This window comes from Lepidochelys kempii, chromosome 4 (genome assembly GCF_965140265.1).
Source record: "Lepidochelys kempii isolate rLepKem1 chromosome 4, rLepKem1.hap2, whole genome shotgun sequence".
NCBI lineage: Eukaryota > Metazoa > Chordata > Testudines > Cheloniidae > Lepidochelys > Lepidochelys kempii.
The window spans coordinates 1838586-1960929 of NC_133259.1; the positions used below are offsets into that span (position 1 = coordinate 1838586).

Genomic DNA, 122344 nt, shown 5'->3' on the forward strand with positions numbered 1-122344 from the left:
TTGACTGGGTACATGTCACCTCAGGACAGGATGCAGAGATAAAATTTCTCGACACCTTAAATGACTGCTTCTTGAAGAAGCTAGCCCTGGAACCCACAAGAGGAGATGCAATTCTTGATTTAGTCCTAAGTGGAGCACAGGATCAGGTCCAAGAGGTGAATATAGATGGACCGCTTCGTAATAGTGACCATAATATAATTAAATTTAACATCCCTGGGATGGGGAAAATACCACAGCAGCCCAAATATGGTAACATTTAATTTCAGAAAGGGGGGGCTACACAAAAATGAGGAAGTTAAATAGAAATTAAAAGGTACAGCACAAAAAAATGAAATCCCTGCAAGCTGCATGGAAACTTTGTAAAGACACCATAATAGAGGCTCAATTTAAATGTACGCCCCAAATTAAAAGACATAGTAGGAGAACCAAAAAAGTGCCACTGTGGCTAAACAACAAAGTAAAAGAAGCAGTGAGAGGCAAAAAGTGAAAGTTAAAGTGAAAGTTAAATCATAGTGAGGAAAATAGAAAGGAGCGTAAAGTCTGGCAAATTAAGTGTAAAAATATAATTAGGAAGGCCAAAAAAGGATTTGAACAGCTTGCCAAAGACTCAAAAAGTAATAGCAAAAAAAATTTTTTAAGTACATCAGAAGCAGGAAGCCTGCTAAACAACCAGTGGGGTCACTGGACGATCGAGATGCTAAAGGAGCACTCAAGGATGATAAGGCCATTGCGGAGAAACTAAATGAATTCTTTGTATAGGACTTCATGGCTGAGGATGCGAGGGAGATTCCCAAATCTGAGCCATTCTTTTAGGTGACAAATCTAAAGAACTGTCCCCGATTATAGCAGAACTACTAACTATAGTCTATAACCTATCATTTAAATCAGCTTCTGTACCAAATGACTGGATGATAGCTAATGTGACATCCATTTTTAAAAAGGGCTCCAGAGGTGATCCCGGCAAATACAGGCCAGTAAGCCTGATTTCAGTACCGGGCTAACTGGTTGAAACTATGGTAAAGAACAGAATTGTCAGACACATAGATGAACATAATTTGTTGGGGAAGAGTCAACATGGATTTGTAAAGGAAATCTACTAGAATTCTTTAAGGGGGTCAACAAGCATTTGGACAAAGGGGATCCAGTGGATATAGTGTACTTAGATTTTCAGAAAGCCTGTGACAAGGTCCCTCACCAAAAGCTCTTAAGCAAAGTAAGCTCTCATAGGATAACAGGGAAGGTCCTCTTATGGATTGGTAACTGGTTAAAAGATAGGAAACAAAGGGTAGGAATAAATTGTCAGTTTTCAGACTGGAGAGAGGTAAGTAGTGGTGTCCCCCAGGGGTCTGTACTGGGCCCAGTCCTATTCAACATATTCATAAATGATCTGGAAAAGGGGGTAAACAGTGAGGTGGCAAAATTTGCTGATGATATAAAACTACTCAAGACAGTTAAGTCCCAGGCAGACTGCGAAGAGCTACAAAAGGATCTCTCAAAACTGGGTGACTGGGCAACAAAATGGCAGATGAAATGTAATGTTGATAAATGCAAAGCAATGCACGTTGGAAAACATAATCCCAACTATACATATAAAATGATGGGGTCTAAATTAGCTGTTACCACTGAAGAAAGATCTTAGAGTCATTGTGGATAGTTCTCTGAAAACATCCACTCAATGTGCAGCAGCAGTCAAAAAAGCAAACCGAATGTTGGGAATCATTAAGAAGGGGATAGATAATAAGATAGAAAATATCATATTGCCTCTATATAAATCCATAGTACGTTCACATCTTGAATACTATAGGCAGATGTGGTTGCCCCATCCCAAAAAAGATACATTGGAATTGGAAAAGGTTCAGAAAAGGGCGACAAAAATGATGAGGGGTATGGAACGGCTGCCATATGAGGAGAGATTAATAAGACTGGGACTTTTCAGCTTGGAAAGGAGATGACTAAGGGGGGATATCATAGAGGTTTATAAAATGACGACTGGTGTGGAGAAAGTAAATAAGGAAGTGTTATTAACTCCTTCTTATAACACAAGAACTAGGGGTCACCAAATGAAATTAATAGGCAGAAGATTTAAAACAAACAAAAGGAAGTATTTTTGCACACAATGCAGTCAACCTGTGGAACTCCTTGCCAGAGGATGTTGTGAAGGCCAAGACTATAACAGGGTTCAAAAAAGAACTAGGTAAGTTCATGGAGGATAGGTCCATCAATGGCTATTAGCCAGGATGGACAGGGATGGTGTCCCTAACCTCTGTTTGCCAGAAGCTGGAAATGGGCAACAGGAGATGGATCACTTGATGATTACCTGTTCTGTTCATTCCCTCTGGGGCACATTGGCCATTGTTGGAAGGCAGGATACTCGGCTAGATGGACCTTTTTTCTGACCCAGTATCGTCATTCTTATGTTCTAAGGCCAGAAGATATCATTATGATCAACCAATCTGACCTGCATAGCTCACCTGCCAGAGAATTTTACCAGTAATTTCTGTATTAAGTCCATAACCTCTGTTTTGAGCTATCATCACTTCTTTCTCAGCTTAGGGCAAAGGGCAAGGAAACAAAGCAGTAGTGGTGTCACCGAATTTGGTTAAAGTTCTGCTCCAGTAGTCTATCTGGCAGAAAAATTAGTTTTGGTCTGTTCTTTAAGTCAGTAAAGTCCAATATTTTGGGTCAGATCTGCTCCTGGAGTAGGGTTCAGCACTATACAGGCGGAATGGTGAGGCTGGAAACTGGACACAGTCGGAGGTTTGAAATAAACACACTTTCTCTCTCATGCTGCTTGTTTGGGAGGGTGTTTGAATGAACACCCCCTTCCTTTCCCCAGCCAATCAACTAACAGGAGTGGCCCAAGCAACGGTTGCAGGCAGTCACTGTTAACCAGGGAGAGAGTGCTAGCTGCCTGAGCAGAGTCCAGGAAGTGGGAGGTGAAGCAGCAGCCTGGAACAGGAAATGTGTTCGAAGCAGAGGAAAGGAGGTCTTTGGAGAAAGAGTGGGAAGCCTGGGACCAGGATGGGGTGCAGAAAGGGAGGGGGAGAGAGAATGGTACCTGGGGCTGCAATGAGGAATTACAAAGAATCATAGAATCATAGAATATCAGGGTTGGAAGGGACCCCTGAAGGTCATCTAGTCCAACCCCCTGCTCAAAGCAGGACCAATTCCCAGTTAAATCATCCCAGCCAGGGCTTTGTCAAGCCTGACCTTAAAAACCTCTAAGGAAGGAGATTCTACCACCTCCCTAGGTAACGCATTCCAGTGTTTCACCACCCTCTTAGTGAAAAAGTTTTTCCTAATATCCAATCTAAACCTCCCCCACTGCAACTTGAGACCATTACTCCTCGTTCTGTCATCTGCTACCATTGAGAACCGTTTAGAGCCATCCTCTTTGGAACCCCCTTTCAGGTAGTTGAAAGCAGCTATCAAATCCCCCCTCATTCTTCTCTTCTGCAGGCTAAACAATCCCAGCTCCCTCAGCCTCTTCTCATAAGTCATGTGTTCTAGACCCCTAATCATTTTTGTTGCCCTTCGTTGGACTCTCTCCAATTTATCCACATCCTTCTTGTAGTGTGGGGCCCAAAACTGGACACAGTACTCCAGATGAGGCCTCACCAATGTCGAATAGAGGGGAACGATCACGTCCCTCGATCTGCTCGCTATGCCCCTACTTATACATCCCAAAATGCCATTGGCCTTCTTGGCAACAAGGGCACACTGCTGACTCATATCCAGCTTCTCGTCCACTGTCACCCCTAGGTCCTTTTCCGCAGAACTGCTGCCTAGCCATTCGGTCCCTAGTCTGTAGCGGTGCATTGGATTCTTCCATCCTAAGTGCAGGACCCTGCACTTATCCTTATTGAACCTCATCAGATTTCTTTTGGCCCAATCCTCCAATTTGTCTAGGTCCTTCTGTATCCTATCCCTCCCCTCCAGTGTATCTACCACTCCTCCCAGTTTAGTATCATCCGCAAATTTGCTGAGAGTGCAATCCACACCATCCTCCAGATCATTTATGAAGATATTGAACAAAACCGGCCCCAGGACCGACCCTTGGGGCACTCCACTTGATACCGGCTGCCAACTAGACATGGAGCCATTGATCACTACCCGTTGAGCCCGACAATCTAGCCAGCTTTCTACCCACCTTATAGTGCCTTCATCCAGCCCATACTTCCTTAACTTGCTGACAAGAATACTGTGGGAGACCGTGTCAAAAGCTTTGCTAAAGTCAAGAAACAATACATCCACTGCTTTCCCTTCATCCACAGAACCAGTAATCTCATCATAAAAGGCGATTAGATTAGTCAGGTATGACCTTCCCTTGGTGAATCCATGCTGGCTGTTCCTGATCACTTTCCTTTCATGCAAGTGCTTCAGGATTGATTCTTTGAGGACCTGCTCCATGATTTTTCCAGGGACTGAGGTGAGGCTGACTGGCCTGTAGTTCCCAGGATCCTCCTTCTTCCCTTTTTTAAAGATTGGCACTACATTAGCCTTTTTCCAGTCATCCGGGACTTCCCCCGTTCACCACGAGTTTTCAAAGATAATGGCCAATGGCTCTGCAATCACAGCCGCCAATTCCTTCAGCACTCTCGGATGCAACTCGTCCGGCCCCATGGACTTGTGCACGTCCAGCTTTTCTAAATAGTCCCTAACCACCTCTATCTCCACAGAGGGCTGGCCATCTCTTCCCCATTTTGTGATGCCCAGCGCAGCAGTCTGGGAGAAGCCTAGACTCTAGATGTCTGTGAAAGGGTCTGATTTTGACATTAGCAATACCAGAGTGTAATGAAACCTCAAACTAACTCTACCAGACCATCGTGAGGTTCTGGAATATCAGCTGAGCAGTCTGGTCAGATAAATGAAACTCAGACATGTGACTAAGATAAAATGTTCTGCTTTATATAACTGTTTCAGTGGACAAATGGAAAGGCTGCTGCTACAAAACCTTTGTACAGTATTTGCTGTTACAAAACCTTTGCTTGGTATTTACAGTATTTTCTAAATATTCTTATTAAGGAGATACATTCTTTAAATTAAAGAGACAATGGCAAGATGAACATAATGAACAAATTGTTTTCCTCATCTGTAAATAACCAAAGTAATTTTTAAAATGTGATTTATTTTTCATCTTTGATACTGTGTTTACTTTTTGGCATTTGACTTAGTTCAGGGCCGGTCAATTTGCCCTGAAATAACTTTAATTGTCTTTAAAACCAATATAGTTAAACTAATGCAAAGAGGGTGTCTGGACAGTCTTATCTAGTACAAGAATGGCTAATTTCAGTTTAGCTTAAATGAGTTCCTAACTGAATTAAAATAAACCAAAATAAGCCACTCTTAAACTAAAGTAAGTGTCCCTACAGCCGTCTGCATCACTTTAACTAAACAGATTTAAATTCACACCGTAAATTATACTGTTGAAACTATCTTCTATAGGCAAAGAAACCTTTAGACAGTGGTTTCTACCGTCTCAGTTTCACTTCCTGGCTTTCACACACCCAACAAAAGGCTGCAAGCCAAGATTTTCAAATGGAATTAGTGATTTTGGATGCCCAACTCAAGACTCCTTAAAAGGGCTCAATTTCCAGAAAGTGACGAATGGCCACCCTCTGAAAAACAGCCCTTCTCAAAGGTGTCAAGCTGACACTCAGAAATTGGGGCATCCAAAATTGCTAGTCACTCCTGAACAATCTTATTCTTCCCAACACTGTGGGGGAATGTTTTCATATTTTTAAGTGCAGAAATCATTGCTATTAGGATTTTGTAAAACATAAAAACAAAAACTAAATTTCAGGCTTAGTTCCTCAGCTGGTATAAATCAGTGTCATGTAACTGAAGTTAATGGAGTAAGGTTGATTTATACCAGCTGAGGATCTGGCTCAGTGTGTCTAAACTGCATCTCCTATTAACTCTGTCTTATTGAAACTTCCCCTGCCCCACAAATACTAAAAAAAAAATACACTGCTTTTCAAAGATATTTTAAACTGCAAACCCTAAATAAAATAGATGTTCGTAACAAATTGACATCATTTTCATATAAACTCAATGCATTAGGAAAAATAAAGCCACATATTTTGATTTGAAAGTGGCTGCAAGCTGGCAATACAATAGTACAGTATCCCATTACTGCTCCCAGGAGAACAGTTGTCACTGAGTTTCTGAAACCAGCTGCGCAATCAGTTCCTTGGCATCCTTCATGCTGGAAGAGATCTCGGAGCCATCCTCTGCCACGTGGGTTCCAATCAGGAACATCTTTCTCTCATCTCCCATTTGAGACAATGCCAGAGCATCATGAATGTCTGTGATGCAATATGCACCTTTGAGATCCTGACCAACAAAGACAAAACAACTCTGTTACTTGCATCTCTTATAAGCACCAATTACACCATTCAGTCTCTGAGGCAAAGACAAGTACATTTGGATAATTGAGAGTGAGTACTGTGAATTGAGGGGAAGATTTTCAAAAGCGCCTAATGGATTTCGGAGCATAAATTCCTATTGACTCAGTGAGATCTGTGCTCCCAAACCCTTCAGCCTTTTGAAAATCTGGCTATCTCCGTTTTAATTTTTCTCTAGCATATAATCCAAGGGCATGATCCTGTTTTATGCTGTTCCAATGTCTCTGACACCAAGGCCCATCCCTGAACTTGAGAGTCCCCACTGGTAACGTGACCCAATGGATTTCTGGAAGTGCACACCCATCAGACAGATACATGACCCAAGTAAAAGTCAAGTCATTAGAAAATCTGAGACAAAGCAGAAGAAACAAACAGGGTTTTATTAAGATAAAAGCATCTTGTTTTAGAAAAGAAAAGGCATTTTCTTTGTCATATTGATATAATATGGGTGTGATTCAATTCAGGGTGCAGAGTAGCCAAGGAATACAAAGTTATCTTCTGTATTTTAGTGCATTAGGTAGAAGAAAATGTGCCTAGTTGAGAGAAAGCATATCGCAGTTTCCACGTTCCTTCAGCTATGCACCCATTCTATGACACAAAGTACCTAATATAAAGAATCATTTGGGATTCACCAAGTGGATGCTAGTAGGTAACGTGAAACATATAGATAAATGCCACCCAGCCCCTAAATTAAATAATATTTTCCCATGACACTGTACAGACACATTGCTGAGCCTTCAGATCCAAACTGTCAACCAGGGTTAGCCAGTTCTCCATTTTTGCACCTGCAAATTGCACACACAATTTCACATGTGCAATTATTTACACCCCGACTTAGGTCATATGGATATATAAGCACCTGACCTAACTGCAAAACCAATCCTTGGATTGTTTTCATCTGCAATTGGGAAGCACAAAATTGAAGACCAATTTCTGAAATACCTGGCCTTTAAAGATTCAGATGTGCTTGGAGAGGTTTATTCTTCCCCTCCACTTTGAATGGTGAAGTTTCCCTTTTACCTGTTTATTGGCTAGGATCACTACGGGCAGAGTGGAGTCATTTTGGATCAGCTGATGAAGAAGCTGTTTAGCCAAAGGGAAGCGCTCATGATCTGCTGAATCCACAACGAATATCAGCACCAGAACCCTGGGCAGGTACATCTTCCAATAGGAACGCAAAGATTCACTGCCCCCAACTGGAAGAGAACAGTATAGCAGAGCACTCTGTTAGTAACCCTCGCAATGCAGCTACAAGATATGCAATGTGAACACAAGATATTCAGATGAGAGAATATTTGATTTTATGTACTTTTGTTATCCGTTAACAATTCCTAAATATAAAGGCATCTAATCAAAATACCATCTCCTTATTTTTCAAATGTTAAGCTGTCCTTAGTCTCTCTATGTTTTGCGGGGGAAGGGGAGTGGAGGAAGCTAGCTTCGTGCTACAGGATAGCAGATTCTCTCCCTGAAAACATTCCTACAAAAGACTACATCCAAGTGCTTGTTCTTTTATTAAGGTCTAACATTTTCAAACATTTGAGAAGCTTACTCACCTTGCAGTAACTGAGGTTCTTCGAGATGTGTCCCTGAGAGTGCTCCACTCCAGGTCACGGTGTGTCCCAGCACCATTGATCGGAGATCTTTGGCAGTAGTGCCTGGTCGGGACGAACGCACTCAGCTGCTGTCTCGCATCGTCGTTAGGATCTGCCTGAGGGTGCGCGTCCCGCACCCCACTCAGTTCCTTCTCTACCCGTAGAGTTGTCTGATTAGTACTCCAAAGTAGAGGGGAGGAGGGTGCGTAGTGGAGCACCCACAGGGGGACACATCTCGAAGAGCCTCAATTACTGCAAGGTGAATAACCCTCTCTTCTTTTTCGAGTGCTGTCCCTGTGGATGCTCCATTCCGGGTGACTGTGAAGCAGTACCCACTATGGTTGGTGGGATTTTGGAGTTGCGGCTGTAATAATGGTAGACAGTACTGTGTGGCCTACTATGGTGTCTGCCGTGGTATCCTGTGTGATAGCCTAATGTGTGGCAAATGTGTGGTCCGATGTCCATGTGGCCACCTTGCATACGTCAGTAATAGGTAAGTTGTGGAACAGATGTTGACATCACCCAAGTAGAATGAGTTCTGATGTCTTCGGGTGGTTGAGCATTCTGAGTCTGGTAGCATGACCTGATGCAGTCAGAGATCCACTTGGAGAGTCCTTGCTTAGAGATAGCATCACCCTTTGATCTCTCGGTAGTGGAGACCAATAGCCTAGGGGATTTTCGAAATGGCTTAGTTCTGTCAAGATAGAATGCAATTGCCTGCTTCCTGTGGAGTCTTATGAGGTTTGGGATAGAATGCAGGTAAGTGTATTGGCTGGTTAAGGTGGAAGATAGACACCACCTTGGGGAGGAATTTGGGGTGGGGACGCAACATAACCTTGTCTTTAGAGAAAATCGTGTAGAGAGGGTAGGCCATCAGGGCGCTTATTTCACCAACCCTTCTCACTTACATTATGGCAACCAAGAAAGCTACTTTCATAGACATGTGGAGCAGGGATGAGGTAGCCAGGGGCTCGAAGGGAGGTTTCATGAGTCCTTGGAGAACTAGGTTGAGATTCCAGAAGGCTGCTGGTGGATGAATCTCAGGGTAGAGATTTTGCAGGCCTGTGTAGAAGCGTTTTATGTGGGGGGCGCAAAAAATGAATATCCATCCAGCCAGTCATGGAAGGTGGTGAGGGACGCAAGGTGTACTCTGATAGAACCGAGTGAGAGCCTGTCCTGTTTTAGATTCAAAAGGTAGTCTAAGATGTCAGGGAGGGTTGCGGTCTGGGGTGTCAAGCGTCTGTGGAAGCACCATACAGAGAAGCGTTTCCACTTTTGCAGGTAAGTCTTACGAGTGGAGTCTCTTCTACTGTGCAGGAAGACATACTGGACCTGCTCCGAACAGGCTAATTCGTGGGTTTGAAACCATGAAGGAACCACGCCGTCAGATGGAGTTTCTGGAACTGCGGGTGGAGAAAAGCTGACTGTTATCCTGGGAGAGCAGATCTGGTCTGTTGGGGAGAGTCCTTGGAGGACAGATGGACTTGCGCAGCAGGTAAGGATACCATGTCTGTCTGGACCAATATGGGGCAATAAGTATGACCCTGTCCTCGTCCTCTCTGATCTTGCGTAGAATCCTGTGTATCAGTGGGATCGGTGGAAAAGCATACATGAGGGATTTGTTCCACAGAATGAGGAATGCATCCCTTAGGGATGTGGTCCCGAGTCCAGCTCAGGAGCAGAAGAGATGGCATTTGCAGTTTTGAGTTGTGGCAAAGAGGTCTATGGATGGCGTGCCCCAGTGGGAGAAGAGCTGTCAGAGTATCGTGGTATGTAATTCCTATTTGTGTTCCTTGGAGAAGTGTCCGCTGAGTGTATCAGTGGTAGTGTTGTGACACCCAGGCAGGTGGGAAGTGGTGATTTCGATGTGATGTTGTATGCACCAATTCCATAACCGGATGGCTGCTGTGCCTAGGGAGTGCGATTGTGCTCCCCCACGCCTGTTGCTGTAGAACATACATGCTATATTGTCCATCAGGATCCAAATTGATTTGTTCTTTATGATGGGGAGAAAGTGAAGGCAGGCATACCTGACTGCTCTGAGCTCTAGAACACCGTGTGTTCCCCTAGGTGCACTCCCCAGCCTATCAGGGAAGCGTCCGTGGTGAGCATGAGTACTGGGGAGTGTGGATGGTGTGGAAGAGTGTTGGATCATATTAAAGAAGTTCTGTATTAAAATCACAAATGAGTTTAAATTCCCCATAGTTTAAATTCCAGGGTATTACTAATTAAGAGGTCTGTTGGTTTTTGGTACTGTTTCTCTCCCTCTATGTGTGAAACTTGCCAACTGCTAATTGTGTTAGTACATTCTAAGACAGAGTCTGTTCTCAAAGCAATTCTTTGTAACAACAACTACTCACACAGAGAGAGACTCAAAGCAATACTCTGTAACAACAGAAACAGCACTCAGAGACTCCCCACCCTTTTGTTGTATTCATCTCGCTTTGTTAACAATTGTGATTAAAATAGAGATAGAGGATGTACATGAATGGATGCTTGGTGTGGATAATAACTGAATGATCAGGGAGGTGCCAGCCTAAGAATCCAGTGTCCATTGGCTGAAGAAGGCATCAAGTGGAAATAACCAGAGGACCCCCGGAGGGCAGACTGGGAATCCACCCAACAGCCTCAAGAATGGGAGAACCAAAGAACAAGATAACAGCTGGCAGCACGGAGCCGTCAGTAATGTGCCATATGCTGATTGATTCAGCAACAGCATGATGAAGCAATTCCCATAGATTGGCATAGGAAGAAATTCCTATAAAAATGGACTCTAGAAAGTGAGAATTTTGGGGTCTAATTCTGCAAACCAACTTTCAGGACCATCAGATGAGCATCTGACAAGGCCCTGCTCCCTCCTCATGTCCAGGCCACCTGGCCAGTGGCTTGGCATGAGCAACTCTAAGGCTGGTAACTATGATAACAACCTTGCAGAACCTGTGTGTGTATGAATGAATGTGTGAATAAATATGAAATTGAATGGAATGTTATAGCTATAACTAACAGCTTACTATGATTCTTTCTGTATTCACAATAAATGTGGCATTTTGCCTTTTCCCCTTTAATAAGATCCGGCTGGTTTTTATTTTATTGGTATAACAAGAGGAAGATGGTAAAACGTGTCGCTTTTAATGTCTCGTTGTACGTGCCACCTTTGATAAGGCAGTCGTCTAAGTATATCCCGTGTTTGCAGAGGTGGGCCACGACTACAGCTAGGGTCTTGGAGAATACTCTTGGTGCTGTGGAAAAACAGAATGGAAGTACTCTGTATTGAAAGTGGTCGTGTCCGCGTGAGAATCGCAGGAAGCGTCTGTGTGCTGGATGAACGGATATGTGGAAATAGGCATCTTGTAGGTCAAGGGCTGTGAACCAGTCCCTTTGTTCCAGCATAAGTATTATTGTGCCCAATGTGACCATCTTGAATTTCTGTCCGCGTACAGATGTGTTGAGTGGGCGTAGGTCTAGTATAGGTCTCCATCCCCCGCCTTTCTTTTGGGTCAGAAAGCAGTGGGAGTAGAAGCCTTTTCCCCGACGTTGTCTTCGTACAGACTCCACTGCACCTAGCCGGAGAAGATGAGCCACTTCCATGCGAAGTAGGTGCTCGTGAGAGGGGTCCCTGAAGAGGGAGGGGGAACGGTGGGCGGGTGGGCAGGATATGAAAGGGATGGAGTAACCTGACTGAACTATTTCCAGGATCCAGCAGTCCTGGGTGACCCGTTGCCAGGTATGGTGGAAAACCTAGAGGGGGTGGCCAAATGGGCAAATAGGTGGCGGAGTCAAGGGGTGGTTGTGCAGACCCCCAACCAGCACTTCAAAATTGCTGTTTGTTTTCCGATGGGTGGGAGGTAGCTGGTTGCATGTGGTTTTGTCTGCGCCTAGGAGTATTGCGGTTTCTCCCAATATCATACAGTCTGGGCTGGGGCTGGTGATGATGTTGTGTGCAGGGCCTCTGATAAGGTTGATACCGTTGTCTCCTGGGGAGGGACGAGTATATCCCTAGTGTGCGCAGGGTGTCTTTCATAATGTGAAGGACTTCGTCGCTTTAGTTTTTTGTTGGTCTGCAGATCTTTGGGATTCCGGACGCAGACAACCAGGGAGACCTGCGCATCACCACCGCAGTCGCAGTAGTGCGGGCTGCTGGGTCCGCCATGTCCAGGGATGCTTGTAGTGCCGTCCTGGACACCAACTGACCTTCGACAAGGACTGACTTAAAAGTCCACTCTCCTGTCCTTCGGGATATGGGAGGCAAAATCAAAGAGCTTGTTGTAGTTGTCATAGTCATAGCTTGCGAGGAGGGCGGAATAATTTGCAATTTAAATTGTAGAGCAGAGGAGGTATAAACCTTGCAGCCCAGGAGGTCAAGGCATTTGAGGTCCTTGTCTTGCGGAGTGGGCTGGTATTGTGGCTGTTTTGTTCTGTGTATCGCTGCATCCACCACAAGAGAGTTGGGTTGTGGGTGGGAAAATAAGAAATCTACCTCCTTGGTGGGAACATAATATTTACATTCAGCCTTCTTGCATGTTGGTGGGATGGAGGCAGGGGTCTGCCATAGAAAATCAGCTGATTCTAGGAGGAATTTGTTTATGGGTAGCACGATCTTTGAGGGCGCAGAGAGTTGGACAATTTTGAGGCATCTGTATTGTGTCTCCTGGACTTCCTCCAAAGGAATGTCCTGGCTGAGTGCCACCCTATTGAAAAGTTCCTGGAATTGCTTAAAATCATCCACATTTTGTGGAGGTGGAGGCATGAGGGCTTCATCTGCAGCTGATGGAAAGGCAGGAGCCAGTAAATCCAGGAAGGGTTCATAGCCCACATCTTCAAGAAGGGGTTCAGGAACTCTAGATGTAGATGTTGCTGGAGACAGAGGCGCAGAACGGGCTTGCGGTCTGGTGGAAGGGGCATGAGGAGGAGTGGTGGCAGGAGCTGATCAAGGGCATACCATGCCACTGAGGCCAGGGCATAGGGTAGGAAAAGTGGGGCCCCGCCCACAGGGGGACAGAGTAGGGAAACTGAGGCTGGTTCTTGTGAAGTGCTGTGTCTTGAGACAGATATGGCTCCGGTGGAGGAGGAGAATCAGGCGGGGAGAACTCTGCCTGCTGCTGCATGTTGTTCTCGCTGTCAGTGAAGGCAGCCAGGTCGGGGTGGTGAGAGTGGGTGTTCAAACAGTGAGTGCTCCATGTCGAGGAGCGGAGAGTCAGGCTCAGGGGCCACGGAGATATCCCGCTGATGCTCCCTGGGCTGCGGTGCTGCGGAGCACGAGCGGCAGCCCGCAGTGACTTTTGTTTAGCTTTAGTGGGAGCCACAGGCCATTTGTAGGAGCCCTGCAGAGGTTCCGCGTCTGCTGCGGGGGTGACGGGCAGGCTCGGTGCCAACGTTCTTGTGGGCACCGGGGTGAAATGCGCTGCCAGCACCGGGTCTATCGTCGGTGCCGGCGGGACCGGTGCTGAGGAGAACTTCCCGCTGTGGAAAGTCGGGTCCCTGCTTTTGTGCTCGGCGTGAGCCACGGCCGAGGTGCTGGGGCGGTCGGAAGCGCCTGCTCTTGGTGCTGTCAGCACCGAGGGTAAAGATCTCAGAGGAGACCCTTTATCCTTTTGAAGGTCTCTGCGTGGAGACATTGGGGCTTCCTGCCTCTTCGCCTGAGAGGGTGAAGCTACACTCCCGATCGGTTCTGACTTAGCCCGGGAGCGTGAGGGAGAGGGTTTACTGCCTGTCTCCACAGGCAGCTGTACACTAGGTAAAAATCCTTGCTTAGGATACATTTTACTGACCCCGGTATCTTCTGGATCCTGAGTAAAGCTGTCTGCAATACAAGGGCTGCAATACAGTACTTCCCAACTACTCAGCTGAGTCACCCACCAGTAACATAACTGAGCTCAGCCTGCTCCTATCTGCAAAGTGGACTTTGCATTGCCTGTGGATTTCAGTGGGAGCAGCTGCCCAGTACAAGGCACAGGTGTGATCATGCACTGCTACTCTGCGCAGCTCGCCTGATCCACTCTTTTAAGCGACCAGAGGATCAGAATGTACAAGCTTCCTCTTAGGCAAACTTCAACGTCAGTGCAATACTCTAGTGGAGGTTGATGTATATATATTAAAGGACAATTAGAACATCTAGTCTGATCTCCTGTTTAACACAGGCCATAGAATTTCAACCAGTTACTAACAGTGTGCTGTACAACAGAACGCCTTTGTGGATTATTACAACAATACATATGTTGCATTTATAGCATGCTTTGCAAACATGGGGGCCAAATACTTCCCAAATGGTCACTGAGTTGGGCCCCTCCCCTTCCAACGGAAGACATTTAGGGCTTGATTTTCAGAGGTGCAAAACTCCAGCTGATTAGAATGGAGGCTGTGGGTGCTTCGCACCTCTGCAAATCAGGCTTCATGGTGGCTACCTAAAGTGAGCTTGCACATTTGCAAACGTAGGCCTGACAATCTCACAATCACTCTCAGAGGTAATACACAGATGAGGAAGTTACTCACCTTGTGCAGTAACGATGGTTCTTCAAGATGTGTCCCCCTATGGGTACTCCACTATAAGTGTCTGAGTGCCCCTGTGCCTCTAGTCAGATATTTTTGGTAGCAGTGTCCCATTGAGCCCGCGCATGTGCCCTCCCTCCCTCATGGTCTGCCTTGAGGCTATTTAGCCCTGCACAGGTGAACCCCCCCTCACTTCCTTCTCTACTGCAGAGCCCTATAGAGGGCTCTGAAGTAGAGGGGAGGAGGGCGGGTTGTGGAGCACCCATAGGGACACACATCTCGAAGGACCATCGTTACTGCACAAGATGAGTAAATTCCTCTTCTTCGCGTCGTGTTCCTATGGGTGCTCCACAGTAGGTGACTCCCGAGCAGCACCCACCACTGAAGGCTGGGACTCTGAAGTGGAGTCTTTTACTACAGAGAGTACTGTGGAGTCGAAGATGGTGTGAGCAGCCAAATCTTCAGTGATCGCATAACATTCTGCGAAAGTATGGGCAGAGGTTGGGGTACCCCTACGGAATGTGATTGAGGTAAAAAATGGCCTCGTGGAGTGCATATGGTCTCTGGATGGAAGCAAGTAGCACCCTTGATAAGTGATTAATGCAACTAGAGTCCCATTTGGATAGTCTTTGAGCTGATATCACAGAGACTTTGGATCTTTCTGTGGACAAAAGGAAGAGTTTAGGGGATTTCCTGAAGACCTTAGTCCTGTCCAAGTAAAATGCTAATGTCCTTCTAATATCTAACATATGCACAATTGTCTCCCAGTTGTCACAATGTGGCTTTGGGAAAAAACAGGGAGACGGATCTGTTGATTCATATGGAAAGTGCAGAGAAAGTAGGGAGAAACTTGGGATATGGTCTTAGAGTTACTTTGTCTTTTTTTTTTTTTTTTATTAAAGGCTGTGAATGATGGATTTCTCCTATGTACCTAGCTGAGGTGATGGCAATTAGTAATGCTGTCTTCATGGACAGGTGTAAGAGAGAACAAGTTGCCCTGGACTCGGAGGGAGGTCTAGTCAAAGCCCTGAGAACTAGGTTAAAGTCCCAGGCTGGAGCAGGTGGTGTCACCTGTGGGAAGAGATTCCCAATGCACTTAAAGAATCTACACATTAGTGGGTGAGCAAACACCAAGTGGGAAGCCGATTTCACCGCAAGATGAACCTTAAGGAAGCTGAGTGAGAGTTTAAAATGTAGTGCAAAATCAGAGGGAGGAAAGATGAGGTTGAGTCTGTGTGTTTGAAATGACACAAACTTGGAGTCGTTTCCATTTTGTAGATAAGTATGTCAAGCAGTCAACTTTTGGTTGTGTTGCAACACGTTCAGCTTGTCAGAGCATTCTGCCTCTAAGCCTTGGAACTAAGAAGGAGCCAAGCCTGGAGGTGAAGGACCCGCAGGTTGGGGTGAAGAGTTAGCCCATTGTTTTGAGAGAGTGGGTGAGGGATGGGCTGAAGAGAAACAGGAGGGCATATTGCCATCTGTGTCAGGTAAGGGAGCCAGACTTGTCATGGTCAAGAGGAGCAATCAGAATAACACTTGCTTTGTCTCATTGAATTTTCAACAGAATCTTGGATAGAGTAGGAAACTGGTAAGAGACATATAAGTGGGCCCTGTCCCGTGGGAAGATGAGGGCAACTGCCAGTGACTGTTTCCCCAGGCCGGCCCTGGAGCAGTAACAAGGGCGGCTATATCTTGGAGCACCTCTGAATTCAGTACACACTCATTGTTGTGAGAAAATTGCAACTGAGGCTGTTGGTTGTGACATTCTGTATCCCTAGTAGATAGACAGCTGAGATGAGCATATTGTGATGGGTGCATCAATTCCAAAGTTTGAGTGCTGCCTTGTAGAGGGAGGGAGATCTGGCAGCTCCTTGGCAGTTTATACAAAACATACAGGTCACATTAAGCCCATCATGACCTTTGTGTGTTGTTTTTGATGAAAGGCAGAAAGCGTGCACAGGCACTCCCGACAGCCCTTAGCCCCAAAAGAGTGATATGGAAGCTCATTTCTGTGGACGGCCATTTGTCTTGAACCTTGTGGTTGTGTAGGTGATTTCCCCAGTGTATTAGGGAGAAGTGTCCCAGGGTGGTGAATGTGGGTAGCGAGAGGAATGCTCTTGCTTGTACTGCATAAAAGTTGGTGCTGATAAAGTCTAGTCACTGTACCGGGGTTAGCATGCCACTACAATGAAGAGAACCTTGGAGAATACCCTGTGTGGAGCAGCCTGTGCTGAAAATGATCCTGCCCCAAAGGTAAGCAGTAGGAAATCTGTTGTACAATGGTTGTATTGAGATATGGAAGTAGGCACCCTGTAGGTTCAGGGCTAGAAATCAATCTCCTTGCTTTAGAGCTGGTCCTAACTGCTGCGAAGTAGGGCAAGGTGACTTCTGAGTGGTGTGACAGGTATACAGATGGCAGCTGATGTGTAAGGTATCACTGTTCAGGCCCTCGACCAGCTCATCAAAAGTGCTTTTAAGAGGCAGTTTGAGAGGTCACAGACTGGGGTGCTGCCTGTTCCCACTTTTGAGCCCTGGTCCTCTTACACTGTGGCTCATAGCACTGAGATGGTGGGTATTGAGAAGATTGTGACCTGTGGTGTGGTTGAGAGGTATATCTTCTCTTCTGTCTCACAATTTAGATTCCTAAGGGGTGTAACGTGGTCTGAGAATCCTTCAGGATGCGGAGAGAAAATTGGTCTTCTTCATAAAGAGTTTGGCCCTTCAAACTGGAAGTCTGTAGCTCTTTGGGCAATCTAGAGAGGCGTAGCCCAAAAAACAAAAACAACACAACCTGCCTCAGTACCACTGTCATGGAGACTGGGCGGGCAGCTGTAACAGCTACATCCAGTGCTGTCTCTGGGACCAGTCTGGCTATTAACTGACCATCTCTAAGAATGGTCTGAATCTGTTCTTTTTGTGTTTCCAGTAATGTTCCAGAAACACATTGGGTTTCCCATAATTAATAAAATTGTATTTGGCCATGTCAGTTTGGTAATTTATGACTCTAAACAGTAATGTTGTCAATGAATAGGCCATCTTGCTAAGCCTGATCGTATGGAGTTGACTTGGCATCATATTGCTTGCTTCGTGCATTAACCACATCCACTATGATGGAGTTGGGTTGCGGATGTTGAAAACAAAGTCTGCCTCTTTGGGTAGAGATGTAGGGTTTTTGTTTTTTTAAAACACTCTGTTGCTGGATGGTGTGATGGAGGCTGGTGTCTGCCAGATGACTTTGGCAGGATCTAGAATCGCCTCATTAATTGGGAGGACAATTCTAGATGAGAAGTTGGTGTGCATCAATGTCAGAGCCAGCAATAGTTCTGTCCCATGTTCATATCCCACCTTTCTACTCTGCTTGACACTTCCCAGCCCCAGGTACCTGTCGCAGCACCAACCCCTCCTTGCTCAGAGAAGCCGCTCTCCCGGGGGAGCCCAGCTGGACAAAAGGCACTGCTGCAGGGCTAGTCTATACCACACTATATCCACACAGCTGCGCCGCTGTAGCACACCCGATGAAGACGTGCCATGCTGACAGGAGAGCGCTCTCATGTCAGCATAATTACTCCACCTCAATGGTGTGGACACTGCTTTACGTGGATGTAACTTGCATCGCTCAGGGGGTGGCTTTTTCACTTAAGTGGTAGTGTAGACAAGTGCTAGGTCTGGGCATATGGCTTCCAAAGCCCCTCCCGTATCTGCTCCGCAGGGCAGTGACACGACAGAGCTAGGAATAAGATCTGGGTTCTCCCGCATGGCAGGACACAGCAGTATGTGCCCTGAGTAAGCACAATCCTGCACCCACTGTCCATGCAGATTTCCACAGGATTTCAACTGGGTGTACAACGGGGATACAGGGTTAGGCTATTATGCATATTACTACACAGGTAGGCCTGGACGATAAGGCTAAACACACGGTCACCTTACTGGCTTCTAACGGCATGTGTGTGGTTCACGTGGGTTGTGGTATCACCACAACCCCTGGGATGCGCCTGGCACCTTGGCAGTGGTTTTGCTGCATTGTATTTGTATATCTGAATTCACAGGGTATTCACACAATTGTGGAACAAGAGTCAGTTCCCTTTACACATGAGACCAGCCATCTTGGGTACTACTGTGTAGTAACTGAGGCCTGGAAAAGGCAGCTTGTTTTTACTTGTCTTCGCCAGACCTTAGACAGTCAGTTAAAGGTACAATTGACCTTAGTTAGCTTGAGGTACAATTAACTCGAGGTACTTTAACACACTGAGCATTTGTAGTTTGGCAGAGCCATTTTCCTGGGACAAATGACAGTCGTTTGTAGCCTAGAACAAATGAGCCTTTCAAAAGGGGTGCCTTCACTAGGATAAAAGGTGTATTCTTAACTCAGGTGTGGGCTACACTTATAGGTTCTGCCAGTTTAACTCACCAACTTAGTTAAACTGGCAAAGCCCTCTTGCTGTGGGCACAGCTATATTGGTATAAAAGTGCTTCTACTGGTATAGCTTATGCCAGTTCTGAGCAGTGGCGTGGCTAGGAGTGAACGTTTGGGTGGGCCCCGACTTTTGGGTGGACGGGCAATGGCAGATGGTGCTAGCTTAGCTTCTTCCCCGACGCCACGACTATGCCTCTGGTTCAGAGAACGAACACAAGCTACTTCAGCATAAACACTTTGATCCCAGTATGACTGCCTCTACACACGGGTGTTTACTGGTCTCGCTATGTCAACAAAGCCACACCCCTCATTGACACAGCAGTGCGGGTAAAGCTTTTAAATCTACACTAGGCCTAACATGAAGTAAAATCTTGGGCTCTCTCTTCACTGCATAGTTAACCTGGATGACTGGCCCCCCAAGCCTGAGCAGCTGGATTAGCCTAGTCTGGGTGTGAGCATCCCCACAGCAAAGCCTTTCCCACGTTCATGAGTCCTCGCTGTTTCTGCATTCACCCGTGTGTGTGACGGGGGGCACAGCCCCTGGCTCTCGGTGCGGTGACACACTAGAATGCCCATGTGACGGGGGTCACAGCCCCTGGCTCTCTGTCCTGCCCTGTCAATTGTGGGAGCACTTGTCTATCCTTCGGAGGACACTGTAGGAAGGCAGCAAAGGACTATAAGCACTTGGGGGATTTAAACTGCATGCTCACGGCAAAGTGGAAGAATTCTAGCCTGAGTTAAACTGGAGCCCAGGTTCTAGCCTGTACCCTTAAGGGGTCACCTAGCCCAGGGTCCAAACCCAGCTCAGAGGCTTTTGTGTGTGGCTGATAGGGATTTGGGCTAACACCCAGGTAAGAGCCCAGGTTAACTGTGCAGTGAAGACAGACTAAAAGTTAGCTTATTCAAGTTAAGAACACACCATTTCTCCTACTGAAGACCAGGCCAATATGTTCACAATCTTGAGTTAACTGGCAATTAACTCAAGGTAAAAAAACCACCAGTGCAGACCAGGCCTGTGATATCAGCATACAATTGACTTCAAATCCTTTGCATAATGCTCGTATTGGTCAAAGTGGTGCACTTCATGGCAGTGATATCAGTGCCAGGAAACAGAAAAGTCAGAGTTATGATTATGGAATTCTTCACCAGCTGGCTGCTTGTTGCGGGGGAAGAGGGGGATCATGTCTGCTTAAATGCAGGGCCCTGTCTGTGTATTGGGCACCAAGCTGGATCTAAAATCTGCGGTAAGGGCCAGGGTCCAGTGCAGGCCAGAAATACTGGAGCAGCTTCAGGTATATTCGAAAAAGGAGGATTCCTTGAATTAAACACAAACACAGATAACACCAGCCACGAGAATATCCCTGATTTATATTGATTTGAAAGTCAGTCTGTTGCAGCTTCTAGATTTCCAACAAGCCCTGGAATTTTGTTCTGAAAACACAGACCTGGCCACAGAAGTTGTGGAGGGAGGCTGGAAGGTTTGGGAACTGGGATTAGGGCACCCAGGAAGCAGTGGAGAGACTTTGCCCCAGGGAGGAGACTTCCCTGTTTTAAGGAGGGGACAGAGGTCCCTTGTTCCCCAGCCCAGAAGCTTTTCACCAGGAACCACACTGCCCCCAAATTCCCCACTGGAGTTTCACCAGACTAAAGTGGCAAACCAGGCCCTTAATCTTAATATGTTTTATTTCCACTAGGGGAAGCATTGCACATGCTGCAAGGTTTTTGCAGCTAGAAGCTTATTTTTAGTTCCCATCAGCCTCTTCTGAGAACAGAGACCTCAGAAGGAGAGTCACCCTAGCCGTTTTCAAAGCTCCAAAGGGAAAGCTTAGAAGATTTATTCTAATTGTGTCACTAAAAATTATGTGTCTTATACAGGATACGTAATCAGTTATGAAGCTGTTATCTGAGAATCCGATAATGTATTTCAGGACTGAGAGGATGCAGACACATAGGAAAGCAAAGTTATTACATAGAAAGTTCCGGTTTTTTTCCAGTGTATGGTACTTACCTGGTCCCAATTATCACAGTACCTGAGCACCTCTCCCCTCCATCAGGTAAGGAAGTGCTACTGGTCCAACTTTTTATAGACCGCGAGGCCAGAAGGGACCACTGTGATCATCTATTCTGACCTCCTGTATAACACAGGCCAGAGAACTTTCCCTAAATAATTCCCGTTTTACAGATGGGGAGCCTAAGTGTTACACACACAGAGCCTAAGTGGTCTGCCCAAAGTCACACAGAGAGTCTGTGTCAGAGCAAGGAATTTACCTAGATAGCTCAAGTCCAAGGCTTGCCCTAGCCACTGGGCCATCCTTTCTCCCTATAAATCCCTTCTTCCTCATGAATGTTAAGGACTGCTGCATCCTTAATCCTACTCTACCACCAGGAGTCAGATGCTCCCAGTCTGGAAATATTACAGTGGCCTCTCCCACAGACACACCATTCATTGCTATGGAGATAGTGTCACAGTGGCACACAGATTTTAAAGGTATTTAAGCTCCTAGTGGTATTTTTGAAAGCACCTAAATGCCTAAAAAGCCAGGTGGATAATGAGATTTAAATATATATATCAATATATCTCGATTTTTTTATTGAAATTATACTTTTTCTTTTAAAAAAATGATCTGTTCAAACAAATCTGAAATCATGAAAATTTCTGTTAAGGCCTAAACTTTACTATAATCTATTTAAATCATTTTCATTACTTAAAAAAAAATAGTCAAGCAATACCTGTTTGCTGCCAAGTTTTAAAGAAAGTCAAACTATGGAACTGGTGCAAGTCTCTGGCCAAGCAGAGTTTGCTGACGTGCTAGACAGCAGCAGCCTCTTCTGCCGGTGCAGAGACAATATTTTCTTTCAGTTTATTCAATTAGTTCAGTTAAATGACTAGCTCATTCAAAGTGAAAAAACCAGTTAGGAGCGGAAAAAGCAGGAAAGTTTGTTGACCAATCTATGAATAAAACTGAAGCATGAGAGACTGAGATCTGCTAGTTCTAATATCTTGAAGGACATAGAATCATAGAATATCAGGGTTGGAAGGGACCCCAGAAGGTCATCTAGTCCAACCCCCTGCTCAAAGCAGGACCAATTCCCAGTTAAATCATCCCAGCCAGGGCTTTGTCAAGCCTGACCTTAAAAACCTCTAAGGAAGGAGATTCTACCACCTCCCTAGGTAACGCATTCCAGTGTTTCACCACCCTCTTAGTGAAAAAGTTTTTCCTAATATCCAATCTAAACCTCCCCCACTGCAACTTGAGACCATTACTCCTCGTTCTGTCATCTGCTACCATTGAGAACAGTCTAGAGCCATCCTCTTTGGAACCCCCTTTCAGGTAGTTGAAAGCAGCTATCAAATCCCCTCTCATTCTTCTCTTCTGCAGGCTAAACAATCCCAGCTCCCTCAGCCTCTCCTCATAACTCATGTGTTCCAGTCCCCTAATCATTTTTGTTGCCCTTCGCTGGACTCTCTCCAATTTATCCACATCCTTCTTGAAGTGTGGGGCCCAAAACTGGACACACTACTCCAGATGAGGCCTCACCAATGTCGAATAGAGGGGAACGATCACGTCCCTCGATCTGCTCGCTATGCCCCTACTTATACATCCCAAAATGCCATTGGCCTTCTTGGCAACAAGGGCACACTGCTGACTCATATCCAGCTTCTCGTCCACTGTCACCCCTAGGTCCTTTTCCGCAGAACTGCTGCCTAGCCATTCGGTCCCTAGTCTGTAGCTGTGCATTGGGTTCTTCCGTCCTAAGTGAAGGACCCTGCACTTATCCTTATTGAACCTCATCAGATTCCTTTTGGCCCAATCTTCCAATTGGTCTAGGTCCTTCTGTATCCTATCCCTCCCCTCCAGCGTATCTACCACTCCTCCCAGTTTAGTATCATCCGCAAATTTGCTGAGAGTGCAATCCACACCATCCTCCAGATCATTTATGAAGATATTGAATAAAACCGGCCCCAGGACCGACCCTTGGGGCACTCCACTTGATACCGGCTGCCAACTAGACATGGAGCCATTGATCACTACCCGTTGAGCCCGACAATCTAGGCAGCTTTCTACACACCTTATAGTGCATTCATCCAGCCCATACTTCCTTAACTTGCTGACAAGAATACTATGGGAGACCGTGTCAAAAGCATGGTGACCAGAAACAATCAGTTCAACGCACTAGCTTCAGATCACACTTCCTTTGTTTATTAAATCAGTTTTAAAAACAAAATATGTTTTGATCAGCTTAATTTTTTTCCCTCATGAATCTAGTACATTTAAGGTAGTTTTATTTAGCTAATAGAAAACAATTTTAAAATGCAGATTTTGTGCATTTAACTGAATTCCACTTTCCATCCAAATGCAGCCTGACATAGATCACAAGTAAACGAATGATTATCATCTAGTAAAGAAGAAACGTGTCCATATTTTCTAACATGATAAAAAGAAGTAAAAATTAAGAATCTGAGTAAATGTAAGCAAAGCTATATAATTGCTTAAATAACTATGTATAGCGATGGTATATTCCCCAGGTTAGCAAAAAAGTACCAAAATATACCTCAGCATCTCTTTAGGAATACAACTAAAAAGTACAAATACAAAATAAAATTAAAATTGATTATTTAAAATCAAAGCTTCCTGCTTGCTGATTTAAATCGCTGATTTAAAAAATCAACCTACCCTTCACAGACACTTTTGAAAATCCCACTAGGCACCCGAATACTTTTAAAAATCTGGGCCTATATTTTCTAAATACTGGATTTCTGTTTTCTTGGTTCCTTTTAGTTCTCATAAAAGATGGTGGCCTGACAGAACAGCAAACTTCTATTTATCCAAGTAAACAGGCAACACTATAAGTTCCTATATATTGCCCTGCCAACACGCCCCACTCCTACTCTAGAGAGCAGAACCCTGTCTCTATGTACATTCAGTTATTATTAGAGGTGGAGCATGAGCAAAGTTACATAAGGGTTTCCATTCTGTTGCTTACAATTTGTCAAGCTTTTCTGTTCTGGCTGAATATAGGGAGGGTTGTTCTTCATCTGGGAATGATGTTGTTCCCCTTAAATTTTAGTCAAAACAGATCAGTAGTTTCCAGAACAAAGAACATGGGGAAAAAAATACACCTTTTCAATTATCAAGAAAAGAAAGTGTAACTTTTCTCTAACAGCTCTAGCACATCCACGGTACATAGTAAGAACTAGACATTTGGGGTAGAGATAATCCTGTGGTTACAGCTGGGCCTGCCTTTTGGTGGTATGACCTGTTAAAGTATTTTTAAAATGTGCTTGGAACACGCGTACTGGATTTGGTAATGCCGTTTTAATGGTTTGCCAACATGCATGCATAACACAGAAAATACCACAGGCCAGATAAGTAAATAGATTAGATAGGGAGGTACAGATTTGACTGACAGAAACTGAACTAAGACATCTCATTTCACAGAGGTCACTAAAGAGCCACCAGTTAACAACAAACTTCGGTTACTACCAGCCAGGCCTGGATAGGAAAGGACAACTCTGAAATGAAAGGTTCTGTCAAGTATTGCCTGAACCAAGCAGTTCTACTCTACAAAACTGCTTTGGATATTAATATAATGCATGCTTTGGGCTCAGCCAGAGCATCCTCCACTTCCTTCCAAGTCAATGGAAGGTGCAGGTGCTAAATACCTCTCAGTGGATGCTTTGAGGATCAGGGCCCTGTTAAGGAACTGTTTCAGTTGGATATTATAAATAACCCAAATGTACTATAGCCAGAAACAAAACTGGTTTTAGACTGTTTTCATGCATTGAACTAGTGTATATTTTTCCCAGTGAAAATTAAGTTTTTAAGACCTCCAAAGTGGTCACAGCGGCTTCTTGTTTGTAGACTCAGTCAGCATCCAGAGTCCACCCCAGGAACGGTCTGGAGGAAGGAAGGGATTAGCCAGAGTTCAAAGGGACACCAGCTTAACAGTAATTAAGAATTAAAACAGTTAGCGTTCCTGTGGTTTTTCAACTTTACAAACATCAGAAGATCCTTATTCTTTCCTAGCCTTAGAGCGATTACCCAGCCCTCGAGCCAACGCTATACTTAGCTAGACACGTTCTCTAGTGAAAAACACTGATTCATAGTTGTAAAACACAACTTTCTTCAACAGTGTCACTGTTTTGGGTTATGTTAGCATTCTCTCACATTCAGCAAAAGTCATCCCGAGTGTAACTTCACTGGAGCTATGCCAGAAATGACTTTGGCTCCATGTTTCCATTTAGCATATGTGCACACATGCATGCACTTGGACGCCAATTTATTTTCCTAAGCAAGAAACAATGCAGAAAGATGTAATCCGTTAATAAGCACCATAGCCGTACAGTCTTCACAGTGGCCCAGAGGACAGTGTGACAGCACATTCCTGAAATTGGAAGGATTAAAAATGGTGGGTCTATAGAGGGATGGTTAAAAAAAGGGAGCTTCTGATTATGAAAAAATTAATACACCAACTATGTACCCAGCAAAATAGACAGGACAGATATAGATTTGGTTACCTTTTACGTTATACTCAGAAAAACTACTGTAAAAAAACCAGCACCTCTATCCATTTTTTTTTTTTTGAAAAGTACCATTTGATAGACATGCCTGGTCTGTTAAATACGTGTATAGAGAGATTTCACTCAATTTAATAAAATCACCAGAAATGACATATTGTTGGTGTTGTAATGATGCTCACACTTTATACGGTACCACCCTGTTAAACAGAAAGATCTGATGACTATATTCCTGTATAATGTCTCTTTAGACAAAACCTCTCTGTTGTAATAATTATTTTGTTTCTGATACTTACATGGCAAGGATCTGTAAACTTGTTTAAACTTCCTAAATAAATAAATAAATAGTTTAAAAAATTAAGGGTCTAAGTGTTCTACCTAAAGCAAAGCTCCCATTAAGTATAATGAGAATTTTCCCTATGTTACTTATTAAAATGCACACACTTACTTTCTAAGAATTCCATCTTCGCCTCTTCGGTGTTGATGCAGACCGCATTGATGCCCTCTGTGGAAGCTGTACTTCGCTTCACATGGTTTGTGGCCAGTGAGTGGAGAACGCTGGTCTTCCCCGCTCCGTCCAGGCCCAATACTAATATCTGTTTGCTTTGGAGCTTACCCTGTGAAATAAGAATGAACATGTTCACTAGTGCAGCAGGAAGAGGGTGAGTAGGCTGGTCAGCATACAGGTCTGCAGAGAATCACACTATGAAGTTTTATAGGACTAGCATACAAGGAAGCAAGAGAACTGATCTGTCTGTGTGTGGCTAAGAGAAAAAAACTCAAATATTAGTCAAATTCTAGCAAGATGAATGCAGTAGGGGCCTATGCCTGCACTGGGAATAGAAAGGCTTAGAAATGTATCAAATTAGAGCCTGATCCTGCAAATAGCTAGGAATACGCTTTCTTTATACACTGAATAACCCCACTGCCTTCAATGGGACTACTCAAAGTGTGTGAAGTTAGTTCGTTGCAGGGACCATCATCAGTTTGTTTGGAACGACTTTCGTTGTCCAATATCACAGCCATTCTGTAAAAGAGAAGCCTCCCCACCTGCAATGTGAGTGGGACACACTGGAGCTCCTGCAGTTTTCCCAGCCCCCATTAACAGAACACTGCCATGTCTTTTGGGAAAAAAACATCTTAGTCTCCTTTATTTATAGGCACCCTTTTAGAAGCCTGAAAATAAGTGTTTCTCTACAAATACCAACACGTTCTCCTTGGCAAACGCCTGTTTCTTCTGAGCTTTGAATGCATCTGGATTAATATATTTGCACCTGATTAACGACCTTCAATGCACACCTCATATCATCAAGCCAAGACTTTGTCGCCTGTGGCCTAGCATTATCAGTTAGCCCACCACAGCTATTGGAATATCGTTTGTCACTTCATCTCTGCAGCAAGAAGCAGAAAGAACAAAGGTACATTATGTTCTTGCAGAATCTGATTTATTTGACTTGGCAGTTAGTTTGTTTTTACTAGCTATTCAGAATTGGACAGGGCTTTCGCTAGCTACTCCCCCCCCCCTTTTTTTTTTTTTTTTTAAAAGAGGGACATCAGCATTTTTCTTCCACTGTAATGCAAGTGACAGCCTCACAAACTGTTTACGTGATGTGAAACCCTGCTGTGTGTTATGAATAACTCCCAAGGGGGTCACCACCAGTGATGGGATGGGGCGGGGGGACATATGATCCTGATCCTTACTCTAGATGGCAAGGATGGCATGCGTGGACAAGAGCGCTATGCACTGCTTAGGGCTATTGCTACAGGGTTATTTTTAGAAGGGGAGGCCATACCCATCCCCCCTTCTGCTCTCCCGCTGGCGCGTTTCCTCAGCTGGTCCTCAGACTAGGACCCCCAAATAAACCAATGCCTCTCCCAGCAGCTCCCGTGAGGCTCGGCAAGAGCCAAGACCAGTGCCCAGGATTCTGGGGGCCTGTCGCGCCGCATGTCATGCAGCCCCACATGGCTCATTTCTCACTGATGAGAAAACACATCGGACCCGCCCAGCACATGGTGAGAGCAGGCAGAGCCCGTCCCCCCCATCCAGGCATGTGGGGACAGCCAGGCGGACGGGGGAAGGCCTGGGGCTTTGGTTGGGAGGTTAGGACAGGATGACGGAGGCTACCCAGGATGGTTTGATCTCCATCAGCCTCCTGGTTCCAGCCCCCAGCTGTTCCCCATGACCCCTCTCACCTCCCGCTCTGGCAGGGCACCGGGCACCCAGCCACCTCCCTCCAGCTGCGCCATGCGGCCTGTTCCCAGCTGGGGCCAGGGGATAGAGGGCCCAACCAGAGAGGCAGTTTGGTCACCCGCCATTCCTCGGCAGCGCAGCCCTTTGCTGGCCCGGAGGAGCAGCTGCAGGAGGCTCCGTGCCACCCCACCACACGGGGCCTGTCGAGCAGGGGCGAGGGGCCACTGGGTGCGTGAGCGTCACCTGGGATGAGCAACACCGGGTGGCGCTGGATGTGGGAATCACACCATCCCAGAGGTGTAGGCACACTGTTGTGTATTACGGCTAGCAGTGCAAAGCCCAGCGTGCCATGCACCCCGCCATACTCATTCTCCGGTGCTGCAGCAGCTGGCTAGCTTCATTCTGAAATGAGGGGTCTCTATGCGGGCATTAAAGATCCCATGGTGATTTTGTTCAAAGCAGGGGATTGAGGCACTGTCCTTAGCCACAACAGCACCTCCCTGCACTGCTGTGCAGCATGCTGCCTGCACAACAGTGTGTTGCAGACCTCCCCTGCACAAGTGGGTCCTATTTATATAGTTTCTTAAGGGCGTTGGACTCTGTCTAGTGTAATTTGTTTTTTGCAGATTGGGCTACAATCTAGCATTGAGCCTATGAAATCTGTTTTGGTGCCAGCTTTCTGAGCTCTCTGTGCCACTCACACAGCTTTTAGCTCTAAAATCACCCTTGTATTGCAAGACTTCTCTTTACCACCTGAATTTCTGTCACTAGATTCTCCATCACTATTTAAACCAATGATCGCTAGCACAGTTTTGTTGCTAATGTAGGTGTTTTGCACCCACAGTTGGCTTTTGGATACCCACAGAACTCTGTGTATATCTCATACCAAATAGCACAGAAAGAATGCAAAATTCGTACCAGCTATCCCAAAGCACAAGAGCATAACAATGACACTTAGACCCAGATTCTCAAAGGTATTGGACACCTAACTCCCATTGCTTTCGCACTTATCTGGACCTTAGCTCTTTTCATTCACAGATCTCAACGCGTTTTACAAAGGAAGGGACATATCCTTATCCCTGTTCTGTACAGACAAGAGAAATGAATGATTCATTTTTGGTAACGCAGTTGGTCTGACAAAGCTGAGTCTAGAAGCCAGGTCTCCTGACTCTCAGTTCACTGCCCTCCCCACTAAGGGTGACCAGATGTTCCAATACTATCGGGACCTCTGGATATTTGGGGCTTTGTTTTATACAGGACCCTATTACCACCCCCACCCCGATTTTTCACACTTGCTACCTGGTCAGTCTATGCCCACTAGACCATGCTGCTTCCCTACCTTTTAAATAGTAGAATACTTAATAACATTGATGAAAACATTGAAAATATAGGACTGTATCAGCTCTAATGGAGACAGCCACAGCTTCTATTTATTTCAATGGGAGTTGAGCCCACTTATCCAGCCCAATGAGGCTCATAGCCTTCCGAGTGTTATATGCATGGGAGTAAATAACTGACCCTGACATTACCCTGGTCTTTGCTCCCAACAGCACATCAGCCTTGAGTTCATTGCTGCCAGCAGAGGCACCGATTGCCTGGATGACTGGTTACTGCAGTAAGTCCTCAACACCTGATTTGTCTATTTAATTGCTACATGGCACAGAAAGTCATTTTAGGAAATCTGCACTTAAAAGGATCTTGACCTGATAAAAATGCAAGGGAGTTGGGAGCTGGAAAGATCAGCCTGGTATTTTGCTCCTGTCATAGAAACAAAGGATTGGGAGGGACCTCAAAAGGGTGTCTAGTTCCTCTCCCAAACTCTGAGGCAGGAGTGAGTATTCCTGGACAGGTTTCAGAGTAGCAGCCATGTTAGACTGTATCCGCAAAAAGAAAAGGAGTACTTGTGGCACCTTAGAGACTAACAAATTTATTTGAGCATAAGCTTTCGTGAGCTACAGTTCACTTCATTGGATGCATTCAGTGGAAAATACAGTGGGGAGATTTATATACACAGAGAACATGAAACAATGGGTGTTACCATACACACTGTAGGTGTTTGTCCAACAGCGTCCAGTGCAGGGATCCCACAGCCTCCCTCCTGTTCCAGTGCTCAACCATCCTTAGAGTGAGAACGTTTTTCCTAGTGTCTAACCTAACCTCGCGACAAACTAAGCTGAGTACTTCTTGTCTTACCCTCAGCGAACACGGAGAACAATTCAAGCCATGTAAACTGCCGTCTAGATTCCCAGTGTGACAGGGGCTTTACAAATGCGTGTAGCAGATGATAACCTCTGCAAGCCAGTAGCACTAGCCATCCATATCATGCAGAAAAAGCATACTCAGGCCACCGAAATAAAGAACCGCACACTATTTGCATATGAACCATCCCCCAGCCAGCAGCTGAAGTCATCAGCTATCCTGCAGATTTGTGTGTATATTTTGCTGCCATGATCCACAACATAGAAGAAAGTGGTAAGAGTTTGATCTCACAGCTGCTCACTACACAGCAGCGCGTTTACTACCCAGCACTCAATATTTGCAGGATTAGGGCCTACGCAGGTATAGGCTGTGGTTCACTAATTTAGAAAAGTTAATTGCTTGTGATATAGAGATATACTGTATATTAGCCACTTAATTGCTCTCCAGACTCGTACTAAAATTGATGGTGACTCAGTTACATGGCCCCGTCCCTAAGGGCCACATTTTTAAAGGTATTTAGATGCCTGAAGATGCAAATGGGCACCTAAATACCTTTAAAAATCTGACCCTAAGGGCATGCTAAAATTCAGCCCTGAAGAAACTTAGAAGAAGAAGAAACTTCTTCTGACATGACCTGCCAGGAATGGGACATGGGGGATGGGAATTGGGGCTGCATCCTCTTTCTTGCTTCTTAATGATGGGGGAAGGAAGCTTTGAGGGTGTTGTCAAACATAAATTGTTTTTCCTTTGCCTGAGAGAGAGCAGGATTGTCAAGCCTGGTCTTGCCTGGTTTTGTAGGAGAACTCACTTGAGGTCTCAGCCTGAAGGGGTTGGGTGTGTAAGACTTCAGCAAGTTTCTGGGTCGTGGTTAAAAGGTAGGTCAGGTCCCATCTGTGCTACAGACTGGACCTGGTGATGTAACTAAGTGCCCTGTTGTGGCTGAAGTCATAGCGCAGACAGGCTCAGGGGTTTGACTGTCAAGTAAAACAAGGGATTGATAATCTAGATACACAGCAGGAGGCACCAGCTCACAACAGCATGTACGACAGATTAAATAGACCAGAAATGCTGCTCAGAGTTTGCAGTAACTAGGAGATGACTTTTCAGAGCTGATGTGGCGTTCTCTAGTTAAAACCAGAGAACCTCAAGCAGTCAGTCATTCAAGCCAGGTTATCCACAGGGCTCAGCTCCCCTTTAGGCACCTACACACAATGGTTGGATTTTCAAAAGGGCCTGGACCCCAGCAGCTCTCAGAGAGCAATGGTGGACCCTGCCCCTCCAGCCCCTTTGAGAACAAGAGGGGCTGCTGAGCTCTTTGGAAAAGGTGACTATTTATTTAAGTGCCTAAGTGGGAGCTGTTGGGGGCTGAACTCTTAAAATCCAGCTCTGGCTTTTTTTATTCCTTGTCTCCACTGTCTGTTACATGAGCAGGTGCCATTTGGGGGTTCCCAGCTCCATCGCAGGCTCCACAATCGCCACTAGGTAACAGACGTGGCAGAGTTCACTGCTGATGAACAGAGCTCAGAACTAAACTACAATAAGCAGATGCCAAGTTGTAGGCTTAGTGAGGCTAAATATCAGCTCAATCTCTCGCTCTCCTCTCTTTTAACGGGTACCTCATTCATAATCGCTGTCGTTTCTAAGGAAGGAGCAGCCTGCAGCCAGCATTTCACCAGAGCATTAGCATTCGTAACGGGTTACCGACTCAATTCAGGGGAGGCCTGACAATGGGGGGAACAAGCGGAATCACAGCTTGTTCGGCTCAGGTCAGACATGAGCATCTGGACTTGTACACCCCCGTTATACTGTGAGAACAAAAGTTGATACAGCAGCTGGATAAGTTCATGGAGGGTAGGTCCATCAGTGACTATTAAGCAGGATAGTGAGGGACGCAATCCCATGCTCTGAGTGTCCCTAGCCTGTTTTTGCTGGAAGCTGGGAATAGGCAACAGAGGATGGATCATTCAATCATTGCCCTCTTCTGTTCATTTCCTATGGGGCACCTGGCATTGGCCGTTGTAAGATGACGGAGTACTGGGCTAGATAGACCATTAGTCTGACCCAGTCTGGCCGTTTTTATGTTCAGCTATTGCATTTGCAGGTGGCTGACTGGGATAGGATGTGATGTAGAGGAGGCAGAAGAAACCTGAACTGAAGCACTAGCTTGGTGTGGGTTATTTCTGTAAAGCAGCCTCTGACCCAGTTCTACCTAACACTGGCCAAACCAAACCACTTCAACAACTAGTTAAGCTCTGCTCTTTGGGGTAGTAAGAGGAGATCACAGAACTCTGCCTGCTTGTAAATGGGTGATATTGCTGAAGACAGCAATACAAAACATTTCATGCCTTTACTTCAGTGACCATTACTGCTCTTGGAAGTGATGAGTCAGCAATCGCAAGAGCTCGGCGCTATCCCAGCTCTCCCACAGCCGGTCTGTCTGAACTAGGAGGTGGGTTTTAGGCAGCGTATGTTAACTCACCCGTCTTTCCTCTCGCCGAGATGCAAGTTAACTAACACCTTCCACCTCCATCGAGCAGGTCCAGGTTGATCCCTGGGGGTAGCCATGCATCTCAGAGGCACCATCACAATCCTGAGCCCCTCCTAAATGTGCTCCCAACCAAGCCAAGCTGTGTGGTGACACGCATACATTCACAAGAGACCACTGGTTGAGCTCACAGGAGCCATCTGGCTGGGAATCATGGCCGGATTATGGCCCAGAACTGCACAGTAGAACAATTACTACTGTACGAGCTGCATGCATTAACCCACAGTGCCACCTATACGCCAGCCTCTACACAATCATCAGAGCTGCAGCCTCTCCTCTGCCTTCATTCACTAACCCTTCCCTTCCCAGAATGGCTACTGGCCTTGTTCTTGAGGCATTAGCCAAGGTGTTTCTGTGTGCACCCAGCCGAGGCCCCTATGCAGGCAAGTCTCCCATTGGCTTCAGTGCGAGTTCTGCCCAAGACCTAAACAAGGATGGGCCTTGTGGGGTTTCTGTGGCCAGACTGCCTGCAGCTTTCAAAGGTGTGTGAACCAGCGTTCCACCATATATCCAAGTAGGCAAGGACTGAAGAAACTCTGGACAGGAGGGTTCTGCTTTATTACACAGCAGTATCCAGAAAACAAGAAATAGCAATTGCCACTTGATTAGTCACTGTGCATCTGTCCAGAGATCTTAATGTGGATGGAGCCTGGGGCTGCTAGAATGAGGAGGGAAGGATGCACCCTGGCAATGGCACCGAGGTAGCACAGCCCCTTAGACGGGACTATGATGGCCAGGCAGGCAAGGGCGATGCAAACACGGCCTTGCAGGAGCAGAAAGAAGGCACGGCAGCATCGATTAGACACCGAGGTGAGAAAAGCCACTTGTGCACACAGAGGTTAAGCCGCAGAGCTGTGGGGTTCTTTGTTCAATCAAACCTCGTGTGAATGGTAGTTTCAATCTTATAGTGTATTCAGGGGACACCCCAAAGCACGTGTGAGATCTGGAATGGACACAGGTGCTGAAATCTACAGCCCTCAAAGCTCTGCCAGCTACCTCTAGAATAGGGGTCTCAAACATGCAGCCGGCAGGGTTATTTGCTGCAGCCCGCCAAGCTCCCCGCCCCCCCGGAGTTATTTCCTGTGGCCACCAAGTTCCCCTCACCCGCCGCCCTCCCTCCTCCCCAGTGCACCGCGTCTCCGCTCCTCTGCCTACCTCCAGGCACTTCCTGCCACCAAACAGCTGTTTGACAGCACTTAGCGCTTTTCAGGAGGGAGGAGCAGGGAGCTGCGGGCTCACGGGAGGAGGCGGAGAAGGGGTGGGGATCTGAGGAAGGGGTTGGAATAGGGGCCTGGAATGGGTGGGAAGATGCAAGGCAGGGGCTCATGGAAGGGGTGGAGTGCGGGTGGGGCTGGGGGCAGGGTGGGGGACTTTTGTATCTTTATATGAAAAGGTGTCAGTGATGCGGCCCTCGGGCCAACGTACTAGTCCTCATGTGGCCCTCGTGGTGATTTGAGTTTGAGATCCCTGCTCTGGAAGCTGTTGGGATGATTAATTACAGAAATAGAATTATTTATAGAAAAATGATCCACACTCCTCTTACTGCTGGCTCATGATAGCTGGATGACAGCTTGCAGAAAAGCAGTGCAGAACAAGGGTTAGTGCATGCAAGAGAGAAGACGGGGGCCAGTCAGCCAGTCACACTAGGTCTACACCTACAATAAGACTTCAAGCAGGTGGGAACAAGAGCCTGAGATTAACCTGTCAGATTCAAACCATGCTAATCCTTAACCTCTGAAGAATGCTCTCCTGCTCTCTGTGAAAGTCAGCCCTGCCTCTTCCTAGACAGGCAAAGCTGGGTTACCCTGGAAGAAATAAGTAGATACAGGATGGAGACAGCATATTGCTTATGGGTGAGATTTTCAAAAGCAGCCAGGGGAGTCAGGCACACACCAGTCCCCAGTGGTCAATAGGAACTATATGCCTAAATCACATAGGCCTCTCTGACACTCCCAGTCTGCATTTCTGTGTGAAGAGTTTGCTCCTGTACCAGAAATCAAGAGAGCAGCAGAAGTGTCTATGGTTTAACAGGTTTCAAAGTACCAGCTGTGTTAAGTCTGTATTCACAAAAAGAAAAGGAGGACTTGTGGCACCTTAGAGACTAACAAATTTATTAGAGCATAAGCTGTCCTGAGCTACAGCATCTGAGGAAGTGAGCTGTAGCTCAGAAAGCTTATGCTCTAATAAATTTGTTAGTCTCTAAGGTGCCACAAGTCCTCCTTTTCTTTTTATGGTTTAACAGGAGCATAAGAGTGAACTTGCAGCCACCTTGGCACGGAAGGATTTGCATTTGATTAGTTCTGAAGCTGTGAACGGTGGGTCTTACATAGATAAAGCCCCTGTGGCTTAGTTACTAAAATAAACGTTTAATCTGTTGCCCGTCCATTACAGCAGGGCAGCTCCTCAATCCAGTACAAAGGGGACACACGAGCTGTCCCAGCGAGAGCCAAGCGAAGACTGTCCCGACGCGGAGCGAGCCCGCTGAAGTCACCAGCGGCAGCACGCCCTTTGCTGCGCCTGGCCCCAGGCCGCCCCTGGGCCGGGCAGGGCGAGCCAGCCCCCGCGGGAGAGGCGCTCCAGGCACCTCCTATTCTGAGCCGTCCTGCCACTCGGCACTAACAAGATTTCCCCCAAGGCCGCTCGGGCTTATCCTGCCTCGGCCTCGATAGCCCGGGGGCAGGCAGATCTCCTGGCCTGGCTGGCTCCGCTCGCCTGTGCCCGGGATTGCAGGGAGGCCTGGCCACACTCCCCCGCTCCGCGCGGCCCAGGAACGAGCTCTTGCCCCACACGCCCCGGCCGGTACCCCGGGGGCCGGGAAGAAGGGCAGGTCCCGCGGCTCCGGCCGGTGACCTCCGAGCGGGACCCCTACGTCCGTACGGCCCTGCCCGGCCACGGAGCAGCCGCCCGAGGGGGCGCCCGGGCCCCCGCAGAGCTCGCAGCCCGGCGGAACCCCGCGCCCGGCTCCCTGCCCCGTACCTGCTCCCCGGCCGCCGCGCAGGCTCCGCCCGCCCGCGGCTCCAGCGGCGGCTCCGGCGGCAGCGCTCGGCCCCCGGGGTCCCGGGCCAGGTAGCGCCAGGCGGCGTAGGCCCCGCCCGCGCCGAGCGCCAGGACCGCGCCCGCCAGCCCTGCCCGCCGCAGGCTGCTGCCCATCGCGGCTCTGCCCCGGGCAGGGCGGGACTCCCCGCCAGACGCCTGGGCGTAGCGCCGGGCTGCGCGTTCCCCGGCCGGAGCCGAGCGGGAAGGGGCTGTACCTCCGCCGGGCCCGCCCCGCGCCCGCCTTCGCCCCACCTCCCCCGCCGGCTGCTCGCTCCGTCCGGCCCCGGGTCCCCGCCAGCGTCCCCACCTCCTCCCCCGCCCGCAGCGCGCCCTTCGCCTTCCTCCTCTCGCCACCCGGCCGCCGACCCCGAGCGGCCAGCTGCGAGCCGGAACCGCTGCGGGGTGCTGCAGCAATCCCGCTGTGAAGGGCTGTCGTGTATTTTACAAGGGGGCCCCGGGGGTGTTTTCTTCATTCTCACTCCCTGTCACACCCAAGGGCAATGCCCAAAGCAGCTTTCAGTCAGGTCCACGTTCCCCGAGCAAACCCCGTCCCCAGCCCCAGCCGCTGCTTAAAACTTGACTCTGTTTCCCCGGGCGTGAACTGTGCTCTAGTGACACCATGGACAGGGGCGCCGGAACAATGGGGATCCTGGGGGTGCTGAGAGCCCTTGAACCAAATTATAAACCCTGTGTGTGATCGAAAGGACTTCAAACCAGGGGTGCTACCGCACCCCCCCCCCCGCACCCCTAGTTCCAGCGCCTGTGACCAGGGCCAGATTAAGGCAGGGGCTTTAAGGGCTGCAGCCCAGGGCCCCAGCTCAAGGGGGGCCCCGCAAAAATAAATCACAGGCAGCAACCTCCAAGTCCAGGCCACTAAAAGCACAGTGGGGCACTCAGGCTGCCTGCCTGCCATAGCCCCACGCGGCCCCCAGAAGCAGCTGGGCGCTAGCATGTCTCTGTGGCCCCTAGGGGGACAGGGGGAGGCAGCTCCATGAGCTCCCCCTCGCCCCCAACACCATCCCCACAGCTGGGAATCAGTTAATGGGAGCTACGGGGGCAGCACTTGCAGGCACAGAGATACACCATCCCCCTCCCTCCAGGGGCCGCGGAGATGTGCTAGCAGCCGGCTGCTTCTGGGAGCCGCATGGGGCTATGGCAGGAAGCCTTCCTGGGAGTCGATGTGGTAAGCGCCTCCCAGCTAGAGCCTGCAACTCGCACCCCCTCCTGCACCCCAACCCGCACCCCAACCCCCTGCCCCAGATCAGAATCCTCCTCTGCACCCAAACTCCCTCCCAGACACTGCACCCCCTCTTGCACCCCAATCCCCTGCCCCAGCCCTCTCCTGCACCAAACTCCCTCCCAAGAAAAAGACAGGGGCCTCACAAAATCTAATCGCGCTGGGCCCACAGGAGAGTTAATACGGCCCTGCTTATGACCATGGACAGCAATGTAGCTTGGCAGACAGAATCAAACATGGCTAATGCTTTAATAAGAACACTGTGGGCCTGATTTGCAACAGTCAGTACGCAGCTGCTCTCCTGTAGGCACTTAAATGAATTGGCCAAATTGTCTGGTGCCTACAAGGGAGTAGTGGAGGGAGGGGCAGGGCCTGGATTTTCAAATTCCACAATTAAAAAAAAATCGTTTGAGAAGGAATGAAACCATATTCAAAATTTCTCCCCCCCCCCCCCAAAATGTATTTTGGGTCAATTGAAACATTTTGTTACAATTTCACCCTTTTAAACTTTTTAAAAATACTTTTATGCATAAACAATTTTCTTTCAAAAAGTCATTTCAAAACAAAAGTGTTCCATTTTTAAAATGTCAAATAGGATGTTTTAACATTAAAACACTTTATTTTTTCCCCTTAAATGAAATTTCATCAAAATAGACACCGTTTTTCCAAATAATTTCAACTGACAAAAATGGCATTTTTCAGTCAAACTATTATCACCAACAAAAATCTGACCACCTCTGCATACATAAAAAAGGGGAAATGACTGCCTAGGAAGGAGTACTGTGGCAAGGGATCTGGGGATCATAGTGGATCACAAGCTAAATATGAGTCAACAGTACAACACGGTTGCAAATAAAGCAAACATCATTCTGGGATGTGTTAGCAGGAGTGTTGTCAGCAAGACATGAGATGTAATTCTTCCACTCTGCTCCATGCTGATGAGGCCTCAACTGGAGTATTTTGTCCACTGGGCACCACATGTCAGGAAAGATATGGACAAATTGGAGGATGTCAAGAGAAGACCAAAAATGATTAAAGGTCTAGAGCAGTGGTTCTCAACCAGGGGGACATGTACCCCAGGGGGTACGCAGAGGTCTTCCAGGGGTACATCAACTCATCTAGATATTTGCCTAGTTTTAGAATAGGCTACGTATAAGGCACCCCTAGCGAAGTCAGTACAAACTAAAATTTCAAACAGACAATGACTTGTTTATACTACTCTACATACTGTTGGGGACACTGGGCATGGCCACTAGGTAACTCGAGGGGATGGAAGACCACGAGTGTCGATGAAGCCCCCTCACACTAGGCCCAAGTGACCTTGGCCTCCCCCGCCTGGAGGCACTCGCAGCAGTTATGCTGAGGATCTGCAACAATATGTTGCAAAGTTAGACTGCCTGAAACTAAACAAGGCCAAACAGGGCAGATATGGCAGAACAATGCTGAACAAAGCAGCTTTATATCTATAGTTTAATAGATGGTACAGAGAACAAGGGAACTAGCTGGTAACTGGATTGGCTGGCTATATGGATACTTAGGGCAGCTTGCTATTGGATAAGTACGCTGAAGAAAGGATGTATAAAAGCCTGTGTAACTTCCTGCTTGGTGTGCAGGATTTGAGATTCTATTCTCCCTGTACCTTCTTTGAAACTTCAAATAAACTTTTCCGCTTCTCCATCCCGTTGTGATTATTGGGTGACGCACACTGGGCAACGAACCCCTGCTGTTGCTTGCCTCTGGCACTGGGTGCCGGCAACAGCTTTTGGCATCCCTGGGTGGGCTACGAGGCCACTGTTGAGCCTTGCCCGGACCCCTCCTGGAGGTCGAGGATTGCGGTGAGAACCGACGCCCAGCGCGCACTGGTGAGTTCATCGGGGGCCTTGGAGGAGATGCGATTTGATCGACCCTGGAGGGCACAACGGTGCAACGCACTCATATAGTGGAGAAGCAGCTGCGGGCGACGGTGGAGAACCGGTCCCTTGGATAAGGTAGGAAACTTTTGAAATCCGGATTGTATGCTCTGTCGGAACCTGGCGATGCCCAGAGTTACCCTGTAGGTATGGGACAGGGACAGAGCTCGGGGGGTAGGGCACAGTGTACACCCTTAGCCCTGGTCTACACTAGGACTTTAGGTCGAATTTAGCAGCATTAAATTGATGTAAACCTGCACCTGTCCACACGATGAAGCCCTTTATTTCAACTTAAAGGGCTCTTAAAATCGATTTCTGTACTCCACCCCTGACAAGTGGATTAGCGCTTAAATCGGCCTTGCCGCGTCGAACTTGGGGTACTGTGGACACAATTCGACGGTATTGGCCTCCGGGAGCTATCCCAGAGTGCTCCATTGTGACCGCTCTGGACAGCACTCTCAACTCAGATGCACTGGCCAGGTAGACAGGAAAAGAACCGCGAACTTTTGAATCTCATTTCCTGTTTGGCCAGCGTGGCAAGCTGCAGGTGACCATGCAGAGCTCATCAGCAGAGGTGACCATGATGGAATCCCAGAATCGCAAAAGAGCTCCAGCATGGACCGAACGGGAGGTACGGAATCTGATCGCTATATGGGGAGAGGAATCCGTGCTATCAGAACTCCGTTCCAGTTTTTGAAATGCCAAAACCTTTGTCAAAATCTCCCAGGGCATGAAGGACAGAGGCCATAACAGGGACCTGAAGCAGTGCCGCATGAAACTTAAGGAGCTGAGGCAAGCCTACCAGAAAACCAGAGAGGCGAATGGCCGCTCCGGGTCAGAGCCCCAAACATGCCGCTTCTCTGATGAGCTGCATGCCATTTTAGGGGGTTCAGCCACCACTACCCCAGCCGTGTTTGACTCCTTCAATGGAGATGTAGGCAACACGGAAGCAGGTTTTGGGGATGAAGAAGAAGATGATGATGATGATGAGGTTGTAGATAGCTCACAGCAAGCAAGCGGAGAAACCGGTTTTCCCGACCGCTAGGAACTGTTTCTCACCCTGGACCTGGAGCCAATACTCCCCGAACCCACCCAAGGCTGCCTCCTGGACCCGGCAGGTGGAGAAGGGACCTCCGGTGAGTGTACCTTTTAAAATACTATACATGGTTTAAAAGCAAGCATGTGAAAGGATTAATTTGCCCTGGCATTCGCGGCTCTCCTGGATGTACTCCCAAAGCCTTTGCAAAAGATTTCTGGGGAGGGCAGCCTTATTGCGTCCTTCATGGTAGGACACTTTACCACTCCAGGCCAGTAACACGTACTCGGGAATCATTGTACAACAAAGCATTGCAGTATATGTTTGCTGGCGTTCAAACAATATCTGTTCTTTATCTCTCTGTGTTATCCTCAGGAGAGTGAGATATCATTCATGGTCACCTGGTTGAAATAGGGTGCTTTTCTTCAGGGGACACTCAGAGGAGCCTTTCCTGCTGGGCTGTTTGCCTGCGGCTGAACAGAATTGTTCCCCGCTGTTAGCCACGGGGAGGGGGCAGGGTTGAGGGGGTAGCCACACGGTGGCGGGAGGCAAAATGCGACCTTATAACGAAAGCACATGTACTATATATGTAATGTTAACAGCAAGGTTTACCCTGAAAGACTGTAGCCACTGTTTTATAAAATGTGTCTTTTTAAATACGGCTGTCCCTTTTTTTTCTCCATCAGCTGCATGTGTTTCAATGAACACAGGATCTTCTCCTTCCCAGAGGCTAGTGAAGATTAGAAAGAAAAAAAACGCACTCGTGATGAAATGTTCTCTGAGCTCATGCTGTCCTCCCACACTGACAGAGCACAGACAAATGCGTGGAGGCAAATAATGTCAGAGTGCAGGAAAGCACAAAATGACCGGGAGGAGAGATGGCGGGCTGAAGAGAGTAAGTGGCGGGCTGAAGAGAGTAAGTGGCGGGCTGAAGACAGGGCTGAAGCTCAAATGTGGTGGCAGTGTGATGAGGCAGGATTCAATGCTGAGGCTGCTGGAGGATCAAACCAGTATGCTCCAGTGTATGGTTGAGCTGCAGCAAAGGCAGCTGGAGCACAGACTGCAACTACAGCCCCTGTGTAACCAACCGCCCTCCTCCCCAAGTTCCATAGCCTCCACACCCAGACGCCCAAGAACGCGGTGGGGGGGCCACCGGCCAACCAGCCACTACACCACAGAAGATTGCCCCCAAAAAAGAAGGCTGGCATTCAATAAATTTTAAAGTTGTAAACTTTTAAAGTGCTGTGCTTAAAGTGCTGTGTGGCCTTGTCCTTCCCTCCTCCACCACCCCTCTTGGGCTACCTTTGTAGTCATCCCCTATTTGTGTGATGAATGAATAAAGAATGCATGAATGTGAAGCGACAATGATTTATTGCCTCTGCAAGCGGTGATGGAAGGGAGGAGGGGACGGTGGTTAGCTTACAGGGAAGTACAGTGAAACAAGGGGCGGGGGTTTCATCAGGGAGAAACAAAGAGAACTTTCACACCGTAGCCTGGCCAGTCATAAAACTGGTTTTCAAAGCTTCTCTGATGCGTACCGCACCCTCCTGTGCTCTTCTAACTGCTCTGGTGTCTGGCTGCGCGTAACCAGCAGCCAGGCGATTTGCCTCAACCTCCCACCCCGCCATAAACATCTCCCCCTTACTCTCACATATATTGTGGAGCACACAGCAAGCAGTAATAACAGTGGGAATATTGGTTTCGCTGAGGTCTAAGCGAATCAGTAAACTGCGCCAGCGCACCTTTAAACATCCAAATGCACATTCTACCACCATTTTCACTTGCTCAGCCTGTAGTTGAACAGCTCCTGACTACTGTCCAGGCTGCCTGTGTACGGCTTCATGAGCCATGGCATTAAGGGGTAGGCTGGGTCCCCAAGGATACATATAGGCATTTCAACATCCCCAACAGTTATTTTCTGGTCTGGGAATAAAGTCCCTTCCTGCAGCTTTTGAAACAGACCAGAGTTCCTGAAGATGCGAGCGTCATGTACCTTTCCCGGCCATCCCACGTTGATGTTGGTGAAACGTCCCTTGTGATCCACCAGTGCTTGCAGCACTATTGAAAAGTACCCCTTGCGGTTTATGTACTCACCGGCTTGGTGCTCCAGTGCCAAGATAGGGATATGGGTTCCGTCTATGGCCCCACCACAGTTAGGGAATCCCATTGCAGCAAAGCCATCCACTATGACCTGCACATTTCCCAGGGTCACTACCCTTGATATCAGCAAATCTTTGATTGCATGGGCTTCTTGCATCACAGCAGCCCCCACAGTAGATTTGCCCACTCCAAATTGATTCTCAACTGACCGGTAGCTGTCTGGCGTTGCAAGCTTCCACAGGGCTATTGCCACTTGCTTCTCAACTGTGAGGGCTGCTCTCATCTTGGTTTTCATGCGCTTCAGGGCAGGGGAAAGCAAGTCACAAAGTTCCATGAAAGTGCCCTTACGCATGCGGAAGTTTTGCAGCCACTGGGAATCATTCCAGACCTGCAACACTATGCGGTCCCACCAGTCTGTGGTTGTTTCCCGAGCCCAGAATCAGCCTTCCACAGCATCTGAACCTGCCCAATTAGCACCATGATGCATGCATTGGCAGGGCCCATGCTTTCAGAGAAATCTGTGTCCATGTCCTGGTCACTCACGCGACCGCGCTGACATCGCCTACTCGCCCGGTATCGCTCTGCCAGGTTCTGGTGCTGCATATACTGCTGGATAATGCGTGTGGTGTTTAATGTGCTCCTAATTGCCAAACTGAGCTGAGCGGCCTCCATGCTTGCCTTGGTATGGCATCCGCTCAGAAAAAGGCGCGGAACGATTGTCTGCCGTTGCTCTGACGGAGGGAGGGGTGACCGACGACACGGCTTACAGGGTTGGCTTCAGGAGCTAAAATCAACAAAGCGGGTGGCTTTACATCAAGGATTATTTCAGGCAGGACTTCACGGCGGGTTCCAATAAGAAATGGTGCACCTAAGTTATTGTTCTTATTGGAACAAGGAGGTTAGTCTGGCCTCTGATTGATATGTGGCTAGATTTACCTCGCTGCACCTTCCCTGTGAGTGACTGCAGTGTGACCTAGAGGAATGAGTCCCCTAGACGGGGGAGGGAGGGGAAGCAAATGAGTACAAAACAAATCTGGTCTATTTCTTGTTTTGATCCACTCCATCTATCTTTTACATCTTTAGCTGGCAGCAGACGGTGCAGAAGGATTGCATGCCATCCACATCTCAGGGCTGCTCGGCAGAAGATGGTACAATACGACTGCTAGCCATCCTCATCTCTTGCCTGCCTGGCAGAAGATGGTACAATACGACTGCTAGCAATCCATATCGCCTGCCTGCTCACCATAAGATGGTTCAATAGGACTGACCGCAGGACTAAAGAGAATGACTTGATCAAGTCACTCCAAATTTAGTCCCTGCGCCCATGTCTGTCCAGGCACTCCCGGCCGACGCGGCCAGGAGCACTTCGGACACGACGATGATGGCTACCAGTCCTATTGCACCGTCTGCTGCCACAAGGCAATGGGTTGCTGCTACTGTGTAGCAATGCCGTACCGCGTCTGCCAGCACCCAGGAGACATACGGTGACGGTTACCTGAGCGGGCTCCATGCTTGCCGTGGTATGGCGTCTGCACAGGTAACTCAGGAAAAAAGGCGCGAAACAATTGTCTGCCCTTGCTTTCACGGAGGGAGGGAGGGAATGGGGGCCTGACGATATGTACCCAGAACCACCCGCGACAATGTTTTAGCCCCATCAGGCATTGGGATCTCACCCCAGAATTCCAATGGGAAGCGGAGACTGCGGGAACTGTGGGATAGCTACCCACAGTGCAACGCTCCGGAAGTTGACTCTAGCCTCGGTACTGTGGAAGCACTCTGCCGAGTTAATGCACTTAATGCACTTAGAGCATTTTCTGTGGGGACACACACACTCGAATATATAAAACCGATTTCTAAAAAAACGACTTCTATAAATTCAACCTAATTCCGTAGTGTAGACATACCCTTAGAGTGTATCCTAGCAAACTGGAAGGTATTTGGTGCGGATCCGATGACTAAGAGTCAATTTAAACGATTCTGTACAGTTGACTGGCCTCAATATCAACTAGAGGACTAGGAGTGGTGGCCACCAGGAGGGTCAATTAATTACAACACGATCCTCCAGTTACTCCTGTTCTGTCAGAGAACAAGGAAATGGAATGAACATATGTATGCACATTTGTTTTTGGCTTTATGTACTCGACCAGATATTTTACAGCAATGTAATCTGACTCCGACTGGTTCGGTAACAGCTAATGTTAGTCCCCAGACCCCCACCCCACTGTAATGGCAGAGCAGGTGTCCCCTTCGGCCCCTACACCCACACCTTGTAAGTCCCCAAGGTTGGCTTATACCCCTTAATCACCGAAACTAAAGTCGCCCGGTCTGGATCGGAAAGGCGTCCGGCCACGACTATGCAGGTTTATACTCATGTGCCCTTTAACCCTGTGGATTTGGCTGCTTTCAAAGCACAAGCAGGGGAGTTTTCCACCAACCCAAGCAGGTTTATTTCAGTTTTTGAGGGATGTCTTAGCAGCCACAAGCCAGACTGGGATGATTGTAACATCCTCCTGTGAACCTTACTGTCTGAGGTTGAAAGACAACAGGTTGTGTCCAAGGCAAGGGAGGAGGTGCAGAAACGGTACGACCGGGATGGTATTAATGTCCCTGACCCGGATGCACAAGTCCCCCAAGCAGACCCCAGGTGGGATCCAAATAATTATGGGGATATGACCCGCCTTACCTCCTATAAGGAGTTGCTTTTGCATGGACTCCGTCACTCGGCTGTCCAACATAATAATTGAGCAAAGCCATACGAAGTAATGCAGGATTTAAAAGAAAGCCCAGGGGCCTTTCTACAGCGTATTCGGAACACGATTCGACAGTACACTAATGCAGATCCCGATGATCAGGCAACTGAGTCAATTATTAAGGGAATTTTTATGAGCAGAGCAGCCCCTGATATTAAGAGAAAGTTACAAAAAAAGGAGGATCTAATGGGCATGACCATGGCATCTTAGAGACTGCAAACCGAGCTTATAGTCTGAGAGAGACAGAGAAGGAGAGAAAGCAAGTGAGACTGATGGTAACAGCGGAACAGGCCGGCACTAAGGGAAGTGGCCGGGAGGAAGGAGCTGTGGACGCGGACGTCCGGGCTCGCAGGAGAGACGATTGGGTCGCAACCAGTGTGCCTTGTGTCGACAAGAAGGACACTGGAAAAATGAGTGCCCAAAGAGGAAAGAAAAGGGGGGTGCCTCTATGATGGCGATGGCAGAGCAGGAATAGGGGTGTCAGGGGAGACCGGCCACCCTACCCCCGGAACCCTGAGTAAAGATGCGGGTGGGGAGCTCAGAAATAGATTTTTTAGTGGACTCTGGAGAGGCACGAACTGCCATAAATCGACCCCTTCAGTTGCCAGTAGCAGATTCCCTTACTGTAGTGGGAGCCACAGGCAGAGACACCAAGTGCCCAGTGTATGCCCCAGCGGAATGCGCTTTGGGAAACAGGACTATATCCCACAAGCTGGTATACCTCCCTGAGTGTCCAACACCTCTGCTGGGACGGGATTTGCTTTGTCGCCTAGGTGTCACCCTGCATTTTACTGAGGATGAAATAACCCTTACCTTACCCCCTGAGAATGCATGGATCATGACCCTTGCAGTTGAGCCCTCAGCCATGCAAGCCCCAGAATAGAGCCCGTGGGAAGACCAGGTGTACCCCCTCGTGTGGGCATCAGGGATCCCAGGAAAGGCCACCCACCAAACCCCCATTACTATTCAGCTCATACCAGGGAAAGGCCTGGTGCCAGTAAAACAGTATCCAATCAAGAGGGAAGCCAGAGAAGGTTTACAGGAAACTATAGATCGATTCCTAATGTATGATATTCTCCGGGAATGTCAGTCAGCCTGGAACACTCCCATTCTACCCGTACGGAAGCCTGATGGCACATATCGGCTGGTACAGGACCTAAGGGCAGTCAATGAATGGGTTAAGACTCTGTACCCTCTTGTCCCTAACTCGTATACCTTATTGGCTTCTATAGGGGGACAGGTTTCAGAATAACAGCCGTGTTAGTCTGTATTCTCAAAAAGAAAAGGAGTACTTGTGGCACCTTAGAGACTAACAAATTTATTTGAGCATAAGCTTTCGTGAGCTACAGCTCACTTCATCGTATACATCCGATGAAGTGAGCTGTAGCTCACGAAAGCTTATGCTCAAATAAATTGGTTAATCTCTAAGGTGCCACAAATACTCCTTTTGTTTTTATAGGGGGACAGTATACCCATTTTTCAGTCCTCGATCTGAAAGATGCTTTCTTTACCATCCCAGTTGCCACCCCATCACAGGAGATCTTCTCCTTTGAGTGGGAGGACCAAAATAGGGTTAAAAAGCAACTTTGCTGGACTATGTTGGCCCAGGGATTTAAAAACTCCCCCACACTCTTTGGCCAGGCTCTGGCCAGGGACCTAGAGGAGTGGGATAATGAGGAGGCCCTCCTTCTGCAGTATGTAGATGATTTGTTAATTGCCACTGTGGGCCAAACCCCCTGCCTTAAAGCCACCGTGAGCCTCCTGAATTTTATTGGACTCCGGGGATATCGGGTAGCACGGAGTAAGGCTCAAATTGCCCTCCCAGAGGTACGGTACCTCGGGTTCCACATACGGCAAGGGGAGCGCCAGCTTTCAAACCAAAGGAAGGAAGCTATATGCCAAGTTCCTACCCCAAGAAATCGTAAGCGGCTCAGGGCATTTCTGGGTATGGCAGGCTTTTGCAGGCTATGGATCCCAGAGTTTGGACTATGGGCTAAACCACTGTACGACTGTGTAAAAGGAGCAGATCATGACCCCTTCTATTGGACCCCACAGGCTGATGGCATTTAAAATCTTGAAAAGAAAGTTAATGGAAGCCACGGCTCTGGGCCTGCCGGATCTCTCTAAGCCGTTTCAGTTGTATGTACATGAACGAAAGGGGGTGGCCCTAGGAGTGCTCACACAGCTGTTAGGAGCATGGAAACGTCCTGTGGCTTATTTTTCTAAGCAACTGGATCAGGTTGCAAAGGGTTGGCCGGCATGTTTACGGGCAGTTGCAGCTACTGCCCTAGTGGTTGAGGAAGCTGAGAAGCTAACATTGGGAGGGGTTATGCAAATCTATACTCCCCATATGGTCTGAGCCCTGCTAGACACAAAGGGTGCGCTCTGGCTCACCCAGGCTCGGGATTGCTCGGTACCAGGCTAAGCTGTTAGAGAACTCTGAAGTCACCTTACAGCCTTGCCCCTCCCTTCACCCAGCCACTCTCTTGCCAGAAACAGAGGAACAGAAACATGACTGTTTAGAGATCATAGATGTCCAGTACTCCAGCCATCCGGATTTAAAGGATGTACCCCTCCCAAATGCAGATTATGAGTGGTTCACTGATGGTAGCAGTACTGTAATAGATGTGCAAAGGAGGGCGGGTTATACTGTTGTGACCCTCCACGACACTGTGGAAGCTGAAGGTTTGCCTGCTGGGACCTCTGCCCAGCTTGCCGAACGAATAGCCCTGACCCGTGCACTTGAACTGTCAAAAGGAAAGCGGGTCAACATTTTTACTGATTCAAAGTATGCTTTTGGTGTGCTGCATGCTCATGCTGGCCTATGGAAGCAAAGGGGAATGCTGACAGCCCAAGGCTCCCCAGTCAAGTACGGGCCCCAAATCCTCCGGCTCCTAGAAGCCGTACAACTTCCCTCGGAAATGGCGGTGCTACACTGTAAAGCCCATAAAAGGGAAGATCGAGATGTGGCCAGAGGTAACGCCCGGGCAGATAGAGAGGCTAAGCATGCTGCCACCCTGCCATCCCCTCAGGCTGAGAACGCCCATATGCATGCCCTTATCCCATCAGTAGGGGAGCTTCCAACCCCTCAGTACTCTGGGGAGGAGAGACAGCTAACCGATAAACTCAGCCTCTGGGAAAAGGAGGGATGGCTCCATTCCCCGGAAGGAAAGGTCCTCTTACCAAAGGGCCTAATCCGGCCGGTGCTGCAGAAACTACATCAAACCACTCATGCTGGCAGGGAAGCACTTATCCAACTAATGGGAAAATACTTTATCACTTCCGGACTCTGACCCCTGGCTGCCCAGGTACAAGCGGACTGCTTAGTCTGCCAAAAGAATAACCCCCGACCGGGACATCCTGTGCCACCAGCTGCCCTAGAACCCACTCCGGGCCCCGGACAAGTGTGGCAAATAGACTTTACTGAGTTTCCCCGACCCAAGGGTTCAAATATCTCCTTGTTATAGTGGATCAATTCAGCGGATGGCCAGAAGCCTTCCCCTGCCATAATTGCACTGCCAGAACAGTGGCCCTCAAGTTTGTTAGGGAAATCATTCCCCACTTTGGACTCCCCCAGTGGATGGAATCTGACAACGGGACACACTTCACGTCAAAAATCATTCAAAGCATCTCACATGCCTTACAGATCCCCTGGAAACTCCATACGCCCTGGAGACCGCAAGCCAGTGGGGTAGTGGAGCGGACCAATCAGACCCTTAAACGGCATCTCTCAAAAGTGTGCCAAGAAGCCTCACTGTGATGGCCTGATGCTTTGCCCCTCGTCCTACTCCGTATCTGCATTCTCCCAAAGGGTAGATTAGGGCTTAGTCCCTTTGAAATTATGTTTGGAAGGGCATGGCCTATGAATGGCACCCCGGTTCTGTCAGGGGAATGGGAGTTGGGTAATGTTTTTTTGTCACAGTAGATGTGTTCCCTATCTGCTGTTCTCTTGTCTCTTCACAGGTATACCAAGGATTCCCAGCCTCTCCCCTTAGACTCTCCCGTCCACTCCTTACAGCCCAGCGACTCCGTGCTTGTTCGTACCTGGAAAGACGAGCCTCTCCAGGAAAAGGACCCTATACCGTCCTGCTAATCTCCCACACAGCGGCAAAGATCGAGGGACACAAGAATTGGATCCATCACTCTTGTCTGAAGGCAGTACCCGCCCCCTCGTCAGCAGAACAGTGGACCGTCCAACCTGCTGACTCCTCATCTAGTGACGATCTCGGGCTAAAGCTACTGTTTAAGAGACACAAATAGTGGGCACCTTAACGCCAAAATGGGCCCACCCAGGTACTGGAGACCCTGGGTTGGAAAGACTTTGGTAATAATTAATTGGGTAACATTGTTATTCTCTTTATTGTTATTTCCAAACTGTGCATATCGGGAGCATAACTCCTTTGTTTCGCTTGCGCACCATGTTGCTACTTTAACAAACCAGACTGATTGCTGGGTATGTGCTTCAACTCCACTGTCCCCCAAAACGGGAATGCCCCTTGACATGCTGCCCCTGACCCTAGCAGAATTAGCCGCCACCAAAGAGCAGGAAAGAACGGACTCGCTGTTCTGGAACAAGACCTCTTTACAGCAAGCCACCTATCAGGACCAGGAGTATTCAGTTCCGGTACTCACTGAGGGAGTGTTATGTTTTACCCGAAGCCAATCTGATCACTACGGGCATCCTGTGGCAAAGAGCTCCTGTGTTATTACACAGCGGGCTAATGGGTATTGGATAAAGACCAAGAGGGGAGGTCAGCAGTGTGGATGTAATGGTTCCTCCCCTTTTGGGGAAACTCTTACAAATAGTCTTACCACAAAAGGAGGATTTGGAAATATAACTTGCCGTCCAGTTAATATCTCCAACGTAGCAGGCCAATGGTGGGTTTGCAGTGGTCCCTATGGCGAGTGTAATTTGAACGGCACAATAAGAAACACTCCCATTTGTACCCAATCAGGAGGATGGGATGCCCCCTTAGGGGCATATGAACTGTTTGGAAAAGCAGCCTTAAATATCCCAGGAATCCCCTTAAGAAACAGTCCTTACTGGGCCCTACAGGGTCACTATTTTGTATGTGGCAGAAAGGCTTACAAGGTGCTACCAGCCAACTGGACAGGTAGCTGTTATATAGCTTATGGAGTTCCTCATCTGTCAATAACTGCCACACTGCCCAAAGGAAAGATTAGAAATGCCCGAGATACCTCTGTTGAGTCATGAGAAAAGACCCTGTGGCGACTGACTACGGCATTGGAGGGCAATATAAAGAATCCCCTCACAACCCAGAAGCTTGTAGGGTGCTCTGTACTGGGAATAGCGCCACTGTTTACCGGGCCAGCCATGGCATGCATAGGCCGCTATACTGTAAGGGTGCAAATGGTACTTGAGAAAATTGCCTTAGAGTTAGAGGACTCAGTTAGTGATTTACGGACAACAGTAAAAACATTAAATAAAGAGGTACAGCAGCTCAGGACGTTTTCCCTCCAAAACAGGCTGGCTTTGGACTATCTCTTGGCATCCCAAGGGGGGGGGGGGTTGTGCCCTTGTCGGGCCCCGATGTTGTGTATATGTAAATGATAGCAGTTATGAGATCTATGAAAAGGTGGTACAGGCTGAGGCCCATGCCCGAGCCAGAGCACAGGTTGCCTATACTGCCCCCGAGAGCGATTGGTTGCGAGCCTTGTTTTCAGGCTGGGGTTTGTCGTTTTCGCTTGGTGGTTTATTTAGCTTGTTACTGAAACTTCTCTTTCCTGTATTGCTTGTATTAACGGTATTACGCTGTGCAGTATCATGTGTCAGGACCCTTTTGCAAAGGTTAATAAGTCATTCTCTTCAGGCCTATCACAAAGTGCTTATGCAAAGTCCTATTGTAAAGAAATAAGTAGCCCAAGTGAGAAAACTCAGAGCCAAGGCTGTTGAGTGTTCTCAAAGGAGGGAGTTGTTGGGGACACTGGGCATGGCCACTAGGTAACTCGAGGGGATGGAAGACCACGAGTGTCGATGAAGCCCCCTCACACTAGGCCCAAGTGACCTTGGCCTCCCCCACCTGGAGGCACTCGCAGCAGTTATGCTGAGGATCTGCAACAATATGTTGCAAAGTTAGACTGCCTGAAACTAAACAAGGCCAAACAGGGCAGATATGGCAGAACAATGCTGAACAAAGCAGCTTTATATCTATAGTTTAATAGATGGTACAGAGAACAAGGGAACTAGCTGGTAACTGGATTGGCCAGCTATATGGATACTTAGGGCAGCTTGCTATTGGATAAGTATGCTGAAGAAAGGATGTATAAAAGCCTGTGTAACTTCCTGCTCGGTGTGCAGGATTTGAGATTCTATTCTCCCTGTACCTTCTTTGAAACTTCAAATAAATTTTTCCGCTTCTCCATCCCGTTGTGATTATTGGGTGACGCACACCGGGCAACGAATCCCTGCTGTTGCTTGCCTCTGGCACTGGGTGCCGGCAACAATACCATACACTGAAATAGAAGTACAAGAGTTATACTTCAATTCATTTATTTTATAATTATGTGATAAAAATGAGAAAGTAAGCAACTTGCAATCACTGCAATGCTTGGGCTGCTAATACCACAGGGTAATAGCACACACAAAGATATCCCAGTTAAAATATTAAAACATTTCTAATATTACGTGTTATTGCATTTATATTTTTGGCCCAGTCTCCCTTTATATCCTATGTATTTGCATATAACTAAGAGGGCTGTTGTTTTTTTTCGTTTCACATTTTAAAAATGCAGGTGGTTAGCCCAAAATCACGGCCCAGTCTTTATGTTTACACATATAAACATATTGTAACTTTACTCATATGGGTAATTCCACTGATTTCAGCAGCACTGCTCTGGTAAGTAGCTAAGCATGCACCTAAGTGTCTACAGGATCAAGTCTTTAGCTTTCTTTCTTTCTGATCTAGCTCTAATGTAAGGTGTGGTCCTCCACAAAGTTTTTACCTATGTTTCTTTGAAACTAGTTCAGTGCTGCAACCCTTAATGTGGTAGCAGATAAACTGGTATTAAGGTATCTTCTAGCAGCCTATCTTATTCCCATAAATTTATTACTTGCAGCTGAGGAAAAGAAGGGTGTACTGCAATGTGTTTTAATAAGGCAATCCTACAATTTATTGGGGGAAATGTAAAATGGTGTTATGTTACAGGATTTGCAATGTTTCCTGGTGAGGAACTCATGTTGAAATGTCCTAGTTTGGCCACGAGGTGGCATTTAGTACACAAAACTGCCTAGAGGTAGTAAGGCTGGTCAACACATTTCCGAATGAATAGCCTAGTCACACTGTGTGTTGTGGCACCAGGCTAGGGCACTTATTTCAGATTGGTTCAGGGCAGCCACATGAAGTCACAGTGCACATGGCATGCTCTCCTGTTAGCCTCTCTGTTCTGTATGTGGGGGCAAGGCTCCTCTTCGGCCACAGGAAGAAGGGAAGGCCAGGGACTCTCTCTCTCTGAGCCCTGGTCTACACTAGAAGTTGAGGTCGAATTTAGCAGCGTTAAATCGATTTAACCCTGCACCCGTCCAAACGCCGAAGCCCTTTTTTTTTACTTAAAGGGCTCTTAAAATTGACTTCCTTACTCCACCCCCAACAAGGGGATTAGCACTGAAATCGGCCTTGCTGGGTCGAATTTGGGGTACTGTGGACACAATTAGACAGTATTGGCCTCCGTGAGCTATCCCAGAGTGCTCCATTGTGACCACTCTGGACAGCACTCTCAACTCAGATGCACTGGCCAGGTAGACAGGAAAAGAACTGCGAACTTTTGAATCTCATTTCCTGTTTGGCCAGCGTGGCAAGCTGCAGGTGACCATGCAGAGCGCATCAGCAGAGGTGACCATGATGGAGTCCCAGAATCGCAAAAGAGCTCCAGCATGGACCGAACGGGAGGTACGGGCTCTGATCGCTGTATGGGGAGATTTCAGAGCAACAGCCGTGTTAGTCTGTATTCGCAAAAAGAAAAGGAGTACTTGTGGCACCTTAGAGACTAACCAATTTATTTGAGCATGAGCTTTCGTGAGCTACAGCTCACTTCATCAGATGCTGATGAAGTGAGCTGTAGCTCACGAAAGCTCATGCTCAAATAAATTGGTTAGTCTCTAAGGTGCCACAAGTACTCCTTTTCTTTGTATGGGGAGAGGAATCCGTGCTATCAGAACTCTGTTCTAGTTTTCGAAATGCCAAAACCTTTGTCAAAATCTCCCAGGGCATGAAGGACAGAGGCCATAATAGGGACCCGAAGCAGTGCCGTGTGAAACTTAAGAAGCTGAGGCAAGCCTACCAGAAAACCAGAAAGGCAAACAGCTGCTCCGGGTCAGAGCCCCAAACATGCCGCTTCTCTGATGAGCTGCATGCCATTTTAGGGGGTTCAGCCACCACTACCCCAGCCGTGTTGTTTGACTCCTTCAATGGAGATGGAGGCAACACGGAAGCAGATTTTGGGGACGAGGAAGATGATGAGGTTGTAGATAGCTCACAGCAAGCAAGCGGAGAAACCTGTTTTCCTGACAGCCAGGAACTATTTCTCACCCTGGAGCCAGTACCCCCCGAACCCACCCAAGGCTGCCTCCTGGACTTGCCATGCGGAGAAGGGACCTCTGGTGAGTGTACGTTTTAAAATACAATAGATGGTTTAAAAGCAAGCATGTTTAATGATTAATTTGCCCTGGCATTTGCAGCTATCCTGGATGTACTCCCAAAGCCTTTGCAAAAGGTTTCTGGGGCGGGCAACCTTATTCCATCCACCATGGTAGGACACTTTACCACTCTAGGCCAGTAGCATGTACTCGAGAATCATTGTAGAACAAAGCATTGCAGTGTATGTTTGCTGGTGTTCAAACAACATCCATTCTTTATCTCTCTGTGTTATCCTCAGGAGAGTGATATCATTCATGGTCACCTGGTTGAAATAGGCTGCTTTTCTTCAGGGGACATTCAGAGGTGCCCGGTCCTGTTGGGCTGTTTGCCTGTGGCCAAACAGAAATGTTCCCCGCTGTTAGCCATGGAGAGCGGGGAGGCAAAATGCGACCTTGGAACAAAAGCACATGTGCCATGTATGTAATGTTAACAGCAAGGTTCACCGTGAAAGAGTGTACCCATTGTTCTATAAAATGTGTCTTTTTAAATACCTCTGTCCCTTTTTCTTTCTCCACCAGCTGCATGTGTTTCAAGGATCACAGGATCTTCTCCTTCCAAGAGGCTAGCGAAGATCAGAAGGCAAAAAAACCACACTTGCGATGAAACGTTCTCTGAGCTCATGCTGTCCTCCCACACTGACAGAGCACAGACGAATGTGTGGAGGCAGACAATGTCAAACTGCAGGAAAGCACAAAGTGTCCGGGAGGAGAGGTGGCGGGCTGAAGAGAGGGCTGAAGCTGAAAGGTGGCGGCAGCGTGATGAGAGGAGGCAGGATTCAATGCTGAGGCTGCTGGAGGATCAAACTAATATGCTCCAGTGTATGGTTGAGCTGCAGGAAAGGCAGCAGGAGCACAGACCGCTGCTACACCCCAGTGTAACCAACCGCCCTCCTCCCCAAGTTCCATAGCCTCCTCACCCAGACGCCCAAGAAAGCGGTGGGGGGGCCTCCGGCCACCCAGCCACTCCACCCCAGAGGATCGCCCAAGCAACAGAAGGCTGGCATTCAATAAGTTTTAAAGTTTTAAACTTTTAAAGTGCTGTGTGGCCTTGTCCTTCCCTCCTCCACCACCCCTCCTAGGCTACCTTTGTAATTATCTCCCTATTTGTGTGATGAATTAATAAAGAATGCATGAATGTGAAGCAACAATGACTTTATTGCCTCTGCAAGCAGTGATCGAAGGGAGGAGGGGAGGGTGGTTAGCTTACAGGGAAGTAGAGTGAAACAAGGGTCGGGGGGTTTCATCAGGGAGAAACAAAGAGAACTTTCACACTGTAGCCTGGCCAGTCATGAAACTGGTTTTCAAAGCTTCTCTGATGCGCACCGCGCCCTCCTGTGCTCTTCTAACTGCCCTGGTGTCTGACTGCGCGTAATCAGTGACCAGGCGATTTGCCTCAACCTCCCACCCCGCCATAAACGTCTCCCTCTTACTCTCACATATATTGTGGAGCACACAGCAAGCAGTAATAACAATGGGAATATTGGTTTTGCTTAAGTCTAACCGAGTCAGTAAACTGCGCCAGCGTGCTTTTAAACGTCCAAATGCACATTCTACCACCATTCTCACTTGCTCAGCCTGTAGTTGAACAGCTCCTGACTACTGTCCAGGCTGCCTGTGTACGGCTTCATGAGCCATGGCATTAAGGGGTAGGCTGGGCCCCTAAGGATAACTATAGGCATTTCAACATCCCCAGCAGTTATTTTCTGGTCTGGAAAGTAAGTCCCTTGCTGCAGCTTTTGAAACAGACCAGAGTTCCTGAAGATGCGAGCGTCATGTACCTTTCCCAGCCATCCCATGTTGATGTTGGTGAAACGTCCCTTGTGATCCACCAGTGCTTGCGGCATCATTTAAAAGTACCCCTTTTGGTTTATGTACTGGCTGCCCTGGTGGTCCGGTCCCAAGATAGGGATACACATTCCGTCTATCGCCCCACCACAGTTAGGGAATCCCATTGCAGCAAAGCCATCCACTATGACCTGCACATTTCCCAGGGTCACTACCCTTGATAGCAGCAGCTCAGTGATTGCATTGGCTACTTGGATCACAGCAGCCCCCACAGTAGATTTGCCCACTCCAAATTGATTCCCGACTGACCGGTAGCTGTCTGGTGCTGCAAGCTTCCACAGGGCTATTGCCACTCGCTTCTCAACTGTGAGGGCTGCACTCATCTTGGTATTCTTGTGCTTCAGGGCAGGGGAAAGCAAGTCACAAAGTTCCATGAAAGTGCCCTTATGCATGCGAAAGTTTCACAGCCACTGGGAATCATCCCAGACCTGCAACTCTATGCGGTCCCACCAGTCTGTTCTTGTTTCCCGGGCCCAGAATCAGTGTTCCATGGCATGAGCCTGCCCCATTGCCACCAGGATGGCCAAATTGCCGGGGCCTGTGCTTTGAGAGAAGTCGGTGTCCATGTCCTCATCACCGTGCTGCCATCACCTCCTTTTGCAGGGTCTGGTTCTGCATATACTGCATGATAATGCGCGAGGTGTTTACAATGCTCTTAACTGCCACGGTACTCAGGGTACTTTTCAATAGTGCTGCAAGCACTGGTGGATCACAAGGGACATTTCACCAACATCAACGTGGGATGGCCGGGAAAGGTACATGATGCTCGCATCTTCAGGAACTCTGGTCTGTTTCAAAAGCTGCAGGAAGGGACTTTATTCCCAGACCAGAAGATAACCGTTGGGGATGTTGAAATGCCTATAGTTATCCTTGGGGACCCAGCCTACCCCTTAATGCCATGGCTCATGAAGCCATACACAGGCAGCCTGGACAGTAGTCAGGAGCTGTTCAACTAAAGGCTGAGCAAGTGAGAATGGTGGTAGAATGTGCATTTGGACGTTTAAAAGCACGCTGGCGCAGTTTACTGACTCGGTTAGACCTCAGCAAAACCAATATTCCCATTGTTATTACTGTTTGCTGTGTGCTCCACAATCTCTGTGAGAGTAAGAGGGAGACGTTTATGGTGGGGTGGGAAGTTGAGGCAAATCGCCTGGCCACTGATTATTCACAGCCAGACACCAGGGCGGTTAGAAGAGCACAGCAGGGTATGCTGCACATCAGAGAAGCTTTGAAAACCAGTTTCATGGCTGATCAGGCTACGGTGTGACAGTTCTGTTTGTTTCTCCTTGATGAAACCCCCCACCCCTTTGTTCATTCTACTTCCCTGTATGCCAACCGCCCTCCCTTCCCCTCCCCCCTTTGATCACCACTTGCAGAGGCAATAAAGTCATTGTTGTTTCAAATGCATGCATTCTTTATTAATTCATCACACAAATAGGGGGACAGCTGCCAAGGTAGCCTGGGAGGGGTGGGGGAGGAGGGAAGCACCGGGTGGGGTGGAGAGGAGGGGAGGAGGGAAGGACAAGGCCACACTGCACTTCAAAACTTATTGAATGCCAGCTTTCTGTTGATTGGGCAGTCCTCTGGGGTGGAGTGGTTGGGTGCCTGGAGGTTCCCCCTCCCCCCGCATTCTTGGGCGTCTGGGTGAGGAGGCTATGGAAATTGGGGAGGAGCGTAGTTGGTTACACAGGGGCTGCAGTGGCGGTCTGTGCCTTTCCTGCACCTCAACCATACGCCGGAATATTGGTTTGATCCTCCAGTAGCCTCAGCATTGCATCCTGCCTCCTTTCATCACGCTGATACCACCTCTCCTCTCGCTCGTCCCTCCTCTCCTCACGTTCATTTTGTGCTTTCCTGGACTCTGCCATTTTCTCCCTCCACGCATTGTGCTGGGCTCTTTCAGTGCGGGAGGACTCCATGAGCTCAGAGAGCATTTCATCACGAGTGCGTTTTTTCATCTTCTAATCTGTGTTACCCTCTGGGACGGAGATGCTAGTCACAGCATTGAAACATTTGCAGCTGCGGGAGAAAAAAAGGGAGATTAAAATTGAAAAAAACACGCACTGGCCATTTAAAAGGAGGGGCTGAAGTTTTTGGGTTAACGTGCAGCACAAACCCAACTAAACTCCCCCCACACCCAATTCTCTGGGATGATCACGTCACCCCTCCCCCCACCACGTGGCTAACAGTGGGGAGGATTTATTTTCAGCCAAGGCAAACAGCCCAGCAGGAACGGCCACCTCTGATGTCCCCTTAATAAAATTCCCCTATTTCAACCAGGTGACCATGAATGATATCACTCTCCTGAGGATAACAGAGAGAAATAAATAACGGATGTTGCTTGAGTGCCAGCAAACACCAGGACCACACGCTGCCATGCTTTCTTATGCAATGATTCCAGACTACGTGCTACTGGCCTGCCGTGGTAGTGTCCTACCATGGAGGACGCAATAAGGCTGCCCTCTCCAGAAACCTTTTGCAAAGGCTTTGGGAGTACCTACAGGACAGCTTCATTAAGATGTCCCTGGAGGATTTCTGCTCCATCCCCAGACACATTAATAGACTTTTCTAGTAGCTGTACTGGCCGCGAATGCATCCCAAGTCTTCAGGGCAAATTAATCATTAAACACGCCTTTAAACCCTGTATTATATTTACAAAAGGTACACTCACCAGAGGTGCCATCTCTGCCTTCAAGGTCCAGGGGCCCGGGTTGGGAGGGTATTGTCTCCAGAGTGATAAACAGTTCCTGGTTGTCGGGGAGAATGGTTTCTCTGCTTGCCTGGTGTGTGCTATCTTCCTCATCCCCCAAATCCTCATCCCTGTTGCGTGAGACTCCTTTGCAGGAGTCCATGTACAGGTGTGGAGTAGTTGTAGGGGTACCCCCTAGAATTGCATGCAGCTCATCATAGAAGCGGCATGTCTGGGGCTCTGATCCCGAGTGGGTGTTTGCCTCTTGGGTTTTTTGGTAGGCTTGCCTCAGCTCCTTTAGTTTCACGTGGCACTGCTGCGGGTCCCTGTGACAGCCTCTGTCCTTCATGCCCTTGGAGATTTTTTCAAATATTTTGGCATTTTGTCTTTTGGAACGGAGATCTAATAGCACTGATTCATCTCCCCATAAAGTGATCAGATCCAGTACCTCCCATTCAGTCCATACTGGAGCTCTTTTGCGACTTGAAGTTCACAGCCTGGAGGTATTTTATTTGCACTATGCATTGGAATTTAAAGGGAACACAAACAGTTTTTCAACTCATGATCTTGCTTATTAACCATACTTAGTGGAAGAGGATTAAAACAAAGATTTTTAAAAATCAAATTTAATTTTCCTGGGTTATACTGTTCACTTTCCACATTTATGGTCACTGTGATGATGAAACAGACTAGTCAGTGTTTAGTCAGTTTCAATTCTCATGCTGGGTAGTGCATAAAGCAGTGGTTCTCAACCTATTTACCATTGTGGGCCGCATCTGCAGCTTTCTGTGTTATGTGAGCCGCAGCCAAACATTATACTATCTCTAGGCCCCGAGGATGTCAAATGGGCCAAAGCTGTGTGCTGAGTGAGCCGCAAGTGGCCCGCAAGTTGAGAACTACTGCTATAAAGGCTGGGAAGCAGATTCTGCAGGGCAATGTTTGTTTCCATTGACAGTATTGCGTTTAGTCTTACAAGTCTCTAAAAGACTGTTTTTACAAAGCCTGTAGTCTGTGCCAAACTTTGTCCACCTACCCCTTTACTAGTGCAATTTCCACCCAAGTTCGAAATGCCTCAGTCCGAGCCAGCACTCTCTTCCCCTCTACCTACCTCTTCCCTTCCCAATTTCCTTGAAAAATTATTTTGCAACATTTACCAAAACAAAAGCAAGAGGAGCATGGAGGAAATTGCCAGGGGGATTACACAGAAACTGATCTATTTACATAGTCCAACTGCAAACTTCCACTCAAAAGAATGTATTAAACCTCCCTCTAGCTTTAATATAGAGCTTAGTACGACTACATTTGGCTGGCACAGGGGGTGGGGGGTGGGGTTTGGAGGAGAGAGAGAAATAAACGATACCGTATGAACACCAGCATTTTCTGAAGGGCTTTACAGTTAAAGGAGAAGCAACTGTGATTGGAAGAGGAGTGAAAACAGCTCTCCCCCCTCCCCTTCCTCCTCCCTTCGGCAGCCATCATATTCTGTATACAGCCACTACAGATCCTGGCACCAACCCAATCAGTACATACTGTCCAAGAGTGTATTAGAAAGATGGAAACACTGGTCATGCCTCTATAGTTGAAGTCAACAGGAGCTGGGATTGCTCAGCAAAAAATCAATCCATTTTTTATTGTGGTGTCTGAACTTCCAGTCTTCACATTTGACAGTTTTGGCCATGATGATTAAGAATGTAGAGTTCTCCAAACTAGACTGCAAACATCTAAATATATACACTCGAAAGATGAATTCACAGTTGTTGTGGCCAGAGTGAAAGCTGCTTTATGTGTTATGATTTACTCTTCAGAGTTCTAGTTAGAGACCATACATGTGATAGACAAAGTGATTTCTAACACTGCATTCAGGTTCTTTCTGTGAAAAATAATTGTGTTTTGTTCAATTACCCCGTTCTCAGCCCATTCCATTGTGCTATACAAAACAGTAGCACAAAAATGTGTTTTTGTGCCTGATCTGCCTGCCATCCAAAGCACAATACTCACTGTAACTTGGTTTTGGAGCCAGCTGCTGCTAGAGAATTCCTTCCAGTCCACACACACTTCCTTTTCTACCGTGACTGTTGCTACCTGCTAGCAATTGCCAAGCAACTGCCCCCCGCACTTTAACACAGGAGACATGCATCCCTACAGTGCTAAGATGATAAGATGGTGCAAGAGTTGAGACTGAGACTGAAAAGCAGTGTGTCTGACATGCTGGTAGCTGGAAATGCAAGTACGGATGTTCCTCTGCTTATGGTTTTTGTCTGAAGGGCTCCAGGAATTTCTGCTCAGTAAGAAATACTGTTCCTGTGCCATGCAATAAATCCATCCCAGCTTAGCGAGCCTGGCCATCTGAACTGCAGCCCGCAGTCCCAGTGACTCTTGTGCACCAGTCTATGTACAGCGTGCTGTCTGGTAAGGCAGTCTGGCATTGGAAGGCTTGGTTATTTCAATCATTTAGAGTTAGCGGCTACCAAAGGGTGGAGGAAGCAAGACTCCCATCCTTGAAGAGGTACCATCAGAGCAGTTCGGAGAAAGCCTAACCAGCCCAGGGGCCTCCAAGAGCCAGCTCCTATGCTCATTTCTTCGCACGGAGCTGAGTGTGACTGGTGCCCCCGTTAGTATACTATCCCTACAAATATCGGTATAAAACCCCAGACACCACCTTATGATTCAGGGGCTTTAGGGCTGGCACAGGAGTGTGCATCAGTAAGACAGCATGAACATCCTTTGTGAGGAGAAGCAGGGCATGAGGCATTGTCTACATCATCTTGCTGCAGCAAAGACTTTTGGAAAATATTCCTAAACCCCTGAAGATCGCACCCAAACAGGTCATAATATATGTGAAGGCTGAAATCTGGACTGTGTCCCTTGGGCATGGCCAGATCCTGAAAACAAAGTACTGAATGCCAGACACCACAGAGCAGATGCTCAGAGAGCTCAGCACCCAGCACGCCGGCCCCAGAGGAGAAGTGTGCCATTTCCAATGCTCTGCCTCATTCCAGAAGGATTTGTTCCTCACGGAACCCAGAACGTGGGCTGCTCCCCCACAGCACGCTCCCAAAGGCCAGTGTTGTCCACTAACAAAGCAGCATTCTCACACACTGCGTTTGGCTAGACGAAATCAAAGCCTCCAGACAGTGCCAAGGTGTCACAGGTCGCCTGTACCTTGCCCTGGGAAGCTCCATGCAACCTCAGATTGTTCTTAATTGACACATTTAAGAATGTGGCTCTCCAGAGTTCAAGCCACAAAATGAAGTGATAGTGAACTGTCCCTTCTGAGATGCACAGCCACCTCCAGACAGCACCCCACAGGCTCTGTGTCCAATGTCTGCCCTCCTGTCACCTAGGTGAGGGCCTTTGCTAGGCAGCCCAGAGAGACAGCAAAGGCCCGTGGGGAGGCCAGTAATGTGGCATGTTTGTCAAGACTCATCACTCCAGCTGATTCTCTGCTGTAAGCAGGACTGGGGAAATACCTTGTGTTTGTGTAATGCTGCAGGGGGCCACGGGCACACCAGGGAGGGACAATGGTCTGACTCGGTAAGCAAATGAACCATGATTCTTCCCCCCCCCACCCCAAAAAAAATCAAAACAATGGAGGGAAACATCGGGCAGCGGGTTAGGAAAGGGAGCGGGAATGGGAGGAGGAAAAGCTTCCCTTCCCTTCCCACTGCAGAGGAAACGAAGCCCAGGAGGAACCTTTTCAAGACAGCGTGAAGGAAGCCGTGACTTTGTGCTGCTTCTTACTCTGACCTTTATTCTGTTCTCAGCACTTTACAGCAGAGAGCTCCAGGCCCTCACACAGCCAGCTCAGCAGCTGCTCTCGTTACCAGCCTCCCTTGCCTCCTTTCTTCTTCTTCTGCTGCTGCTTCTTCTTGGTTGCTGCAGCGCCAGCAGGTTTCTGGTGCCGAGGGGGTATCATGTTACTCGTGGCTGCGGAAGACGTGGCTGTGGTACTGCCAGGCCGTGGGGAGGTAGGCGGGCTGCTTGCTGTCTTACTGGCATCCCTGCAGGGAGACAGGGAACACCGCCGGGTTAGGAGCGCCTCCCAGAGCCAGGGGACTTAGAGGAACATTTTCCCTTTCCTTCCCAAAACAGAAATCAAAGGGAAACTGATTTAGGCTCCAAAACAGATAAACAAGCAATTGGCCTTATGCCATGGGACTTGCCTTTAAAGCTGTGGAATTACAGCCCAACAAAAAATGGTTATCTTACCCTTTTTGTAACTGTTGTTCTTCGAAATGTGTTGCTCATATCTACCCCAGTTAGGTGTGTGCGCACAGCGTGTGCACAGCTGTCAGAAACTTTTCCCTAGCAGCTACCTGTCGGGCCGGCTGTGGAGCCCCCTGGAGTGGCGCCGGCATGGAGCTCTATATACGACCCTGCCGGCCCAACCCCTGCTTCAGTTCCTTCTTGCCAGCTACTCTGACAGAGGGGAAGGTGAGGGGGAATGGAATAGATATGAGCAACACAAACAACAAAGCCCTGGCTGGGATGATTTAATTGGGGATGGGTCCTGCTTTTGAGCAGGGGGTTGGACTAGATGACCTCCTGAGGTCCCTTCCAACCCTGATATTCTATGATTCTATGAACACATCTCAAAGAACAACAGTTACAAAGATGAGTAACTGTTTTTTCTTCTTCGAGTGCTTGCTCATATTAATTCCAGTTAGGTGACTCCCAACCCTTACCTAGGAGGTGGGGTCGGAGTCAAGGTATTGCCGACCAAAGTACTGCTCTGTCGAAGGCCGCATCATCCCTAGATCGGTGGACGATGGCATAGTGCATGAAAGTAAGCACTGAAGACTACATCCCAGCCCTGCACATTTTCTGGAGAGGTACTTGGGCTAGAAAGGCCGTCTACAAGGCCTGCGCCCTCGTGGACTGAGCAGTGATGGAATCTTTGCCAAGTCATAACAAGTGCGGATACAAGCTGTGATCCAGGAAGAGTTCCGCTGGGAAGAGACTAGCAAACCCTTCATCCACTCTGCTATAATAACAAACAACTGGGTTGTCTTTTGGAACGGCTTTGTGAGATCGATATAGAATGGGAGCACCCTCCTAACATCCAGCGAGTGTAGCTGTTGCTCTTAAGGGCTGTTGTGAGGTTTTGGATAGAAGACTGGCAGGAAAATGTCCTGGCTGATATGGAAACGGGACACCACCTTGGGAAAGAAAGCTGGATGGAGAGACTGAAGGTCTGGGTGAAGGAGGCAACCGTGGTCCTGTGTAATGAGGTCGGGAGTGAGAGGTAGCCATATCAGTGACTGAACCTGTTTATATAGAACATGGCCGTGGTGTTGTCCGTCAGTACCGCTATGCAGTGGACCTGCAAGTCAGTCAGAAAAGCTTGGCAGGCGAGACGGATCACCCTGAGTTCTTTGATGTTGATGTGTAGAGCCAGTTCCTCTACTTGCCATAAGCCCTGAGCTGTCAGGCTTCCCAGATGTGCTCCCCAGCCCAACACGGACGCATTTGTGACTAAAGTCAAGGTGGGTTGGGGTGGGTGAAAAGGAACCCCGGCGACTACCAAGCAGGGATTCAGCCACCACCGGAGGGAATCGAGGGTGTGCTGAGGGATGGTCAGCACCATGTCAGGACTGTCGCGGCCTGCGCGGTACACAGAGGTGAGCCACGTTTACAAGGGTCTGAGTCGTAACCTGGCGTGTTGAACCACATAAGTGCAGGATGCCATATGGCCTAACAGCCGGAGACACTGCCTCGCCGTGGTGGTAGGGAAGTTGCAAAGGTTGTCGATTATCTGCGAGAGGAACAGGTGATGAGTCTCTGGCAGGAATGCTCTCGCTTGAGACACATCCAGAACGGCCCCGATGAATTCTATCCTCTGAGTTGGAGTGAGCACTGATTTGTTGACGCTGAGAATGATACCTAAATGTTTGAACGTGTCCCTGACTATCTGCACCTGCGATTCCACCTGCTGGCGGGAGCAGCCCCAGAGGAGCCAGTGTCCAGGTAAGGGTAGATATGCACATGGTGGCGGCGGAGCAAAGCTGCTACAACTGCTATGCACTTGGTGAAGACGTGAGGCACTGTGCAAAGCTCAAATGGGAAGGCCATGAACTGGTAATGCACCTTGTTCACTACGAACCATCTGTGAGCCGGTGTGATGGATATGTGGAAATAAGCGTCCCTCATATAGAGGGTGGCGTACCAGTCTCCCAGGTCTAGGGAAGGAATGATTGTGCATAGGAACTTCAAGCTGACTATGAACTTGTTGAGCTCCCACAGGTCCAGAATGGGCCTGAGGCCCCGCTTCGCTTTGGGGATTGAGGAAATATCAGGAGAAGAAACCCTTGCCTTTAAGCTCCCGAGGGACCTTCTCCACCACTCCTAGAGCAAGGAGAGCCTGGACCTCCTGGACGAGAAGCTGCTCATGGGACGGGTCCCTGAAGAGGGACAGGCAAGGGGGATGGGAGGGTGGGGAGGAACGGAATTGGATAGAATATCCCGCCTCTACCGTGTGGAGCACCTGTCGGTCCAACGTAATAAGGGACCATGCACGGTAAAAGCAGGATAGGACGGTTCAGGAAAGGAGGGGTTGTGGACTGGTAATCCATCCTTGTTTGCACCTTTAAAAGGGGCGCTTAGGGCCCAAAGGGGGTTTGGATTGCCCCGGCCCTGCCCAGGAGGACGAAGCGATAGCTTGCGTCGATTGTATCTACTTCTCCTATGAGAGAAGTCCTGTCTGGGCCTAGGGGGAAAAGACCACTGCTGGATGGTCTGCAATTTAAAGGGCTTCCTTTGGGTCACCAGAGTGTGCATGCTGAGGGACTTTATTGTGTTCCAGGAGTCCTTTGGGCAACGCAATCTGGAATTTGTTTGCTCAGCAAATAGGCCCTGGCCATCAAAGGGAAGGTCCTGTATGGTCTGCTGGACCTCCGGGGGAAGGCCAGAGGACTGGAGCCAGGCACTGCGCCTCATCGGAACCCCAGACGCCAGAGTCCGAGGCATCAAAGGAGCCTTGGAGGGAAGTCCGGGCAACAGCTTTACTCTCCTCGGTGATGACCCCCAACTCCACTCTCAATTCAGAGGGAAGGTGCTCTTTAAACTTTAAGATTGAGGACCATGAGTTATAGTTGTATCTACTCAGGACCACGAGTTGATTTGTGATCCTGAGAGAGAGACCCCCTGTGGAATAAATTTTCCTTCCAAACAGATCAAGCCGTTTAGCCTCCCTTGATTTGGGTGCGGGGGCCTGCTGACCTTGTCTCTCTTTTTCATTCACCGCCTCCACCATGAGAGAGCATGGGGGAGGGTGGGTGAAGAGACACTCATATCCCTTAGTGGGAACAAAGTATTTACGTTCAGCCCCATTGGCCACAGGGGGAACGGAGGCAGGCGTTTGCCAAATGGGTTTGGCATTGGATTGAATAGTTTTTATAATGGGTAAGGCCACCCTAGAGGGCCCTCTGGTGCCAGGATGTCCACCATAGGGTGCTCCTGTTTGACCACTTCCTCCACCTGGAGGTTCATATTCAGGGCTACTCGTCGGAGGAGTTCCTGCAGGGCCCTGTAATCCCTGGGTGGCGGCCCAGACATTGAGGTGCCTGCCACCACCTCATCAGGGGACGATGAGGAGGAAGCCACCAGTAGGATCAGTTCCGTGGTGGCCTCTTGGTCCTTAGGGACCGGATCCTCACGAGCACCAGGCGTAGCTTCAATGGGTGAACGTGGAGCTTGGTGTGAGTTTTGTGGAGGGTCCAGGCGTAGGCGGCTGAGGGTTGCCTCTGGGAGGCGAGATCCCGAATGGGGAGGCGGTGCGATATCAGGAGGGGCACCCTGGGCCTAATGGCATGCCCAAGCGGTCCAAAACTGCCACTTAGGCTGCCACTGGGGCGCTGAAGCGTCCTGCCTTAGGCTCCCCGGCCCCGACCTGGGCACCTCTGATGCCCCGCCTGAGCGGAGGAAGGGTGACCTTCAGTGGGACGGCCAAGGGGGAATGGTGCAAGATAGCACCGAAGAAACATCCTCCTCCGACAGGTGGGATGCATGCCATGAAGCGTAGTGGGGCCTTGATGTCAATCGGTGCCACGGTGCAGAGCAGTACCGCTGTGAGGAGCGGTGCCGGGGCGTGGAGCGGTGGTATGAAGTAAAGCAGTGCTGCGACACAGAGCCGCGTCGAGGCAGGGAGCGGTGCCACGATCGAGGATAGTGACGAAGCGGGGAGAGATGCCGCGGCGTGGAGCAGTGCCGCGAGCAGGGAGCGGTGCTGTCCATTGAGCAACACCTGGAAGGTGAACAGCGTGCAGGCTGAGGCCAGCGCTCAGAACGGTGCCACGAGGTCACAGAATGGGACCTGGACCTCGAGTGGGACCCCGACTTGTCCGCCAATGACCACCTTGAGTGAGAGCGGCTCCAAGGGTCACGGCTGCCAGACCAGTGCTGGGACTCAGAGCAGCGCCGGGACTTGGAGCGGTGCAGAGATCCAGGTCAGGGGCAGACTGGCCAAACATGACAGGCTTGCCTCTAGATGGTGCCGTACCTCGAGGGAGTGGAGGCTTATCCCTCACAGTGGGAGACTTAGATGCCGTCATCTCAATGAGCCCCCTAGCAGCTTCGAAGGAGTCTAGGGTGGAAGGCAACCCAACTTCCCCCACATGCAGCCGCGGTGAGTCCAGGAGAGCAGGGCTTCCTGGGGAGACAGGGGCCCGCGAGGATTGTGTGCAGCCCAAGGGTCTGTCAGTCATAGGACCGTCCCCTTCACAGTCCCCTTCCGGGGGTGCAGTAGCCATAGCAAGCTGCTGGGGGGACTTCCCCTTGGCCTGTTTCTTACGAGCATCCGGTGAAGGAGAACGGTGCCGGGGAGAGCGCTTCTGGGGCCTGGGGGACTGGCAGCTCCCGGGCTGGCATGCAGAGTCCTTCCACGGCACTGCAGAAGGCACCGCAGGAGGATCGCTCCGCACCGAGGCGCTCGGGGCCGGGTCCTGCTGCGGACAGAGGGCTGACTCCATCAGAAGTTGTTTTAGGCGAATGTCCCTCTCTTTCCCGGTGCAAGGCTTGAAAGCCTTGCAGATCTTGCACTTGTCTGACTGATGGCCTTCTCCCAGACACCAGAGGCAGTAGTCATGGGGGTCACTCGTGGGCTTAGGTTTAGCACAGGAACTACAGGGTTTGAAACCTTAAGATGGCATGCCCTGAGGTCCTGCGGGGCACGAGTTGGAGGGGGAGACCCCTCAACTGCTAAGCAGTGAGACTACAATTAACAATTAACAACTAACTAAGAACTATTAACTAACAATGGGTAACTATATACAGAGATTAGCAGAAGAGCTAGGGATTAGTGGGACACTTGCAAGCAAGAGACCACTGTTCCAACAACTGTCACTGGCGGTAAGAAGGAACTGCAGGGGGGATGGGCAGGCAGGGTCGTATATAGAGCTCCATACCGGCGCCACTCCACAGCCGGCCCGACAGGTAGCTGCTAGGGAAAAGTTTCCGAGAGCCATGCACGCGGTGCGTGCACACACACCAACTGGAATTGATATGAGCAAGCACTCTAAGAAGAACTGAAGTGACCACACTGTCTAGGTTATGGTTAAATTATTCAGACACAAAGTAGAAAGCTCACGCTCAGGGAATGCAGACAAGCAAACCCGACAGAAGCCAGGCTCCTGCTCTTCTCTTGCCTGCACTGTTACAGGGAGGTTTGTTTGCACCAGGGCTCCCCCTGCCACAACTCAGCTCCTCCCCGCCTGACCCTGCAAGTGGCAGCAATGAGCTCCTATCCAGTGCACAATTCTTACTGAGTTCAATGCAAACAGAACCTCACTTTAGCCCAGAATTCATGCTTAGGAGCTCTGAAGGGTCTGTAGGAGCTGAGCTCACTTATCGTAAAACTAAACAGAACACAGTCTCCTTTCTAATTCATCATGAATGTAACATGGTACACCTGAAAAGTGGGAAGGGAAGAAGACAGGAGCCAAGAAAGTTTTAGGAAGTGTGATTTGCCTCCTAGCTCTAGCTCACAAAAACCGCAACCAGCACACACTTTGGTTCCAAATCAGAACATTTTATGTCAGAAGAATGGCACAAGCTTGCACAGACAAATTCTGGGCTGAAGGAACCTTTTCACCCAAACCTCAGGTAGCATAAATCACCTGTTTGCTCACTAATGACAAAGCACCAGGTCCCTCGTTCTGTCTGGGCTAGGGTCGTGAAAGGGTGCAAGGGAATCAGGTGAAAGTCAAGGGGCATTCACCTCCATTAGGCACTTTTGAAAACCCCAACATATCTCTCCTCTGGAGCATCAACCAGATGATAAATACTGTTGGGTATTCCATCCCTGCAGGCCCCAGGTGCAGGGAAGGCTGGGTTCTGGTGGGGCAAAGCAACACCACCCAGCCAGGTCTGCAAGACACTGACAAGCCCCCAGCCGGGAGGGAGGCCACCCTGCTGCTGAATGGCTCTTGCCTAGGGATGGCTCCCACACTCCTGGACAGTGAGTGAGTGAGCAGGGCTATAACAGTGTGGGGAGGGATAGCTCAGTAGTTTGAGCATTGGCCTGCTAAACCCTGGGTTGTGAGGTCAATCCTTGAGGGGGCCATTTAGGGTTCTGGGCAAAATTGGGGATTGGTCCTGCTTTGAGCAGGGGGTTGGACTAGATGACCTCCTGAGGTCCCTTCCAACTCTGATATTCTATTAATCTATTCTATGAATCTACGAACAGTGGGGCTGCAGGAGGTTCCCTGCACTGCCTGGGGCTGGACACAGCGAGGTGGCCTGCCCCACGGCCACCAGCTCATCCTCCTGCTCTCAGTCTTGGCCAGTCTCTGCTCTGCCCTGCCAGGAATTCTGCTCTCAGTCTCTGCTCTGCCCTGCTAGGAACTCAGCCTTCCTCGCATCTTGTCCCTGCCGGAATCGGGGGTCACTACAAAGTTATTGTCTGACACCCCCCACCTTAATTTTCTGCGACTGTGAACATTCAAATAGAAAAAAAAAAATTTTTAAAAGGTGAAACCCTTCAGATCACACTTAGAAAATTTAAACTGATACATTTCAAAATGTTTAACAGTAAGAACTGATGTAGATCACAACAACAAAAACATAACCATTGCATTCTGCTAAAGCCGCCGCCCTGTCGACAGATTCTGAGCCTGTGATTTGCAGGTGGCGACAGCTGCGTAACTGCTGCACTTAGCAGTGAGTCCCAACTCACAAGTCTGCAATCAGAGCCATGGCCACCTTTTTCACAAGTGACTCCAGGTCCCATTCGGGCTAAGAGGAACTACAACTCCCATTTGCTTCTACCGCTATTAGTAGCTTAATAGTTTCAATCCTTTCTAAAGTAATCAGCTGCACTAAGAAGTGATTTAGCCATGAATTGCCCATTTAACACTAGGCTCATATTATACACACACAAGTGTGATGAGAGAGACAGAATTCATTCCACTCCAGGGGCGCCACAAAGGAAAGGCTACTGGAAAAGTTGAAGCAGCTCTACCATTAAGCTAAGTCCAAGGCAGGGTTCAAAAAAGAACTAGGTAAGTTCATGGAGGTTAGGTCCATCAATGGTTATTATTCGGGGTGGGCAGGGATGGTGTCCCTAGCCTGTGTTTGCCAGAAGCTGGGAATGGGCAACAGGGGATGGATCACTTGATGATTAGCTGTTCTCTTCATTCCCTCTGTGGCACCTGGCATTGGCCACTGTCAGAAGACAGGATGCTGGGCTGGATGACCCAGTATGGCCGTTCTAATATTCTTATGTAATTCTTTCTACCTACGTTTTCCCACACTTGCAATTGGATAAGGATGTTTCATTTCCTGTCCTGAAGTGCTGCCTAATTCACCCCTAAGCTGTTGAAGAACTACTATTTTTAATGACCGATGAAGCTCTGTCAGCATATACTCTGTACATTATGGTCCAGCCCCATATGCCAGGCGCACGCCAGACTCATGCCACACACGGATGACATGCTCAGTTTAAGACAGCTACAGATATAGTCCCAGCTCTGGGGAGTTAGCAATCTACAGAGCAAACAAATCAGGCTCAGTGCATTGGCAGAAGCAGAGGATAAGCCTCACTGGCCTCGGTGGGATCTGGGGGCCATGTTTGTGAAGCAGTAAAGGAGTGTTTGCTACTTGGGGCACTGTGTAATTACAAAGCACTCTTCTGTGCAACCCCTACTCACAACTCAGATGTGCCAGCTGTCGTTGCTCCCTGGGTTCCCTTTCCAATCTGATCCTTCTTTTTGCCCTTCTTCCTTCCGCGATAATAGGAGCGCTCTCGCATCGGCAGCCACCGCTCAGGGTCCGGGGTCACCTTGGGATCATAGTTCTTGGGCAGTTTTCCTGCACAGCAGTCAGCAGAAGAAAAACATGGAGATCACGTGACATGGTGAAGAAAACCCCACACACATCGATATGAAGCTCGAGTAATTCTTCTATCTTCCTTCCATCTGGGATGTTGTCCTAAAAGAACTGCTCAGGGAATTATTCCAGGGCAGTTCTCTGGCCTGTGTTATACAGGGGGTCAGGCTAGTCCCTTCTGGCCTTAGAATCTGTGACTCTACAAAGCTTAAGCCCGCAAGGTGTGCAGGGTCAAATGAAGCTCCTCTTGCTGGTACAGCTGCGCCTGCTAAGTCTGACAGGCTGCTTTCCCCTCTAAAAGGGATGTGGGAAATACTCTCAGGAATCAAAGGCATGGAAATCAGAGGGGTTATGGTTTGTTTAGGACCCAACCCTGTATGATGCAAACTGCCTTCAACTCCCACTGAAGCCAATAGGAATAGAGGGGTGCTCAGGCCTGGCCACTTCACATTTTATGTTGAACCCAGCAGCTGAGGAGCGAAGAGGTTGAAGACACAGGACTAGGCAGGTAACACACAGGAAGCACAGTGACCTGGTGTGAGGGAGGGCATGTAGCAGCCATGCTGTTATTCTTTAAAAGAGATGGTTTAAAACTCTATATATGGGATTTCCAAACCCTCCCCACCCCTGCCAAGGAAATGAGGCACTCGGCGTCTATGGGACTTGGGCACCTAACTCCTGTAGGCGTTCCCCCCCACCCTCAAAGAACAGCCTGGGATTTTCACAATCTTCTGCTTTTCTGGACAGGAGTTTAAAGAACATTACCAGGGACAGGGGTAATGCACAGATGATACGGTGTGGTCGAGGCTCCAAACTGATGGCTAACAGGACAGCAAAGGCATATTGCAAACACACACAACTCACCCTTCTTTTTCCTCTTCTTTTTCTTTACATCCCCTTGCCTAAAAGGGCGAGGAGAAGAAACAAGATCATAGTGCTGCCGTGGCTTCCCTGGAACGCACCAACAAGCATGGAGCCAGGGAAGGGAAAAGAAGACTGTCTTTTTTCAAAGAAGTGAGGGGGCAAGGAGGAAAGGACACCAGTCTCAGAGAAACAGTTCTAATCCCCTGGGGCAGTGGATCTCCAGTTACTTCCCCCACAGATCAGTCTGTAAGAGTCCCTGACTCCTGCTCCCAGAATACCCTCATTTCCCCGGCTCAATGTTTCATTCTGCAGCCCTCCAGCAAACGCACCACAAGCTAATGCACAAGAACCCCTGTGTGAGGGGATGTTCCCCAGACCATGCTTGGCCTCACTCTAGTGGTGTGCACAGCTCTGGCTTCACAAGGACCTTGCTGCCCACCTCTGCATCGCTCATAGGGACACGTCCTTGCATCGCTGATCGGGACGACTGCTGTCCCTCTCTGGACCTCCCGGAGTTACCTACAGACACTCTAAGGGACAGCCTGCTTTTCGACTAGTCAGACCATTTGCAGGGTGGCTGCAGAAACAGGCCTGTGGCTCTGAGGTGATCCACACAGCAGGTGCTTTCTAACCCCAAGCCCACAGAAGAGAATGACGAGCGAGAGATGCTTTTTACCCTTGTTCTTTCTGCTGGTTCTCTCCCGTGAGCTTTCCGCCTTTCTTCCGAACGTACGTAGCCCCGGGGGAATTTTCAAGCACATCCACGTCTACTTTCAAAGACATCGTGTCCGACGAGGGCAAGTGTTTGCTAAGGCTGTCGAGGGGCGGAGCTCAGGAATGGAAACAGGAATGCATTCAGCAAAGAGAGCCAGGAGGGAGGCACCAGCAGCAACTCAAACCCCATCTCTGTCCCAGGGGGATTAACCAGCAGCTCCAATCCATAGACACAGAGTGAATTAGTGGAGAGGGCAACAGTCAGAGACCCAGGAGACCTGGGTTTTGTTCCTGGCTTTGCCACTGGCCTGCTGGGTGACCTTGGACAAGTCACTTCCCTTCTAGGTACCTGTGTCCCCATCTGTACAATGGGAGTGATGACCCTGAGGTCCTTTGTAACATGCTTTGAAAGCTGCTGATGGGGGGTGCGGTAAGAATTGGTTATTATAATAAGAGTTACACCAAACGATTCGGTGGGAAAGTACAACATGTTACCACTATAGGACAAAAACGCCACAGCAAAAAGTTGGATCATACTGATATGTTCGCTCATCGTTAACTGACTGAAGTTCTCATTGCTTTTGGGGGGCCATGGGGCGATTCAAAAGCCCTAAGGGAACCCAAATCCTACCAGAAGTAAATAGCAGCTAGGCACTCAACTCACTTAGGTGCCTTTGAAAAGCCCACCCTTAATGTGGAGTTGCACTATGACCTTCCCGCTCCTCCCCAGGGTCAGAGGTTCTCTGATGTCCCTGTTGGAAGGGTCCTGAAGCAGCTCAAAAATTCCAAACATTCATGACATCATTAGGAAAACATTCTGGGAACCGAAGGGACAGCAAAACCCCTTTCCCACCGCAAGCCCAGTCACCACCACAAAGGATACACCTTCGCCTTCTCGGGGTCTACGAGGGAGTATGCGGAGATGAGCTGGGCCAGAGTATGAATATCTCTTGGATTTTGCCTTGAAGAGAAGAAAGAAACATTCTGAAGTTCACTGAACACTCTACAAACACCAGCCATGCCCCAAGTGTACACTACAGCTAACCACTCGGCCCAGCACTGGCTAGCCCCGGGCAGGTGCTTTCAGTGTGTACAATAGCAGGTGCCAATAGAGGCCTTGAGATTCAAAGTACAATCCGCAGGGTGTTCACTACCTCACACTGCCAAGCACTTTGACTAGCCTCTCCCCAGGGACCATGCAGCCACCAACAAGCCTAGAAATCTAGGGCCTGTTTTCATTTTTCTTACCCATTTTCTTATTCTACATTCTTTTAATTGGTGTGTGTGTTTGTTTTTCCTTTAAGGTCGCTCCTGTGAAAATCTTCTACCCCTATAAAAAAACCACACTGCCTCTGCTTCTCTCCACAATTAGCTCAGATTGCACAACCAGGCTGATTTGTCTTTTGGCACAATAGGAGAGAGAGCTGCAGATCAGACCTCAGAATATGCCAGCATCAAGAAGGGTCTGGGGTTCATATGAATTTCAGATACATAAGAACGACCATACTGGGTCAGACCAAAGGTCCATCCAACCCAGTATCCTGTCTACTGACAGTGGCCAATGTCAGGTGCCCTAGAGGGAGTGAAGCTAACAGGTAATGATCAAGTGATCTCTCTCCTGCCATCCATCTCCACCCTCTGACAAACAGAGGCTAGGGACACCATTCCTTACCCATCCTGGCTAATAGCCATAAATGGACTTAACCTCCATGAATTTATCCAGTTCTCTTTTAAACCCTGTTATACTCCTAGCCTTCACAACCTCCTCAGGCAAGGAGTTCCACAGGTTGACTGTGCGCGGAGTGAAGAAGAACTTCCTTTTATTTGTTTTAAACCTGCTACCCATTAATTTCATTTTGTGGCCCCTAATTCTTATATTATGAGAACAAGTAAATAACATTTCCTTCTTCACTTTCTCCACACCACTCATGATTTTATAGACCTCAATCATATCCCCCCTTAGACTCCTCTTTTCCAAGCTGAAAAGTCCTAGCCTCTAATCTCTCCTCATATGGGACCCATTCCAAACCCCTAATCATTTTAGTTGCCCTTTTCTGAACCTTTTCTAATGCCAGTATATCTTTTTTGAGATGAGGGGACCACATCTGTATGCAGTATTCAAGATGTGGGCATACCATGGATTTATATAAGGGCAATAAGATATTCTCAGTCTTATTCTCTATCCCTTTTTTAATGATTCCTAACATCCCATTTGCTTTTTTGACTGCCGCTGCACACTGCGTGGACGTCTTCACAGAACTACCCATGATGACGCCAAGATCTTTCTCCTGATTAGTTGTAGCTAAATTAGCCCCCATCATATTGTACGTATCGTTGGGGTTATTTTTTCCAGTGTGCATTACTTTACATTTATCCACATTAAACTTCATTTGCCATTTTGTTGCCCAATCAGTTAGTTTTGTGAGAGCTTTTTGAAGTTCTTCACAGTCTGCTTTGGTCTTAACTATCTTGAACAGTTTAGTATCATCTGCAAACTTTGCCACCTCACTGTTTATCCCTTTCTCCAGATCATTTATGAATAAGTTGAATAGGATTGGTCCTAGGACTGACCCTTGGGGAACACCCCTCTCCATTCTGAAAATTTACCATTTATTCCTACCCTTTGTTCCTTGTCTTTTAACCAGTTCTCAGTCCATGAAAGGATCTTCCCTCTTATCCCATGACAACTTAATTTACGTAAGAGCCTTTGGCGAGGGACCTTGTCAAAGGCTTTCTGGAAATCTAAGTACACTATGTCCACTGGATCCCCCTTGTCCACATGTTTGTTGACCCCCTCAAAGAACTTTAATAGATTAGTAAGACATGATCTCCCTTTAGAGAAACCATGTTGACTTTTGCGCAACAATTTATATTCTTCTATGTGTCTGACAATTGTATTCTTTACTATTGTTTCAACTAATTTGCCCGGTACTGACATTAGACATACCGGTCTGTAACTGCCGGGATCATCTCTAGAGCTCTTCTTAAATATCGGCGTTACATTAGCTATCTTCCAGTCACTGGGTACAGTAGCTGATTTAAAGGACAGGTTACAAACCATACTTAAGAGTTCCGCAATTTCACATTTGAGTTCTTTCAGAACTCTTGGGTGAATGCCAGCTGGGCCCAGTGACTTGCTACTGTTAGTTAATTACAAAACCTCCTCTAGTGATGCTTCAACCTGTGACAATTCCTCAGATTTGTCACCTACAAAAAGACGGCTCAGGTTTGGGAATCTCCTTAACATCCTCAGCTGTGAAGACTGAAGCAAAGAATTAATTTAGTTTCTCTGCAATGACTTTATCATCTTTAAGTGCTCCTTTTGTATCTCGAGCATCCAGGGGCCCCACTGGTTGTTTAGCAGGTTTCCTGCTTCTGATGTACTTAAACATTTTGTTATTACCTTTTGAGTTTTTGGCTAGCTGTTCTTCAAACTCCTTTTTGGCTTTTCTTGTTACATTTTTAATTTAATTTGGCAATGTTTATGCTCCTTTCTATTTACCTCACTAGGATTTGACTTCCACTTTTTAAAAGATGTCTTTTTATCTCTCACCGCTTCTTTTACATGGTAGTTAAGCCACGGTAGCTCTTTCTTAGTTCTTTTACTGTGTTTTATAATTTGGGGTATACATTTAAGTTGAGCCTCTATTATGGTGTCTTTGAAAAGCATCCATGCAGCTTGCAGGGATTTCACTCTCGTCACTGTATCTTTTAATTTCTGTTTAACTAACCTCCTCATTTTTGCATAGTTCCCCTTTCTGAAATTAAATGCCACAGTGTTGGGCTGTTGAAGTGATCTTCCCACCACAGGAATGTTAAATGTTATTATATTATGGTCACTATTTCCAAGTGGTCCTGTTATAGTTACCTCTTGGACCAGATCCTACGCTCCACTCAGGACTAGATCGAGAGTTGCCTCTCCCCTGTGGGTTCCTTTACCAGCTGCTCCAAGAAGCAGTCATTTCAAGTATCGAGAAATAATGTCTCTGTATTTCATCCTGAGGTGACATGTACCCAGTCAATATGGGGATAATTGAAGTCCCCCACTATTATTGAGTTATTCTGAAAGCCTCTCTAATCTCCCTTAGCATTTCATCGTCACTATCACTGTTGTGGTCAGATGGTCAATAATAGATCCCTGTATTCTGTTATATTCTTATTAGAACATGGAATTACTATCCACAGAGATCCTATGGAACATGTGGATTCATTTAAGATTTTTATTTCATTTGATTCTACATTTTCTGTCACATATAATGCCACTCTCCCCCCGCCGGCACGACCTGCTCTGTCCTTCCAATATATTTTGTACCCCGGAATGATTGTGTCCCATTGATTGTCGTCACTCCACCAGGTTTCTGTGATGCCCATTATATCAATATCCTCCTTTAACACAAAGCATTCTAGTTCACCCATCTTATCACTTAGACTTACAGCATTTGTGTACAAGCACTTTAAAAACTTGTAAATATTTGTCTGCCCTTTTCTGATGTGTCAGATTCTTTATGTGAATGTTTCTCGTCTGATCTGGCCCATACTTTATCCTCTTCCATCCTCTCCTCCTGACTAAAACCAAGAGAATCTCTATCAATAGATTCTCCTCTAAGAGAAATCTCTGTCCGATCCACGTGCGCCTCTGCAGCAATCGGCTTTCCCCCATCGCTTAGTTTAAAAACTGCTCTGCAACCTTTTTAATGTGAAGTGCCAGCAGTCTGCATCTGGATACAGACTGGGGAACTCCTCCCGCAGTGAATGGGTGCTGGCTGAGAACAGAAGACATGGCGTCCAACATGGAAGACACAGCTTCTATCAGGATGTAACACAAAAGAACCCACAACAGATCGCAGGGCTAGGCCTGCTGGAACAGTTACTTCATCCAAGGGGTTGGACAGGGAGCACAGCTTTGACCAGAAGCCCCTTTACAATGTCTAAAAGGACGAACTATTGCCTCAGACGTCACCAAAATGCTAGCAGACGTTATCTGGCTCTAGAACCCCTGAGCAGTCCTCACGGGGACCAGGCACTGCTCATGTTTCAGTGCACAAGACAGCAGGGCCACGGCTCAGGTCCAGAAGGAAAACAAGATACCCCTCTCCCCTCCCTGAACTCACTTCCACAGCTCTTCCAGGTCGCTGATTGCTTCCTTCTTCCTCCCATACTTCAGCTTAAAGTTGGCTGCTTCCCTTATCAGCGACAAATGAACTGGAGACTTTGGCTGCAATCACAAGGTTCTTCAAATGAAGACATGTTTGACAGCACTTAGCAATTCAGTGATGTGGCTGCTTTGCTTCCTGATGTTACTAGAGACTGGCTCACACCAACGTACGCTCCCCACCCAAGTGATCTGGAAGGAGAACTGAGCTGCAGGAATTTCTTCCCCGTTCCTTGAGAAAAAGGCTTGGCAGTCTGTAGCATTAAACCACTAAGCATGTTAGACGGGGCTGGGAAAGGAGACGTGCTTTGCTCAGCAGCAGCTACCTGTATGAGCCTGCAGCGGAAACAGGCTGTCAGCTCATTAATACAGTACACAGATGGCTGTTACTTAATATTCATGCCTGCGTTACCTCCTGCAACCAATGCTCTGAGCCTAGCGCTGCTGGCTGGTGTAGAAGGGGGTGGGTCCACAGCTCAGTCTTTGGGTTGCGTATTTACTTGCTCCTGGCCCCTGTGCACAGCCCTCACGCACTTTCCCTGCCCCTTCACACCCAGATGGTGCTAGCACAACCTAGCCCCTTGTTCGGAGACCCCTCATATGTAAGAATAATCTCCAGTTCCTCTGCCTGGTTCTTAACAAACACAGCTACTAACCCTGCCAGCAGCCCTAGAGCAACAGAATTGGGAGGAGGGGGTGAAAATGGGAAGGGGACAGGCATTTTAGCCAGCGTTTGACAATCACAGAAAACTAACAGCCTGCTGCTGATTTGCAACCTGCAGTCAGCCTCACTTAGGACATCAGCCATTTCCCCAGTGACCAGCCAAGGCATCAGATCATCAGGTAAGGAACAAGTGCAGGCAGACACAATTTGAAAAACCAAGTGTCCTTGCTGACAGAAAACCAGGGAAGAGAGAAACAAAGGAAACAGCCAATGCTAACGCAGCTTTGTGAGAACACTTCCCATGGGGGTCACACTTTTTCCGGCAATTCACTGTTTGCTGAAATAATTGCTACCTCCAGCCCCAAAATAACCAGGTTCCAGGAACGAATCACTAAGCCCCCAATGGAACCATCACTCCGCTCAGACAGACTCCAACTGGCTCCTTTCAGCAGCCTGACATTCCGATTAACTGAGTACAGCCAGCAGGCTGCCGGGCTGGAATCAGTCTCCCCCTCTGAAGCTCTTCTGCTCAAGCTTTTCCTTCTCCTCAAGTGCATGCAAAAAGCCAACTGACTGCTGCTGCTCCAACGTCAACATGGGAAGAGGGACAACACTGCGATGTTCCCTCTGCTAGCCTCCAGAATCTATAACCTGACAGGCACTGGAAGAGCTGGAAAAGAGTCTGCCATTTTTCCCACACTGCAGACTTGCCATTGGTCTGAATGACAAACCTGGTGCAAGCAGCATGTCAGAGACAGAGGCAGACATGGAGTAGAATGTTCCCTGGCCCCCCAACATCTCATCAGAGGTAGTGAGCCGTTGGCAAGGAGACCGCTCCTCTCCAGGGGACAGACAGGTGGGAGTTGGGAGCTGGACAGGAACAGCTGGTCTCCAGCAAGTTAGCAAGGGACAAAAAGTAGCTTCACCTCTCATATGTATTGTCTGACCTGATCTACTTGCCTGGTATCCCTGGTGCCACTGGATAGCTTGCGTGAAGACCTCAATAGCACTGTCAATGTCTTCTTCATGACTGTACATCGTCACCAGTGCAGACACCTGCAAACCCCAACAACAGTCAGCGTGCAGCCACGGGACGGGCGTTACTTGTAAGTGATCATTTTAAGGTACTTTTCATGTAAACCCGTTATTAAAAGAATTGCTGAAAAAAAGGGAATGGAACGAATTACTACAATGGAATTTGGAGGCAGCAGCCGCCCCCTGGGATTATCCTCCCCAGTACAGCTAGGACATTACTGCAATCGTCGAAACAGCCCAGGAGAACTGTTTTTAAAAGGTTTCGGATCAATAGAGGATAAGGGATGAGAGAATTACTTAATTGGAAAAGCCAAGGCTCCCACACTGTTCTCTCACCACCACAATGGTCGGCAGGGCACTTGCTGCTGCTGGGGCCCTGGGGGGAGCTGGAAGGTCTTACAATACTGGCTCCTCCTTGCTTCCCACTGCTCACTGCCACATAGAGCAGCTTAAAAATGTGTTTGATACTTCCCCAACATTGCTTACTGGGCAAGCAATTCCTGTAGCTGCCCTAGGGCTGTTAAGGGAGTGCTGGAGGAAGGGGAGGCAGGTCCGTGCAACTATGAACGAGAGGGAAGTTGTCCACTCTAAAAACAAGTTTGGGGACCCTGATGCAAGTTATTACCCTTTGTCTGGCTGGCTTTCACCACAATAAGTGAGCTACCTAAAGGTCTAACATCTACTCTGAGGCATAATGCTGTGTATCAAAAATCTCAGCAACCAAGCCCCACTGTGCAAGCAGACCAGCAGACTGAGACCAACGCTGGGCACCCAGATTTGAATCTCAGCCCAGGAGTAGCTAAGGAGACAGGAAAACAGGAACAAGGAAGGAGCATGAAAAGGATGATGGTATTCTGGGATGGTGCCTGTTAACTGCCACTCACCATGCCTGGCTTATGCTTCAGCTCTTCTATACTCCTCAAGATGATGCATGCTTTGGTGACGCTGCCTTAGAGAAAGAAGGGAGAATAATGCAATTTAAACAGCAATGCTTTCCCTGTCCCTGTTCTCCATCCTGGATCCCTCTGCCCTCAGAGTCTCCCTGGGGAAGTCAGCATACACCAACCAGCCACTACACTCCTCTGCCTGCAAGGCCAGCTGCGAAGAGGTTTTCTCCACTATTATTCTTAAGACAACACAATCGCTGGCCATTCATGGGGAAGAAACGTCAGTCCCAATAGTGCTCTTCTCATTCTCAGACTAAACAGCCTTTGCAGCAACCCCAGCACCTACTGGGCTTCCCACCTAAGTGTCCAGCATGCCCAAGGCTGCTACCACATGCAAAGGGCTCATCCCCACCTCCAATGCTAGAAGCAGTGGGTTCAGAGCAATGCTTTACTTCCCTATGAGAGGGAATGGAGCATCAGCAGCTGGGTGTATTATTTACGATTTCAGAACAAACCTAAAACAGCTCTGGCCTGCCTGCTCCGACTGATGCCAGTGCAAGTTTTATCACAAACTTCAATGAGAGCAAAGCTGGGCCGACACCATGTGCTTTGACCCCTTCCCCATTCTCCCCACCCCACGCAGTGCGGGGCCAGATCCTGCCCCCTTATTTCTCCTGAATAGTCCCACCCATTGCAGGCACAATGGAGTACGGCCCATGCCAAGTACTGGATGCTGGGTAGTGCATATTTGAGGTAGCTCGAGGGGAACTTTAAAACTTGAGTGACATGCAATCAGCAACAGCCAGCCATTTCAACACGCAGATCCCCAAGCTTTCCAGTATGCACTTCTGCAGCCACTCAGGAAAGGGTCAATCCCGCACCAACCACATTAATATGAATTCCCCTTCCCCTTTCCCCTGCCCCCGCTGACTCTCAGTGCCCAGCTGTCCTGCTTCCTCTCTCGGGTCAGGCTGAGGCACACACATCAGCCCATTGTCAATGTGGTGAACGCCAGCCATCAGCACAGTGCCCAGGGCTGCCCTCCACTTGTTCCACAGGCCATGCCCCCTGGGGCACACAACCCCCCCACATTGCATGGACAACGCCAGGTTCAGGCAGGAGCACTGATCTCCATAGGGCACCCCTCTCGGCAAGAGGTGCCGTACTATGGGATTGCAGGCATCCTTCTGAGAAGAAAGGGCAGCAAGAGACAAGGAACGGGAGAAAGTCTCCTCATTTCTCACCCCCCCATCCATGGTGAAAAGAGAAGAGGCCCGCCCCTGCCAGGCTTAATTTCCCTCCCGCCCCCCCGAAAAAGGTGCCATCCCCTAATTACAGGTTTCAGAGTAGCAGCCGTGTTAGTCTGTATCCGAAAAAGAAAAGGAGGACTTGTGGCACCTTAGAGACTAACCAATTTATTAGAGCATAAGCTTTCGTGAGCTACAGCTCGTATGCATCCGATGAAGTGAGCTGTACCTCACGAAAGCTCATGCTCTAATAAATTGGTTAGTCTCTAAGGTGCCACAAGTCCTCCTTTTCTTTTTATCCCCTAATTACAATCCCTTCCCCTGGTAACTCCTCTCAGAGACACCAGAGGGGCAGGTGCAGCTCTGTCCAAGAACTAATCAAGAGAAAAATGGCTCTGGCGAAATGCAGAGTACATCTTGCTTTAATGCTGCTCACTATGAGGAGTGGAGATGTTGTCCCAGCCCTCGTGCAGGGCTGTGAAACGCAGTGTTTGAGAAGGTATTTCTAACCCCACTCTGGATGGAGCTGTCTTGCTGGGGCTCACAGCAGCAAGAGGCCACTCTCAGTCCTGGCTCTCCGGACACTAAGGCCAGCAACAAAGAATTGTGGGTTTTTTTAAACTTAGCATTAAACAAGCATTTCTCAGCACAAAAGGGCACTGGTACCTTGAGCGATTTTCAGCTGGGCCATTGTCAGCTTTATCTGCGCCGAGTTGGCAGGGCTCTGCTCCGCAAAGTCCTGAGAGCGAGAGACGCAAAGAGCATGTTCATGAACACAGCGCATCAGCCATGGCCCGGGCCCATTTTAAAACCAACTTCAGAAAGAAAAGCTCGACAGTGTCATTTGAATAGACAGGGAGGGAGCCAGTTCGAGTGGAACCACGCCACCCAGAGTCCTGAATTGCTTCCATGGACTGTCACTCCTCCCACAGTGCCATCCCATTCCACCACAAGCAATTCCCAGGGTCCATGCCCTCACCACACACAGTAGCTGCTCCCTCTAGGCAAGCAGCTGGCAAGTGCAGCGTCCCAGGTGACACCTGACACCATGTCCAAGGCCTTGTTTACATAAGGAAGCTGTACCTGTTTAAGTAAACCAGTTTAAAGTGCCATGAGAACACGACTTCAGTTTAAAACCAGCTTATTTCAATTTAGCAGAGGTTGATTAGGAACAGGGCACTCTGAAACCGAAGTGTCCGCAGAGTCTTTAGCACTGGTTTAAACCCCAATTTTAAGTAAACCAGTGCAACCTGTGCATGTAGATGAGGCCAGAGAAGGGCTGGAGAAGGAATGTGGGCACCACCACCCTTTGGGATGAGAGGCCAGAAGTGAAGTCCTGCCTTCCAGAGGAGCACAGCCCCAGGCACCAGCGCCCACCATGTCCCTGTGGGAAGGAAAAGCAGCCCTGGTGCCACCGCCATAGTGAAGGGGGTCATTTCCAGGTGGGGCTCTCCCTTTACAGAAAGAACACACCCTTCATGATCAGAGCATGGGCGTGCCCACGTCTCTCCCCACACACCAGTCACTGCATCCTCACTACTGAGCCCTGCGTAAGCCACATCCATTACACAACGCAATGACCACTGCAGGTAGTTGAGCTAACATCCACTTCTGCAGTGCCCAGTGTTTCAGGACTATTAATTGCCCCTTGTACCAGCTCCATCTGTCAGGTTCCAGTGCAGGGAACAGGGCTCCACTCTCCTGGCCAGCAGGAGAAGATCAGTCACCCACCTGTAGGAGCTCTATTGCCCCTGCATGCTGCTTCTCTCGACAGAGCTGGGCAGCCTGGATTAGCACGGGCAGCAGGTGCTCGGGGTTCTGGGACTGTAAACTTGCTGACAGCTTGCGGCACTGATCTGCCTACGGGACACAATGGAACATTTTCCTCAGTATTAGTGGATAGTTAGTGCAACTGTGCAAACCCCACAGAGAGAACAGGGCGAAAGGGCTAGTGGGGCCAGACACTGCCTGCCATCAGTGGGGAATGGGACGTGGTGGCAGTAGAGGCTGTGGAAACAGGTAAAGTCACTGGCCCAAGGAGATTCTGACCCACGACTCCCACATGGCAGGGCCTTTGGGTGACAACTACAGCCATCACTCTGCACTCCTCTACATCTCTCCTACGCAACACTCAGTGGGCAGGCAGCTGGTTACTACACTGGCCAGAGCCATCTCATTACCCCCTTGTGCTCCTCCTGCCAGTTCGTTACATCTGCCTAGACGCTCAGGCTGCAAGCAGTGTGGGGGCAGAGACAGACTTATGTGCATCCAGTGCCTAGTTCAATCAGCATCAGAGCCTGTAGGTGCTACGGCAGTAATAAATACATTATCTGGGAAGAGACTCTCCAAGTGAGGTGCTGTGCAAGCCACCATCATATGAATTCTTCCCAAAAGTTCTCCCTTGTTTTTCCACCAGAATGTCTGTGTGGAAGACAGAGGAGCTAGACACACACACGGGGGTGGAGTCTGATTTTACAGGAAATGGAAGGGGAACCATGTGAAAATGCCCAGCACACCTCTTCTACCAAATACTGTAATAGACAAAGGATAAATCTCAGTTTCTGCGTACATGCAACTCCAGGTATTTATTTCTTGCTAGAGTGACTCAGAATCTCCCTCACTACAGGACCACACCGAAAGCTGCCATCAGCAACCAGTGTGTAAGCCCATGAAGTGCCTGTACAGGTAAGTCTCTGTGATCTAGAAAACAGATAGTATTTTTTGTTAGTTATTTAGACCTCTACAAAGCTCACGCATCCAAAGCACTGAGCTTCATGGACCCGATATTAGTACCAAATCCATTATTCCTGTGTTTTCATTTTGGCAATGGATATTATTGGTCCTTGTTAACAAGAACAGCGGTATGCACATGTCCTCATGTATAGCAATGCACAATTTCTTCTCAACCTGTAGATACCCAGTCAATACTATTTTAACAAACAATACATTCACCAGGACAGCCACATGATGTTTCCCTGATAGGTATTAAACATTATGGGCCAGACTTTTTTTTTTTTTTTAAATGCTCATCTCCGAATTAGGCACCTAAATGAATTGGCCAGATCATCAAAAGGCCTCAGCAAAAAGATTATTCTCAATAGGAGCTGCTGGGTGCTGAGCACTTCTGAAAAATCTAGCATCTCTGGATAACATCCTGACTATTTTGAGGGGGAAAGAACAGTCTATGGAAATCTAACTAGCTCAATTCCTCAGATATTAGGAATGGCAATATATAAAAACCTGTAGGACAACGCTTCAACCTCGCTGGACACACAATAGCAGATGTAAAGGTAGCCATCCTGCAGCAAAAAAACTTCAGGACCAGACTTCAAAGAGAAACTGCTGAGCTTCAATTCATTTGCAAATTTGACACCATCAGCTCAGGATGAAACAAGGACCGTGACTGGCTAGCCAACGACAAAAGCCGTTTCTTCTCCCTTGGTGTTCACACCTCAACTGCTAGAAGAGGGCCTCATCCTCCCTGATTGAACTAACCTCATTATCCCTAGCCTGATTCTTGCTTGCATATTTATACCTGCCTCTGGAAATTTCCACTCCATGCATCCGACGAAGTGGGTATTCACCCACAAAAGCTGTTGCTCCAATACGTCTGTTAGTCTATAAGGTGCCACAGGACTCTTTGCCACTTCTGCAGATCCAGACTAACATGGCTACCCCTCTGATACTTAACTAGCTCAACTGGATTACATTTCTGCTTAATTAAACTCCTGTGACTGGTTGTAAATCTGTACCCAGCAGACACAGGACAGTTCTCTACCTGATTGGTGTACATAGCCAGTAAAGCTTTGTTGAATTCGATGGCTTGGAGCTGTTTCTTGGAGAGTTTGTGCTCCACGCCTTCTGCATTGGTCAATTTCACCTTTTTCTTTGAGTCAAAGACATTTTGGTCCTGTAGGAAACAAAACCGAGATAAAGCCAAGTTCCACTATCTTAATTAAATGGTGATCTCTATCTGGCCCTCCCCACACCACATGCAGAATGTGCCATGAACACCCACAGGCATGTGTTTCTGCCTTGTTTGCCAGCACTGGGCAGCATAAAAAACACAAGAGAGGAGCCGATGAGGCACGGTGACTGGGAGGGAAATAAGATAAGAGAGCATAGCGTGGTTAAGTATCTATATAGCCTCCATTATGGTGCTACCTGAGCACCTGACAACCTTTGTCGTCTTTACCCTCAACACCCCTGTGAGGTAAGGCCATATTGTTATCCCAATCGTATAGATGGGGAACTGAGGCACACAGATTTGCCTTAGGTTGCAAAAAGAGTTTGTGGTAGAGCGGGGACAGAACCTGGGTCTCCTAAGTTCAGCACCCTTCCCTCTGGGCCACATATTCTGATTCTCCCCTCGTTATTTTCCACCATAAAAACATATTAAAAGTATGTAACTAGCCAAATCCTGACTTATAGAAATAGTATTTGCCTCCTAGAGCAAAGCCTGGCTCACCTCCTGTGAAAGAAACAAGACCTTGATAACTGCTGACAAACATCAATCAATGTTTATGCTTGTTTGTTCTCTTGCAAGACTGGCTTTAAAGTTCTCACTGGTTTCTTATTCTTTCTTACAAGAAGAGTTCACTCACTTGACAATAAAAAACACAAATTAACCAGAGTGGCAACTCTTTGGGAATGTTGCATTATTTAGGTATTTATGTGACTTCCTGTGAGATACATACAGAGAAGAGCGTTAGAAGGGGCTGAACTGGGCCAGTGTGTGAGAGCTCAGCGAGTCAATAGTTTCCCCTGGAGGCTGTGTCTCACGTTCCAGAGTTTTCACTTAAAAAGAAATCAGGCCTCTAGTGCTTATGGCTGTGAAGAACATTTCCCAAACGTGAACCAAGTGCAAACTGGAGCTGTGATACGTAACTAAGGCCTGGTCTACACTACGTGCTTAGCTCAACAAAAGGCAGTTTACATTGACCTAGTTGTGCACGTGTCTACACTCAAATTGGTCTCCCACCAATGAAAGCACCCCATTACGCTGACATAGTAACACCTCTGCCCAAGCAGGGGAGAGCCACAATCGATGTGCTTAAGTCGACGCAACGCAAAAGGTAGACTCTGCATTAGTTACATTGACCCTAACTGTCCTCCAGCTGCTGTCTCGCAATGCTCCACACTGACCACGCTGGTTACCATTGTGAAATCCACTGCACAGGGGTCATGGAGACCGGAAGCTCCCTCCCTACAAAGCCTGGCGAATTTTTGAAATTCCTTTTTCTCATTGCCCAGCTTGGTGAGCACACTTAGCAGCTCTCCACTGTTGAGTGGAGCTCCCCCACTAACCATGCCAAGTGCACACTCCAGCCTGGATATATCCAGGAGATATTGGATCTCGTGGGCTGATGGGGAGAACAGGCTGCGCAGACACAGCTCCTATCCAGCCACAGAAACTTGGACATCTACGAGCAGATTGCTCGGGGGAAGCAGGAGGAGGGGCACGACAGGGACAACAGCAGTGCCATGTGAAAGCAGGCCAGTGAGGCCAACAGTCATTGTGGGGCTGAGCCGCAGACCTATCACTTTTACAAAGAGCTACATGCCATCCTCAGACCCCACCACCACCCCCTACAGCACTATGGCTACCTCGGAGGACCCCGACCCACAGGTCCCTGCTGTGAAAAGTGAGGAAGAGGAGTATGGGGTCAGGCGACCGATGGGATCCACCTGTGCAGAGAGCCAGGACCTGTTTTTGACTTCGCTGCCGTCCAGCCAGTTCCACCAGTGGAGCACAGGTGAGCCTGATGCAGGGGAAGGCACCTCAGGTAGGTGCGTAGATAACTTTTCCATTACAGGGATGGCATCCCCAAAATGGCAGGACACAACTGTTGACTTTTCATTACTTTACTCGTGCTAGAAGAGGGTGTGGCACAACCAAGAGAGGTCGAGTTGCTACCTGCTTTTCATTCCCCTCGTTAGGCCAAGGGGGCCAAGTGGAGCAGTCTGTTTATGTGCACCGGCATGTCTCGTGAATCCTCCATCGAGATCTCGATGAAACTTTCATGGAGGTGTCTGCAATCCTCTGCTGAAGGTTTCTAGAGAAGGCAGCCTTATTTCTTCCGCCGCGGTGGGACACTTTCCCATGCCAGTCAGTGATAACTTCAGCAGGCGACATTGGAGTGCACAGGCTAGCAGTATATGGACCCTGGTGGCTTCGGGATCCTAGCAGCAGCTTTGCTCTCTCTGCCTTTGTTACACTCACGAGTGAGAGATCAGCTAAAATCACCCCCGTCTGTAGGAAATGGTGCCAGTGCTCAGTGCCATTGCCCTGTGCCAAGAGAATCATGCCAGTGAGCAATTCCCTCCGCATCTCCCCAACCCCAGTGGGCCATACTCACCAGGGCTGGTGCTGCGAGTGGGGCCATGCACAAGCAATCCCAATCCCAAGTGAGAATGTAGAGTTTACAACGTTAGGGGAGCAGGGGGAGTGAGTTCAGCAGCGGTAGTTTCGCTCTCTGTAGTGAATGTGCTGACAATGTACCGCTGTGTGTTGTATCTTCGGTTGCTGCCTCTGTGGCCTTCAGGGTCTCCCCCCCACACCCACAGAACACCTAAGCCAGATAAGGAGGAGAAAGAAGAGGACTCGGGATGACACGTTCAATGAGACCCTGCAAACCAGCGCTGCATCGGACCACGAACACAGGGCCTGGAGGATGAACATTGCGGACAGCCTGGAGAAGGAAAGAGTGGAGAGGAGACAGGCCCAGGAGTCCCAGCAGGAAAAGGAGAGGGAGAGGCACCAGGACATAATGGAGAGATTCTCAGACAGCAAACACAGATGCTGCAGACTCTGCTGGACCTGCAGGTTCAACAAGCCCGGGCTTGCCTCCCTCTGCAGCCCACTGCGAACTCAATAGCGGGACCTTCCCATTAACCTCCCCCCAACATTCCACATGGCCTCGGGGTCACTGCACTACCCCCACCACTCCACCCTGGGGGACACTGAAGACAATTGCAACGTCACAGACCCAGGCCTTTGAAAGCCACCGTTGGTGTACGTGTAGCTGAAATGGATGTGCATGTTCTTTTCTCTTCATAAGTTCTGTGCTCTTAATTTATCACGTTTTTATTAGTTTTTTTAAAGTATTTGTTTTAAAATTGCATGGGGATGGAGTTGCACTGAATTCTGTTACAGAATAAAATTATTTTGAACATAATTATTTTACAATACATGCAGCAGAATGCTCAGCAATTCTGAAACCCATCAATTTCCTGTTACTGCATAATGTCACACAACTCGGATTCAGTCACAATTAAAATTCATAGGTACACTGACAACGTTACAGCAATCACCACAGGATTCCTACTAGGCCACAGGAGCACACCACCACTCACTACTCTGGCTCACTATTAAAATGGTCTTTCAAAATCTTGTTGAACTGCATAGCTCCATGTTGAGCTCTTTTAATAGCCCTTGTAGCCGGCTGTTCAAACTCAGCAGACAGCCACTCCACCTCCACCATCCACCCCAGCAAAAACGTTTCCCTCTTTGCTTCATATATATCATGCAGGACACAGCAGGCAGCTATAACCATTGGGGTATTTTTCTCACTGAGATCCAATCTTGTGAGTAAATACAACCAGCTGCCTTCAATCAATCATTCCGTCATTCTGCACCTGCCGTGCAGGGAGTTGAACCATTCCTTGGTGCTGTCAAGGTGGCCAGTGTACAGCTTCATTGGCCAGGGGAGTAAGGGGGAGGCTGGGTCGCCCAGGATCACGAGTGGTATTTCAACATTCCCTGTGGTAATCCATCTACCAGGAAAATGTCCCTGCTTGTAGTTTTCTGAACAGTCCTGTGTTCTTAAAGATACAAGTGTCATGCATCTTCCCTGACCAGCCAACAGTGATGTCAGTGAAGCATTCCCAGTGATCCACCAATGCTTCCATAACCATAGAAAAGTAGCCCTTTCTTATGATGTACTCAGTGGCTGCGAACCAGCTGAGCAGCAAACAGCAGAGCAGTTAACAAAAGGAGTTTGCCCGGGGAGAGCCCACTGAGGCTTACATCTTGCCGGATTCTCTAAGTACTACAACTCCTGAGGAAGCTCGTAGAAGGAAGGGGATGGGGAGTGTTCAGCTGTTGTGACCTGCACTGGATGTGCTATGTTTGTCTTTCTTCCACAGGGCAGATGTGACTTTGTCTGTACAAAGTGCATGCTGGTCTCCATACTGGAAGAGAAGGTTCAAGGTCTGGAGCAACAGGTATCAACCCTGCGTTGCAAAAGAGAAACTGAAGATTTCCTGGACGGATGTCAGGATAGGCTTCTACGGGTACAAGGTTCTGAAGATTCAGAGCAGGCTGCACATCGGGGACAGAAAGATGGTGAAGAAATTTGGCATCATGTGACCTCCAGAAGAAAAAAGGGGAACGTCCATGTACCAGCAGGGCAGATACAGGTAAGTAACCGTTTTCATGTTCTCTCCACAGGTAGTAATGCGGAGAGTGGACCAGATGATACGTCTGAGGGAAGGGAGCAGAAGGAGACTCCGCCAATTGGAAGGCATGGGATGCACTGTCCTAGGGTTGGGGGTTCCATGACCACTGCTCCCAAGAGAAGGAGGCGGGTGGTGGTGGTCGGGGACTCTCTCCTCAGGGGGACTGAGTCATCTATCTGCCGCCCCGACCGGGAAAACCGAGAACTCTGCTGCTTGCCAGGAGCTAAGATTCGCGATGTGACGGAGAGACTGCCGAGACTCATCAAGCCCTCAGATCGCTACCCATTCCTGCTTCCCCACGTGGGCTCCAATGATACTGCCAAGAATGACCTTGAGCGGATCACTGCGGACTACGTGGCTCTGGGAAGAAGTTTGAGGTGCCAGTGGTGTTCTCGTCCATCCTCCCCGTGGAAGGAAAAAATCCACCTGCGTAGAGACCGTCGAATCGTGGAAGTCAACGAATGGCTACGCAGGTGGTGTCGGAGAGAAGGCTTTGGATTCTTTGGCCATGGGATGGTGTTCCAGGAAGGAGGAGTGCTAGGCAGAGACTGGCTCCACCTAACTAAGAGAGGGAAGAGCATCTTTGCAAGCAGACTGGCTAACCTAGTGAGGGGGGCTTTAAACTAGGTTCACCCGGGGAAGGAGACCAAAGCCCTCAGGTAAGTGGGGAAGTAGGATACCAGGAGGAGGCATGAGCAGGAGTGCGTGAGAGGGGAGGGTTCCTGCCTCATACTGAGAAAGAGGGGCGATCAGCAGGTTACCTCAAGTGCCTATATACAAATGCATGAAGCCTGGGAAGCAAGCAGGGAGAACTGGAAGTCCTGGCACAGTCAAGGAATTATGATGCGATTGGAATAACAAAGACTTGGTGGGATAACTCACATGACTGGAGTACTGTCATGGATGGATATAAGCTGTTCAGGAAGGACAGGAAGGGCAGAAACGGTGGGGGAGTTGCACTGTATGTCAGAGAGCAGTATGACTGCTCAGAGCTCAAGTATGAAACTGCAAAAAAAACCTGGGAGTCTCTAGATTAAGTTTAGAAGTGTGAGCAACAAGGGTGATGTCGTGGTGGGAGCCTACTATAGACCACCGGACCAGGGGGATGAGGTGGAAGAGGCTTTCTTCCGGCAACTCGCAGAAGTTACTAGATCGCAGGCCCTGGTTCTCATGGGAGACTTCAATCACCCTGATATCTGCTGGGAGAGCAATACAGCGGTGCACAGGCAATCCAGGAAGTTTTTGGAAAATGTAGGGGACAATTTCCTGGTGCAAGTGCTGGAGGAACCAACTAGGGGCAGAGCTCTTCTTGACCTGCTGCTCACAAACCGGGAAGAATTAGTAGGGGAAGCAAAAGTGGTTGGGAACCTGGGAGGTAGTGACCATGAAATGGTCGAGTTCAGGATCCTAACACAAGGAAGAAAGGAGAGCAGCAGAATACAGACCCTGGACTTCAGAAAAGCAGACTTTGACTCCCTCAGGGAACTGATGGGCAAGATCCCCTGGGAGAATAACATGAGGGGGAAAGGAGTCCAGGAGAGCTGGCTGTATTTTAAAGAATCCTTATTGAGGTTACAGGGACAAACCATCCCAATGTGTAGAAAGAATAGTAAATATGGCAGGCGACCAGCTTGGCTTAACAGTGAAATCCTTGCTGCTCTTAAATACGAAAAAGAAGCTTACAAGAAGTGGAAGATTGGGCAAATGACCAGGGATGAGTATAAAAATATTGCTCGGGCTTGCAGGAGTGAAATCAGGAAGGCCAAATCACACCTGGAGTTGCAGCTAGCAAGAGATGTTAAGAGTAACAAGAAGGGTTTCTTCAGGTATGTTAGCAACAAGAAGAAAGTCAAGGAAAGTGTGGGCCCCTTACTGAATGAGGGAGACAACCTTGTGGCAGAGAATGTGGAAAAAGCTAACGTACTCAATGCTTTTTTTGCCTCTGTCTTCACGAACAAGGTCAGCTCCCAGACTACTGCGCTGGGCAGCACAGCATGGGGAGGTGACCAGCCTTCTGTGGAGAAAGAAGTGGTTAAGGACTATTTAGAAAAGCTGGACAAGCACAAGTCCATGGGGCCAGATGCGTTGCATCCGAGAGTGCTAAAGGAGTTGGCGGATGTGATTGCAGAGCCATTGGCCATTATCATTGAAAACTCATGGCTATCGGGGGAGGTCTCAGATGACTGGAAAAAGGCTAATGTAGTGCCCATCTTTAAAAAAGGGAAGGAGGAGGATCCGGGGAACTACAGGCCAGTCAGCCTCACCTCAGTCCCTGGAAAAATCATGGAGCAGGTCCTCAAGGAATCAATTCTGAAGCACTTAGATGAGAGGAAAGTGATCAGGAACAGTCAGCATGGATTCACCAAGGGCAAGTCATGCCTGACTAATCTAATTACCTTCTATGACGAGATAACTGGTTCTGTGGATGAAGGGAAAGCAGTGGACGTGTTGTTCCTTGACTTTAGCAAAGCTTTTGACACTGTCTCCCACAGTATTCTTGCCAGCAAGTTAAAGAAGCAAGGGCTGGATGAATGGACTATAAGGTGGATAGAAAGTTGGCTAGATTGTCGGGCTCAACGGGTAGTGATCAATGGCTCCATGTCTAGTTGGCAGCCGGTATCAAGTGGAGTGCCCCAGGGGTCGGTCCTGGGGCCGGTTTTGTTCAATATCTTCATAAATGATCTGGAGGATGGTGTGGATTGCACCCTCAGCAAGTTTGCAGATGACACCAAACTGGGAGGAGTGATAGGTACGCTGGAGGGTAGGGATAGGATAGAGAGGGACCTAGACAAATTGGAGGATTGGGCCAAAAGAAATCTGATGAGGTTCAACAAGGACAAGTGCAGAGTCCTGCACTTAGGATGGAAGAATCCAATGCACCGCTACAGACTAGGGACCGAATGGCTCGGCAGCAGTTCTGCAGAAAAGGACCTAGGGGTTACAGTGGACGAGAAGTTGGATATGAGTCAACAGTGTGCCCTTGTTGCCAAGAAGGCCAATGGCATTTTGGGATGTATAAGTAGGGGCACTGCCCACAGATCAAGGGACGTGATCGTTCCCCTCTATTCGACATTGGTGAGGCCTCATCTGGAGTACTATGTCCAGTTTTGGGCCCCACACTACAAGAAAGATGTGGAAAAACTGGAAAGAGTCCAGCAGAGGGCAACAAAATTGATTAGGGGACTGGAACACACGACTTATGAGGAGAGGCTGAGGGAGCTGGGATTGTTTAGTCTGCAGAAGAGAAGAATGAGGGGGGATTTGATAGCTGCTTTCAACTACCTGAAAGGGGATTCCAAAGAGGATGGCTCTAGACTGTTCTCAGTGGTAGCGGATGACAGAACGAGGCGTAATGGTCTCAAGTTGCAGTGGGGGAGATTTAGGTTGGATATTAGGAAAAACTTTTTCACTAGGAGGGTGGTGAAATACTGGAATGTGTTACCTAGGGAGGTGGTGGAATCTCCTTCCCTAGAAGTTTTTAAGGTCAGGCTTGAGAAAGCCCTGGCTGGGATGATTTAGTCGGGGATCGGTCCTGCTTTTGAGCAGGGGGTTGGACTAGATGACCTCCTGAGGTCCCTTCCAACCCTGATATTCTATGATTATATGAACATGGGCTTGTGCCAAAATGGGTACATGGGTGATGTCTATCGCTCCACTGCAATTCAGGAACCTCACTGCTGCAAATCCATCAACCATGTCCTGTGCATTGCCCAGAGTCACAGTCCTGCATAGCAGGAGGTGAATAATGGTCCTGCATGCTTGCATCACAACGACCCTCAGCGTGCATTTCCTGACTCCAAATTATTCCCGAGTGACCAATAGCGATCTGGTGTTACAAGTTTCCACAGTGCAGTCACTACTTGCTTCTCCACTGTCAGTGCAGTTTTCATTTTGGTGTCCCTGCAACGGAGGGCTGGAACGAGCTCAGTGCACAGATCCAGAAATCTGGCATTGTGCATCGGAAAGTTCTGCATCCACAGCTCTTCATCCCAACCCTGTATTACAATGTGATACTAGCAGCTTGTGCTTGTTTCTTGGTCCGAGAATCAGTGCCCCACTAGCTGAAGCCACTCGGAGACCACCACCACCAACCTCGAATTGGTTCTCTGTCTGTCCCATAGCAACGTCATGCTCCCTACTCATTCGGTTCTTCTCGAGGCTCTGCAAATATTTCAGGATCTTGAGCCCAATGCTTGCAATGCTCATGACAATAGTGCAGAAGTAGAGTGAGACTAGATAAGAAATGACTCCTCCGTTATGCTGTTTGTAGTTTTCACACATAAAAATACTGTTGTGGCTGTGCACTTGATGTAAATTTCACTGAAGTCATCCATCAGGTTTTGAAGACAGCACAAAAGCCTCATGTCCACAATACGCACTAACAGCTTGCGTGATGCACTTTAGAAGTTACAGAAGCACAAGCACAGCACACCTAAATCCAGAATCTTCCCATCTCCCTCAATCCTGTACCTGAAAAAAATTCTCTCTCACACACACACACACCCTTAGTCTGGAAGCTCCAGTCTTCTAAGACCCAGATCCTGCAAATTCCTAGCCACATATGTAACTCTAGTCATGCAAGCAGTGTGACTGGCTCCAGTGGGACTCATTCTGGTGAATTTATCTATGTGCAAGATCATTTTTGCAGGACTGGGGCCTATAAGGATAAAAATATACACTGGAAATACCAGTGTAAGAGCACAAACAGCAACACTGTAAATAGAACTTTCATGCTAGAGTGCTTCCCCTTGAAAGTAAGGACTTAGTTCGAAGAGAGATGCAACTCTCCAATCTCTCTGCACGCAGAACCCCCCTCAAAGCCAATGGGAGCTCTGCATGTGGTGAGTTCTGAGTTCATTCTCATTTCTTTGCAATAATGCTTTAGAAAGAGGATGGGCAAATTCTATACCTTATTAATAGTGATGATGTTATTTGCAATGACAGCAATCAATCCCACGTCTGTCGGCCTGCAGACAACAAATGAGAATGAAAGGCACAGCTATTAGACAGCAGCCTTGTCACATGTGGAAGGATGAGAGCTTGTTTGAATGAAGCACTTACTTTAATTTGATGATCTGATTGTAAAGGTGGAGAGCATCCTCTGTACGTCCCTGTAGTTGCATGATATAGGCCATCTGACCATGAATAATGGCCAACTCAGCCTCAATGTCTTCCTCAGTCACATCCTGAAGGAAAATCCAGACAAAACAAAATGAAGCCTCTCCTTTCGTGTGCTCCCTGGTTTCAGCGTTTCGCAGAGGACCTGTTCCTTTTTCAGTCGATCTTGGGCAAAACCATCAGTCACAATCCCCACCACTAGAAGAGCACATCTTCAAAAGACACCATTACACACATTCACGCCATAAAGCAGAAAATAGGCGCAAAAGGCAGAGCTACTTTTAACAACAGAAAGTACCCTCCCAACCCACGTGTGAGCGGTCTGCTTCCACCCTACAGATATGTCAAAGTGTGCTGGATATGAATCACAAATTGTGGGCCTGATTCACACAGCCTCAATACCTCTGCAGTGGGCGTACCCACCCCTCTAATGTGGTAGGAGTACACACACATTGCACTGATTAAGGGACTGCAGAAGGGGCAAGGCAGGAGACAGTCAGGCCCCAAGAATTTAAATTTTAGCAACAGGCAGAAGGATAGCTCACACCTCAGGAGTGGTATTGGGAACATGAAATTAGGCAGACTGGTGACTCTTGCTGGGTATGATATTGCATAGCAATTTAATAAGTGATCACATGGCTAATCCCTGGGGCACTGCTTTGAAATGCTTTGGTGTAAAAGGCACATTATTCAGAGTAACAACAACAACTTACAGAGTCTTCTGAAAGCGACTGGCGACACAGATCTAGAGAAAATAATTTGAAAGACAAATTTAGAAAGGGTTAATTCTTACCTAGAGGAAAGCACAGAACAAGACGATGGCAGGAATGTTTGTTTATATCATGTGCCCATGTGGATAATAAGTGAGGCTTCTACAAAGTTTCACAAGTACTTTTTAATGCAAGAAAGTAAGGAAATGATTGGGTGTGTGTGGGAGAGAAATACAGTCTACAGTGAAATTTTTTAAAAAGTCAAGAATGCCGGAGACATTGCTCCTCCAGAATTCTTTTTGAGTACTCACGTTTTTTTACTTAGAGACTAACAAATTTATCTGAGCATAAGCTTTCGTGAGCTACAGCTCACTTCATTGGATGCATCAGTGGATGAAGTGAGCTGGAGCTCACAAAAGCTTATGCTCAAATAAATTTGTTAGTCTCTAAGGTGTCACAAGTACTCCTTTTCTTTTTGCTAATACAGACTAACACGGCTGCTATTCTGAAACCTGTTTTTTTACTTGTTTCTCTCCTTCCCCTGTTCATTTTCTTTAAAAATACTTTATGATCTTTCATGAAGGAGCTCTCTCCACCATAACTACTTGTTACTCATATGTCCTTACCCAGACTTAAAAGACTGATGTAGATTTTGTCATTCTCCTTTGTGCAATACTGCCTCACTAGGTCCTTCTGGTTTTCATCCCCACTTTTATTCCTGGAGTCTACTCTTCTCTCTCACCTACTGCTCAGTAAGCAGTTTTGCAGTGTGATAAAAGCAGTGAAGCTCTGTGTTTTCCTAAAGATTATTGTCTCAGCGCCTGGATTAACTAACAGTAGAAAGAACATGCACTAAGAATGACCTGCAGCTCGTCTAGCTCCACACAAGTGTAACTAAGGTCAAGACTGAACTATGTTATTTATTACCCTGGTATCCGACAGCACAAACCTGAAGGGTTCACATTATGTTCCACAATTAGATCACAAAAAAGCAAAATTACTAAATAGGAATGTACAAAACTAGCACTCCTGATTCCACAGTAACATTATAGATTAGATACTGAACCAAAAAATTATGTTAGAAGTACATTAAGTTTGCAAAGTCAAGCACTCCGAAGTCAGGAAAGGCCAGAATTAAGGTTGCCTGTGCAAGCTTAACTCAGCCCCCTTCCTCATCTGGTTGCACACAGACAGAATCTTCAACAAATTTAGCTGTAAAACTAACAAACCTCTAGTATTTGAGAATTGAGATTTTCAGAGACGTATAGCTTGTGATGACAAAAGGCACATCCATGACACCAGGGCAACCCCTTTTCCAAATACTGAGTACTTGCTGTGTCACTTGGGCGTGCTAGAACTTCTCAACGAAACTGCTGTAAGCATTGTCTGTTTGGTTTTTAACATGGGCAAACTAAAGTATTGTTTCTTACACCCCTTCTTGGAAATGGCTGAACTATTTATGATGAGGTTTTCCAAAAATGTCAGGCCTAAGGCAAGCACCTGGCCTGGAAAACTTCTGAATGACTACAGTATGGCAAAGTTATAAGCAACTGAAAACAGGGCCTTACAATGGCAAGTGTTGGGTAGCTTTAAGTATTGATGGCATTGCCAGCTCCACCTATAACATATTTAGTCAGCTTAATAAGAGGATATAAGGGAGACCAAGCTTTTCAGTTTTGCAGCTGTCGATGTTAAACCTAATCTGAAAGGCCTGTAACTTGGTTCCTCTTCGCTACTATCAGCTTCTACTTTAATCATTTATTCTCCTTCCTACACATCTTATTGAACAGACTGAAATATAACAATAATAAAAATGGTCTTTCTGAATGTGAAAAATCAAAGTTAGTACACTTGATAAGGCAACCCCCAACTCAGAACATTACGGCACTCTACAGTCTTCAGTACACTCATAAAACAACAACTAAACAGGGCTTTTAAAACTTCTGCTAACGTGAAGAGATTGCACTGTCAAAATTATAAGCAGATACCAAATTGCATTTGAGAATTAAACACCAATTGGGAGAGAAGACTGAGATGTTATATACAGTTTACTACTGTAAAATGACAGCAAAACAATAAACTATGCATAGCTGGAAAGCAAGCTGAGATCTACAGATTGAAATACTATGGACTATATGGGAATTGTAGATAAGAAAACAGTTTGATCTACAAGAGTTAAAAATTACTGATATAATAAAATTTATTTAAGGAATGTTAAGTGCTACTATGTCCCAACCAGTCTTGGCAAACAAGCTATGGAAACTGTAATAGAAGAACCCTATGGTTGTCCAATCCCATTTTCAATCTGGAATCAAATCCTTGTTCTCTCTTTAAATGTGTTTACAAAGAATGAGTGAGAGAGAGATCTATAACCCCCCTGTGTTTTTACCTTCTGCTTTCTGTAGGTTTTTCATTGCCTCATTCAGCCTGCCTTGACCAATCAATGCACATGCAGCATTATAACACAGCTCATAGGTAGCTTCTTGGAGGCCCAGATCTTCCTGACATGGAGTGAAAGGATTGGGTTAAATGCTTGAAAGAAATTAAATACAGCCTAATTTTGGATTAGAAACTAAACAGATTTGTTTAAAGCCACTTTTATAGGATTACTACAGACACAAATCATAGCTTTTAGCAAACATGCCAACTTCTTAGATTAATATACAACAGAAGATTCATTATGAAATCCACATGCGAAGGTGATCTTGAGAGGATATGTGCTGTCTAAAAAGCCACGACATGAATGGTCTTCCCTTTACGCTGCAGGACAAAGCCAAGGGGGAATCTGCAATGGAGCTATCCAACTCCTAGCTGTAGAGCAGTTCTGTTCTTAGGAATTAGAGAAAATCAGATTAGACCTCAGGGGAGCTGTCCAGGCTGTTTAAGCACAGAGAGAATTGGCAGAAACTGTAGCCCTGGAGAATTTCAAAGACAAGCTGCAGTCTTAAATATTTAAAAACTTATTTAATGTGCCTAACTATTGAGCTTTACACTTGCAATGGCTCTTCCCAGTCACTAGTGCAGATTAGCAATGTTCTACTGGATTTAAGTAGGCTTTGCAGGACCAGGGGCTTACATCCATTCACATTCAGTGGAATCTTGCTGGTTTGCACGGTCTTGGAGACCCACTGTAAATTACCAGATTGCACAAATGTGGTAATATGTGCCAATAGCAAAAGGCACTTTTGTTAACTGTAGTTTACATTACATTATACTTCACGACGTGCTGGGGTATCCAATAGAAAAGAGACACTGGTAAGCAAGGTGACAGATGACTCATTAGCAATAAATGTCCACATTCCCAAACTAGAAACCTGAAGTACGTCATGCACTCACGCATTAAGGGACACTGACTGCATGGATAAACCACAAGAGTGACCTCTGACACTTCCAGAGGTCACTCTAGATGTGCTCCTGTTGTATAGGAGGCCTCCAGTTTGGAGAAACCACCATCACCCTCACTTGATGATGTGTTGGAGAGGTTTTAGTTGGGGGCTGAAGGTGATGGCTAGTGGCGTTCTGTTATTTTCTATGTTGGGCCTGTCCTGTAGTAGGTGACTTCTGGGTACTCTTCTGGTTCTGTCAATCTGTTTCTTCACTTCAGCAGGTGGCCCAACTAAAACCTCTCCAACACATCATCAAGGATCTACAACCTATCCTGAAGGACGACCCATCGCTCTCACAAATCTTGGGAGACAGGCCAATCCTTGCCTACAGACAGCCCCCGAAACAAAAGCAAATACTCACCAGCAACCACACAACAGAACCACTAACCCAGGAACCTATCCTTGCAACAAAGCCCGTTGCCAACTGTGTCCACATATCTATTCAGGGGACACCATCATAGGGCCTAATCACATCAGCCACACTATCAGAGGCTTGTTCACCTGCACATCTACCAATGTGATATATGCCATCATGTGCCAGCAATGCCCCTCTGCCACATACACTGGTCAAACTGGACAGTCTCTATGTAAAAGAATGGACACAAATCAGACGTCAAGAATTATAACATCCATAAACCAGTCTGAGAACACTTCAATCTCTCTGGTTACTCAATTTCTGATCTAAAACTGGCTATTCTTCAACAAAAAAACTTCAAAAACAGACTCCAGCGAGAGACTGCTGAATTGGAATTAATTTGCAAACTGGATACAATTAACTTAGACTTGAATAGAGACTGGGAGTGGATGGGTCATTACACAAAGTAAAACTATTTCCCTTTGATTATCCCCCCCCCCCCCCCACTGTTCCTCAGGCATTCTTGTTAACTGCTAGAAATGGCCCACCTTGATTATCACTACAAAAGGTTTTCTCCCCCGCCCCCACCACTCTCCCGCTGGCAATAGCTCATCTTAAGTGATCACTCTCCTTACAGTGTGCATGATAAACACCCATTTTTTCATGTTCTGTGTGTATATAAATCTCCTCACTGTATTTTCCACGGTATGCATCCGACGAAGTGAGCTGTAGCTCACAAAAGCTTATGCTCTAATAAATTTGTTAGTCTCTAAGGTGTCACAAGTCCTCCTTTTCTTTTTGCGAATACAGACTAACACGGCTGCTACTCTGAAACCTGTCATTTTCTGTGTGTATTAGCTGAGTTCTCCTATTTTCTGTTAATGATTTGGGTTCTCGAATGTCCTCTTCCTGCCTCTACCATCTATGAGCCATGCAATTCATCTTCAGAAGTGTTCTAACACGGGCAAGGTTCAGCAGAGAGAGGGTGGAAGGAGGAACAATCTCTCCCACATGTGCGTGCATGCATACGAACTCACTGGCTCCACTTTCTCCCATGTGCTCTGTGCTGCAACCACTGCAGAAAGGTTGGTTTTCCTTTCTTCTTCGTAGTCGTCTTGGGAGTTCCGGATGAGATCCCGATACACAGCTAAGCAGTCATCATAGCGCTCCAACCTGTACAACTGAAAAGAGAGACATTGCCCTGCACATCGGCATCCACAACTAGAGACACCCGAACAAGTGCTGTAAAGTCTAATTCAGAATTTACTTGAGAAAATAGAGTCCATTATGGTCTCTGCCAGCCTCCTCACAGCGGGCTTTAGCTTTCTAGGGAGCAAATTAAATGACCATCTTTCAAGCACTGTTTACAGCAAACAACTGTTTCTTCCACATGTTGGGATTATTCTAATCAACTATGGAAACAAAAGGAGGAGGAAAAGCCTTTTCTCTTCCTCTTTTCAATCCTGATGCTCCAAGGTAGTCCATCCTTGTGTTGCTTCACACACAGCGGCTCCTGATGTCAGAGCTATATGCATGAAGCATGTGCAGGACTAGATCCTAAACCAAGCGCTCACAGAGTGAGAAGTAAAGCACTCGCCTCAGGACCGCCCACTTCCCTGGCTGATGGAAATCAAGCAAATCACTTCATTCTAGCCCTGGGGAGAAGGAAGGTGGCCAGCTGTATGGCTGCACAGGCACATTTTGGTTCAGTGGCGTCCAGCAAACTACCCTGCTTTCCGGAACAGAGGAATGCGATTTATTAGGAGCTGAAATGGATGGAAGTGGGGGAAGATTAGTGAGCCAACAAGTGAAAGGGTGGTGCTATCTGACAGTTTGGGAGACCCCGGCTAACTAGAAGAGAGGGTAAAATCCTAGGCCCCACTGAAGTCAGTGGGAGTTTTGTCACTGATTTCACTGGGGTTTTCGCCCAGAACATAACCATTTATTAAATCACACCTGAGGGGGAGAAAAGTTTCTCTCTGACTTTTTCCACCTTCACAAAGCAGAGGGCTCATGAATGAAAGACAGAGTTTCCAAAGCAGTAATTACCACTTGTCCATGCAGCTCCTTCAGTTTGTCTGTCTGCTGGCTGGCACTCTGAATGGTCTTCAGGGCATTTTCAATTCTGTTCAACCTGTACTCACAGTACGCCTTCTCAAAGGTGATAGAGTCACTGCGAAAACAAGGCAGAGACGGATGGCGGGCGCATCACCATAGCGCTCATTCTACAACATCTGCCTCCTAGGAGAGCCATGAACCCTTATTTGAGCATCCATAACTACTCTTATAAGCCTACCGTGTTACTAGAGACAGAACAGCATGTGTCAGCACAAGGGTATTGAATTATTTCTCTACTGAGGAGGCATTTCAGAGGACGCTACCATGGAGATCCTGGACTTTAATCTCTTACCTTGCAGCCTAAATTTGGCCTCCGGGACCTCTCTTCTACCTTTTCCTATGTCTTTGGTACCTACATGTACCACAACCACCAATTCCTTCCGAGCACTACCTGTAAGGCTATCTATGTCTCATGCGATCCACTACCATTACACCTGACAGGTAATTTCCCATGAGGTTCTACCAGTCCTCACAAGTACACACACACACACACACACACACACACATATTTTTACACAGGCTGAATGAAAGTTGCTTTGCTATTTAAGTTACGAGTGTTCAAAGAGGCAAGGAATTAAGGCTAAAGTCTAGATTGATTTTTTTTACATTCACATTAGTGGTTATAAATAAGGAATATGAGAAAATACTTTTAGAGTCTACTCTTGTACTACAACAATAATCAGTCCTACATCCTTTCCCTCCATGCATACTTCTTGCTTTCCCATAGGGAAGTGATTCTGACAGTACATACATTAGCTTTGCTAATAGTGAGTTCTTACATAGCAGTTTTCATCTTAAGCCACTGCACAGACACTAGGCCACAAACAGCCCTGTGAGGCAGGAAGGTAGATACGTAACATTTATCACTGCAGTTTCACAGATGGGAAAACGGAGATAAGGAGGGGAATGGGCCCCAGTCTTGGGAACGCTTTTGCATATTCTGAACTTTATTCACCTGAGCAGTTCCATTGTCTTCCACAGGAGTGCTTATGAGAGTAAGGGCACGTCTACACTACAATCTTAAGTCGACCTATGTTAGATCGACTTACAGCCACCACAGTAATTACCACGCTGGCTGATGTCCACACTACCCCCCTTCTGTCACTGCTGTGCATCCTCACCATGAGCACTTCCACTGGCCTGGGCTCTCAGTTCCACACCACTCCGCACTGGAAGCCCAGCTGCCCCCGCAAGGCTTCTCGCCTGCATGCTCCCAGTCAGGAGTGGGGGGCAAGTCGCCTGGGGCTTCTCACCTCCGGCAGGTAAATCCGCACCCGGAGTCTGGTCAGCTGCCGTGTTCCCGCTGGGGAACTGGGACCCCGGGGGGCAGCAGGATTCCCAGAGAGGAACGGGGAGCTCAGGTGACAGCCCGGCTTGGAGCAGAGACCTGGTAGCAGCCCAATGGGTGAGCCAGGAGCCAGCTTTCTTGTCAATTTCACAGCTGCACTGGATGACAGCCAACAGCAGATATAAGTGTCTACACAGATACTACGTCACCGTAACTACACCAACATAAGGTCTACACCTCTTGTGGAGAAGGAGTTCTGTCAGTGTAGTAGGGCACTTACATTGGAGGGAGCAAGGCTGTGGTGCGTATACTGACATAGTTAGGTTGACATAAGCTGCCTTACATTGACCTAACTGTGTAGTCTAGACCAAGCCTAAAGTTAAGCATGTGAAACACTGAAAACATCAGCAACAGCCATTGCCAACCAGCACCACCCTTCCACCTAGATTAATAGCTTCCTGGGGCTTGTGTTTTTCTCATTTGCAGGAGCCTCTGGGGTACCACTCACCTGGTTAACACTTTGGTGTGGGTGTGGATTACACTGAGGGCTTCCTTGAAGCTTCCATTCTGAATGAGACACACCACTTTGCAGTGAAGGGCAGTCACATCATCCTTGTTGATCTGCAACACTTGGGGAAGCAAAGAGACTTATCACAATCTCTAATTCCTTTCCTACTTCCCATTAAAATCAGAGTTCATCAAATTAAAATCCAGACAATGTCTCAGACCTTGTCTAGACTAGAAAGTTGAACTGCTTTTAACAATCCCAGTGACGTAGAAGTGGCCAATAACCCCTGGAGTGGATCAGGTATAGTGGTATAAAAGTGATTATACTGGTATAGCTCATTCTGGTTTAGGCAGCAAAAGCTATACCAGTATAAAATACCTTATACTGGTAAAACTGCCTCCACAGTAGGGTTTATACCAGTATTACAGGTATAAATAAATAAATAAATTACACAATTAATCGCCAATTATACTGGTAGAATTTTTTTTTAGGGTAGACCAAGCCTTGATGTCAGCTAAGTGTGAAAGTGACGGGAGGGCTAGATAGCACCAGGGTTACTGCACTCGCACGTCACTTTGCAGATCAGAGGTCAAAGCCTGACTAGCAGGTTCTCAAGAACTGGGCATCATCAATTCTGCAATCCCTACTCAGGAACAAAAGGGCAAGCACACTGAGAAAAAGCAAAGCAAGTCCAGGTCAACAAGAGGATTAATTTCAGGACCCAGAGGCTTGCTACCAGGGAAAGATGATAGGGAAAAATTTGGAACACGGTTTGTATTTTTGCCACACGACATTAATTGTTGACAGTTCGACTATGGAAAAAAAAACAGATCCACTCCTTCCCCCAAAAACATGTCAAAGAGAAAAGTACCTGCTCTTTCCCTATACCACCCTCAGACTACACCGCTTTAGATACCAGACTAGCAGTCATATGACAACACCTTTCAACCCTGATTGTCCAAACTCCAGTTAGCCATAGGTCAGCTGCTTCCAAAGCTGCATACACAAACCAAGGCTCCTTCCTCCACACCGAAATCTCGCAGGGCTGAAGCTCCCTGGGTGCCACCCAACGCTCCCAAACTCTGATTTCACAAAGCTTACGGGTGCCTCTACAAAACTGACAAAACTCAGAATTCTAATACATCTATGGAGACAGAGCAAGGTGAACTTAACCCCTAGAAAATATCTCTTCAGAAACTGTATCTAGGCCGCCGAGTTAAACATAACCAAACTGAATCCCAAACACTATCTAACGACAGCCCCTGATGCAGGACTAGGGCCTAAATATGCACCCTTCCATCAGTATTCTCCCTTTTCCTCTCTCTTACCAAGGGTAGCCCGATTGCAAACCAATGGATTTATGAAGCCACATCATACTTTAGCAATGGAACTGTTCACATAATATTACTACTCAATAAAATATAGTCTGCATCTTGCTACTGTACTGTAGATGCTTTTCTTTATTATTTGTATTACTGTAGAGCCTATAAACCAGGGCCCCACTGTGTACTGTAGAAACGCAATAGAGACAATCCCTCCCTGGAAGACCTTACAATCTAAGGGTATGTCTTCACTACCCACCGGATCAGGGGGCAGCAATCGATCCAGCGGGGATCAATTTATCGCGTCTAGTCTAGACGCGATAAATAGAGCCCTGAGCGCTCTCCCCTTGACTCCTGTACTCCAGCGCTGCAAGAGGCGCCGGCAAAGTCGACGGGGGAGCGGCCGCAGTTGACTCACCACGGTGGAAAAACCACAGTAAGTCGATCTAAGTATGTCGACTTCAGCTACGTTATTCACATAGCTGAAGTTGCGTAACTTAGATCGATCACCCCACCCCCCAGTGTAGACCAGGGCTAAGTGTAATGTTACAAAAAGAAGTGGCTAAATGAAAAGATGAGGGGAGCACTAGGAAAGAATAAAACAAAACCAGCCAGCATGAAAAGCAGTGATCACAGAAAACCAGCTGCCTGACCACCAGCATTACCCTCACAGGACATACTGGCGCCCTGATCCTGAAATCAGATCCATGCAGGCAGGCTTCTGAGAACATGAAATGCCTAACTGAGGTTGATAAGCCGCTGCCCACACAGACCCAACTGCAGAATCAGGATCCTGGGAGCTGAGAACACAAATATCCATAGATGGAGACGTTCTCAATACTTTAAGATGTGATGTAATGAAAGTCCCTTGAGATGGTTTTCAAACTGTGGGGGGCCTGGAGGAACATTTGGGTGAACGTGCGGTGACGCCAGGCAGCTTGGGCTTCAGCCCGGTGGAGCTCAGAGAGGGAGCACCACCTCCACCCCCGACTCACCTCTTTTTGTCTGGGCTGGGGAGGGGGGGGCTAGGGGTACACAATTGAAAATTGTAACTCAAAGGGGGGTGGGGGGTCCAGCTCAAAAAGTTTGAAAACCACTGAACATAAGAACGGCCATACTGGGTCAGACCAAAGGTCCATCAAGCCCAGTATCATGTCCTCTGACAGTGGCCAATGGCAGGTGCCCAAAAGGGAATGAACAGAACAGGTTATCATCAAGTGATCCATGCCCTGTCACCCAATCCCAGCTTCTGGCGAACAGAGGCTAGGGACACCATTCCTGTCCATCCTGGCTAATAGCCATTGATGGACCTATCTTCCATAGAATCATAGAATCATAGAATATCAGGGTTGGAAGGGACCCCAGAAGGTCATCTAGTCCAACCCCCTGCTCAAAGCAGGACCAATTCCCAGTTAAATCATCCCAGCCAGGGCTTTGTCAAGCCTGACCTTAAAAACCTCTAAGGAAGGAGATTCTACCACCTCCCTAGGTAACGCATTCCAGTGTTTCACCACCCTCTTAGTGAAAAAGTTTTTCCTAATATCCAATCTAAACCTCCCCCACTGCAACTTGAGACCATTACTCCTCGTTCTGTCATCCGCTACCATTGAGAACAGTCTAGAGCCATCCTCTTTGGAACCCCCTTTCAGGTAGTTGAAAGCAGCTATCAAATCCCCCCTCATTCTTCTCTTCTGCAGGCTAAACAATCCCAGCTCCCTCAGCCTCTCCTCATAACTCATGTGTTCCAGTCCCCTAATCATTTTTGTTGCCCTTCGCTGGACTCTCTCCAATTTATCCACATCCTTCTTGAAGTGTGGGGCCCAAAACTGGACACAGTACTCCAGATGAGGCCTCACCAATGTCGAATAGAGGGGAACGATCACGTCCCTCGATCTGCTCGCTATGCCCCTACTTATACATCCCAAAATGCCATTGGCCTTCTTGGCAACAAGGGCACATTGCTGACTCATATCCAGCTTCTCGTCCACTGTCACCCCTAGGTCCTTTTCTGCAGAACTGCTGCCTAGCCATTCGGTCCCTAGTCTGTAGCTGTGCATTGGGTTCTTCCGTCCTAAGTGCAGGACCCTGCACTTATCCTTATTGAACCTCATCAGATTCCTTTTGGCCCAATCTTCCAATTGGTCTAGGTCCTTCTGTGTCCTATCCCTCCCCTCCAGCGTATCTACCACTCCTCCCAGTTTAGTATCATCCGCAAACTATGAAACTATCTAACTCCCTTTTGAACCCTATTACAGTACTGGCTTTCACAACACGCTCTGGCAAGACGTTCCAGAGGTTGACAGTGCATTGTGTGAAAAGATACTTCCTTGTGTTTGTTTTAAACCTGCTACCTATTAATTTCATTTGGTGGTTCCTTGTTCTTGTATTATGAGAAGGAGTAAATGACACTTCCTTATTTACTTTCTCTATACCACTCATGATTTTATAGACCTCTATGATATCCCCCCTTAGTCGCCTCTTTTCCAAGCTGAAAAGTCCCAGTTTTATCAATCTCTCCTCATACGGAAGTCGTTCCATACCCCTAATCATTTTGGTTGCCCTTTTCTGAATCTTTTCCAACTCCAATATATCTTTTTTGAGATGGGGCGACCACATCTGCACGCAGTATTCACAGTGAGGGCGTACCATGGATTTATACAGACAATATCATATTGCCTGTGTCTTACTATCTATCCCTTTCTTGACAATTCCCAACATTCTGTTCACTTTTTTGACTGCCACTGTACATTGAGCGGGTGATTTCAGAGAACTATCCACAGTGACTCCAAGATCTCTTTCTTGAGTGGTAACAGCTAATCTGGACCCCATCATTGTATATGTATAGTTAGGATTATGTTTTCCAACATGCATTACTTTGCATTTATCAACATTAAATTTCATCTGCCATTTTGTTGCCCAGTCACCCAGTTTTGTATAAGAGATCCTTTTGTAGCTCTTCGCAGTCTGCCTGGGAAGAATAGTTTTGTATCATCTGCAAAGAGTTTATAAGTGAGGTGAAACTTGGGGGTTCATAAGACCCGTGGGCCTGCTGAAAGGGGCACAGCCTGGAAAAGTTGCGATCCGCTGCTCCAGCCCATCAAGGCGCTGCCCCGGGACAGCCCGAGCCCAGCGTGCTTGTGACACGTCGGCATATGGCACCGGCCTGCACAGCGGGCTGCAGAGAGCGCTGCACCGGGCCCGGCGAGGGGACAGTGCCGGGGCCCGGCAGCGCTGCCCGCCCCCAAGCGCCAGGGATCTCCCAGGGCCCGGGGAGAAGGGGCAGGTCCCGGGCCCGGAACGGCCAGGCGTGGCAGCTGGGCCGGCACCCCGGAACCGGTACCAGCCCGGCGCTGGGCGCGGGGAGTCTCGCCGCGGCCCGGAACCCCCACGCTCCGGCCCGGGCGCGGCTCGGACCGGCCCACCCAGGCTGGCGGGGACGCGCGGACCGGCCCCTCCGCACCGCGCGCTGCGGGGGGGGGAGGAGGAGGAGGAGGGGGTGCTGCGCGCGCGCGCGGGACTCACACTTGTTGACGGACTTGAGCGCGCGGCCGAAGTCTCCGTTCTGGCCGCTGCGATTCACCTCGCTCCACAGCGCGGCCGCCGTCCCCGCGCCGCCCGCGGCCGCCATCTTGGGAACGGGGAGAGAGGGGGCGCGGCTCGTCACCTTTCCCCCGGAAGCGGACGCGTGCCCGCTGGGGGCCGGGGCGCGCGTCGCCGTCGGCCGGGCGCTGTACGGGGTCGGTCCGCGGGCGGGGCCAGCGCCGATAGCCAGGCCCGGGAGCGCTGCTGGGGAAAGCGCGCCCAGCCGCCTGCAGAAACCGGGGCGCGGCGGCGCAGCGCTCAGCAGTCCCGGTCCCCGCCCAGCCCGCAGCGCCCGCTGGCCCTCGGGCACCGTGACGCGTGGCTTGGTGGGAAGTGGCTGCGGCCGCTCGCCCTCGGGCCCCTGCCGCAGAGAGCTCGTGTAACGGGAGGGGGCTCTCCGCCTTCTCCGGCCAGGCCAGGCCGGCGTTTAGCGCAGGCGGTGCAGGACTCCTTCAGGCCCGCTCTGAGCCCCTGGAATAAGACTTACTTCAAGGGAGCGCTACAGGCATTTGACTTGTAGAAGTGAAAATAGAAAACACAATCTGAACCATCCCGTTTGTCACTAACTTATTCCAAGCGGATCGGGGCTTAGCAACACAGTACTTTCCCAGTTTGTTACCTGGGATAGCGGGCCCTTAACCACGCTGTTTCAGACAAGGTACTTAGGGCAGAACGAAAAAAGAAAAGGAGTACTTGTGGCACCTTAGAGACTAACCAATTTCTTTGAGCATAAGCTTTCGAGAGCTACAGCTCACTTCATAGGATGCAACTTAGGGCCGAACGAAAGCCTTTCCCATCTGTTCTCTGCTTGCAGTGGCCCCTTCGGACTGAAAAATCTGTAACTTGGAGAGAATATTTTAAAAATCTTAAAATGCATTTGATTTCAATGTTTGCACTGCATCACTTTTTAGTTAAGACTAGCTACTTTTGTGGCCATAGTTCTCTCAAAACTTAGCAAAACGTTTGTGCCATACATTTCCTCAGCAAACTTCTGCAGTATTTTACACATTTGGGATTATCTTGAGGCAGCTCTTATTCCAGCTTCAGTTTGGGTTCATACATCTTAGACTCAAGCTTTAAGGCCTAAAGGGACTATTATGATTTTTTTAGTCTGATCTGTATATCACAGGCCACAGAACCTCACCCACCCATTCCTGTAATAGGCCAATAATCTCTGGATGAATTATTAAAGTCCGCAAATCTTGATTTAAAACTTCAAGTTACAGAGAATCCACCATTTACTATAGTTCAAACAAGTGACCCATGCTGCATACTACAGAGGAAGGCAAAACAAAACAGGGTTTCTGCCGACCTGACCTGGAAGAAAATTCCTTCCCAACCCCAAATATGGCAGTCTGTTAGACCCACCAGCCAGACACCTGGGAAAAAATTCTGTGGTACCTCAGAGCTCTCCCCCTCTCATGTCCCATCTCTGGCCTTTGGAGAGATTTGCTAACAGTCACACAAAAGGGGCACATTGCTATCATAGGCAACATCAAACCATCCTGTCAAGGTTCCTTCCCCACTCTGAACTCTAGGGTACAGATGTGGGGACCTGCATGAAAAAGCCCCTGAGCTTATTTTTACCAGCTTAGGTTAAAACTTCCCCAAGGTACAAACTATTTTTCCTTTTGTCCCTGGACTTTATTGCTGCCACCACCAAGCGTCTAACAAAATATAACTGGGAAAGAGCCTGCTTGGAAATGTCTTTCCCCCCAAAATCCCTCCGAGCCCTACACCCCCTTTCCTGGGGAAGGCTTGATAAAAATCCTCACCAATTTGCATAGGTGAACACAGACCCAAACCCTTAGATCTTAAGAACAAGGAAAAAGCAATCAGGTTCTTAAAAGAAGAATTTTAATTGAAGAAAAAGTAAAAGAATCACCTTTGTAAAATCAGGATGGTGAATACCTTACAGGTAATTCGATTCAAAACATAGAGAATCCCTCTAGGCAAAACCTTAAGTTACAAAAAGACACAAAAACAGGAATATCCATTCCATTCAGCACAACTTATTTTATCAGCCATTTAAACAAAACAGAATCTAACACATATCTAATTAGATTGCTTATTAACCCTTTACAGGAGTTCTGATCTGCATTCCTGCTCTTGTCCCAGCAAAAGAAACAGACAGACAGACCCCTTTGGCCCCCCCGCTCCCAGCTTTGAAAGTATCTTGTCTCCTCATTGGTCATTTTGGTCAGGTGCCAACGAGGTTATCTTTAGCTTCTTAATCCTTTACAGGTGAAAGGGTTTTTTCCTCTGGCCAGGAGGGATTTAAAGGTGGTTAGCCTTCCCTTTATGACACATCCCCTGCATAAAAACTTGTTTCAAGATTGAGCTTGTTAAGTTTTTGCTCCCACTGCTCCTCTTGGAAGGCTGTTCCAGAACTTCACTCCTGTGCTGAGAATAGCCAAACTATACAATGACCATGAAGTACAGCTTGCTATTGTTACAGGATTTGATTTTAACAGCATCTTTGGCACAAACAGCCTTTCCTTGTTTAACTTACAGCTTAGCAACAGTGCCCAGGAACAAGATCCACGAAAACTAAAATAATAGAACAAGTACATGTAACACTTCCATAGTAAATTGGTAGATTAACGTTGCCACTGACTTAATTTTATAAATAAATGAACAATGTGGGAGAGATTACATTTAGAGGTTTTAGACTTGATCATTTGTTGCACACAGTAGACAAATTTGAGGGAACACTACATGCTAAACATTTTTCCTATACTTTTTCCAGTTATGGTAACACTCTACTCATTGAAGGAGTAATTTGTAATAGGCAACAGACTCAGAAGCATCATTTTATGTTGACATTGTTAACACTTCACTTTCTTTCCAGTCTCTGGTATGTAAACCCATTGTACCACTATTTTTGTATAAACATTTAAATCTCAAAAAGAAAAGGAGGACTTGTGGCACCTTAGAGACTAACCAATTTATTAGAGCATAAGCTTTCGTGAGCTACAGCTCACTTCTTCAGATGCATATCGTGGAAACTGCTGCAGTTTCCACGATATGCATCTGAAGAAGTGAGCTGTAGCTCACGAAAGCTTATGCTCTAATAAATTGGTTAGTCTCTAAGGTGCCACAAGTCCTCCTTTTCTTTTTGCGAATACAGACTAACACGGCTGTTACTCTGAAACATTTAAATCTCAGTGGTTTCTTGAGGCCAGGTGATTGCATAAAGTTCAAGTCTGTAGTATCCATCCTTTTGCAAATGCAACCTAATTTTTTTTTTTTTTAAATACAATAGGCAGCCTTATTCTTTAAACTATCCATCCACAAGGACTTTTTGGCCTTTTCCACTCATAAGTTCAGAGTTCATGCGTGTGACATTCTATACCTTGGGGGAGCATACTGTAGCCCCCATATTCCTCATTTTCATATAATTGTGATCTTACAAATAAAGCATGCTTTGTAAGGTATCGGGGAAAGGTCATGATCTGCTGGAAGTCATTTCTCTATCCATAGATGTGTATCGTTAACTCATATATGAGAAAAGAATTGTGTTGTATGGTGGTCACTAAAACATGCTGTAAGTTAGGGGAATCAGCCAAATATTAGCTCCACAGAGGCAACAGCAAGGAAGGTAACCAACACCCAGGTGGGGTATCAAACAACCATCAACAGCCATTGTCCAACAAGGGAGCTGCAATGGGTGCTGCAATGACTCACCTGCATGGGGCCACACCAGGGGAATTGCTCAACCTTGCTTGGAGAGACAATGCTCACGCAACTCTGGACAGGGGTGGGGACGGGACAAAGCCAATAGGGAAGAAAGGACATGATAAAAGGAAGAGACATTTGCCATGCTCTTCCTCTCTTCCACCTACATCTACAGACACCACACCAAGCAACTGAAGCGCTGATCAAAGGGGTGAGCCTGGCTGAAGAGCAACCAGCCAGCCTGTGGTGAGAAGCATCTAAGATTGTAAAGACATTGAAAGTGTTAGAGCAACTTAGAATGTGTTTTGCTTTTATTTCATTTGATCAAATCTGACTTGTTATGCTTTGACTTATAATCACTTAAAATCTATCATAGTTAATAAGTTTGTTTATTCTACCTGAAGCAGTGCATTTGGTTTGAAACATGTCAGAGGCTTCCTTTGGGATAACAAGCCTGGTACATATCAATTTCTTTGTTCAATTGACAAACTCAAACTTGCGGTGTCCAGCAGGCATAACTGGACATTGCAAGATGGAGGTTCCTAGGGTTGTGTCTGAGACCGGAGATATTGGCTAGTGTCATTCGCTTGCAAGTAGCTGGGAGCAGCTTCCATGCCAGAGGCTGTGCATGAACAGCCCAAGAGTGGAGATTCTCACAGCAGAGCAAGGTAAGGCTGGCTCCCAGAGTCAAGGATTGGAGTGACCTAGCAGATCACCAGTCCAGATAACACCAGAGGGGAACGTCACAACAAGTATTTTAGATTTTAGTCAAGAGGAACTTTTTCTAGTCAAATTCCATTTGCCATTGTGCTAATTAATGTCCATTGATATGTTTAGACCTAAAGTATCCCTAATCCTTATTTGCTAATTTAATAGTCTCAACTCAGTTGCGTCCAACAAACTATATTAACACTTCCCCCAGTACTGGTCCCAAGAGATCTCATTTACCCCAGAAAAGCAGCTCTTCGTTGTTACGGTCATAAGTTCTTCCCTCACCCACCGCAGGACTCTGACTCACTTGTTTCCTCACTTATGAGTGATGGTTAGAAAATTAAAGTTTCAACCATTAGAAACCATCTATTATAATTTTCCTCAGATTTCACACGTTAGAAATACATGTTTTTTGCTTTTCAGAAACTGGTTTGACCCCATCAAGTTATCAGTTTTTCCCCCCCTAGAAAAAAGGAAAGGGCTCATCCAACAGTTTCCATTGATTTCTTTTGTTAGAAACAGGCACTTCCCAATTTTCAGAAATTTGCTGATAAACGTATTTCACACCACTTTATAAAAGAGTATTCTTATACCTTGTGTGTACTGAGGCAATAAATGTAGCAGAAGCTCAACATACCAGAGTTTTGACTGACAACATATTACTGTGGAATATTTAAGTTTAAATTGTGCTAGCTTGGGCGAATCCACTGGTTACAACTAATAAAATACTGTATGGTTTAGCATACTGTTATATATAATTTAAGAATTTCAGAAGTCCCCATATTGTGACATCTATTGGCAATGTAAGCATATACAATTAAGTTAGAGAGGTAGTATCTGATATTACACATCTTACAAATGAAATTCAAGAAAATGGGAGAGAGACTTGGAAAAGTGTCTAAACATTTTAAATTATCTTTTATGGCTTTTTTGGAGTTTGTTGGGACATCATTGTGTACTGATGAATATATAATCTTAAACCTCCACAGTAAGCCTCAATAGCAGCCTCAGATTAATGAAGTACTGGTTCACAGAACTGCCTCAAGTAATTTTTGAAAACAAGCACATTTTTCCAACAGCAAGGACAACCCTATGAAAACAAGTTGGGGAAAGCAATCCATGTTTTAAACACATCAGATTATACTCTTTGATTAACATAACAGTATATTTTAATTAAATACCCAGAACTCAAGCTGATATTTAAAATGTTTATTGTTTCATCATTAAAAGTTCTCTATAGAAGGATGGCAATGCTATTTCAGTGCATATTATATGGAAAAATCATACCTCTCAAGTGTCTAGTCTAGAAACCAGAGACAGCACTATGTCTAATTAGTGTGCAAGGTCAAGAACACAATGCTGTCAATGCAAATATACAGAAAAATACACAGCTATTAAATATAAAAAATTCTGTGGTCAAGTGGAAGAGTAACAGGGTATTACAATGACAACTAGGAAAGCAATGTGGGTATGGGAAACACAGAACTCATTTCTTGGGCAATTGACTGGGACAGGTCAAAAAAATTCAAGAATCTGGGAGGAGCTGTCAAAGTCACAAGTGCTACCTTTTGTGTGAAGGCAAGTACTATCCTTAGCCACTGGTTTAGAAGATTTTCAAAAGCATGGACAAGTGCCACTGAAAGTCAATGAGACATGCTTCTAACTCACTTAGGCACTTTTGAAAATTTCCACCTTACTCAGCAGATTCTTCTGTTACATGTCTTTACAGGTGGCTGAAATGCTATCTGCTAAAGACTCACTTTCTGCACACCTATGACTTTATTCTTCAGTTCCTTTATAGCTATGGAGAATATTGCTCAAAGCCACAACATTGTGTGGCTTTAGTAGACTGACAGGTAGCTGTACACACTAGACTAAGTATCTTGAACATACAATATCACATATATAACTATCAGACTTGAAATAGTCAGTTTTATAGTTAGTTTACATCCGTGTAAATAAAATAATCCCCTTTCAAACAAGATAAGACAAGATCCACTTACTCTGTGCTTTTTTATACTGAAGCACTGGTCATTAAGACCTAAGTAATCAATTTTTATCATGCCTGCACAGTTAGCTTTCTAATCTTCATTTTAAAAAAAGTTGAATAAAAATAGATTAAGAAGTATTTTTGGTCAGCTTTATTGATGCATCTAATACAATCAAGCCTGGCTAATCTGCATTAATCCACTGTCTACCACAATGAATGTCTAATAAATAGGATTTGCTTCAATTAAAAACAGACAACTGAGAGGTATGCAGAAAACTTGTCTTAAGTATTGTAAATTACAGGTGATATAGCCTTATGGAACAAGAACTACAATTATTACAGATAACATTACTGTTAACAGATAATGCGTGAACTGAAAGACTGAGTGTCACTAGGAAATCATTTCAGTCAAAGACTTGCAAAAAAGTTGTGCTTTGACGGTACTGTATATTCATATAGCAATCAATTTTCTTACATAAGTTAAATACCTATGATTTAAGTGTTAGTCTACATTTGAAAAGCCATTTTACTCAATATATACTATGTATAAAATAAATTTAAAAAGGGAAGCGGGGAAAATATTTTGTATACGCTGCAAAAAAAAAAAACCAACACAAAAACACACATCAGTAGTTCCATAAATGAACATTTTACCTCCCTTTGGTAAAATGTGAAAAGTTGACATAAGACCAAAAACATACAATACTTATAAATAGAAACATTTCAACACAGATTTTTTGAAAAATGGAATTAAATGTCAGTTTTCTTTTCTCAACAATGCAATTTAAATTTTGCATTTTATAGCATCAATAAACTTACAGATAAGAGATTTGCATGTCACACCCATACAAGAGTTGAGAACAAAAAGGGGGAAGTACTCCTTTAAGGGTGTTAAAAACATAGGAATCAGATCTCAGAAAATAATTACCTGCTTATTGGCAGAAGCCCCATCCCCAAGCCAGTGACATCAATACTTCAGTCATAGTGAGGTATGAACAGAAAAGTCTACAACTGGTACTTCCACCCATTATGCATACCCCCACCCCCATACACATTTGCTTATTGACAATGCTGTCGTTTGGGCAGTAAAATTGCTTACTTTGTCTCCTTTGTACATCATATTTTAGTCACCATGGTTAAGAGAAAGAAAAAAAAAGATACATTTCATCTTTTAACTCAATATTACTGTTGCTCTTTTTAAAAAAAAAACTTTCAATGAAACCATTTAAAAATTCTTGTTCCAGCATTTATATGTAGCATAAATACAAAAACAGAATGGAACCAACAATTACAATTTTTAAAGTGAGATACTAAACATATTTAGATAAAAGGAAGTGAACACAGTGTCTTTTTCCAAACAATAGAAACCTTGAAATCCATCAGCAAGTCAGTCAAGATAGTACACTTACAATAAACAAGGTGAAAAGGAGTATCTAAAATACACCCAAGGTTTGCTATGCTATTTCTCCTTATTGCCCTTTCTCTCATTTGTATGGATGGCCACTGAATGACAAGATGTCTATGACAGTTCTGTACTAAACTCCTTTCACCACTGCTGCCAGCTGAAGTCGTCATTGCTGCCAAAGACCAAGAAAAATCCTAGGATAGTAGCAAAGATGACAGTATTCCCTGTGAGGACGAGTGCACATGCTCCCCACAAAATCTGTGGATAAGGGAAATTTAGTTACATATACAGAGAAACAGACAGCAGAAGCAACCAAATGAGACAAAAACGAGTATGCAAAGTTACTGAACGTGGTCTGAAGTGTAACAAGTCACTGATGCAAGGACAAGTTTGTATATTATGATTTGAAATTAAACCACAAAGCCCAGGTACATGTTTTAACAATTCTCTCACAGTTGGTCCGGCACCAGAGCAGCTCCCCACACTGCTAGCAATGGAGGAAGTGCTAGAATACAGGCACAGCTGCTTTTCACCACTATGTCATCTAGACCTGCTCCAAGCAGGGTTAGATAACACAGTAAAACACGTCTGTTCTCAACCTACCCTTGTGCTTCTCTGGTTGCTAGCCCGAGTACCAGACTTGCCTAAACAGAGAATTATAGATGCAGCCCTCTAAAAAAAAAAAAGTTATCTTGGTAACTAAGTGGGATTTTCAAAAGCCATATAAAGGAATTAGGTGTTCAGAATCCATTAAAAGTCAATAGAAGTTGGGCACCTGACTCCCTCAGGCACTTCTGAAAGCCACACTTCAGTTGGGAGGTATCCCTCTAGGAAAGAACTTAAACAACAACTTTATTTTCTGATTTTCTCAATGGAATTAAAGCAGACTAGATATTCTTTTAAAAGGTGTAAGTGAAAGAATACAAAGCAGTACAGAGTGTTTTGAGGGACTGAAGAGAATTATACATGGATTAGAATGAGGGCCACTCATTTTTTCATCATTCTCTGACATCCTATATTTTTGTTTACTGAACCTAACAAAAAGAAGAAAGAGAAATAGCTGACTACCAAGGAACTATCATTTGTGTAATAGTTGGAAAGGGTCTCCAAATTATTTGGAACATTTCTAGTTTTGTTTCTGGGGGTAAGTTTTTATATTGCTGTTGTGTTATATATATTTTCATCTACTCAGGTACACTCTAAACATCTTAGTTTAAGTTATATTAAAATGTATCAGCAAAACTTTAAGCTTAGAGAGAGTATTACACAACATAGAATCATTTAGCAAAGAACATGTTCCCATATGGAAATATTACCAACCAGTTGTGCTCTGGCAAATACTATAGGTAGTCCAAATGCTGAGACAACAATGCCTGTTGTAAGAAATATTGCTAGTTCCTTGCAAGCATTACTTGTAGCATCTGTTTCATCTACTAATCTTCTTGCTATGCAGTATGGAATAGGAGAAAGGATGTAAAAAAACAGAACAAACAGTGGCCAGTATTGGCTGGGGAAAAGAAAAAAAAGAGACAAGAGTTAATATTCCCATTTCTCCACAGTAAATACTTTATTGTTGCTTTTCCTGATATAAGATGATACTTTTATCCTACCACCCAGGAAACAGGAAAGTTTAAGAAGCCCCTACCACAGTGATTGCTGTACAAAGCATATTAAGAACTAGTCACTTGCCCCACTGCAAAGTTATAACCCTCTTTTAATCGATTTCCGATTCAGGCAAAACTAAGAATGGGGCATTCCAACATGAACTGACAGACATATTGGCTCCAGTTCATTTATGTGGGAAGTGAATTCCATAACCAAGATAGGCCCACTGATGAAAATGTTCTGGCAATAGCCCCAGATGTTCAAGCCTGGGGCTGATTCAGCTGACCTCAATGACAGTGGAGGAAAACAGGTTGAGAGGGAGTTCTCAGAAGGTTATAGAGAAAGATCTCAATCTGCTCCTCCCTTCGCTTCATGAACTTGTATTGAAACATTTCAAACAAAAGACAAATCCAGCTATCATTACTAAAAATAATCAAGTGCCAAGATCTTTTAACATTTTAAATGTCCAAGTGCAACAATGCCATTATGTCATCCATACATCCATACCATTTGGCAATAATGGTTTATTTTATTAACACTTAAACCAATATGGTTTCTTAAGCACACAATGAAGGGAAAGACATATCCATCCATGTTTTTCTGGGAGCCTCATTGCATCATTTAAGAGAACCAGATATGATCAACTCCACTCTGAATATTTTACCAACCAAGCCAAGCTTTATAGGACTTAAAAGCTGCCCATAAAAAAAATTATCTGTGGAAGGAGACAATTGTTCTCCACAGACATTTATAAAAAAAAAGCAAAGCAATGGAATGAATGCCTCCATAATATTTTTAAGAACTTGGAAAATTAATACTTTGGCAGATATTTTAAGTTTAGCGTTCACTCAGTAAGAAGGGGTCATACAAAGTATATTTAGCACTACACCTGACATTTATCACACAGAAAGCAGGGAAAAGGACGCTACAGACCAAAACACAGACCCATGAGGACAACTTATCCCACAACAACAGTGCAAGATGTCATCCTACCTAGCAAGAGGTGTTTAGTATATTTTTTTCATTCTACCATAAGTTGAAAGAGCAGGACAATTTATCAAACAGACCTGGTATACAGAAGAAACGAGAAGGGCCTTCCCTTGGGCTAGATGGTCTACAAGCTTGTCTATCAGTGAATCGAGAGAGACAAGGTAGGTGAGGTAATATCTTTTATTGGACCAACTGTTGTTGGCGAGAGAGACCAAGAAGTTGGTCCAATAAAAGATATTACCTTTCCCTCCTTATCTCTCGAATATTCTGGGACCAACTCAGCTACAACACTGAATGTATCAACTATCCAACAGAGCTTGTTGGACAAAGTGGCCATCACACTGGCAATACATTTCTATTTCCCATTTCAATACATGCTGAAACCCTTGTCAATCGCAAGTACACAGAGGTTATAGGATAAAAGGAGTATTTGAGAAATATTTTTCTGATGCTTTCCTTAATGGTTTGTATTTAAGACTATCCTATTAATATTAGTTGATTTCCCTCTTCTGACCAGATAGCTGCAAACTAGTTCACAGGTGATCTTTGTTTTTTCCAACATTTTCAATCCATAATCAAAAAATTGCCTATAGGAACAGGCGAGTGTGCAGCAAAAGGATTTTCAGTACACTGGATCTGGAGGACAGACTATTCAGTAGTGAAAGGGCAAGAAGTCAAACTGTATACATTACCTATTGTACTGTGGAAGAGCACATCCAAGCATTAGAAACATTAGTCCAATTGCTCCTCCAAAGGACAAACTAATCAAAGCTGTAAGGAAAACAAATCAAGAACAGGATGGTCAGTTTGCTGGACCACATGGAACACTACTACACAATCTGAAAGCATTAACAATTTTTTTGGCTGTTGGCAAAGCTGAACAATATCTACACAAGTCAAGGGTGTCATTGCGATAACAGCCTCCTCCTGCTGCATTACCAGACTTTCAAAGTCAAGGTGGAGGAGGAAATATCTTTTATTGGACCAACTTTTGTTGGGGAGAAAAACAAGCTTTTGAGCTTACAGAGTATCCTATAATATCCAAGTCAATTTTACTTTTATAAACATTTAAAACAGATCAATGGATGCTATTGCAGTAGATTGGGGTGAGCTGATCTCATTCCTCCCCAGCATTTGTTTGACAGAATACGCTGTAATTAAGGTTGCAAAACAGATTCAATAATAATCCTGTTTTTCACTTGCTCAAAAACTCCTTGGGGCTCGACAGAAGATTAATTTTTTTGCATGTTTGAAGAAAATCTATTCAACTACTTGAATTGTGAAAAACAAATGTGTCACACTAATAATGCAAATGGGCTGAACTTTGAAATGAGCCACAAATCATGCTTATTGAATGGAATATCCCATAATCAAGCTTGCAAAATACACAACTGGACATATTTCTAAATTACTTGTATTCACTTAGCACAATAAGATTTTAGCAAAGAAGCCCAGCCTCCTTTGTATAAACTCACTGCCTTATACTTATTCATTGTTTAGTATCATAGGTCAGAGATTGATAATTGTTCACAAGGCTATGTTCTGAAACCTTCTCTTATGTGATTTTTTTTTAAAAGTTATTCTGAAGTTATATTTGACTAAATTAGTGTCAAGTCACATGCAACATATACCTCATAATTTTATTTCATGCTCTGAGATGTCCACGTTTATATAAAAATAAAGTATGGTAATTGCATCCACTAGAAATCTTTTTTTTTTTTAAATCAGAAAATAGAAGCTATTCCCATTGACTGATGTGAAAGTGTAATTGTTTTAAATCCTCATTTTACATCCTATCAAACAATGTCCTCTTAAAACTGCTCAGTTATTTACCAATTAAAATGTTAACTTGATATACAGCCAAATTAAATTTTACAGCTACTATGCTTTTCAGCATTAAATCTTTTAAAGTGCTACCATTTGTGTATTAAGTAGGATTCATTCAAATCTACTGAAACTCAAGTTCCCAGATTCTTTTCACTGATTCCAAGCCATTAGAGCATTATAAGCAAACATTTTATTTCTCATTTGTTTCATATTTAATTTAAGGAGATGTTTATTGGTATTACAGTAAAAGGTTCTGTACATTTGTATTTAACACTACACAAAAATGTAACTTTGGTTACAGGAACATTTATATTAAGCTTTAAAAGAAAGTCTATTTTAGATGAAGTTTTGAATGTAATTTAAAATGAGGCTTTCACCTCTTTGTTTGCTACATATTTTCACCTGTTAATACTTAAAGAACAAAGATGATGCAAGTGGGACTGTCATATCCACCTTGGGACTTTCTGAACCACAAGAGAGGTTGAGTCCCTTCAGGTAACTTCATGGGGTTACTTCATTTATTAATCCTATTCTGAGGAAAATGTGATTTAACTTTGGCAGTATGATTAAGCTAGCAATGAGAATGAATAGAGGTTTCTCCTGAAGCTATGTGGTATATACATACCCATTTCGCAGTATAGATTCAGACAATAAAATTGAAGTGAACAGAGTTTTTGGAATTGTAAAGTAATTGTAAAGTATTTTCCTTTCATATTTTTTAAAATGGATTATTCGGTTTGTTTATGGATTCCAAAGCCCACTGGAGCTAACAAAAACTCTGACCTCAAAGGACTCTGAATCAGGCCCTTCATTAATTTGACAGCATTTTGCCCATAGTACATTGTACTGTTTACCCCGTACACTCAGTCGGTTTCTTCTACGTATTTTCTCTTAAAATGACCCACATAAAATTATACAGCAAAAATCAGTGAGATCTCAGAAGCAGAGCTAGTACCTGAGGCTACTTCTAGCTTATTTCAAATTTTAAACAATCAAAGGAATTATTAATATAGAAATATGTTAAATTTCACGTTAAACCTGTTTCCCATTAAGTTATTGTGCTTTTGGTTCCATGTGTTCATTTTTATCTGAAAACATTTTGAGGCAAATGACAGATTTTCAAGAAACTGAAGTCTTACCAATTCTTAACCAGCCAGCTGGCTTCATTGTAAATCTGTCTTTAAATAACATCCTAAGATCAGAAATATTTAACTTCACAGATTCATAAAGGTATTCCCCAAGAGATTTCAGTCCATTTAAAGTTAGGATTTGTTTTATGAAAAATGTTACTGGAGATTCTAGTTGTATAGATACAATACAAATGAAGATTAGAGTAAATCTAGGATTTGAGGAGTCAGCTTGCCCGCAGCCAGAAGATGGCTTTCACTGGAAGAGCGAGGGAAAGCAGAAGTAATATTTCTTGCAGAATTTACTGGCTGTGGGTGTTTAAAATTTGACCTTCCACCCTCCTGTCTGCAAAGGCGCCCCCACGAACGAGAGCCAAGGGTAAACCAATCAAGTGCTGCAGGCCTAAGGCTTTGTTTTCACGTGGAAACAGCTACCTTGCAGTCAAACCCAAGGGGGGACAAGGTACGGGTGTGTTTGCTAGCCCCCGGCGGTGGGCACTGGGTTGGCCTGGATCAGCCACACGGAGGAAGAGACCACTCGGGCCTCCGGACCGAGTCTCCCCCGCAGAGAGCGCTCACCCCGAGAGCCGCTCAGCGCGGCGCCCGGTCTCTCGCGGCTGCTCACGGCGCTGGGGGCGCAAGGCAGCTCTGACAGCCGGTTCCGCGCACCCGCGGCCCAGCCACTGCTCCCCGCCAGGGTGGAGGGCCCGACCCGAGGCTGCGGGAGACCGGCCCCGCACCGGGGAGCGAAGGCGCTGCCCCGGCGGCTCCCCCTCTACCTCGGGGCACGGGGTGTAGCTGGGACCTTGGGTCTCGGGGCACCATCCGCCTCCGCTCCCGGATCCCTCCCAACGCCGAGCGCCAACAACCGCTCCTGCCCCCGGCACCTTTGATCCCGGCCATAGTGCCGCCGCCGCCGCCGCCGCTCCCCTCTGCGCACAGCCGCCCGCCGGCGCAGAGCAGGCCCGACCCCACCCCCGGAAGTGCGTATGCGGCGAGACAACACTTCCGGTAAGAACTGCGCAGCCGCCAACGCAGGAGCTCAGCCCCCCCCGTCTTGTGACTGGGGCGGCTGTAAAGCCCTGCGCGAGGGGCCTGTCGGGGAAGGGAGGTGGCTGCTTAAAGGGCCAGTATCGCAGCGGGGAATCCTTACAGGGCCAGGGACAACATGTTACTCAGCCTCCCTAGACCAGCAAAATGAAGCGCCCAAGTCACACCCCTTCCCGCCTGGCCCAGGACCACTCCCTGCTGGGCGCAGATGCCAGCTGTGCCTCAGTTCTTACCTCAGAAATGTTGCAACCCCCCTGATATTATCATTAGTCGCACAACGTTTGGTGCTTTCCTTAAAGCCCCAGCTCCTGGAGCCCTGTGATTATGGGAGACTCTCCTCTGTAAAACAAGTTCGTTTCTAGCCCTTGTGGTTGGCTGACACTGTGAGCCAGTCAGAACAGGATGCTGAAAACAAATCAAAACATCCCCACTGTTGTTATTTTGTTATTTTTCAGACAAATTTCATTTGGGTCTGAGTCATGATTTTTGAATGCTTGAGGTGGCAATTCTGCAGCTGACAGAGTGCCTGCTCTTCCCTCCAGCATGAACAATTTTAGATGTTGCTGGATGTGTAAGGTAATTGCCCATCCCTTTCAAAGGAGCCACACAAAATATGT

General features: G+C 47.1%; 3 protein-coding genes across 3 annotated transcripts; all 3 read right to left on the reverse strand.

The window, feature by feature from the left end:
• Nucleotides 1-4887: 4887 nt before the first annotated feature.
• ARL9 (ARF like GTPase 9) lies at nucleotides 4888-35603 on the reverse strand. The gene is made up of 4 exons (XM_073340187.1): nucleotides 35334-35603; nucleotides 25871-26039; nucleotides 7428-7603; nucleotides 4888-6336 (listed from the first exon to the last, which is right to left on the reverse strand). Exons 1-4 carry the CDS (start codon nucleotides 35505-35507, stop codon nucleotides 6157-6159), a joined length of 699 nt encoding a protein of 232 aa, XP_073196288.1. The 5' UTR covers nucleotides 35508-35603; the 3' UTR covers nucleotides 4888-6156.
• Nucleotides 35604-56806: 21203 nt separating this feature from the next.
• SRP72 (signal recognition particle 72) lies at nucleotides 56807-107454 on the reverse strand. Its single transcript, XM_073340189.1, has 20 exons — nucleotides 107285-107454; nucleotides 102441-102561; nucleotides 100576-100699; nucleotides 99564-99707; nucleotides 97175-97286; nucleotides 94789-94820; nucleotides 94019-94143; nucleotides 93867-93924; nucleotides 84276-84407; nucleotides 82229-82357; nucleotides 81164-81236; nucleotides 79248-79312; nucleotides 78289-78384; nucleotides 76624-76727; nucleotides 72396-72473; nucleotides 71475-71612; nucleotides 70799-70836; nucleotides 69757-69916; nucleotides 57596-61614; nucleotides 56807-56943 (listed from the first exon to the last, which is right to left on the reverse strand). The coding sequence occupies exons 1-19, from the start codon at nucleotides 107388-107390 to the stop codon at nucleotides 61434-61436; spliced, it is 2016 nt and encodes a 671-aa protein (XP_073196290.1). The 5' UTR covers nucleotides 107391-107454; the 3' UTR covers nucleotides 56807-56943; nucleotides 57596-61433.
• Nucleotides 107455-110474: 3020 nt separating this feature from the next.
• On the reverse strand, nucleotides 110475-121661 carry LEPROTL1 (leptin receptor overlapping transcript like 1). Its single transcript, XM_073340190.1, has 4 exons — nucleotides 121565-121661; nucleotides 118416-118494; nucleotides 116449-116635; nucleotides 110475-115386 (listed from the first exon to the last, which is right to left on the reverse strand). The coding sequence occupies exons 1-4, from the start codon at nucleotides 121578-121580 to the stop codon at nucleotides 115270-115272; spliced, it is 399 nt and encodes a 132-aa protein (XP_073196291.1). The 5' UTR covers nucleotides 121581-121661; the 3' UTR covers nucleotides 110475-115269.
• Between the last annotated feature and the right edge of the window lie 683 nt (nucleotides 121662-122344).

What these genes read in the sequence shown, in the direction of transcription:
- LEPROTL1 (XM_073340190.1), bottom strand. An exon ending in GCTCTTCCACAGTACAATAG is followed by an intron (nt 116,636 to 118,415) that starts GTAATGTATACA and finishes TCTTTTCCCCAG; the next exon opens with CCAATACTGGCCACTGTTTG. An exon ending in TATTTGCCAGAGCACAACTG is followed by an intron (nt 115,387 to 116,448) that starts GTTGGTAATATT and finishes CCTTATCCACAG; the next exon opens with ATTTTGTGGGGAGCATGTGC.
- ARL9 (XM_073340187.1), bottom strand. Translation starts at nt 35,507, where the DNA reads ATGGGCAGCAGCCTGCGGCGGGCAGGGCTGGCGGGCGCGGTCCTGGCG. An exon ending in GCGCGGCGGCCGGGGAGCAG is followed by an intron (nt 26,040 to 35,333) that starts GTACGGGGCAGG and finishes CTTATTTCACAG; the next exon opens with GGTAAGCTCCAAAGCAAACA. An exon ending in TGATCCTAGCCAATAAACAG is followed by an intron (nt 6,337 to 7,427) that starts GTAAAAGGGAAA and finishes TTTGTTGGTCAG; the next exon opens with GATCTCAAAGGTGCATATTG.
- SRP72 (XM_073340189.1), bottom strand. Translation starts at nt 107,390, where the DNA reads ATGGCGGCCGCGGGCGGCGCGGGGACGGCGGCCGCGCTGTGGAGCGAG. An exon ending in GACCTGGAAGAGCTGTGGAA is followed by an intron (nt 72,474 to 76,623) that starts GTGAGTTCAGGG and finishes CTTCTCTTCAAG; the next exon opens with GCAAAATCCAAGAGATATTC. An exon ending in AACCAGCAGAAAGAACAAGG is followed by an intron (nt 70,837 to 71,474) that starts GTAAAAAGCATC and finishes TCGCCCTTTTAG; the next exon opens with GCAAGGGGATGTAAAGAAAA.